Genomic DNA, 144,179 nt, shown 5'->3' with positions numbered 1-144,179 from the left:
TTGGAGTGCAGGTTCATAGCTCCTTGAAAGTGGAGTCACAGGTAGATAGGATAGTGAAGAAGGTGTTTGATATGCTTTCCTTTATTGGTCAGAGTATTGAGTACAGGAGTTGGTAGGTCATGTTGCGGCTGTACAGGACATTGGTTAGGCCACTGTTGGAATATTGCGTGCAATTGTGGTCTACTTCCTTTCAGAGAGTTGTTGTGAAACTTGAAGTGGTTCATAAAAGATTTACAAGGATGTTGCCAGGCCTGGAGGATCTGAGCTACAGGGAGAGGTTGAACAGGCTGGGGCTGTTTTCCCTGGAGCGTCGGAGGCTGAGGGGTGACTTTATAGAGGTTTACAAAACTATGAGGGGCATAGATAGCGTAAATAGTCAAAATCTTTTCCTTGGGGTCAGGAAGTCCAGAACTAGAGGGCATACGTTTAGGGTGAAAGGGGAAAGATATAAAAGAGTCCTAAGGTGCAACGTTTTCACACAGAGGGTGGTACATGTATGTAATGAGCTGCCAGCGGATGTGGTGGAGTCTGGTACAATTGCAACATTAAAGAGGCATTTGAATGGGTATATGAATAGGAAGAGTTTGGAGGGATATGGGCCGGGTGCTGGCAGGTTGGTTTGGGATATCAGCATGGACGAGTTGGACCGATGGGTCTGTTTTCATGCTGAACATCTCTGACTCTACCCAGCTCCACCATCACCCCAACAGCTCATTCCCTACGCACCACCCTCTATATGAAAATGTTTACCCTTTCGAGTCCTTTTAAAAACTTGCCCCTCTCACCTTAAAGCTATACGCTCTGGTTTTTGATTCCCGCTCACTAGGAAAAAGACCATGGTTATTCACCCTATTCATGCACATCATGATTTTAGGAACCTCAATAAAGTCACCCCTCAACCTCCGATGATCCAGTGAAAAAAACCCAGCCTACAACAGCCTCTCCCTGTAGCTCAAACCCTCTCATCCTGGCAACATCGTTTGAAATCTTTCCTGACTGCTTTTGACCACTGGCTGACTCCATGTCCTTTATGCCTGGGAATCCCTGATTCTGAATCCGAAGGGTGCGGGTTCAGGTCCCACTGCAGGATTGAGTGTGACTACCTAATATGACACTCTTAATGCTGTTTGGAAAATTGCTGTCATTTGGAGGAAGTGTTAAACTGTGAACCCGTTTTCCCTCAACTCAACAATAAAGATCTTACAGCATCTTTGGAGGAAATGCTGAAGAGTTCTAGAAAATATGCAGCATCACTCCATAAAGATGGTTGGTCATCATTTTATTTGTGTTTGTGGGAGCTTGCTGTTCACTAATTAGCTGTGTTTCCTTACATCGCAATAATGGCATAGCTTCAAAAAGTGCTTTGTTGCCAGGGGAAAGAGACAACCTGCTGGGGTATTTGGGACACAAAGAATGCTGGCCTTTGTATTTTACCAGCCCAAGGATTGGACAACAGGCAAGATGGCAGCAGGAGGAAAGTCTGGATTGCTCATGTTGTCAATGGCATGGAACTTCAAGGGCTCAAATGTTTGCTGACTGGAGGTGAGTGGAAAGGTAATCAAATTAATTGCCAAGTGATGGTCATTCTACCAGACCGCTGAGCTCTTCTACATGTCAACATGGCCCCTTGCTACATAAGATGACAGCCAGGACAGCAGCTGCCCAATCTCCATCCAAGAGGAGCTTCCTTTTTAGTGTCTCCATGATGATAGTATAGCTATAAGAGGTGTATTTTAACTTTTATTTTGAGTTGAGGTTTTAAGGTAGAGGTACCAAGTAGTTTATGCAGAGCTGTTCGAGTAAACAGTTTGCGAAGCCTTGGATTTTTGATTTAAAGTTGGAACAATAGAAGCATCCTGAATGGGTGGGGGAAAGCTCCCAGAGAACCAAGATTTTTAGTTTTAGTTTTCGGTTGCAGTTGCTGCTGGGGTTTGGAAGGTGCAATGCATCTCTCCCTGCCACACTCAGAGTCTTCTCTCCTGGGCTGCCTGTAATACAAACATTTACCGACTCTGCCTTTGCCAATAGGTTGTTTATGGGAGGTACAATTAGAGCTAAGCCAATTATTTTCTCTTCTTTTCTTTCTCATGTTGTATTTTAACGATAGTGTTTGAATAAATAGTGCTTTAAATAATGCAGAGTAACTTAACCAATCGAATTGCATCTGGAATGTAACACCTTACATTTACCTTTAAAATAAGAAAAGGTTCGGGTCTAGACTATGTTCTGAACGTTTTGAGGGGGGTTTGGTCTGGTCCATAACAGCTCCATGGGGAACAGCTCCATCAACCCTTCCAGCTGCAATTGCCACCTTTACAGGCCTGGTATATCCACCAGAGAGGGTCTTACCTGATAGGACTCTAGCACACATCACCTTTCTCCCAGCTCAGTACAGAGATTCCCTCCCTTTCTCCTTCCGACCTCAGCAGCAGTTACTTCAATTCATAGAATCATAGAATCTCTGCAATGTGGAAACAGGCTCTTCGGCCCACACCGACCCTCTGAAGATTAATCCACCCAGACCCTATTGCTCTACATTTCCCCCTCACTGATGAACCTAATCTACACATCTGAATACTATGGGTAATTTACCATGACCCATTCACCTAACCTGCACATCTTGGGATTGTGGATGGAAATGGGAGCACCCAGAAGAAACTCACGCAGATATGGGGAGAATGTCTGTTTGCAGTTTGCACAGTCGCCAGAGGCTGGAATCAAACCTAGGTCCCTGGCGCTGAGAGACAGTTGATAGCACAGTTGAGACTTTCAACCACTGCACACTCCCCCCAGTCTGTTACACATCCATACTGACCTATTTCACAGTCCTCCCAGCCTGTTACACAACCACGCTGACCCACTGCACACTCCTCCCAGTCAATTACACAGCAATACTGACTCACTGCACACTCCTCCCAGACTGTTACACAACAATACTGACCATCTGTACACTCCTCCCAGTCTGTTACACAGCAATACTGACTCACTGCACACTCCTCCCAGTCTGTTACACAGCAATACTGACCCACTGCACACTCCTCCCAGTCTGTTACACAACCATACTGACTCACTGCACACTCCTCCCAGTCTGTTACAGTGATACTGACTCACTGCACACTCCTCCAAGTCTGTTACACAACGATACTGACTCACTGCACACTCCTCCCAGTCTGTTACACAGCCACACAGACTCACTGCACACTCCTCCCAGTCTGTTACACAGCCACACAGACCCACTGCACCCTCCTCCCAGTCTGTTACATAGCCATGCTGACCCAGTTCACACTCCTCCTATGCTGTTTCAGTGTGATACTGATTCACTGCATACTTTTCTTATGCTATTTCAAAGTGATACTGACTCACTGCACACTCCTCCCAGTCTGTTTAACAGCAACACTGACTCACTACACTCTCCTCCCAGTCTATTTCACAGTAATGCTGATTCACTGTACACTCCGCCTAGTCTTTTACACTTTGACGCTTACCCACTGCATACTCCTCCCTGTCTGTTTTACATTGAGACTGACTCACTTCACTCTCCTCCCAGTTTGTTTCATGGAGACTGACTCACTTCACACTCCTCCCAGTCTGTCACAGTGATACTGACCCACTGCACACTCCTCCCAATCTGTTACACAGTGATACTGACTCATTGCACACTTCTCCCAGTCTGATTCACAGCTTTATGGACCCTCTACATACTCTTCCCAGTCTGATACACAGCTGTACGGACCCACTGCACACATCTCCCAGTCTGTTCCATAGTGATACTGATTCACTGCACACAGCTCACAGTCTGTTACACGGTGAGACTGATCCTCTGCACCCTCCTTGGAATCTGCTTCATAGTGATGTTGACTTGCTGCATGCTCCTTCCATTTTTAAGATAAATAATGGTACATATGATAAATGAATGCTCTTTCAGTGCTCTTGATACTGTGAGCAAATTATTTCCCCTGCTCATCGACCAATGACTTGCTCCTTTTGAATTGTCGAGTTTGAATCTCCTCCATTTCCACACTCCCGTATAGGACTGATGTGAAATGGTATTAACTGCTAATGTGTAACTCAAATGCACAGCTCAGAGACGTGAACATGAACAATTCAGTCAAGTTAATGCTATTACCAAAGATGAAGTGCCTCAGTCAGCCAATGGTGTCAATCTTTGTTTCATAATTGCATCAGTATGTACAACTGTGCAAAAACAAACAGTAAAACAAGAACTCTTCTTATACAAATATTATTATGGAGCCTGGACTTATCCCCAGAGGCTCAGAAAACAGAGATTTAAAAAGCATGTTAATTCAAATACTGAAAATTGTTTTGCTTTCCCAGTGATGAGAGACTGAATTGCCTCATGTTAAAGGCTCACCTCTGATACCTTTTCTTCATTTGTGGGAATAATACAGACTGTAGTCTCCCTGAAAACTCCTTTGAATGTAGACTAGATTATTCCATAATCATTCGTGGTTCAAATTGAAGTTATGCACAAAAGATTCAGTTGTATGGAATGCTGCCAATATAATTGCCAAACAGTTTAAGCAGAAATTAATGCAGGGGTCTCTTATTCCAAAGTTGCTTACTAATAATGTGTGACATATGCAAAAAAAGGCAACTAATTATGTTTCACTGAAACTAAATAAACTGTTGTTTATTTCGGGGCATCATTTGTGGATGTGATATGAATTCAAGGTTAAATTCAAATCTTTTTTTCTCAGCCCTCCTCTCCTGAAATTATTAATTCATCTTACTCTATAGTTCCATATCTGTCAATAGGCCCATGGCAACAACACAGTTTGCCATTCAAGATTTCTTTCTGCTTTGGTCTCTCCTTACTTTGCTCTGTGCATCATTAACTCTGCATATTGCAGAATATATTTCCATTTCCTTCAATCCTTTGAGATTGAATTGCGAGTGGTTGCTTCAATTCTTTTCCTCTACTTTAACTGGCCACTACCTGTCAATGTATGATATCAACTATCTGATGCCACCTAGGAGTTAAACTGTTTAGCCTAAATGCTAAATGGTGACCTGTAATTTTTTTCACTGTACTCATATGAGTACATGTGACAATAAACCTAATTCCATTCAATTCAATACTGATCTGTTAGAAATAGTACTGATAACAAGCCCAAAAATCAGTCCACATTCATGGCTAGACAAAGACACATCATGTATTGCCGCATTGTTGGGCCAAACAGTTTGCAGGAAATATCTGATTAGTACTTTTGCAAATAATGCATCTAGATGATTAAAATTGCTAATGCGATTTTTCATTTCGATGGATCTTGCTGGAGTAGTATTTCGTTATGCACGTCATCGGTTACATACTTTCTCAACCCTTCAGATCAGTTTAGTTTTCTTTGAGTTGAAGTTTGTTAAAAATAAAAGGGAGGGGGGAGAGCTAAGTGTGAGATGCCATTTGTGTGAGGCAATTGGAGGAGCGGTGTATGTTGTTTGGCTCCAAGACTGCCAGCGGGACAGCAATCTCTTCTCAGAGATCCTAAGTGTAATATTTATGCTGACCACTAGTTGGCATGTGAGAGTTGGCCTTGAGAGCTACTCTCTTTGCATGGTCACCCAACAGTCCAAGGGTATAGTCTGCTCATCATCTCTATTGTTGCTCAGATAATGACAATCATAAAATTCTCCTAGGTCTTCCAGAGAAACAGCAAAATCCCCACACAAAAAAAAACCAACTGCAAAGGAGTGAATGCACTCAGGCGAAGAATGTGAAATCTAGTGACTCTCCTTCAGACCAGAAATAGCTGATTTGGTGAGGGCTGGAAGTGAAACGCTACCATACAATCATTAAGGGCCTGTGTGCAGTGAAAGGAAGTCAAGGACATGGAGAGAGATTAGAAAAAAATGTGGTCATGTAAAGAAATTTGGGGAAATCTCGTGAATCTGGAACCCTCGATTAGATTAGATTAGACTTACAGTGTGGAAACAGGCCCTTCGGCCCAACAAGTCCACACCGACCCGCCGAAGCGCAACCCACCCATACCCCTACATATACCCCTTACCTAACACTACGGGCAATTTAGCATGGCCAATTCACCTGACCCACACATCTTTGGACTGTGGGAGGAAACGGAGCACCCGGAGGAAACCCACGCAGACACGGGGAGGACGTGCAAACTCCACACAGTCAGTCGCCTGAGTCGGGAAATGAACCCGGGTCTCTGGCGCTGTGAGGCAGCAGTGCTAACTGATGTCAAAGAGCATGTAGGCAAGGATAAAGCAACAAGGGAAAAATTTAGTCAGATGTTTCCATACTCCTAGAGGAGATTAGATAGTGCTTGGATGGCATTAAAAAGGCAATTAAGGAAGCAAAGGAGGGGCATGAAGAGTTATTGGTGAACAACCCCATGGAAAAAATCCCATTAAAAAACATGTCGAGATCAAGAGATAAACTAATGCAAGAGTAAGGCTCTGGTGGTTCAAGTTGTGGGCATTGTAATGATTACTGTATGTCTATTTTCTAAAAATGGGCAGATATTGAAGAGACGAGTGCGAAGGGAATGGAGGTGATAGGCATGTTGAAGGTAGAAATACTAAGGTGTTTGAAAGCCTCACAAGTGGATCAATCACCAAACACTAATGAAATATAACCCAAGCTGCCCAGAGAAGCCATGTACGGGAGGCTGTGATCATTAATTTTCCAAATCTTACTGTTACACCCATTGGCTCCTAAGCATTGGATGATGGTTAATGTAGCAATTGTTTTAAAGAAGTGAAGGAACACCCTAAATAATTGCAGGTCGGTCAGCCTAACCTTAGTGGTGGACCAATTATTGGGAGAAATTCTGAGCATTCAAATAAGTTGCCTTTTATAGAGTCTTGGATTAATTAAGGTCAGTCAGCAAGGATTTGTTGAAGGGAAGTCATATCTCTCATTGAGTATTTTGAGCTGGTATTGAAAGCGATCAATGAACATGTTTTAGTCCAATTGGATTTTAGCAATTGGCGTTAGTTTCTTCATGCCACACTGGTCAGAAAGTAAATGCTCATAAGATACAATGGGAAGTGACAAGTTGGATCCAACATCAGTTTATTGACAGAAGGTGAAGATCCACAGATAGGTTATTTCTCCTGGGATATTGCATGGCTCAGTTTTGGCTCCTTTGTTGATCGTGTCATGTAACAATGATTGAAACATCAGTTGCAGATGATACAAAATTAACGTATTTGATGGAAAGGAAGAATTTTGTAGACTGCAGGAAGATAGGGGCGGCACGGTGGCACAGTGGTTAGCACTGCTGCCTCACAGCGCCAGGGACCTGGGTTCGATTCCCGCCTCAGGCAACTGACTGTGTGGAGTTTGCACGTTCTCCTCGTGTCTACGTGGGTTTCCTCCGGGTGCTCCGGTTTCCTCCCACAGTCCAAAGATGTGCGGGTCAGGTGAATTGGCCATGCTAAGTTGCCCGTAGTGTTAGGTAAGGGGTATATGTAGGGGTATGGGTGGGTTGCGCTTCGGCGGGTCGGTGTGGACTTGTTGGGCCGAAGGGCCTGTTTCCACACTGTAAGTAATCTAATTAAAGCTTGTGAATATCACTGAATTGATCATGTAGTCAGAAAAATGGCAAATATGAGCTAACACATTTTCAGAGGGCAATCAAGGAATATGACTAAGTAAGGAATGACAGGATATTGATATCTATAGAGGAACAGAGGGAGATTGCAAAGCAGGTCCACAGTTCATTAAAGGCACAACATCAGGTCAATGAAGTGATTTAAAAGACTGAACATCACTGAGAATATGCTCGAAATGTATTAAACAATAGAATCGGCTGAAGCTGAAGAACTGTGCACAGTTCTGGTTATCGTATTACAGGAAGGATACCAGAAAGATGGAGGCTGAGGAGCAACCTGACAGAGATCTCCAAATTTATGAGAGCCATAGACAGGGTGAATAGTCTGAGGCTTTTTTCCAAGATGGAAAGGTCAACTACAAGAAAGCATAGTTTCAAGACAAGTAGGGGAAGGGTTAGCAGAGAAGTGTGGGAAAAGCTTTTCACCCAGAGGATATTGGAAGCAGTTGTGTTAGCAACATTTAAGGTGCATCTTGATAGATAAGACGGTTAGAACAGAAGGGTTAAAAATCACACACAGGCATTAAGTAGCCTAAATAAGGAACAGGAAGTGGTGCAGGCTTGATGGGCTATATGAAATTGAAAAAAAATTGAGAAAAAGAAATTCTAGAGGAGATTGCACAGAATCACAGAAACACACAGTGCAGAAAAGGCTCTTTAACCCATACAGTTTGCACTGATGACTGGATAGATCTGAGAGTGTGTTGCTGGAAACGCACGGCAGGTCATCATGATTCCTGATGCCAAATCTGGGCCGAAATGATGCTGTTCCTGCTCCTCGGATGCTGCCTGACCTGCTGTGCTTTCCCAGCAACACACTTTCAACTCTGATCTCCAGCACCTGCAGGCCTCTCTGTCTCCCGATTGGATGGATCTGGCTGTTCTCTTCCGAACAGAGATAGCTGCAGATGAGATTTAACTGGGGAATGGAAGAAAGAATTATCTCCATGAATTTAAAGTCAATAATCAAAAGATCGGAAAAGATTTGAGGAGCAATGTTTTCACCCTCAGGATTGGGGGTACTTTGGAATTTATTGCCTGAAACAGAAAGTTTTACTGCATTTTTTTAAAAATGCTGACACATTTGAAGTGTTGGAACCTACAGGTGTATCAGCCAAGTATTAGAAGGAAAGTTGAGGTAGGATAATTATTTTTTGACGCTACAGAACGATGGGCCAAATGCCTTCTAATTCAGTGTAGCAAATGTGGTCTGTTTCAATGTTCAACACTCGGCTCACTGACTGAGTTGGGTCTCCTTACGTCCAGGGAGAGTGAACGTTTTCAGAACAGAAGAGAAGAGAAGGTAACTAAAATCCGGGTAGAATTCATAAACAATAAAGGCTTCATAAACAAAAACAACACAGTTCTGCTTTTCATTCAATGTCCAAATTATTTCTTATTTGTCTTTTCATCTGCTTCTGTGCATTTCCAGCTTGACAAATGTAATACTATTGTTATTCATTCAGTGCAAAGGAAAGACATTGTACAATTTTAGCTTTTTTTTTTCATTTTAGTTTTAATATTCATTTGGCTCCTTTTCAGTTGTTTCAGCTCATTTCCTCCCCTTTTCTCTCGTGCTGCTCTGCATATTTTTTCCCTCATTTACGTTTTTCCGCCTTCATTGTTTATTCATTATTTGCTACAGCTTTGATTTGCCAGAATCCGTGGGGATGTGGGAATCTCAGCTGGAGACCCAGGTCAGATCTGGAATGGTTCCTGCACTCTCACTCTCTCCTCAAGTCAGTGAAGCTCAAAGCGTTTAAGCAAAGCTGTTCCAGATACGTTTCAACTTTGATGTCTGGCTACATTTTTTGACCTGAGATTAACATTTTAAATTAACAAGCCAGTCTGATGTTAAACGTCAACTGTTGGGAAAACGTTTTTTATTGTTTTTTCTCTCACGATGTTTCAGTTACTGAAAGGGGAATGCTACAGGTGGAGTCTTTCTATCATGTAGGCGATGGGAATGAAGGCAATGTTAATAGGCAAGGCTAGGGTATCCCAATGCTCAGTGACCTTCTCACCCTCTGGGCAGGAAAGCACATCATCGGTCTTCCCACTGAATAGCTCCACAGAGACTGGTATCCCGTCACCAAGTCCCCCTTTATTTACACACGCATGGTAGTTAACACTGATCTGGCTCATAGAACATAGAACATAGAAAAATACAGCGCAGTACAGGCCCTTCGGCCCTCGATGTTGCGCCGACCAAATCCTACCTAACCTACACTAGCCCAATAACTTCCATATGCCTATCCAATGCCTGCTTAAATGACCATAAAGAGGGAGAGTTCACCACTGCTACTGGCAGGGCATTCCATGAACTCACAACCCGCTGCGTAAAGAATCTACCCCTAACATCTGTCCTATACCTACCACCCCTTAATTTAAAGCTGTGTCCCCTAGTAACAGCTGACTCCATTAGCGGTAAAAGGTTCTCAGTGTCGACCCTATCTAAACCCCTAATCATCTTATACACCTCTATCAAATCTCCCCTAAACCTTCTTTTCTCCAATGAGAACAGGCCCAAGTGCCTCAGCCTTTCCTCATACGATCTTCCTACCATGCCAGGCAACATCCTGGTAAACCTCCTCTGCACTCGTTCCAATGCCTCCACATCCTTCCTATAGTATGGCGACCAAAACTGCACACAATACTCCAGATGAGGCCGCACCAGAGTCTTATACAACTGCAACATGACCTCAGGACTCCGGAACTCAATTCCTCTAACAATAAAGCCCAGTACACCATATGCCTTCCTCACAGCACTATTTACCTGGGTGGCAACTTTCAGAGATCTGTGTACATGGACACCAAGATCCCTCTGCTCATCCACACTACCAAGTAGCCTACCATTAGCCCAGTAATCCATCTTCTTGTTACTCCTACCAAAGTGAATGACTTTACACTTAGCTACATTGAATTCCATCTGCCACCTTTCTGCCCAGCTCTGCAACCTATCTATATCCCGCTGTAACCTGCCACATCCTTCTTCACTGTCCACAACTCCACCGACCTTTGTGTCATCCGCAAACTTGCTCACCCAGCTTTCAAGCCCCTCCTCTAGATCATTTATAAAGATGACAAACAGCAACGGTCCCAAAACAGATCCCTGTGGTACACCGCTAGTAACTGCACTCCAAGATGAACCTAGTCCATCAACTACTACCCTCTGTCTCCTTCCAGCCAGCCAATTCCTAATCCAAACCTCTAATGCACCCTCAATGCCATACCTCCGTAGTTTTTGCATTAGCCTACCATGGGGTACCTTATCGAACGCCTTGCTAAAATCCATATACACCACATCTACTGCTTTACCCTCATCCACCTCCTTAGTCACCTTCTCAAAGAACTCAATAAGGTTTGTGAGGCACGACCTTCCCTTCACAAAACCATGCTGACTATCCTTGATCACATTGAGCTTGAGCCAGCTCTCAGAGTGAACAGAATCTCCTGTTTATCTTCAATTTTATTTTTCCCGGCTCATGATGGTTCTGGACAAGTCTGGCACCAGACTTAAACCTGGTTTGATGGATTATATACAAAACAGAAAAGCTCGGCAGGTACAGCACGATCTGTGCAGAGAAATCAAAGTTAACATTTCGGGTCCGGTGACCTTTCCTCAGATTCCTCAGACCCTTCCTTTATTTTGATAGCTTGTATGTTTAATTTTTGCAGTTAGCTAACATGGTGGTTGAAATAACTACACAGAGGCCAGTATCCTGTCGGCACAGCACCCTTTAGTGGGCGGCATGGTGGCACAGTGGTCAGCACTGCTGCATCACAGCACCAGAGGCCTGCGTTCAGTTCCTGATTCAGGTGACTGTCTGTGTGGAGTTTGCACATTCTCCCCTTGTCTTTGTGGGTTTCCTCCGGTTTCCTCCCATAGTCCAAAGATGTGCCATGCTAAATTGCCCGTAGTGTTAGGTGTAGGGGTATGGGTGCGTTGCGCTTTGGCAGGTCGGTGTGGACTTGTTGGGCCGAAGGGCCTGTTTTCACACTGTAAGTAATCTAATCTAATCTTTATTTCCACGTGCACAGTGCATGGGCTCTGACCAGTCAGCTCAAAGCCAGTCCCTGGGATGAGGAAACTCTCTGAATCTCCTGTCTTTCTTTTTCCTTTTATTTCATTACCGCTTATATTTTCCCCACATCGCCATTGACTTTGTGTATGTGTGTCCATGTGCCTGCGTGTGTATATATGTATGTGTGCATGTGTCTGCCTGTCCGTGTGCATGTGTCCGTGTCTGTCCGTGTGTGTGTCCATGTGCGTCCGCGTGTGTATGTCCGTGTGTGTGTGTAGTGATTTGGTAAAAAGACACCCTTGTACCAGAACTTTATTCTATGTTTACCATCATCAGGAAAACACCCACGTGGCTAGAGAACCAAACACCTTTGTTTTTTTAAATTTTTTTTCTTTTTTATCTGTTTCTTTTTTTCTTTTCTTTTTCTTTTAGTTTCTTTATTTCTTTTTTTTTCTTTGGGCGTTGCTGGGTCTGTATTGTCTGCAACACCTTTGTTTATATCTGTCAGCTGGTGCTTCCTAATTGGATCAGGTTAGTAGCCCCAATCAGGGAACTCATATTCTATGAGGGCTGACCTTGTTACAATGAAAAAGTGAGGACTGCAGATGCTGGAGATCAGAGTCAAAAGCTGAAAAAGCACAGCTGGTTAGGCAGCATCTGAGGAGCAGGAGAATTCATATTTCGCACATAAGCTCTTCATCAGTGTGTGTGATGGGGGGTGGAGGGGTGGGGGGGGAGGAAGGGGGCTGAGAGATAAATAAGAGGAGGGTTGCAGTTGGGGAAAGGTTGCTGGGATGGTGATAGATAGATGCAGGTTGGGGATGATGGTGATAGCTTGGAGAACTACACCCACCATGGCCCTTGAAGGGTCAAATAATTGCCATTTAAAGGCTTTAATTCACAAGGATTACAATTATTTCAGCTCTAGGTAGGACAGGAAAGTCACTGACCACCTGCCTGGTCAACCAGTTTCGGGACGAGGATTATCTCTGGATCCGCACACATCTGTAAGACTGAAGTTGAACAAATTGAGTGAGTGGGCAAGTACATGGCAGATGAAGTATAATACAGATGAATGTGGGATTATCCATTTTGGAAACGAAAACAAGAAGGCTGATGAGTGGTGATAGATTGGGAAAGGTGGCGATGCAATGAGAACTGGGGGTTGTTTTCACCTGTTGTTGAAGGTAAACATGGAGATGGTAAGGAAGGCATATGGTATGTTGGCCTTCATTGTGAGAGGATGGGAGTAGAGGTGCAGGGATATCTTGCTGCAATGATGAAGGATATTGGTGAGGCCACACCTACTGTATCATGTGTAGTTTTGGTCTCCTTACTTGAGAAAGTATATCCTGGCCCCAGAGGAAGGTTTATTAGACTGATTCCCAAGTTGGGAGGACTGATGTAAGAAGAGACATTGCATCAATTAGGACTATTCACTGGTGTTTAGAAGAATGAGTGGGGGGGGGGGGGGGGGGGGGGATGCGAGAGGGGTTGGAGGGGTCTCACAGAAACCTGTAAAACTCTAACAAGACAACAGGGTCAATGCAGGAAGAATGTTCTTGATGACTGGGGAATCCAGAACAAGGGGTCACAGTTGAAGGATATGGGAGAGGACATTTAGCACTGAGATAAAGAGAAATTCCTTCACCCAGAGAGTGGTGAGTCTGTGAAATTCGCTACCACAGAAAGCAGTTGAGGCCAAACATTGAATATCTTCAGCAAGAAGTTAGATATAGTTCTTTGAAATAAAATTAAAATGTTTGGGCAGTAAGTGGGAACAGGAGACTGAGTTGGATGATCAGGCGGAGCAGGCTCAGAGGGCTGAATGGCCATAGATTTTTATTTTTGGGGTGGGGCATTGGTCAGGGATGGGCTGCTGACTGCTAAGATTGACTCCCTGTGCCCATAGTCTGACTCCGTGCCCTCACTCTCCATGTGAGCAACCAGAGCCATGCTTTCCCAGTCCATGAAGAACGCCCCATTTGTCTCCTTGGTCCTCCTTCTGGGTGGCTCCCACTATCTACTCAACGTTGCTGCTGTGTGAAAGTTTCCAGCCTCTGATTGGTCAGTCACTGTCAGTGGGTGGAACGTCTGCCCCCACCCCCACCTCCCCCCACCAAGGGCTTGAGTTTAAGGAAAGTCCCTCTGCTGCCTGATTGGAGGAAGATAGAGCAGATTCTGCTTTGAAGGTTGAACTAGAGCAATTCCCCATCTTTTCAGCAAATAAGCAGGGCCCTCGAGGGACAAGGAGGCTTCTCCCCTGAGTTACACAGGCCAGGAAAGTCAAGGATTCGATACCTGGTCTGTCCTGAGCTAGCTGCCTTGAGTCAATGTGGTGGTAGGCCCACTTTATTAACCATGCAACACACCATTTGCCTGCTGTACTGCAGTTTTCAGAATGTGTTTTATTCATTGTATCACCCTTTAGAGGTTACACTAATAAAACAACTTCACTATGTCACTTTCTGGATATCGTGGGAGAGAGAAAAGTTTAGCTCATCTGTGAAACTTGCCGGAAGACATTCGTGACTGCACTCGATGGGGCACAAAGGAGATTTACCAGGAAGCTGGAGGGATGAAGCTCAGGGAATGGTTGGACAAACTGGGCTGGGCTTTGGGTTGTTTAGAAGATGGAGAGGAACCTGACAGAGATTTACAAAATTAAAAGAGGGCAAGATAGAGTGGCATGGAAGGCACCTTTTTCATTAAGAAAAGGGTTGAAACTCGAGGGCTCAGAGGAAAGTTGAGGAAACTTTTATTCACCTAGAGGATGGTGGGAATTTGGAACTCACTGCTTAGAAAGACAAGGGAGTCAGAAATTCTGGAAACATTACAGCAATATTTAGATAATCAATCGTGTTGGCACTGCCTCCAGGGCTGTGGGTCAAGAGTCGGAAGATGTGGTTAATGTGATCAGATCTTTGTTGACTAGTGTGGCCATGATGGACTGAATAGCCTCTTCTATCCTGTAAGCATTAAAGGGAATAGTCCGACGACATTCTTATCCATTCTTATGCGGCTGCTGCAGCAGATTCCCTTGGCCTCTGGAACTGCTCGGATGCCATTAGCTATGTGGCTGGTGCAGCTGCCACCCCCACACTGATTGATGATGTCACTTCCGCCCCCATCATGGCCGCTCCCACTGCCACTTCTGCTCCTCATAATTCCTCATGCACCACACGTGACATCACTTCCGCCCCTCACATCATCGCTGATGTCACACGCTCAGTGACTTCTGCCCCCCCTTACTGCTGTGTTTGCCACCACTTCCGCCCCCACCAATGCCACTCACCTGCATTCTGCTGACACGCCCCCCCCCACAGACCCCACTGTCATCATCCCTGCCCACCAGAACCCCGAGAGGAACACTACCCCTGCTCATGACTCCACCCCCATTCCCCCCACCATCACACCCACTCCAGTTACTGGCTCTGCCCCACTCCCAGCTCCACACCCACACCAGATCCCAGCTCCCAGCCCTGCCGAGTTTTCACCATCCCTCCGGACCTCCCACTCACTGAGGACGAACGATCAGCCCTCAGCAAAGGACTCACCTTCATCCCCCTCCATCCATGCATCAATGAATTTAATACATGCTGCGACATCGAACAATTCTTCCGCTGCCTCCGCCACAGAGCTTACTTTCACAATCAGGACTCTCACCCACCTTCCGAGGACCTCTTCACCCACCTCCAACACACTGCATCCACCTGGACACCCCACGCTGGCCTATTACCCACCCTCGACCTCTTCATTTCCAACTGCCACTGGGACATTAACCGCCTCAACCAGTCTACTCCCCTCCCCCACTCCAACCCTTCACCCTCACAACGCGCAGCCCTCCAATCCCCCTGCTCCAATCCCGACCTCACCATCAAGCCAGCGGATGAAGGGGCCACAGATGTAATCTGGTGCACTGATCTCTACATCGCTGAAGCCAAACGCCAACTTGAGGACACCTCTTCCTACTGCCCCCTCGACCATGACCCCACCCCCCCATCACCAAACCATCATCTCCCAGACCATACGGAATATCATCACATCAGGAGATCTCCCACCCACAGCTTCCAACCTCATAGTCCGGGAACCCCGCACTGCCCAATTCTACCTCCTTCCCAAGATCCACAAGACTGACCACCCTGGCCGACCCATTGTCTCAGCATGCTCTTGCCCCTCCTACCTCGACACTATCCTATCCCCTCTAATCCAGGAACTCCCCACGTATGTTTGATACACCACCCAAGCCCTCCACCTCCTCCAAGACTTCCGTTTCCCCGGCCCCCACCACCTCAGCTTCACCATGGATATCCAATCGCTCTACACCTCCATCCGCCATTACCTGGGCCTCCAAGCCCTCCGTTTTCTTCCTCTCCCGACGTCCCCAACAGTACCCTTTCACCGACACTCTCATTCGTTTGGCCAAACTGGTCCTCACCCTTAACAATTTCTCCTTGGAATCCTCCCACTTCCTCCAGACCAAAGGGGTAGCCATGGGCACACGTCTGGGCCCCAGCTATGCCTGTCTCTTTGTTGGCTACGTAGAACAGTCCATCTTCTGTAATTACACCCGTACCAATCCCCACCTCTTCCTCTGCTACATTGATGACTGCATTGGCGCCACCCTGTGCTCCTGCGAGGGGGTTGAGCAATTCATCAACTTCACCAACACATTCCACCCCGAACTTAAATTAACCTGGACCATCTCTGACACCTCCCTCCGCTTCCTGGACCTCTCCATCTCCATCAATGTCAACCGACTTGACACCAACATTTTTTACAAACCCACCAACTCCTACAGCTATCTGGATTACACCTCTTCCCACCCTACCTCCTGCAAAAATGCCATCCCGTATTCCCAATTCCTCCACCTCTGCCGTATCTGCTCCCAGGAGGACCAGTACCACCACAGAACACACCAGATGGCCTCCTTCTTTAAAGACCGCAATTTCCCTTCCCACATGGTTAAAGATGCCCTCCAACGCATCTCATCCACCTCCCGCACCTCCACCCTCAGAACCCACTCCTCCAACGGTAACAAGGACAGAACGCCCCTGGAGCTCACCTTCCACCCTACCAATCTTCACATAAACCACACCATCCACTGACATTTCCGTCACCTCCAAACAGACCCCACCACCAGGGATATATTTCTCTCCCCACCCCTTTCCGCCTTCCGCAAAGACCTTTCCCTCCGTGACTATCTGGTCAGGTCCACACCCCCCTACAACCCACCCTCCCCTCCTGGCACCCTCCCCTGCCACCGCAGGAATTGCAAACCTTGCACCCACACTCCATCCTCACCTCCATCCAAGGCCCTAAAGGAGCCTTCCACATCCTTCAAAGTTTTACCTGCACACCCACTAATATCATTTATTGTATCCGTTGCTCCAGATGCAGTCTCCTCTATATCGGGGAGACTGGGCGCCTCCTAGCAGAGCGCTTTAGGGAACATCTCCGGGACACCCGCACCAATCAACCACACCACCCTGTGGCCCAACATTTCAACTCCCCCTCCCACTCTGCCGAGGACATGGAGGTCCTGGGCCTCCTTCACTGCCGCTCCCTCACCACCAGACTCCTGGAGGAAGAACGCCTCATCTTCTGCCTCGGAACACTTCAACCCCAGGGCATCAATGTGGTTTTCAAGACTTTCCTCGTTTCCCCTTCCCCCACCTCACCCCAGTTCCAAACTTCCAGCTCAGCACTGTCCCCATGACTTGTCCTACCTGCCTATCTTCTTTTCCACCTAACCACTGAACCCTCACCCCCCGACCTATCACCTTCATCCCCTCCCCCACTCACCTATTGTAGTCTATGCTACTTTCTTCCAACCCCCACCCTCCTCTCACTTATCTCTCCACCCTTCAGGCTCTCTGCCTTTATTCCTGATGAAGGGCTTTTGCCCGAAACGTCGATTTTCCTTCTCCTCGGATGCTGCCTGAACTACTGTGCTCTTCCAGCACCACTAATCCAGACATTCTTTCCAGGTCAATACATGAGGAATGGATTGTAAACAGCTCAGAGAAGACCCACTTGACTGAATTCTGGGAGGGCAGCAGGTCAGACAGCATCCAAGGAGCAGGAAGATCGACATTTGGGGAGGAGCACTTCATCAGCTCTTCAGCATTCTGCCCAAAACGTTGATTTGCCTGGTCCTCAGATGCTGCCTGACTTCCTGTGCTTTCCCAGCACCATTGACTCTAATCTCCAGCATCTGCAGTCCTCACTTTCGCCTGAATTCTGGGAGGAGAGGGTCATCGTATCAGAAGAGATTGAGCAGGTTAGGCCTGTGCCCATTGGTGTTTGGATGAATGAGAGGTGATCTAATTAAGGCACAAAACTTCCTGAGAAGAACCAGGGAACAAGGCTTAAAAAGTATGGAGATGAAGAGGATGATTTGTCCCAGAGATTGTTCACCTTCTGAGTTCTCTCCCCCAGATAGCAGTGGTAGTTGGGTCTTTGAACATATTCAAAGCTGAGTTAAATGGATTTTTGATTGACAAGGAGCTCAAACGTCATGATAAACAGAGTGGAATAGCGATCATAATCAGATCAGCCATGATATTGTCACATGATGACATGTTGGAGGGGCTAAAAGGCTGACTCCTGTTCCTCATTCTTTGTCCTTGTGTTTGGTTGTTGATGCTTCAGCTTCCCAATTAAGCATAAAAAGCTGTGATTACACCGAGGAAGATGGCATTTTTAATCATAGACTTAAATGAGGAAGGCTACCAATGTCTCCAGATGCACCAGGGAAGGTAAAGCATATGCATACATTTGTTTCACTGTCTCTCTCCTCCTGCAAAAAAGGACTAGCTTGCTAACAGCAGCTAAAACATGAAGGGAGCGTGGTGAACCAGGAGTCCCTCCTGCTCTTACTACCTGTCATCAGGGATATTGGAAGGATTTGCCAATTAGCAAATGATGAATGGTCCCATGATGAATGCACCTTCTGTAGACGTCCGGTCCCAGACTGCGACATGACATAATGGTGCTGGATCTGAGGCAGACTTGTGTCCTGTTTCCTGCAACACAAGACCTTTTTTTCCATAGTGCAGGTACTTTACGTTTGTCTCTCACCTTCTACTGGAACTGCTGAGTCACACCAAGGAACAATCTCAAAGGTATTCATGCTCTTCAGTACTCCAATTGACTCCAATTTCATGAGGGAACTCAGAACTATTCAACTGTGAAGGACAAAAATGTAGCAGATATGGACCATTATTCATACAGGGAGACTCCAGCAGGAGTCTGTGGCGTTATGAACTTGAGCTGATTTTCTTTCATCTTCACTCGGTGTACTAAGGCCAATTGCAGCCATGACTCAGCACAGACTGTGAGAGAACATGGCTTCGATGCCTCAACCATATGTTGGATGTTGCATTGATCAGAGAAAGGGAAGATACTTAGTTGAAGGCACTGTACCCATCAGAAATACCTCTGTGGGAGAACTCGCCTGAGGCTACTTCCCTAATCGGCCATCAGGACAAGAGCAGGAGGTCAGGAAAAAGCCTATAAATGCACTGATTATCCATCATTTTGGTTTTACTGCTCTGAGCCTCAGTCTATCACCCAGTGAAGTTACAGAGGGAAATCAAAAGCATTTAGGTAGACTGTACTCCCTCACCCAAATACAAACCCCATACTGTAATAAACTTCCAGAGGAAGTGGTAGATATGGGTACAATTACACCATTTAACAGACACTTGAGTAAGTACATGAATATGAAATGTTTGGAGGGATATGGGCCAGAAGCAGACAGGTGGGACAAGTTTAGTTTGGGATTATGGTTGGCATGAACTGGTTGGACAGAAGGGTCTGTTTCCATGTTGTATAATCTCTATAACACTACAACCATAAGTGATAAATCACACAACACCAGGTATAGTCCAACGGGTTTAATTGGAAGCACACTAGCTTTCAGAGCACCACTCCTTCATCAGGTAATTGTGGAGGACACAAATCTAAGGCACAGAATTTACAGCAAAAATTTACAGTGTGATGTAACTGAAATTATACGTTGAAAAATACCTTGATTGTCTGTTGAGTCTTTCATCTGTTTGAATAGCATAATAGTTTCACTTCCTTCATGTGTAAATCACAAAACCTTTTTTTAAGAAGTTGCATTCTCAGCTTAGCTGTAACAATGCTAGACAATATGTTGAAGGTGTTAGCCCCCTGTGTCCTCTGTGTATGCCATGATGTCTTTCCCATGGTGCCACGGGCACCTCAAATCATGACCAGAAGTGATGGTTGTGATGTTAGGAAATGTATTAACCAGTTTGCACACAGCAAGATCCCACAAACAAATATAAAAAGAAATGCTTGCATTTATTTACATTGCCTTTCATGTGCTTAAACCATGATATTACCATCACTGAAGTAAAGACCTGCCACTTTAGTAATGTGGAAAGTCAATGAGCAATTCATTTTGATTTGGTGGATATAAATGTTCTGAAAAAGGACAGGAAATTTGCTCTTCTTTGAACAGCATCATGAAACCATTGGCACATGCCTACAGTTGCTGTGCTCTTGTCTCCACATTCGCATTTTTGTGGGATCACTTCCATTTCTATACAGCAGGGAGTGGAGTGCTTTCCAGGGTTACACAGTTTGATACATGCTTTGATCACTGCAGACTGCTTTAGACAGACATGCTTGGAGCACATTCTTGTCCATACTAATGTACCCAGGCCTTGGAGTGAGATATGAACCTTTAACCATCTCACTCAGAAACAGACAATCGAGCCAAGGTACACATTGAATGATATTACCAATTCTTGTTTCAGTTTAAACAGTGAACATGTTGGTACCCAGTTCCTGTCTGGACTGTTATAAACCCAGGCTTTAGCCCATTAAAGGACATTACTTTGCATAGTCTTGGACAAGAATGTGCTCCAAGCACATCTGTCCAAAATTGCAGTGATCAAACTATGTAAGGTGTAAGCCTGGAAAGCACTGTTGTATAGAAATGGGAGAGATCCCACCATGTATCAGTATTAGAATTAAATTTTTATCTCATGTACTCAAGTTTACAATGTCACCACTCACCCTGCTACCTTAGGGACAAAGTACCTAGGTACAATTCTTAGATCCAAAGTATAGAAATAAAGAAAGAAAAGTTCCATTCCCTTAAAGTGATTCATGGTATAAGTTGGAAAATAAGAAATGAAGTCAAAAGATAAAAATTGCAGTCAGATAGACAGATTCCAGATATAGATTACATTGCAGTAGGTCAATGCAATAGATCAAGCTGATGAAGGAGCAGTGCTCAGAAAGCTAGTGCTTGTTGGACTATAACCTGGTGTTGTGTGATTTTTAACTTTGTACACTCCAGTCCAACACCGGCATCTCCAAATCATGACCTCAAGCTCAGTTACCTAAGGAAAGATCACCAGGTCCATGTTTTGGGTAATTGTCTTTAATTAGAATCTTGCTTTAAGGAAATTCATGACTGAAAAATGAATCATTGAAAGGCAGGGTTGAGTCCTTGCTGTCTTCTGTTCTTTTACAAGCTGCTGGGTTTTTGGATCAGTGACTTAGCCTACTTCTTTTGCTTTATTTCTCTTGCCACATATTTAATCTGTAGCCTCTCCCGCACACAGGATCATCATTAATTTCCAAACAGCAGTTACCCATTAGCTTGACTCTCCTTCCAGAGCAGCATTGATGAGGTACAGTATGGATCCAGAGCTTATTTACATAGAATATAAATCAGTTCTTACAAATATCCAATGTGGTAAATGATCTCTGTATTCAGATGATAAATATTGTGTGGAGACTTCAAAATCTGCCCGAGTTTTATTTCCAAATGATACAAAAACAAAGTGATTTAATGAAATTCTAATGAGGATAACCAATATCGGAAATTGAATATTATGTTGCAGACATACACAGTGTTGTCCAAAGGTGGCACAAGACCTCAGTTTGCAAATGAACAATGAGACAGCGCATGATTGAAGAGGCATATGTAGAACAATACAGTTTATAGAACAACTAGCTCCGACTGATTAAAGCTGCTGGAGCAGGTAAAGAGGGATGTTGGATCAAACAATTGCAGGATAGATTTCAAGCTTGTTGCATGTCTTTACAGAAAGAGGGGGGAAAAAAACTAATGAAAGAACTACTGGAGCAATGAAGGGAGGCTAATCCTCTCGGGTTATGAAGAGTTAAACGAATCAGTGAATTGGATCTCTTTGGGAATTAAGTAAAGTAAGATGAAGACCTTTTCTTTTCCGTATTTGTGACTTTATGAACCTTCCTCATTGCTTCAGTTCTTTTTCCATCCAAAGGGCTCCTCACAAATGATCTCTTCAACATCTCAAATCAATTCCTGTTACTCTACTCACAATCCTAATGAAGCAGTTTAATGTTGGTTCTTGGACTTTCAGCACTAAACTATGCCATGGAAAGTCTTCCCTGTTCCGAGGAGCACTTGGGTAAGCCCAACCCGTGCCTTCTGCTCCACCTCTTTACTTCCCTGCCCCAGAGAGGTTTTTGCTCTTCAGCAGCACCAGTGGAGAGTGGAGATAAGGGGGTCCTTATCAGGATGGTAACCAGCGACTAATGGAACGTTACAGGTGTCGGTGTTGGGGCCACAACTATTCACGTTATATATTAAAGATCTGGATGAAAGAATTGAGGGCATTGGTTCTCAGTTTGCAGATGACACAATGATAACTTGAGGGACAGATATGATTGAGAAAGTACTGAAGTTGGGGAAGGACATGGATAGGATCGGACAGTGGGCAAAGGAGTGACACGGGGAATACAATTTGGGGAAGTATGAAGTTATGCACTCTGGCAGGAAGAATAGAGAAAATGAGAATCAACATGTGGATTTTCCAGGAAAGTGGGCATTCGGAATGCAGTCAAAAAATGTGGTGCTGGAAAAGCACAATGGGTCAGGCAGCATCCGAGGAGCAGGAGAGTTGACATTTCAGGCATAAGCCCTCGAAGGGCCTGAAAGGTCGACTCTCCTGCTCCTCGGATGCTGCCTGCCCCATTGTGCTTTTCCTGCACCACAGTTTTTGATTCGGATCTGCAGCATTTGCAGTCCTCACTTTCAGAATGCATCAAAGTTGCTGTGTAAATGTCACATCTATACACTGAGGTGCACCATGACTACAAAGAATTTTACTCCCTTGATGTAAAATTTGATGGGGATCCATCATTAGATGGGCATCACAGTTTAAGTCACCTGAAACTGCTGCATGCACGCTACTCGATTTTGGTGATTAGACTCAGCAGGTTCAGTCCGTCCTTTAATTCGGTTTAGAGAACATTCTCCAGCAGGAAGATCAGCCCCAATTGCTTTGATTCTCTCTTCTAATTGGCAAGGAACACCTTGTGTCTTCCTGAATGTCCCTAATGGTTGATAACTTACATGTTGCTGTCAAAAGGTGTTTTTTTCTCATTTTGTGGAGGGTGGATGTTATGCTTAAAGTCTGGTTGAAGATTTGTAGCTCGGGTGTCCGTTGTTGTGGTTCTGTTCGCCGAGCTGGAAGTTTTTGCTGCAAATGTTTAGTTCCCTGGCTAGGGAACATCATCAGTGCTATTGGAGCCTCCTGTGAAGCGCTGCTTTGATGTTTCTTCCGGTATTTATAGTGGTTTGCTCTTGCCGCTTCCGGGTGTCAGTTTCAGCTGTAGTAGTTTGTATGTGGGGTCCAGGTCGATGTGTCTGTTGATGGATGTTCTTGCCGCTTCCGGGTGTCAGTTTCAGCTGTAGTGGTTTGTATATGGGAAACCAACACACACAGACCAAGTCCTAAACTATGAAAGTAACCACCCCAACACACACAAACGAAGCTGCATCAGGACACTATTCAAAAGAGCCACAACACACTGCAGTACACCAGAATTGCGAAAAGAGGAAGAGGAACACCTATACAAGGTATTCGCCAAAAACGGATACCCACGCAACTTTATCACCAGATGCCTAAGAGATAGACCACGGAACGAGGACATGCCACAACCAAAAGGACTAGCCACACTACCATACGTCAGGAGTGTCTCAGAACTGACAGCCAGACTACTGCGACCCTTAGGACTCATAACAGCACACAAGCCAACTTCCACACTCAGACAACAACTCACTAGAACAAAGGACCCAATAGCCAGCACGAGCCAAACTAACGTAGTTTACAAAATACCATGCAAGGACTGCACAAAACACTATATAGGACAAACAGGAAGACAGCTAACAATCCGCATCCACGAACATCAGCTAGCCACAAAACGACACGACCAGCTATCCCTAGTAGCCATACACTCAGACAACATGAATTTGACTGGGAAAACACTACCATCATAGGACAAGCCAGACAGAGAACAGCCAGGGAATTCCTAGAGGCATGGCATTCATCCACAAACTCCATTAACAGACACATGGACCTGGACCCCATATACAAACCACTACAGCTGAAACTGACACCCGGAAGCGGCAAGAACATCCATCAACAGACACATCGACCTGGACCCCACATACAAACTACTACAGCTGAAACTGACACCCGGAAGTGGCAAGAACAAACCACTATAAATACCGGAAGAAACATCAAAGCAGCGCTTCACAGGAGGCTCCAATAGCACTGATGATGTTCCCTAGCCAGGGAATGAAACGTTTGCAGCAAAAACTTCCAGCTCGGCGAACAGAACCACAACGGATGTTATGCTTTCAGATAAATTATGTCACTCTGTCTGTCTGACTATGAATTTATAGGAATTGCTCATGTGTGTCCATTATTCCAAGATATTATGCCGGCAGGTGGGACTAGATTGGGTTGGGATATCTGGTTGGCATGGATGGGTTGGACTGAAGGGTCTGTTTCCGTGCTGTGCATCTCTATGACTCTATGACACTATTAGAGTGGTGCTGGAAAGGCACAGCAGTTTCAGGCAGCATCCGAGGAGCAGGAAAATCGATGTTTTGGGCAGGAGCCCTTCATCAGGAGCCCTTCATATCTGATGAAGGGATCCTGCCCGAAACATCTATTTTCCTGTTCCTTGGATGCTGCCTGACCCACTGTGCTTTTCCAGCATCACTCTAATCTTGACTCTAATCTCCAGCATCTGCAGTCTTCACTTTCACCATATTATATCAGATGTCCATTTCTGACCACGTATCTTCTAATCCATTGCCCTAAATTATGCTTATATTTTCATTTCATTGTAAATTAACCCCATCAACTTCTGTCTTGCTAAATTTTGCTCTGCCAGTAAGAACATAGCTCAGGCCTCTGAACTCTTAAATTAATCACATGGATTTCCTCCCAAAACTATGGCTGTAACATTAGATCTGTTGCTAGCTCATAGCCAGTTGTCAGAGCAAACAGGATGTCTGACACTTCTCTTTTTTTTTGCCTAATACTGAATTGGTTTAATAATAAAGCTAAATTTCATTGTATTTTTAAGTACATGTATTGCCCATTTGTAAACATTTACTTCACCAACAAAAACCAAAAAAAAAACCTTTTTCAGAATATGGTATGTGTTTCTATTGCTTCTAAGCAATGCAACTAGTGAATACCAATCAGAATTTGGTTTCTCTAGACTTTTGCTTGTTCTACAGTCCATGTCACTGCATATCATGGGTCACTTTTATTAAAAGCATTGTTACTACAGTTGGCAGCATTTTACATCTTATCTTACATGATAGCAGTTTTCAAAATTGTTTAAAAAAAACATCACAACAAAGAAAACATACATTTACAAAGTCATGTTTGTAAACGTCAATGCTAGTAGAACTGAAGTAATGCTGTTTAGCTTTGTGGCGACACTTCTCTTTATACCTGTGAGCCAGGGCTCCCTGATTGGACCAAGCTAGCAGCTGCAATCATGGAACTCATTCTATGAGCTCAACCTTGTTACACTCAATACACTGAGCTTATCCAGCTTCTGCCATTGCTGAAATGCTCCAAGTTGATGAGAAAGGGCCCCTCATGCATTTCTTGAGTTCAAATCAGGGCGAATGGTCCTAAAGAGCTAATATGAGGCAGCAGTATGTGTATGCATATTTTTCTTTAGATTTTCAAAAGGCATTTGATAAAGTTACACCTAAGGGAACATTTTAAAAATTAAAACAAGGTCATATGGAATTGGATAGGTACATGGATGGGTTCTTAATCTAGGATAGGTGTTCGGCACAACATCGTGGGCCGAAGGGCCTGTTCTGTGCTGTATTGTTCTATGTTCTATGTTCTATGTTCTATGGAGGTGACTCATTGATGGAGAGAAGTTTTTTTGTTATTGTGCAGGAGTCAGAAGCCAGATATAATGGATCTGTGCTTGGATTGGCAGGATTTGACCAGATAATGTCCCTCAGAGGACTGTACTGTGATCATAGATCTTCACAACTTACATAGTCCAAACCATAACCTAAACACTAACACTAACCTGGATGCAGAAAGGTATGTTGATTGATGTCCTTAAGTACATTGAGGTGTATAAAATCATAAAGGGCATAGATAGGATGAATGCATATATTCTTTTTTTGCCAGGGATGAGGAACTGAAAACTAGAGGGCATAGGTTTAAGGTGAGAGGGGAAAAATTTAGGAAGGACCCGAGGAGCAACTTTTACATGCAGAGTGTGGTGTGCATATGGAATGAACTGCCATTGATTGAAGCAGGTACAATAATAACATTTAAAAAACAATTGTATAGGTACATGATGGGAAGAGTTTAGAAGGATAGGGACCAAATGCGGACAATTTGTACTAATGGAGTGGGCACCATGGTCAGCATGGACCAGTTTTAGGCTGAAAAGCCTGTTTCCATGCTGTATTACAGTATGACTCTATTACTCTAAGTTGCCCAGGAAGGTGTAGAAAATTGCGAAAGAAAGTTAACTGATTAGGGGAGTGGATAAAACTGAGGTTGATGGTGTTCCATGTGAAAAGTGTGGACGTTGGACCCAAGAAAAATAGATCAGAGTGTTCCCTATCCCGTGGGAAGCTACAAACTGTGTATGACCAGAGAAATTTAGGGTCCTTTTGAAATCAATGATTAAATGCCGACAGACAGCGACAAAAAATAATTAGACAAATTGACGGAGTGTTTGTCTTAATTGTGAGGCAGCTGGAATGCAAAGGGCTGCAAAATTGTGTTCCAGCAATAGGTGCCAGATGCCATTCAGACTGAGCTAAGGTGCTCTTGGAGAGGGTGCAGACTTTAGACTGACCAGGCCGATACCAGGCTTAAGAGGATTAAGTTATAGGTCTACATTTCATAGAATTGGTTTATACTTCCTGATACATGTAAAAAATTAAAGGATGTTCTAATTGAAGTGTTGAGATGATTAAAAGTCTTTTGTGGGGTCATGGAAACAATTTCCTTGGGTGGGGTTGGGATGGTGGGATGGGATGCAGATACCTGAGGGAGTCCAGAACAAAGGATGAGAATCTTAAAATGAGAGTTAGATCCTTCAAGTGCATTGTAAATCTGAAACCGTCTCCCCGAGAATTTTGAAAACTGTGAAGGATGAGGTTTTTCTGCTGGAAAAGGCCTGGAGGATTATAGGGCCAAGGCCAACGTAAGAGCCTCTGGATTCAATATCGGGTTCAACAATGTCAGGGCTTGAGGCACCTTCCCCCATGTCCTTACCCCAACCCCCACACACCAGGCCTTATTATCACATGGGAGGGTCCCTGCCACTATTCCTGATGAAGGACTTTTGCCCGAAACGTCGATTTTCCTGCTCCTTGGATGTTGCCTGTCCTGCTGTGCTTTTCCAGCAACACTCTAATCCAGACTCGGGTTTCCAGCATCTGCAGTCCTTGTTTTTACCTTATTATCACCAGGTCTGCTATGACACACAACCCATTATTAGCCACTAACAGTCCCCATTAATAGCTATTCATTATCCTAGGCTAGCCATTATCCAACGAGTGTTTGCTCCTTCCCTCCTTCCCCCACCCTATCTTCTGCATAAAAACAGAAGATTCTTTCCTAGCTACCATCAGTTCTGAAGAATGGTCACCTGACTTGAAACATTAACCCTGATTTCTCTCTACAGATACTGCCAGACTTGTTGAGCTTTTCCAGCAATTGCTGTTTTTGTTGCCAATATATGGGTTTAAAACACAAATCAACATGATCACATTGAATGGTGGAATAGGCTACGAGGCTGAATAGGCCACCCCTGTGTTCGCGTGAGGATGAGAATTTAAAATAATGATATTGGTGGACTAGGAGCAAATGTATATTATCAAGTAAAATTGGAGTTGAATGGTTTAGACTAAACATTTCACGGTGCTTGAGTCTTTCCTTTGTGAGACTCAGCATCAAGCAGTAAAATGTAATGCAGGTTCATGGCTTAATTCAGCCAATTGAGTATTTGCATCAGGTAATCTACTTAGATAGGACCATTAATTAAGGAAAACTTTAAGAAAAATCTGTCACTTCCCATTATCTTAAATTAATAATTAAGACTTTACACCACAGGTCATTTTGTTCATTAGCTAGAGAAGCTAAATTACAGGACTAAAAGTATTTACTCTGCAAGATGTGTTCAGAAATCTTTATCTGGATTTTTTTGCTTGTTGCTTAATGCGTGGCTGTTGGATAGTGTGTTTTGACAGAGCACAGCTCTCACCACACACATCTCCCAGATAAAATATTAATTCATGTCTACAAACGAAGGGGTATGGATCAGCACTTTTTTGAAAGGTGTTACCCTTTCACAGATACAAATGCTTCAATTTTTAATCGGCAGTTGTAACCTTTTGCAAACGCAAAACCATTTTGAAAGAGTGAAATAGTACAAGTTGCTTTAACCCCAGTGAATAGGGGAATGAAGATATGTAAGGAATGAATGGGAACCAACTTCTATTGAAGATAACACGTTGACTGTTGTAAGCCAATGGTAATGACCGTTCATTCAAAAGGAGGCTCAGGCAGAACAGAAACAGCTGTGTGCACCAGTTAGACTGAGATACACAGTGTGTCAAATCTTCATTATCCATTGGGGATGGGGCACTTATCTTCTGCAGAGAATAGGAAAGTGCAATAGAGCTTTGATGGAAATTCATCAACTGTGATCAGCCAGGGCTATCGATGGAAAAAAATGTCTTGTCTGGGGCTGACCTCGCTAGTATGTGAATCCATGGGCAGTAAATCCGTGTACAGCAACGAGTGAGTGGAATTTGGTTGTTTGCATGGGTTTCCACCGGGTACTCTGGTTTCCTCCCACAATCCAAAGATGTGCAGGTCAGGTGAATTGGCGATGCTAAATTGCCCATAGTGTGAGGTGCATTAGTCGGGGGTAAATATAGGGTAGGGGAATGGCTACTCTTTAGACGGCCAGTGTGGACTTGTTGGGCCGAAGGGCCTGACTCCATACTGTAGGGAATCTAATCTAATTTAATCTTGCAAAAATAGTTTTAGATAATCTCCCATAGATAACAAATGTTTCCAGTTTCTCAGATCGTCGTACATACTCAGGAGTGGAAACATTTCCTGTTCCTGACTAATATCAAAGCTAGCCATTAGATGGAGTGGAACAGGTGTAGAACTGTGCATTGCATGAAGCAATTTATTAGAGAAGCAACTTATTCATATCTTCCTTGTCTATGGATTTGGTGCACGAAAATACTGACACTGCCAGTGCGACCTTAGAGTTTATATCCGTGTTTTTGGCAGGTCTGCATCTCTCCAGGAATCTCCTGGTAGTGGGCTGGAGATCTACAGTAATGGCTCGTCCTGGGAGATCTATTTCAGTTTGGTACTGTCTGCCAGCAAGGAAGCTGACAGTGAATTTGAAGGTTTATACAAAATGGTACTTTTGGGCTGTGTCAGACATCAGGGGAGCAATCAATACAAAAGAGAAGGCTGGAGTTAGTGCTGCCTTCTGAACTGAACTGAAAACCAACACAGAAGAAGCAGTGAATTCAGCTGTTGAGTGTAGGTTAAAATACACATAGCCACAGGGAAGGTCTCCAAAGGTTGCCAAATGCACAATGCAATTAAGCTGTTTAGAATGAAGGGAACTTCATACTTGTCTTACTTCCAGTGAATTATAGACTCTGTGGGACATGTATAATGAGATATGAATATGCAAGTGCTGATGTTAATGTTACTTTGATAACTAAATGTATATTAGAGCAGAAGAACAAAGACATGAGACATGCAGGATTCTTATGGCATCGTGGTAATATCACTATCTCTGAGAGAGGAAGGTCTGGTTTTAAGTTTTATATGCTCTGGAGGTTTTAAGGAGAGGTGATGGGCCAATAGAATTACCATCAGACTGTTAATTTTGGCAATATTCTGAGGATCTTGGTTCAAATCCTACGGTACCAGGTGATGGAGTGTGAAACCAAGAAAAATCTGGGACTAAGAGTTTAATGGTGTCCATGAAAGTATTACCAATTATAAAAGCTCATCTGGTTCATTGATGTCTTTTTGGGAAGGAAATCTACTTTTCTTACTTGGTCTGGCCTACATGTGACTCCACGCCCACAGCAACTTTTGCATCTTCATGTAGCCTCTCAGCAACATCACCTGAAGGCACAGATATAGTACTCAAGGGTATGTTGACAATTTCCATCTCTGTCTCCTCGCCACCTTACTCAACTCTTCCACAGTTGCTAAATTATCTGACTGGCTATTCCCCCTCCAAAACTGGCAGAGTAGAAACCTTCTCCAATTAAATATTGAGAAAACCGAAGCCATCATTTTCAATCCAGATTTCAAATTCCCTTCGCTTGCTACTGATTCTCACCCTCACCAGGGCAACTGGCTTCAGATTAAGTCAATCTGTTTGCAGCATGAGGGCTGATTGCTGATCAACTCTATATGATGGGTTTGGTTATGGGAGGGTGTGACATTAGGCAGGAGAGTGATGGATGAGGAGGCTATTACCTTTGCCCATCTCTCTATTTAGTGTCTGATTGATAAACATGTGACTGGTCTTCCCACCCACCACAAACTAACACCCAAATGTGAGTGATTAATGTTCAGTTGAGGCTCTTTTCCTGTCACGACTTACCACCCAAGAGTGGGTGGAGGACTCCCCATGAAGGAATCCAACAAAGTGTACTCCGGCTGGCATTGATGGTGGGTTTCCATTCACTGAGGAACTGATTGATGCACCAGGCATTGCTTTTGGGATGGGGAAGGACTAGCTTTAAAAGCCACCACCCTCCCATGATGGCCATGCTTGACCCATGTCCCCACCTTGACCCTGAACTCACCTATCCCCTCCCCCCACCCCTCATTCCAACCACCACCACCATGCACCCATGGCTGGAATCCCTCAGCGATCCTGGCATTGGCTGATGAGCACATGACTGGCAGAATTCACCACCCTCTAGTTGCCAAGCAATGAGAACCTATTGGCCTTTGATTACCTAGTGGCTTCCAGCTGGGTTAAAATACTGTCCCTGGGGTCATCAAGGATTTCTGCTGAGCAATTATGTGATGGCACTTCCCAATAAGTGGTGACATCTCAAGCTTGCCAGTCCTCAAGCTGGTAGGTGAGACCTTCTGCCCTTGGTATCACTTGAAATGAGCTTCTTATTTTTGCACCATGATTAAAATCCCACCTCCTCCCCCTACCCAACCACACTCCCATTTCCACTGCAACAACACTGCTTGACTTTGCATCTGTCTCAGCTCATCTGCTGCTGAAATCCTCATCCAAGCCTTAGCTATCCTCCAGATTTGACAGTTCCAAGGTACTTCAGGCCAGTCTCCCATACTGCACCATCCACAAATTAAACTTAGCGTAAACCCTTCTGGTCTGCTATTAAGGTGCAGAAAGTCTCTTTTCATTGAGGCCCTTATGGTCATTGACCTCGATTGGCCTCTGGTGAAGACGTCTGGATTTTAAGATTCCCATCCTTGTTTTCTAAACCCTCCGTGATCTCATCCCTTGCTATTCCTATCATCTCCATCAACCCTACAATCCTCCAGGAGACCTGTTCTCCTTTATTTATGGCTTCTCAAGTACTGGAGCATCACTTTTATTGGCTGCGACTTCTCTTTAAAAGACTGTAATGTATGACTTTAGATTTGCTTGTTTTTCTACTTCATACTATGAGTTATTGTAATGTTTAATTTCAACTTTGTTTTTTCTTTATACTTTGTTCTTATGATTCTTTATCTAGGCACTTGTACCTAGAATGTCACCTTGGGAGGCAACATTACAGAGGAACCTCAATTATTTAGGGCGGCACGGTGGCACAGTGGTTAGCACTGCTGCCTCACAGCGCCAGGGACCTGGGTTCAATTCCCACCTCAGGCGACTGACTGTGTGGAGTTTGCACATTCTCCCTGTGTCTGCGTGGGTTTCCTCCGGGTGCTCCGGTTTCCTCCCACAGTCCAAAAGATGTGCAGGTCAGGTGAATTGGCCATGCTAAATTGCCCGTAGTGTAAGGTAAGGGGTATGTGTAGTGGTATGGGTGGGTTGCGCTTCGGCGGGTCGGTATGGACTTGTTGGGCCGAAGGGCCTGTTTCCACACTGTAAGTAATCTAATCTAATCTGAACGACATGGGCGGGAGTAATTTGATCGGATAATCAAATGTTTGGATAACAGTTTAGCCAAGCATCGGGACCTTGCGATCTTGTTCGGATGATCCAAAATTCTGATAATTGAAGTTTGGATAATCAAGGTTCCTCTGTATGCAATTTGTACTGTACTCCTGTACTTGAGTACATATGACAATATAAAATCTAAATCATAAAAAATCTAGATCTAAATCTTACTTCCGGCCCCGAGCTCTAGAATACCCACCTGCATCTCTCTGCCTTTCATATCCCTCCTATTTAATACCAATCTATCTAACCATGCTCTGTCTTGATATCTCCCTCTGTGCCTTATCTTCCCACTTTGTATTAAAATGCTTCTGTGTCACTCATTGGAATGTTCTTTTGTGATGCTTATATTGAGGCCACGGTGACAAAAATGTTGCAGAGCACATTTAAGGCGACACAAGAGCAATTTAAAAGATTTAGAAGACAAAATGTGGCAGGAGAAGATAAAAGAACTTTAAATCTGTGGTAAGATCAAGGGATAGCCATTTTAAACTGTGGATTTGGCAGCAAGGTTTGACAGTAAGTCTAATGAGGGAAGGTGAGGGCCTAGTGGTATTATTGCTAGGCTGTTAGTACAACTAACCTGCTAATGTTCTGGGAGGTTGGGTTCAAATCCTGCTCCAGCAGATGGTGGGATGTGAATTTGATTATTTAAATAAAGAGTCTAATGATGACCATGAATCAAATTTCAGAGAAAAAAAACATTTGATTCACTAACGCCCTTTAGGGAAGGAAACTGCCATCCTTACCTGGTTGATCCTGCATGTGACTCCAGGCCCACAGCAACATGGTTGACTCTTAACTGCCCTCTGGGCAATTGGGGATGGGCAATAAATGGCCAAGCCAGTGATGGTTTCATTCTGTGAACGAATGAAAACAAAAATTTCAAAAACTGAGTGAAGAGTGTTGCATTGTGTATGAAGCCATTGTCATAACTAATTTAGGAGGGGTGCATTGGTTCCTGTGTAGAAATTGGAAACTCCACTATGGTTGCAGAAAGCATGGTGCTACATAAATGCAAGTTGTTGTTTCCTTCTTTAAAGATCAATCATTTGAGGAAGAAAGAGGATAGTTTTGACTCTGGATAATGCTATAAAACAAGTGATTTAGGGATTTGCTGCTTGTTAACTTTTGACATTTGGAAATGAAAACAGTGTGAAATGTTTAACAGGAGTTCAAGTAATTGTTAGCCCCCTCCACAAGTGTCTAATGTGAAAATCATGCCACATTGAAGTACAACTGAGAATTGTGTGGAGCTGGGAAGACTGCATAAAACTTGGAACTGCTGATTGTATTTCCATAATTAACAGATTGTGTCCTTGATCCACGGATTAGATTGGTTAGCTGTGTTGATTTAATTAACACCATCATTCATTTGATCCGAACAAACTGTTTTTTTTGCCATTGCAAAGGCTTGTGTATTCAACGCAGGCACGCAAAGCGATCACACCTCTTTCACCCAGCATCTGCAGTTCTTTGTTTTATCAATAAAAGTCAAACTCCACAGTTACAGCGTCCTTTTAGTTGAAGGACTTGTGGGGCTATCTGATTCCAGGTTTGGCAAGAAACCACAATTTCAGCGCCCCATTTGTAAACTCAAAAATCCTCTTGGGTGAAGGGAAAGAAGAAACATTAAATTACTGATGCAAAAGACCAGAATAGGAAGAATAGAAGTAAAAAAAACAGCTCTTCTAGCTCTGGGAAGGCATTGTCATCACCATGAGTTGGTTCAAAAAGGAATGCCTGCAATAATGAGGTCAAGGGCTTTTAATACTGAGGCCACAGCAACAGGAATATTATAGAGCAGATTTAAGGTAACACAAGAGCAATTTAAAAGATTTAGAAGACATAATATGGCAGATGAAGATAAAAGAATTTTAAATCTGTGGTAAGTTCAATTTCAGCTGTGGATTTGGTAACAAGATTTATTAAAACCACAGCAACGAATTTGATTTCAAGAAACCAGGTAAATAGACATGCAACTTGTATGAAGACTTTGTCATGACTAAAGGATTCAGAAAAGATTTTCAAGCATGTGGAGGACTTGAACTATAAGGAGAGGGTGAATAGGTTGAGGGTTTTCTCCTTGGAGCATTGGAGGCTAAGGGGAGACCTTGTGGAGGTTTATAAAATCATGAGAGGCATAGTTAGAGAGAATAGGCCAGATCTTTTTTTTTCCAAAACTAGATGGGCATAGGTTTAGGGTGAAAAGGGAAAGATTTGAAAGGGATATATGGGGCAAAATTTTCATCCAGAGAGTGGCACATTGGAATGTGCTGCCAGAGGAAGTGGTGAAGGCTAGTACAGTTACAACATTTAAAAGGCAAAAAGAAGGGTACATGAAGAGGAAGGGTTTAGAGGGATGTGGGCCAAGTGCCTAATGGGACTAGGTTAGGTTAAGGTATCTGGTTGATGTGGCCAAGATGGATAGGAGAATCTGTTTCAGTGTTTTGCATCTCTGTGACTCTAAGAGGGTGCATTGATTCCTGTAAAGAAGTTACAAACTTCCAAATTGGTTGCAGGAAGCAAGGAAAGCTCACTTTAACCTGCTGTTAGGAGACAGCTCCCAGGATTGTCCTGAGCCTTGACTCTAATACTTCGCTGACTGCTAACTCCTTGAACTTTGATTTGAATTCTGCAAAGATTGAGGCAATCAACTGCTCTTGGCCTCACACTGAATCCCCAACTGCACTGATGCAGATAAGTTGCCTGTTCAAAATTCCAGCTAACTAGTCATTTTCTGCATGGACCTTGCTTCTGTCTTAATTTGTATTCTTTCCCAACAAACTGAACGCACTGCTCTTAAGTGACCCAGAACTGTTTTGAGCAATCTAATGAAAACCTTGCAATAATTCATAGCATTCTTACTAGGCTGGGTTTAATGTAACCGTCAATCTGCAACCGTAACATGTAGGAGGTTAAGGGGTGACCTTATAGAGGTTTATTAAATCATGAGGGATATAGATAAGGTAAATGGCAGGTGTGCTTTCCCTAGGGTGAGGAATTTCAAGTCTTGGGGGCATATTTTTAAGGTGAAAAGAGAAAGATTTTAAAAATACATGAGGTACAATATTTGTACACAAAGAGTCGTTCGTGTGTGGATAGTGATGAATGTGGGTACAGTTACAGCATGTAAAAGACATTTGGATAAGTAGATGAACAAGACACGTTTGGAGGGATATGAGCCAAGCACAGACAGGTGGGACTAGTTTAGTTTGAGAACATGGTTGGCATGGAGACGGTGGGGACTGCAGATGCTGGAGATCAGAGTCGAGAGTGTGGTGCTGGAAAAGCACAGCAGGTCAGGCAGCATGCGAGAAGCAGGAGGGTCAACATTTTGGGCAAAAGCCCTTCATCAGGAATAAGGCTTGTGGGCCAAGGGGGCTGAGAGATAAATGAGAGGGGTGAGTAGGGCTTGGGGGAAGGTAGCTGGGAATGCAATAGGTAGATGAATGGGGGGGTGCAAGGTGATAGGTCAGAGAGGAGGGTGGAGCGATTAGGTATGAAGGAAGATGGACAGGGAGGACAGTTCAAAAGGGTGGTGCCGAGTTCGATTGTTGGTTCTGGCATAAGGTTGGAGGAGGGGAAATGGGGAAGCTAGTGAAATCGACATTGATTCAACGTGGTTGAAGGGTCCCAAGGTGGAAGCATTCTTCCTCCAGGTGTCAGGCGGCTAGAGTTTGGCTGTGGAGGAAGCCCAGGACTTGGTGGACTGAGAGGGGGAGTTAGTGTTCAGCCACCAGGCGGTGGGGTTGTTTGGTGCGTGTGAGAAGGTGATGGTGTGCTGCAAGTTTGACCTTTTCTTGTCTAACCATGAGATGAAAGTGAGGAAGCCCTTCCTGAAGAAGGGCTCATGCCCGAAACGTCGATTCTCCTGCTCTTTGGATGCTGCCTGACCTGCTGTGCTTTTCCAGCAACACATTTTCAGCTCTGATATCTAGCATCTGCAGTCCTCACTTTCTCCTCAACCATGAGATGATGCAAGTTCAAAAATCCATGTTTAATCCTTTGTGTTTGAAAGAAGGATTATCAGTATCAGTGCCACAGAGAATAATGAACAATATGCAATATTCGATTCCCATGACTGAGCATGTAAAAATTATCTCATTTCACCAGGACGATATCCACCGAGAGTGGATGAAGTCCCTAAGCCACTCAACAAGTTGAAATAAACAGACTTACTTCAACGTCCCCTTATCAACAGATTACAAATAAAGATTTGCTTGAAGAAAATGGAAATGACATGCATAGATCATGCCAGATCAACAGTTACAGATTTAGACTATGGTTAAAAAGAAGAAATTGCCTCTTCTAAACAATTAGGATATTGTAAGGAAGTATGTTCTTGTTTCAACAGTCCAGCCATTTTCCTTGATCAATGTCCTTGAGATCAGAGGTTCACCAGAGTGATGTTATGTGACAATACCCTCAGTTACAAAGGAAGAGTTCTATGGAGAAGAACAGTCAGGAGATTACTGATCTCTATACAAAGTGAAGGAACAATGGCCAGACTTAACAGGAATGACATCCCAAAAGAAAGAAGATCATCAAGTGAGAGGGGAGGCAGTGACATAATGCTTACGTCATTGGTCTAGCAATGCAGAACCCCAGGCTAAATCTCTCTGGACATGGGTTTAAATCCCACTGTGATAGATCAATCCAATAGAAGTTTGAATCCAATACAAAACTGGAATTAAGAGCCGGCCTAATGATGATTATGTAACCACTGCTGATCACTGTTAAAAGCCCATCTGATTCACTGATCCATTAGAGAAGGACATCTGCCATCCTTACCCTGGTCTGGCCTACATGTGACTCCAGACCTACAGTAAAGTGGATGACTGTTAAGTGCCCTCTAGGCAATTGGGCATGGGCAATATATGCTGACCTGGTCAACAACACCCACATCCCGTGAACAAATAAAGAAAGGATTATCAAAATCAAGGTCACCAGCTTTCAATTGGGGCTTTTGAATTTTCCAAATTTGAAGAGGGCATGTTGTGATCGGCCTGCAGATTACCTGAATTTGTGAAGTCAGTGATTCAGGTTGAAGTTGAGATTGTGCGGAATGTATAGTTGTATATCTAAATGTATAAGTGTCAACTATGGAGAAGCAAAACTTGGAGGGATGTGTATGATAAAGGTTCTAAGAGACTTAACGTTTGAGCGTGTATCAACCTTAACCCAAGCTGATGGTGTCATACAGTCTGCGGTAGGTGAAAAAGGCATGTAGCTTGAGATCCTGATTGTTGAAGGTTTCATACCAGGCACCTTGTAGTCTTATTATTATGTGCAATGTTCCTTGTAGCTGTCTACTATGCCATAAACTGCATCTTGCTGTGAAGACAAGTGCCTCTTCTTGTTAAAACTTGTTAGTGATCCATTCTTTGTCACTGTCAATAAACAAACCTCTCAGACCTGATAAGAAAAGGAGGCTTTAGGGTTGTGGTGGTGCAGTAGTAACATCCCTCTACCTGATCCAAGAGGTCCAGAGTGCCACCTGCTCCTGAGGTGCGTAACAACATTTTTGAAAAACGTAGAAAAGAGACATAGTTGCAACACTGTACCATGACTATTGGCTCATGGTGCTCGGCCTGGGCCCCAGTTCATCCAACCAGTGGCAGACAGCAGAAATGTTGAGGTGCAAGGTGTTATCAAGGAGGAGATAGTCTGCATTTAGCAACAGCACAATAGCACGATATAACTTGAAGATGAGTCACAAATGTTTCAGCAATTAAATATACAACTGAACTTCCTTGGAAACCATGACTGGAGGATTCAGTCAGAGGCAAGTAAAACTGTTAAGTTGCTAACAATGACAAAAATGTGACAGAAAGAGTTTGAAGGAAATGTGTGTGATAGAAAAATACTACAGGAAAAAGAAATATGGCAGTGTCAGAAGACTTTTAACAATGCTTCATGTGTATTTATATCTTAAAAGTCGCTGTGAATCTCTGTATCTAGTTATGTTGGTTACGACACCTAATGGGTTAGAAGCAGTGACTTTCAAAACAGCGTTGGAATTATTTTGAAAGGTGGTATTTAATCACAACAAAAGGCTCAGGAGTACTCACTGCTTTCAGGATAATCTTACAGAAGATTAAAGCATGAATCAAAAGAGACTCTCAGAAGGCATTCATGTGACCTGTCACAGAATTTCTCAATGTACTTATGCTTCTATCGTACTGCTTTGAAATATTGTGAGTTTGCGCTGTTTGAATGTAAACATAATCTTTCTTCCTAATATATACTTCCTCTTACACTGCATTTTACTTGTTTATTTGTAGAATACGTAGTTAAGCTGGAAAGAGTGCAAAGAAGATTTATGAGTATGTTGGCAGGACGAGTGGGAGGTTGACCAGGATAGGACTTTATCCTTTGGAATGTCCGACAATGAGGAGTGACCTTATTGAGGTGAATAAAATCATGAGGGGCACCAATAGGATGAATGCATATAGTCTTTTTCCCAGGGATGGGGAATTGAAAACTAGAGGGGATAGGTTCAAGGTGAGAGGGGAAAGATTTAAGGAGGGCCTGAGAGGCAACTGCCTGAGAAAGTGGTTGATGTAGTTTCAACAGCAACATGGAAAAAAAACATTTGGATTGGCACATGGACAGGAAGGGTTTAGAAGGATATGGACCGAATGTGGGTAATTGGAACTAACCAGTTTTGAAAAGGTTTGTAGCTCAGGTTGAGATTCTGGATGTAAGTTAATTCGCTGAGCTGCAAAGTTTATTTTCAGACGTTTCGTCACCCTACTAGGTAACATCATCAGTGAGCCTCAGGTGAAGGCTTCACTGGAGACTCACTGATGACGACATCTAGTATGGTGACGAAACATCTGAAAATGAACCTTCCAGCTCAGTGAGCAAACATACATCCAGCAATTAAAACTAGCTGAGTGGGCAACATGATCAGCATGGACCAGTTTGGACTGAAAAGCCTGTTTCTGTGCTGTATTACTCTATGATCCCATTACTCTGTTTGTATAAAAAGAAAAGAATGTTTTAATTTGGAAATCTCTAGTTTCTGTAGTGCAAGGTTGGAATTCCTACCCCTGAATCAGAAGTTTTGGGTTCAGGTCCCACTCTGGCAATAAATGCAAAACATGGAAGCTACTAGATATCTGAAGCAAAAATCCCAAAATGCTGAAGAAACTCAGTATGTCTGGCAGCACCTGAGGATAAAGAAACAGAGTTGAGTCCAATATGACTCTTTGTCAGAATTGATATTTGTTGGCCATGGATAACGAGTTCACAATGTGCCTCATCCTATCACGATCCAGAGCTCCAGGCTACAATATAAATTTTTATATTGCTTTAGTAACTCCTTAGGGGGCAGTTTCGGTGTGATCAGATTGATACCAACAGCACAGGGGTGGCTTTGGGATCTGTGTCATCGCCTGGCGTTGTGGAAGTTGTGGCCGTGGACTGACATCGCAGCGAATGCAACAAGAAGATTGTGAAATTGCAAGAATCAAGATTTGGAAGTGCATTTGCTTGTGCAATGTGTGCTATGCTCAGTCAACTAACGTAAGCAGCATAACTATGAACCCCTCAGATACACATCTCAGAGAATAAGGCATAGACAAAGTATAGGTCTGTACTGTAGGGGATTGGTACACATAGCAACTGCTGCTTGCTATGGAGAGAAAAAAGGATAAAAATCAGACTTATGCATGCACATTAGCCTGTGTGCACAGTTCAGTTTAAAGGCTGCATTGAACAACTGCTAATAATAAATTTGTTCATGGAGAATCTGTAATGGTACAGTTTTGACTTCACACTGAGCACTCACCAAACAAACTGGTGAAAAATGTTTGCTTCCTTTTTGCTATTCTGTTCTTCACTAACTTCTAATCCCCTCCAATGGCAAGTCGGTCAATGATGATCCTGACAGCAGGTTACTCAAACTCGAAAACTGTTGCTGAGTTAATCTCACTGGGAATGAGTTTAGAAAACATCAAAAGGTTTTGTGGCCATAACCACTGCTTCCAGATTATGAATCCAGATATTCCCGACAGATTGTGTATAAAGGCAAGTGGGCATTTATTTTCTCTGGAGCGAGAGGTTTGCCATACAACCAAGCTTAGTGCCCCTCGGCCTGAATATGCTCCGTTGAGAATTTGAGTCAACTGGGGTCTTATTACACTGTGAGATGCAGCCAGAGACTGCACTGGCTGACCAGTGGTGCCTTTCAAATAGAACTTAATAGGACACATGCCATGTCTCATTTCTAGTGGTAAATGTGCTTGGACATTACAGAGTCAAGTTTCTGGGGTGGCTGAGTAAGCATCCCAGGCACGAGTCCAGAGTTGAAACCAAAAAATGCTGGAGATCACAGTGGGTCAGGCAGCATCCATGAGGAGAGAGTAGGCTAACAATTTGTGTCCAGCTGACTCTTCATCGGAGTTGTGTCCAGAGTTAATGGAAAGATGTGAAGAGTGTGCAAGTGTCAGACTGTCTTCCCTCACCAGCTACATATATTGGTTAAGATTAGATTCCCTACAGTGTGGAAACAGACCTTTCGGCCCAACAAGTCCACACCAACCCTTCGAAGAGTAACCCTAATTAAGCACTGGAAATTCAGAGGAAACAAAATTAAGTTATTCCAGGATAGGCATTTCCAACAAAACAATCCATCCTCAAAGCAGCTTTTGAACGCTGTGACTATATTTTCCATTTCTGAAAGTTACAACTAAAATAATCAGCCAGGATAATTGAGTGAATTACTAACAGAAGCACACATCTGGATATGCAGTTATCAAGCGCATTCATGTGCAAGAAATAATGAATGAATATCACTGGGTTGTTAACCACATAATAGAATCAAGATAGTTCTAACCGAGACAGTGTCAAACAATACAGCTAGCTATTAGCATACTTTTGAGTTGCAGTTTTGTTCTTTGTCTTGTTGGAGTAAATTGCCTTTATTTTACAGACTGATCAATACTTCAAAGCAAAACTGTATATCAAAGGCTGTAATCCCAGACTTTTGATGCACCAGTTAACAATTTTCTCATAGGAAGCAAGCCATCACTGTAATGTTTAGGGGATGTAATTGATTCCAAGAACAGTGCAGCTGGGGGGGAAACAAATGATGCCCTCTTCTCATAAAAGCGAATGTCCACGAGTTAAGGAGATCAGAAAATCCAACCTGATTTAAAACAAAAATCAGAGTAATCTCACATATTGGTTGTACTTTTCTATCCTGTCATGATTTGTTTCCAAGCTGTTGCATTCTTTAGTAAGTTGTTGTTGTTACTTCTGTATATGATTCTTCCTGTGAATGAACCTCTTTCATGGTTTAGTCGATAGTGAAAGTGCCATGGTGTAACTGATATTAATTATCTTATAAACTGTACTTTGCTCATTGCAGAGCTACTTGGCTGAGTCACCAACTGCTGTGAGTGTGTAAAACAAAGCACAATCAGCTCAACCACCATCTTACACTTCCATCTCAGTGATTTCGATGAAAGGGGAAATCAAGCAAGGCATTCAATGGGCAGTTGATCCATTGTCTAAACCCAACAGATCAGCTGGTTTATTCATCTACACATTACCACATGCACACTCTGTCTCCTTTCATCTCAGAGGTGCTGCAGGTTTCATGCTGGGAAATGTTGTGATGGATAGAAGGAAAAGAATCAGACCGAGAACCTCCCTAAGACTTGGGAGGGGTTCATTTAGTATGCCGCAAATTCATGTTACGCTGTTGTTGAATATTCCAGTTTTATCACATTGAGCACGACAATTCTGATTAGCCTAGGCACCTCCTTGATACTGACACATTACTCACATCTTCAGAGATAATTGAGGACAAAGTTGGAATGCAAACCAAAAGATCACCTTGTACTGCAGCTTCAATTCTCATCAGTTGTGCTTGTACTCATTCCCAGATCTTAGCCTGGCCAGAGCAAACCCTTTTGGTTTTGCAGTGAATTGTGAAAATGTCATACTCCATGGCCTTCACCTGTATGTTTAGAGTCTCATAACAGAAGGTCAGCTGATATGTGGCATTGCAGACCCTGCTGGAGGGGTCCTCCTTTTGGACATTTCTGCATTCCCACACAATATTGTGCAAGAGACAACCCTTATGAATATCTCTTTGGTTCTGCCCACAGTGCAGTTGATAGAAAAGATACGCAAAAGTCTTTCATGCAAAGTTCACTCACACACAATCCAAACTATTGAGGAAGAGTTATGGATAATCACTATTGACAGATATTAGAAGGCAATCAATCTATCCGCTGCCCCAGTGTCTGCTGAGGAGGTCAACTTTCACCTTGTGTATTGGGATAGCAGATTGACCATCATCCCAGTGATGGTGCTGTGTCATCATTAAAAAGTGGTCAGATTTTTCAGCCTGTCCTTTCTATCAAAAATATACAGACATTTGAAACTTAGTGTCACGATCGCCGCTGGGTTAATTCACTATTATTGGTAACTTCGCTGATTTTGTATGTTGTAGATCCAACTGTTTCAGCAGGTATAGGTGGCTTAAGGCCAGTTCTAACTGAACTTCAAGATTAATGTTTTGTAAAGATGGAGCACCTCTACATTACGACAAAAATGGATCCTGAGGGCTGACTACATGCTTCCAAACATTTAAGCAATGGGGCTAATGGGTCCAAGTCCTCACTTACACAGCTATGATTAACAATAGAAATGTACATGATAGAATGCAGCTGACATGAGCTGATCTGATAGTGGGATATCCAAAACATGAATTGTGTACTTTAGATGTTCGGGGAAGATCTTAAGAATCCTAGTAGCACACAAACCCACCAACACTCTCAAACAAAAACTAACAAACTTAAAAGACCCAGTACAACCCATGGACAAAACCAATGTCATCTATAAAATTCCATGCAAGGACTGCCACAAACACTACGTAGGGCAAACAGGAAGAAAGTTAGCCACCAGGATACACGAACACCAGCTAGCAACAAAAAGACACGACCCTCTCTCCCTCGTAGCCCTACACACAGAGGTAAAAAAACATTTCGACTGGGACAACACATCTATCCTGGGACAGGCTAAGCAAAGACATGCCAGAGAATTCCTAGAGGCCTGGCACTCCAACCACAACACCATAAACAAACACATAGATCTAGATACCATCTATCAACCCCTCAGAAAATGAACAGGAAGTGACATCACCACAAACCCCAGGAACCCCATCCAGGAGAAAGATATAAATAGAAAGCAGGAGACAACAGCTTCGCTTCACTTGGAGGTCGCCACTGATGATGTTACCTAGCCAGGTAATGAAACGTCTGGATATCAAACCTAAAGCAAACCTACACCCTAGATCTTAAGAAGCTTGACTCCTTTGTGAAGTTTTTGTATGTTAACCTTGGAGATCATTGAGGGAGACCAGTATCATTGAGAAAGATCAATTTGCATTTTGGGATTGTTAAAAGCAGCCAAAAGTGCATGTAAAAAGTGCATAGAACCATTAGAACTGACAAGTACATTGCAAATGTCAGGGAAACTGCCAAGAGAAGCCATTAAAAAAAAGACCTGAAAGCAGATTGTCAAAGTAAACTGTATAGCTGGGAGAAAGTGAGGGCTGCAGATGCTGGAGAGTTAGAGTTGTAAAGGGTCTGGCTGGAAAAGCGCACCAGGTCAGGTGGCATCTGGGGAGCAGGAGAGTCGACGTTTTGGCCAGAAGCTTTAACATTCCTGACAAACAGCTTATGTTCAAAACGTCAACTCTCCTGCTCCTTGGATGCTGACTGATCTGCTGTGCTTTTCCAGTGCCACCCTTTGGGACTTAAATTATAAAGCTGTCAAGACATTTAAAACTCTTGCTATTGAAACATTTGAAACAAAATAAACCCTGCCTACAGTGGCTTGCTATTTGGTTCAATCTATTGATATAAATGTGCATGTGATCATTGTAAGTTTAGTTTTGGATTGATTTCATAACCTTCCTTTGTCACAGTGGGTTGTCTGTCAATTCGCAGATTAATTGGCAGTTATAAGAGATCATGAACTCTTTGAACTAGGACTGTGAATTCCATGGTTGTGTAGATAGGGGATTAAAGAGTGTTAAATTTAATGAATTTAATTTTTAATCAATGAGAATAATTGTTGTGACCAGTAAATTCTTCACTCACTGCTTAAGAACTTTATTTCATCTCATGTTAGCATGGGTCCTGAAGTCTTTCAGCAGAGGATACTGGTTGGAATGGCAGGGTAAGCACAAGGATAAAGAATGGTGGGTGGATAAATCAGTTGGAATGACCTTGCACTAAATTGGCTTGGGGCCTATAAAGCTGGGTAGAGGGACAGGAGTATGAGGGAGGTGGTGTTTGTGGATTGGGTGTGGGGTATGGTTAGCATGGAGCTTCCAAAGGGTGGTTCGGTGAAGTGGTATTAATTGGCAGAGATGAGGCTTAGGGAGATTGTGGAAAGGTGAACTTTGGGAGAGTTAAAGGCTGGTCTGGTTTCCTTTTTAATTTATTTGTTATTTTCATATTTTTAGAAAGGGATAGACCTTCAGCTATGCCCATCTCCAAAAATAAAATGAGACACAGATTCTCACATGCAGTTATAAAGTCATAGAGTCAGAGATGTACAGCAAGGAAACAGACCCTTCGTTCCAACCCGTCCATGTCGACCAGATATCCCAACCTAATCTAGTCCCACCTGCCAGCACCCAACCCATATCCCTCCAAACCCTTCCTATTCATATACCCATCCAAACGCCTTTTAAATGTTGCAATTGTACCAGCCTCCACCACTTCCTCTGGCAGCTCATTCCATACACGTACCACCCTCTGTGTGAAAAAGTTGCCCCTTAGGTTTCTTTCATATCTTGCCCCTCTCATCCTAAACCAAGCCCTCTAGTTCTGGATTCCCAACCTCAGGGAAAAGACTTTGTCTATTTATCTGATTCATGCCCCTCATAATTTTGTAAACCTCTATAAGGTCACCCCTCAGCCTCCGACGCTCTGGATTCTTTCAGGTGTTGCCCACCATGACTCCCATAAAATCTCCCCAGGAGCAAAAATCCCAACATCCAAGGCATTTATTTCTCAAAAGAAACTCTCCTGCTCCTGTACGTCTGACCCAGGAGTGAGAGTTTAGGCCTTGTTCTCTACTTGTCTCAGTTTGTGTTTTCATTTTTCCTACTTTAATTATGGGTGCCTTGAACATAAGTATTTCAGCTCAATGAATTGCTGAGGCAAAACATCTTTAAACCAGGAATAGTACCTCAGGGAGTTGTATTTATGCTGACAATACCCAGGTTTTAAATTATATTTAGTTACTGAACGCAGATGATAAAATCTTCACTGTAAATATTTTAATTTGTTTGCAGTTGCACATTTACTGCCTTTTTAATGCTCCTATCTTTCTTCTTTCTCTCACCATGTTTTCTATATTCAGCTTTTTTTTGTATTATCCCACTTTTTTATTTCTGCATTTTATGAGCTCAATGCCAGTGTCTGTTTTGACTCTTCTCTGTAACAGGGGAAAAAACCAGAAAGCTTATGGTTTGAGAATTCCTCAAGGTGGTTTTGTCAGAGATTTTGAGATGTGATTGATGGCATTGCATTCTTTGCCTTTTGATGCTTGCAAAAGTAGGGCAACTGAAATAGACACTGGATTATTTCCATATCCTGTCTGCATGGCCTCCTCTTCACTGTCCCCTACCCAACAGATGGTCTCCTACAGATGGAAGGTCACTACTGTGATATTTTCTTGAACTTACGAAAGTGCGTGGTGATTGACTGATTGAGAAGAGGACTTAGTTTCTTCAGATTTCCTCCCCTGTACCAGAGGAGAGAGAAAAGAACAAATCTTTTTGTAGCATGTTCCAGGTTTGGAATCCAAACATAACCTAATTTCAGTGATGATGGGCAGAACTGGGACAGTCATGTTTCATTTCTAAATCATACACTTTCGTTCCTGACCTACTGAGATAATTTTTAACAGATTGTTGAAACACAGCATTTGCTCTGCACATGGTCCCGAACTGGGGACTGAGAAACAGCCACAAAGTTCTTTCAAGTACGGTGGCTCAGTGGTTAGCACTGCTGCCTCACAGCACCAAAGTCCCAGGTTTGATTCCGGCCTTGGGCACCTGCCTGTGTGGAGTTTGCACATTCTCCGTGTGTCTGTGTGGATTTCCTCTGGGTTCTCCGGTTTCCTCCCACAGTTCAAACATGTGCAGGTCAGGTGAATTGGCCATGGGAAATTGCCCGTAGTGTTAGCTGCATTAGTCAGAGCGTGTGGGTGGGTTACTCTTCGGAGGGTCGGTGTGGACTAGTTGGGCTGAAGGGCCTGTTTCCACACTGTAGGGAATCTAAAATCATTGGCACCCACTTCAGAATCGAGCCATTTTGAGGTTGTACTAATTGATGAATCACACAAGTGCAGGACTGCAAGACCCTAATTTAAGGAAAGATATCACTTCATTGGAGGCAGCACAGAGAAGGTTCACTTGGATGAGCCCCAGTCTGGAGGGATTATTTTATCAGCAAAGACTAAACAGGTTAGGACTTTACTCACTAGAGTTTCAATAAATGACATATGATCACATTGAAAGGTGTACGATTCTTCAAGGACTTGACAGAGTGAATGCCGAGAGAATGTTTCCCTTCATGGGAAACTCAAGGGCCACAGGGTATAGTCTCAGAACAAAGGGGCGCCAATTTAGATTCATATGAGGAAGAATTTTTTCTCCCAGAGGGTTGTGAGTCCTTGCCACAGAGAGTTGGGTTGTGTGGTAGAGTCCTTATGCATGTTTAATACTGAGATGAATGCTTGATCAGTAAGGGAATCCATAGGGTTATGGGGAAAGGGAAGGTAAGTGGATGAGAGGAATGTTGGATCAGCCATGATTCAATTGAATCACAGAGCATGCTCGAGAGCTAAACACCTACTCCAGTTCCCATTTCTTATTGTGGTATGGTCCTTTGATCATGAATTAGCATTATGGGTATTCAGGCTTTCTGAGCCTATATTAGATGTTTCAACGCCACAAGAAATTACAGAAAACTTCCTGATTTCACAGAACTTTGCCTGAGTATATCAAGATTTCTACTTTAATTCATGATGGACAATCAGAGGATTGTGTTCCATCTTGACGTTGATTGGAGTTACTTATAATAGGTTTGTTTCTGGTAGTCATTACCAATAAACAGCTGAATAATCAACGTCTCCCAATTTCTCTCTGCGGTGCTTTTTAATGGCTGACTAAGATAATCTTTATATGGCAGTTCGCACTTTCTTATTATAAAACGAAGAACTGCAGGTGCTGGAGATCTGAAACAAACAAAAGTAAACAGAACTTGCGAGAAAAAGTTGCAGATCTGGCAACATCCTTGGAGAGAAAATAATGTAAACATTTTGAATCCTGTGACGTTTCTTCAATTCTGCCCCATCACGGATTTAAAAAAAAGGACTTTTTCACTCCTTCAGTGTATGAGTCCTGCTACTCATAGCTTTAAAGAATGATTCTCACTTTAATCACAGTTTTACAGAATGAGTCCCACTTCACACAGTTTAAATAGATTAACACCGACGAAGGATCTCCTGTTTTCACATAGCCTGAGTAAACTCTCTCAGACTTTCAGCCCTGTCAGACCAGTACAGCTTATACCTTTAACTCCTTAAACTCAGCCTTTAATTAATGGCTTTATTATGTCCCTGGGTCTGTGACCTTAGATTACTATTTCTTTCAATGTCTTTATTTCCATTTCTGTCATGCTGTCTTGTGATGCCAGCTCTCAAGGAAGACAATACTTAATCTTAGCTGTTAGACACCAAGCACAGACTCCTGGTCTCAATGTGAAGCCAAGCGTGGACTCCTGGTCTCAAGGTGAAGCCAGACACATACTCCTGGTCTCAAGGTGAAGCCAAGCATAGACTCCTGGCCTCAAGAAGAAGCCACGCGTGGACCCCTGGCCTCAAGACGAAGCCACGCGTGGACTCCTGGCCTCAAGGTGAAGCCAAGGCCTGAGTTGAAGCCAAGCATGGACTACTGATCTCAAGAAAGCCCAGCCCTGCTTTAGAAAAACTGTAGTGCTGAATTTTTACCTTTATTTCTTCGTTTTTCTAACTTATAACTAAGATTTTGTACCTAGTTATCTTTGTACCTTGTTTAATAAGGACGATAATGTTGATCTTTTAGCCTTTTTTTCATTTTGCTAATTTATACCTCAGATTTTGTACCTAAGACAGCATCAGAAATGGTGACGTTGTGCACTTATTGCTGTACTCATGTATCCTTTTACTTGAGTACGTGTGACAATAAACCTAATTCTAATTCACATTATAATTCTACCAATTTTTAAATGTTCACTTTCCCAGTCTACAGAACAGCAACATTGTAACGTTTCCCCAATCCACTGGGAATTTCAAGCTTTACTTATAGAGCCGTCAATGTCTCTTCCCTCTGAAGACTCCAACTCCGGCTAGACATCACTGACAATAGACAATAGACAATAGGTGCAGGAGTAGGCCATTCAGCCCTTCGAGCCTGCACCGCCATTCAATATGATCATGGCTGTTCATTCCTAATCAGTATCCGCTTCCTGCCTTATCTCCATAACCCTTGATTCCATTGCCTTGCAATGCCACCTGTATCACCTTTGGAGTTACTCATTCTCCTTCTTTTGGAGGGGGGTGGGGGTGAACGTGTTGGGGATAGGGCAGGGTGCGCTAACTCTCCTGTTGCAGCATGTCTCTTACCAGTTCTGAAATGCCTTTTCCATTTTCAAGGGATATCTCTCATGGGGAGAGTCTCTTTCGTAGCAATTTAAAATCTTCAGCCTTTCATACTGACAGCTTTGGAGAAATGGGCAGCTTAAAGTTGAATCTGACGATCTTGCACCATGTTCTATGAATGGTTAAACCAAGTCCTCACCATACTGTTTGAAAAGAGCCAGCTAACTACATTGTATGAACAGCAACTGCTGATTAAACCTGCTGCCATCACCCTCTTTAATTCTAGGGATAGATAGGGCCTGCCTGGCCCAATGTGGTACTGGAAAGCCACTTCCTGCTCTCTCTGGAGAAAGTGTCTTGCTGTTGATAAATATAGTTTACTGCTTGTTAGCCATTAGTTGTAGGTTTGAATCACCTGTTGGAGAGATTTTCAGGATGTTAAGTCTCACTCATTTAGAGCTGCTGAGCCATTCTGCTTGAATTGATTTTATTGTCATGTGTACCAAGGCACAGTGAAAAAGCTTTACTTGCTTGCAATAGAGGCAGATCACAGGGTTAAGTAGTGTAGAATAGTAAATAATAGCTCAACAGCGCAAAAACAAAAACACAGGTACAGGTGAATGTTAAGCGTTTGTGAGCCCATTCAGTATTCTAACAACAGTAGGGTAGAAACTGTTCCAAACTGACTGGTGCCTGTGTTCAGGCTTTTGTACATTGCCCCCAATGGTAGAGGTTGTAGAAAAACATTGCCAGGGTGGGATGGATCTTAGAGAATGCTGGCTGCCTTTCCTTGAAAGCGGGCCTGGTAGATGGATTCTGTAGATGGGAGGTTGGCCTTTGTGATTGTCTGGGCCGAGTTCACCACTCTCTGTAACCGTCTCTGATGTTGAATGGTACAGTTGCCATCCCAGGTCATGATACATCCAGACAGAATGCTCTCAATGGCGCACCTATAAAAACACATAGTCACAGATAAACAGGACAGTAAAGAAGGCATTTTTTATGCTTGCCTTTATTGGACAGTGCATTGAGTATAGGAGTTGGGAGGCCATATTGCAGCTGTACAGAACATTGGGTTTGGTCACTTTTGAATACTGTACTGCATTAAATTCTGGTTTCCCTGTTATAGAAAGGATGTTGTAAAACTTGAAAGGGTTCGGAAAGGATTTACAAGGATATTGCCTGGGTTGGAAGGTTTGATCTACGGGGGAGGCTGAAAAGGCTGGGGTGTTTTCCCTGGAGCGTTGGACACTGAGGGGTGACATCATAGAGGTTTATAAAATCATAATTTGGAGGTGCTGGTATTGGACTGGGATGTACAAAGTTAAAAATCACACCATGCCAGGTTATAGTCCAACAGGTTTAATTGGAAGCACTAGCTTTCAGAGCGACGCTCCTTCATCAGATGATTCCAATCACCTGATGAAGGAGCGTCGCTCCGAAAGCTAGTGTGCTTCCAATTAAACCTGTTGGATTATCACTTGGTGTTGTGTGATTTTTAACTTAATAAAATCATAGGGTGAATAGTCAAGGTCTTTCCCCCAGGGTAGAGGAGTTCAAAATTAGAACATATAGTTTTAAGGTGAGAGGAGAAAGATTTAAAAACTACCTAACGGACATTTCAAGTGGTGGATGGTTCGTGCATGGAATGAGCTGCCAGAGGAAATGATGGAGGTTGTTACTATTACAGCATTTAAAAGGCATCTGAATGAGTATCTGAATAGGAAGGGTTTAGAAGGATATGGGTCAAGTGCTGACAAATGAGACTAGATTAATGCAGAATATCAGATCAGCATGGATAAGTTGGACCAAAGGGTCTGTTTCCATGCTGTGTATCTCTATGAATCTATCACTTTATAATAACTTGAAGGAATAAGAAAAATATCCAAGTTTCTCATCTTCCTTCAGCAGATTCAAGCAGATAAACAATGAGGAGAAAGCTTTCTTTCAAAATTCATTCTGAGTTTTGTTACCTAACACATTATTTTATGCCAAGGGTCTAATTAGTTCAAAAGCAGGTTTCTTTGACAAAGAACATTCTTCTCTCTGCAGTGATGCCTCTTCCAGATGACACCCAGCTTGTGTCAGGTGTCAGCAGCCCCTCAACCTTTATACAGAAGGTTTCTGAATGCCAATTCTCAATGTCTTGCTTTCTTAGCCACTTCAGTATATTATGGAAATAATAAGGTTTGACATGTTTCAGTAAAATGTTCCAACCTGTCTGAAAGCAATGGCCATAGATTTCTTTCTCTTGCAAAAAAATTAATTTGGTTCACTTGTTTAATATTAAACAGTGGAATTGCCTTTCGTCGCTGCCAGATTGTTCAATGAGTTGTGAATGGGACAATGATGATGGTTTCACTTTGTGAGCTTGTATTCCTTTTACTATGCATTACCCAACTGGGAGATTGAGAGCACTGAATCTACTTATTATTAATAATAAGGTGGGGTATGGAAGTACTTTTCAGAAGATCAGCCTAAATCAGTACAATTTATCTAATTTAGAAAAGTAATGAAGGGTGAGTAAACTAGGGAATGCTCGAATTGAAAGAAGCTAATACCTATTTCCTTAGTTTCGATTTCCAAATTTATGGCCAATGAGTGAGAGTCCTCTTGGAAATTCAGACACCACTGTTCCCTGAGAAAGACCTTGAACAAAGGCAACTGTGTCCTCACTATATTAACCTTACACACGTTGGCGTGAGCACCATTGTGTTCCAGGGAACAAAGTTCTCTTCCAGTGCCTTGCATCAAATTATCCATCTTTTCACTGTCAGCCGTGTTTAACACTACATGATAAAATGTTCTACAAAATGCAGATTGATGCAAAATACAATGAGTGGGTTCCTGCTAAAGTCTCAATTGCTGTTAACTAACTGATTGGTATGGATCTGAATAACATGGGGCCCATTGGTGCTATCCTTGGCCAATCCTGAATAAGAGATTCTCAAACAGGGTGATTGATGGATGTGTTAGTTGGACTGCCCCCTGAGCTAGTCATGGGCCAATCCATCCAGAGTTTTCATCTCTGATTGCTATCACTGGAGATTTGCAATGGTTTGAATGCCAGATGAAAACAACATTTGGTTTAGGAGTAATGAGATACATTGATACATGAGCTACAATAGTTCTCATTGTTACAATACCTGATGGAGATCTGGTTAGGGGAGCAACAATGCCCATGAGTCATATTTCACCATTGACCAAAGGGGACTGAAATGATGGAGATGGAGTCCTATGGAAAGAATGTGAGAGAACTGAGTGAATTAAAACAACAAAGTGGGAATATAATGGCTGGATATTGAGACTGAAATGCACAAACATAATTGTAACTCTGCATCTCTAGATGAGAGGATATTCATATCTCTATGTGTTTGCAAATGTATTAAGGAATGCAAAGGTCAAGTTGGATTATTGTGGGATTATTAATCTGGAGAATCAGGTCATGCTCTGGGGGCCTGGGTTGAAATCCCACCATGGCAGATAATAGAATTTGAATTCAGTTTAAAACAATCCAGAATTAAGAGTCTCATGGTGACTATTGCTGATTGTCTAAATAAGGTATTCAGTTCGCTGCTGTCCCTACCTGGTATGGCTCTCTGTGTGACTCCAGACCTGCAACAATATGGTTGATTCTTAACTGTGTCTGGGCAACAAAGGTTGAACCAGTCATTGATTCACACATCCAATAAAAATTACAGTGTTGTCTTCTTGGTGATTAATGGCTCCTCATTTGGTGAAACTTTTAACCCAAACGTTTTCCCTATGATTAAGAAACGTTCTTATGAAGACTGAAGCTTCGAGTCGTGGTGGACGTTTAGATAGGTTGCCCTATATTTATTTCTGTTGTACCCATCATCTTTTTCCAATAATTTTCGCAAATGAAAATATTCTTGGGGAAGAATTTAAATATTGTAGCTGTATCACAAAGTCACAATTATAGACATTGGCCACAGGGGGTGCAGAAATATTCCGATATAGAATATTTCTGATTGTTTTGTGGCCAGATGCTGAAGTAGAAATGACTTCTAATGATACTGGATGCACACTCGATTTATTTTAATGGTGACATTAGCACATTTGTAATAAACCATTTACTAGCTATATTAAGATGGCCAACAAAGGAATGTCATTAGAATGCATGAAGCATTAATTCACTGTTCTTGGCAATGCTAATTTCTGAGCTATTGAGTTTTATATGCTAAAAGCATCTTTTTTTTGTTCTTATATAAGGTTTATAAGGAGGGTCACTAATTAAGTAAAATGTAAGCTATTGACAGCAAAGGCAGTATAAATTGGCAATGAAGGAAAGAGATTGAAACACATTTGTATGATAGATAGCACTCCAAGACCAAGTAGAAGAGTTAAACCTAATCTCCTTAAGGATGTGACAAAGACAATAGTTCTTTAGCAATAAGGTTTCTCATTAGTAGCATGCCCACGTAGTGGATGTAAGGAAGTTACCAAATGATCAGTGAGACAACTCTGTCTGAAGTTCTCATTTTACACTGCCAATTTGCTGCCCGCATCTATTGTGGCTTTTCGATACAGCTATAATATCCAACTCTCCACCTTTAAATTGTACTTTTCGAATGACGATCACCCCACAATGAATATGAAAGGTGGAATAAAATGCAAATTTCCTTTCCTTAGGACATTAGTGAACCAGATGTGTCTTCATAATTCTGTGTTTGTTAAGTGGGTCCCCAAATACTAACTATTTTTTTTTAGTTCTAGATTTATGTAATGAGTTAAATTTAAATCACCCAGACACTATCAAAAGGTTCAGGGATCAGTTGTACAAGTCTCCAAATTTATTATTCAGTAACACGTTCACAACAGGTCAGGCAGCATCCATGGAGAGACAGCAAGCTAATGGTTTGAGTGTTGATGTCTGATGAAGGGTCATCTAGACTTGAAACACGTGCTTGCTCTCTCTCCATGCATGCTGCCTGACCAGTTGTGACGTCCAGCATTTTTCATTTTCAGTTTGGATTCCAGCTTCTGCAGTAACTTGCCCCAAACATATTCACAATGCTATCATTCTCCCATTAGGAGATATCACATTATGACATTAGTGGGATGGATAATTCAATGTAACATAACATCTAACTTCATATGATGGTTACATTTTAAATTGCCTTTTTAAAATTCCACGTAAACTGGAATAGTTTGGAGAGAGGAATGTGACCAACTACAAGCTTTTCCAGGAGACAAGCCACTGTGACTTAGTTGCCATAACAATAGGGTCCCACATTAACACTTAATCAAATGTTCACACCGGGACACAAATGAGGGGTCTTTATTCTGGTTGCATTCAGATGTCCGAATGTGCTGTATGACTCTACAGGAGGATGTTGCCAGGTTTGGAGTGCTTGAGCTATAGGGTGAGGCTGAATAGGCTGGGGCTATTTTCTCTGGAGCTTTGGAGGCTGAAGGGTAACCTTATAGAGGTTTACAAAATCATGAGAGGCATGGACAGGATACATAAGCAAGGTCCTTTCCCTGGGGTCGGGGAGAGTCCAAAACCAGAGGGCATATGTGAGAGGAGAAAGAGAAAAAAGGGACCCAAAGGGCACCTTTTTCACACAGAGAATGGTGCGTGAATGGAATGAGTCACCAGAGGAATTAATGGAGGCTGGTACCATTACAACAATAAAAAGAGTTCTGGATGGGTATATGAACACGAAAGGTTTAGAGGGATACGGCCCAAGTACTGGCAAATGGAACAAGATGAATTTAGGATATCTGGTCAGCATGGACAGGGTGGATCGAAGAGTCTCTTTCTGTGCTGTACATCTCTATGACTACATGTCTCTATGGAGAGTGAAAAAACAAAGGTTTGCCGGTGGGTGACTTGTTACTGGAAGTCCAATCAAGTATATTCTGAAGATTGAATGAAAAGATTTTGTGTTAAAAGGATCGGTGGATGCAGTGCGACAAGAAGAGAAGGTCCTATCAAAGCCAAGAGGAGCTGGGAAACTTTAAACACAGGGCTACAATTCTACTGACAGCCTGCTGTGCTCTATAAACTTGTCCTGGGATATTTGCCTACATTAAAACTTAATGGGGAATAACTTGGCAGACCGAAGTTCTTTGTCATTTGTGACTGGTCACTAATCCTCAAACCATCTGCTTCATGTTGCCAGTCAAAGCTCCATTTGTACACAACCATTTGGCTCCAGTTCACCTGCAAATACTGCTGGAAACAATAATTTTCTAGTTGCTTAATTTGAAATCCATGCAGCAATCCACGCAATCCCTGACTTTTTTTTAAGGCAGTTCTTTTCTGATTTCAGTCCATAATTTAAACTGAAAAAAGATACACAGCAGTCTTTACAAGATATCCTGTATTGGAGTGAAACAGAATTTAAAAGCATGCAAGTACATATCACTCTGGATGAATCAGTTAGTCGAATTTACAGTTTTATTGAATAAGTCAGTACAGTTATATTACAATATGCAGAGTTAAAAAGAAACTACTGCAACATTTCTGTAGTACAGGTTTTTGCAAACTATACAGCAACAGAATTTAAATACTATTGATGAGTGCAAGGAAACAAGCTTAGAGAACAGCAGATTACAAACAGCATTGAAATAGTATATGATTAAACAGCTTTACAGAAATAAGCATTAATGAGAAGCTCGAGAAGAAATGGAAATAAAAAAAAACACTTCCAAATAATTGTCAGAGATGGTTTCGATAGAACACAAGACTGAATATCTTAGAGGAGACAGTTCTTAAGACACAGAATTAACTGAAATTTCAGCACAAAATTTAACTCTGAACAAGTTAGTACACTACTGTGTATATCCTACAGTGGACCTGGCTATTAATTGCCTGAATATTAAAGGAGAACACAAAAACTTTTAACGATAGCTGAAAAGATTTTCACAATTACTTTGGTTTGAGAATCAGTACAATTCTTGTTTGAATAATATTTAAGAAATGAGTTGTGATTCAAGAGAAATCGGTCCATGATTTAATTCACAATCTCTACAAATTCCTGGAAAATTGTAATCACGGAGATTTGAAATCCAATATTTTAACAAGGAGAAATATTGTTGGAATTCTTGGTGAAACTTTGTCAGATTTCTAACAGTCCATGGAAGATTTAATTTTGCAGGAAGCTGTTCAAATGGTGCTGGAAACAGAATCCAGAATGACTTACAAACAGATCCTGAGACTGGAAGAAAATATTTACCTCAAGGAAGCAATAAAATCTATTTATTTTATAAGGTATGGGCACTTATTGAATAGGCAGCTTACAACACAAAAAGATGCTAAGAGCAGACCCTAAGAGTTAGTGTTAGCACTAGACCAGGCCAGATCCCCTCAAAACATTTCAAGAGAGCAGCCCAGACCCTAACTTTGTTAATTCTTCTAAGCAGTTGTAACGTGGATATTCAAGGAGTGGTGTAGGTGGTCAAACCACTTAGTTTTAAACAAAACAGAATTTACTTACAAGATTATCAAATGAAGCACAAACAAAAGTGAACAGATTACTGAATAACTTAACCTATCTGAAAACCCAATAGATCACCCCAACTTCATGATGCTGTTCCAAATACTTGCAGCAATTTCCATAAACATTCTTTGCCTCAAAAGGTAAAATCAAACACAGGGTTTTATGGGAGAGATGTCAGACAGAGACGTAGCAGAATGGAACACTCTCTTCCATGTAGCTGTTGCTTGGATTAGCAGCCTTGAAACTGCCTGACTGCTAAAACCAAATCAAACCAGAAAAGCTGAGCTGGGAGAATTGGCCACTCCCGTTTCGGTGTATAAGAGCTTTTTTTTAACTTGAAAGCCTTTTGCCTGAGACAGTATCTATTAGTTATAATCAAATTGGCTCTAAAACCCATCAAAGCCAGACTTTTTGGAATCGCTACTTTTACAAATTCCCCAAAAAAGAAAGTCAAGGACAGCCTAACCTTGACTGTGGGATACTAACAGGTAGTATGTACAGGCAATGTCCAGTCATAACAAAGGAATGCCAGATTTGTAAAATTGTAGGTTACTTTCAGAAAATGTGCTGAAGGATGACAGTTTCAGAACAAAAGAAATGTCGATGGTTACACATGCAAAGAGGGCTAAACAGTAACTGCCATTAGAAAGATATCAGCATTAGCTGATAAGCCCCTTTTAGAAAAGTCAACGCTGTTGTCTCAAACACCAGGGACCCAAGTTCAGTTTCAGTATTGGGTGATTGCCTATGTGAAATTTGCACATTCTCCCTCTGTCTGCCAGGGTTTCCTCCCACAGTCCAATCACATGCAAAGGTTTGCTGGATTGGCCATGCTGAATTGGCCATAGTGTCCAGAGATGCATAAACCAGGTGGACTAGCCATGGTAGATGCAGAGTCACGGGATAGGGTGGGAGCTGGATTTGGCTGGGATGCTTTTTGTAGGGTTTGTGTAGACTCAATGGGCTGAATGGCCTCTGTCTGCACTGTAGAGATTCTGTGGCATTCAGTGATTCTATGACATCCCTAGGAGAAACAACTGTTTTAAATAAAGCTAGTTTTCAACCAATTTGATTTTTATAGAGCGTGCTTATGTCAATGGACATCTTGTCAATTTAAAACTTGATTCAAGAATGACCATCTCTATCACATCAGATTAGACACCATTGCTGAAGGTTAAAACCTACTGACATTAAACTATATGTTGCAAGTGGAGCAACTCCCAAGATTAACGATACATTGCAACTAGCACCATAAGACAAATGGGTGTGTTTGAGATTTGAAGATGTGTATGTGGTTCACAATCAGCAATTCTCACTTTTGGGACTGTATGCCTGTCTTGAGCTCAGTATCCATATGCCAATTCAAGGATTTCAACAAGAGGCAATAGAATGACTGGCTTAGAAGAAAGTTATTGTTAACCAACCGGTCATGCACTACCCAATATCAGCCTTCGGTGGCTTCCTAGAATAATATGTAACCTGGGCAGACAAAAGAATCGAATGAGATTGCCCATGTGGGCCATCTGTCCCATCCTGTCAGCAGAAAGAAAGGTAGAGATGCAAAATAGCAGGGGATAATTTCTTCTAAAATAGAGTTGTCAATATCAGTTACAAATTATATGGGGAAAAATGTTTGAGGGAAGATGCACCTGAAGGGTTTAATATTCATGTTACATTGGGCTCCAGCCAATCTGATAGGGCCACACTTCTTTTGGGTAGAAACAGTTGAGTACCAAGGGGAGTCGATGTCTTTTTGCAGCTCCTGATGGTTTCTGATTATGCCGAACAATAACCTAGCGCCTAATAATTAACAATAGTTTATTGTGAGCTGAACCTATTATCATCATGGAATACAATACCTTGTTATGTGTCTCTTCCGTTTAGAATTACCAGTGATCTGTCCTGTATTAGTGATAATTAGACAGGCCCCAGACTCAAAACAGGCCACGACATGCTTGGCAGCATCGTGACTGAAAATTCAAAATTGACTTGTTTCTAAACCGAGCATCAACAGGGTTGGGTTCAGTCATGATGCTTCCAGTAGTGACAGTGACTCAATTATGATGAAACATGATCATGTGACCAAAGTAACCAGAGGATGGGCATGGCCCTCAGGATGGCAGTGCTGCAAGAGCCAATTCTTCAAGATAAGAGGAAGGAAAACAATTCAATTTTAAATGGAAATAGGCTTTATCAGGAGTCAGCCGCAGGAGGCCTGAAAATCTCTTACAGGCACTGAAGAGATTTCATATCTTGTATAATAGCATTTACATGTGCCTGAGGCATCAGAGCAACACTTTTCGACTCCGATCTCCAGCATCTGCAGTCCTCACTTTCTCCTTGCATCAGGGCAAATAGCCGACAAGCTGTCAGTCTAGACTCACGAAAGTTATGGAGCCATACAGCACGGAAATTAGCATAAATTAATCTAATCCCATTTGACCTATATCCCTCTAAACCCTTTCTATTTATGTTCCCATCCAAATGTCTTTTGATTGTTGTAATTGCTGCAGCCTCCAAACCTTCCTCTGACAGCTCATTCCATACACACACCATCCTGTGCATGACAATATTGTCCCTGATCTTCTTTTTAATTCCCTCCTCTCTGACCTTAAACCTATGCCCTCTAGTTTTGGATTCCCCTACCCTGGGGAAAAGGTCTTGGCTATTCACACTATCCCTCATTATTTTTTAAACCCCTATAAGGTCATCCGTCAGCCTCCGCTGCTCCATGAAGAAAATAGCCCAGTCTATTCAGTCTTGTCAGAAAAGTGAAGGGTTGTGGACTGGGCTTGGGAAGGTGGTTGGGAAGGCTGGAAGTGGAAATGATTGGTCATGATTCATGATGTTTCATATTGATGTAGGAAATTCATGGACTGTAAATCCCCACATTACTCATTCAGTCAACTTCAACATTTGAGGGATGATTGTAGACTATGGTGCGGTGAAGAGAAATAGAATTGGAGGATTCTCTTCTTCTTGCTGGGACACCTTTTCTTAAGTACATCATCCAAGTGGTCACTTGTTTTCAACTAACCAGGAGTGGCCTTTGTACACTATTCAATATTGGAGGTGGAGGGAAAATGGATTGGGGACAGTTGAACATGGATCATAACCCTGATTTCACCTGACACTTGCACACTTTCCAGCAGTGGCAGTGATAGTAAACGGAGCCTTACCCCTCACACCTAATCTCACTGAGGCAAGATGTAAAATGTACAATCATTTTACTTGAGCATAGTCAGTCCAATGCAGATCTGAATTTTTAGCTGGATTTTTTTGCAACGAAGAAAGCATTGTGGGCGGCACGGTGGCACAGTGGTTAGCACTGCTGCCTCACAGCGCCTGAGACCCGGATTCAATTCCCGACTCAGACGACAGACTGAGTGGAGTTTGCACGTTCTCCCCGTGTCTGCGTGGGTTTCCTCCGGGTGCTCCGGTTTCCTCCCACAGTCCAAAGATGTGCGGGTCAGGTGAATTGGCCATGCTAAATTGCCCATAGTGTTAGATAAGGGGTAAATGTAGGGGTATGGATGGGTTGCGTTTCGGCGGGTCGGTGTGGACTTGTTGGGCCGAAGGGCCTGTTTCCACACTGTAAGTAATCTAATCATTGTGCACCACACTTACTTAATCTTACATGAATAGGTAAATCATTTTTTTAATGAATGGGCTAAGTTTTCCAATTGTGATTAGTTTAGATTCCCTACAGTATGGGAAGCAGGCCCTTTGGCCTAAAAAGTCCACACCACCCCTTTAAAGAGTAACCAACCCCGACCCATTCCCTCACATTTACTTCTGACAAATGCACCTAACAGTATGTGCAATTTTGCAATTCACCTGACCTGCACATCTTTGGACTGTGAGAGAAAAGCGGAGCACCAGGAGGAAACCCAGCAGACACGGGGAGAATGTGCAAACTCCACATAGACAGTCACCTGAGGTGGGAATTGAACCCAGGTCCCTGGTGTGTGAGACAGCAGTGCTAACCACTGAACCACTGTGCTGCCAAAATTGCATGCAATTGGCAGAAAACGTCACATGAATGGAGTTTATGTTGGTAAATATTGCATGTGGAGGCCATTATTTTGGACAGAGGGTCATAGGGCCCCCCCCCACACACACACACACACACACACACACACACAGAAAATTTGCCAATACATGCTCGGCTCCAAAACACCAGGCCAGTAGTATAGGTTAATGTTGGCAAAGCAATGATATGATACAGGCATGAGTTCATAATCCATCAGGGTGGCTGGGAAATTTAAATCCATTTAGTTAAATAAATCCGAAAGAAAAGCTAGCATCAGGAATGGTGACTGCGTATCTATCAATTTGTTGCAAAAACTTACCTGGCTCATTGATGTCCTTAATAAGAAGCAAACTGGTCATCTTTAATCAGCCAGCCTGATGCCTGACTCCAGATCAAAGAATGTTGTTGGCTGTTAACCACCCTCTGAAATGACATGGATACATACATGAAGGTAGCTCAGTACCACCTTCTCACGGGCATTTATTCTTGATATTATTCATATCTTGTAAATAAATAAAAGATTCCTACCCTTTTTTGAAAATTTTAATTAGCCTGCTCAAATATGTTATGAAACATTTCTGGAGCGGATGGGACTTGAAATAGGACCTTCTAGCCCCAAGGTAAAGGCACTACCAATGCACCGCATATTTCTTGGGGTGGTTCACCTATGTCATCTTATGATGCAGAGAAGGGACATTAACATGCAGTAAATGATACCATCCGCTATAATTTGTTTTTGCAAAAATGAAAGCTCAAAACTGAATTAAAATAATTATTAAACAATGGAAACACACTTCTTGCAGTAAAAAGGTGAATCATTTCTTGCTTTTATTCCAATTAGTTGCTTGGCAGGAAATCAGATAGCTTAAAAACATAATTATCAAAAGATGCATACTAATTAAAATCTATTAACTAGCATGCTCCTTCACTTTGCTTCATTTTCTACTGTGACTGAAACAAGTTTCACAAGTTCTTGGGTTAAATTGGATTCGAAAAAAAACACAAACAGCTGCACTCTCTGATAGTGTTGAGTTGCTTGTTGGGATTAATGGGAGGCTTGTGTTGTGATTGGATAGTTTATTTCCTTTTTAAACAAAAACACCACCCGGAGCACTTTTAGAGAGATTTGTTTTTAAAGATCCCTCTGTGTTGCTAATTGTCATCCCAATTTTTCTCCTATTCCACTTCACACAACATGTAAATAAGGCAGGGCTGAAAATGTGCAATAAAGATAAGGTGACAGTCAGAGTGTTGAGAGACTTTCTTCATTCCATCTTCGAAGAGTCCGCAGTGTGGACTGCTGCAGTTTGTGGGGAAGATATGGAGCTGCCCAGGATAGCTCCGTCCTGAGGATGATCGAAAGTCAGACACTATTGAAGCATCAACCTCTGAGCCAACTCAACTTTCGATAAAAGGACAGACAAAGTAGATTGTGGGAATCTCTTCCCCATGGAATTAGGAATTAAGTTTTATTGTCATGTGTACTCAAAGGCAGCGATACGGGAGTACAGAGAAAAGTGTATAAAGTCACCCCGCCATCTTAGGTACAAGGAATAGAAGGTACAAAATTCTTAGATACAAATAGAAGCATAACGAAATAAGTTACAATTCAACAAGGTCTTCTCAGTATAGTGCAATAAATTGGAGGTGTAGTGAACAGTGAAGAGGGATACTTCAGATTACAACTGGATCTGGACCAGATGGGCCAATGGGCTGAGAAATGGCAGATGGAGTTTAATTCAGATAAATGCGAGGTGCTGCATTTTAGGAAAGCAAATCTTAGCAGGACTTATACACTTAATGTTAAGGTCCTAGGGAGTGTTGCTGAACAAAGAGACCGTGGAGTGCAGGTTCATAGCTCCTTGAAAGTGGAGTTGCAGGTAGACAGGATAGTGAAGAAGGCGTTTGGTATGCTTTCCTTTATTGGTCAGAATATTGAGTACAGGATTTGGGAGGTCATATTGCAGCTCTACAGGACATTGGTTAGGCCACTGTTGGAATATTGAGTGCAGTTCTGGTCTCCTTCCTATTGGAAAGATGTTGTGAAACTTGAAATGGTTCAGAAAAGATGTACAAGGATGTTGCCAGGGTTGGAGGATCTGAGCTACAGGGAGAAGCTGAACAGGCTGGGGCCGTTTTCCCTGGAGCGTTGGAGGCTGAGGGGTGACCTTATACAGGTTTACAACATTATGAGGAGCATGGATAGGATAAATAGGCAAAGTCTTTTCACTGTGGTCGGGGAGTCCAAAACTAGAGGGCACAGGTTTAGGGTGAGAGGGGAAAGATATAAAAGAGACCTAAGGGGCAGCTTTTTCACGCAGACGGTGGTACGTGTATGGAATGAGCTGCCAGAGGATGTGGTGGAGGCTGGTACAATTGCAACATTTAAGAGGCATTTGGATGGGTATATGAATAGGAAGAGTTTGGAGGGATATGGGCCGGATGCTGGCAGGTGGGACTAGATTGGGTTGGGATATTTGGTCGGCGTGGACAGGTTGGACCGAAGTGTCTGTTTCAATGCTGTACTCTATGACTCTATGACTCTAAATAAAGATAAGTTCAAAATTACAGCCCTTCTATAACCATGGATCTGTAGTTGTTCAACACTGGGCTGCCCCCACGAGGGACACTGCTCCTCACAGGTGCCCCCACACCACACGAACAGCTCAATCTCTTCCCCCTGCACTGGGCTCAATCTCTCCCCCTGCACTGGGCTCAATCTCTCCCCCTACACCAAGGTCAATGTCTCTCCCACACTGGGCTCAATCTCTCTCCCCCTACAGTGGACTCAATCTCTCCCGCTGCACTGGGCTCAATCTCTCCCCCCACACCGGGCTCAATCTCTCCCCCTGCACTGGGCTCAATCTCTTCCCCTGCACTGGGCTCAATTTCTCCCCCTGCACTGAGGTCAATCTTTCCCCCTACACTGAGCTCAATCTCTTCCCCTACAGTGGACTCGATCTCTCCCTCTGCACTGGGCTCAATCTCTCCCCCTGCACTAAGCTCAATCTCTCCCCCTGTACTGGGCTCAATCTCTCCCCTCGCACTGGGCTCAATCTCTCCCCCTACAGTGGGCTCAATCTCTCCCTCTGCACTGGGCTCTGTCTCTCCTCCTGCACTGTGCTCAGTCTCTCCTCCTGCACTGGGCTCAGTCTCTCCCCCCACACTGGGCTCGATGTCCCTCCCCACACTGAGTTTAATCTGCCTCACTCCCCCCCACCCCCACCTCTCCACCCCAACACTGGGCTTGATCTCTCCCCCTGCACAGATCCCACAGTCTGGATCTCGAAGAAGCCGCAATGCCGCTAGAGTCCTGCCCGGGCACACAAGCTGCCCTGTGGGCCATCACCAAAGCTGCCAGCCTCTGCCCTCACTATGGCTGTCTCCACAACCATGCCCCCTGCAGAAGGTAAGTCGAGAAAATAAAAACTTAAGAAAAGAGAAAAGAATAAGAAAGGCATTCAGAGTAGGCAGCCCTCCTCCATCGCAGACATGTCTAAGACCAGGGTGCTGAATATTAATGTCAGGAGTAAGGGGTTCAGAGGAGATCTGAAAATAAATATTTTCACTCAGAGGGTGGTAGAAATATGGAACGTGCTGCCTGAGAGGGTGGTGGGGGCAAGTATTCTTGCGACATTTAAAAAGCAACTGGATGAGTATTTATAATGCCAGGGTATTGTATGATATGGATCAAATGCAGGTAAATAGGGTTAGTTTAGTTTAGTGTTTGTTGGTCAGCAGACATGGCGGGATGAAGGGCCTGTTTCTATGCTGTATAGCTCTATGACATCTCAAGCAGGGAATGGTTCAGGCTTATAGAGAGCAAATACAAGAGTGGGATTATGTTCGGATTACAACACTGAAGAGATACAGTATAGTTGCAATGGGCCCAGTTATCTCCTGTGTTGAAAGATTTAATAAGGCAGACCAAGCCGCAAAAAGCTAAATTTCTGCAGGTTTAGGCTTGAATGAAAGGCAGGAAGGAAAGTATTATCCGATAACTGATACATGAAAATAGCAATATGCATTTGCAATTTAGCCTTTGAACCTGCTCTTCTCTTCAATATAATGATGGTTGATTGATATCAACTCCACTTTTCCACATTACTCCCACAACATTGAATTCCCTTTAGTGCCAGAAACTCTGGATACTTTACTCAATAAATGAGCAGCCAGAACTCCCTGGGTTAGAGAGCGCTCAACATTCATAGCCTGAAGAAATGCCTTCTTATCTCAGTGCTAAATGATTGACTCCTTGATTTGAGAGGGTGATCTCTCATCCAAGATTGCACACTCAGGGCATACACCCTTACATTGAGCTCCTGAAGAATTTTAAATGTTTCAATATGTTTATCTCTTACCTCGAATATAAATTGAGTCTACTCTCTGCTCATAAAACATTTCACCCAGCCTTAATCACGGGGGTGACATGGTGGTCTGTGGTTAGCACTGCAGCCTAATAGCACAAAGGTCCCATGTTCGATTCCAGCCTTGGGCGACTGTCTGTGTGGAGTTTGCACATTCTCCCTGTGTCTGCATGGGTTTCCTCCGGATGCTCCGGTTTCCTCCCACAGTCCAAAGGTGTGCAGGTCAGGTGAATTGGCCATGCTAAATTGTCCATAGTGCTAGGAGCATTAGTCAGAAGGAAATGGGTCTGGGTGGGTTACTCTTTGGAGGGTCAGTGTGGACTGGATGAGCCGAAGGGCCTGTTTTCACATTGTTGGGAGTCTAAAAAAAATGTATTAATCTTCATTCTGAGAGTGAACCTTCTCTGCTCTAAGGCATGTGTATCCTTCCCTAAGAAAGAAAAATTACAGGTGTGGTTGAATTGGGTCCCATATAATTGAATTAAGGCTGAGAGACAGTAACCAGGAACAGGCCTCAGCTATTCGGTTGTTTGATCCTGTTCTACCATTCCATTCGATCAACCAGAGGTAAAAACCAATACACCAAAAAGAACAGTATCACTTGGAAATGAACATATTGAAGCCCTGTTCTGAGGTATATATCATTCCTGATGAAGGGCTTTTGCCCGAAACATCGATTCTCCTGCTCCTTGGATGTTGCCTGACCTGCTGTGCTTTTCCAGCACCACACTCTCGACTCTGATCTACAGCATCTGCAGTCCCCACTTTCTCCCTGTATATATTATTCACAAGTATTACTGATGTTTCCCTCTGGCCAATCCATGATCTCAACACTGTATCCCAGCCTTCGTGTCCATACTCCTTTCTGCACTTAATATCAAAAAATTTATCACTTTAATATTAAGATATAGTTCTTTGGTAATATACGTTAACATGTAATATGCTAATTGCTGGTTTTATCGAATGTTAATTTCATAGCTTTTATACAAGGGCATCCAGCTCCCTTTGAATAACAACATCTCCCTGTCTCTCACCTTTTAAATCACATACTGCTCTTGTATTTCTTATGCTGAAATGGATAACTTCACACTTCACCACATTGTATTCCATCTGTTCTGCTCTTGCTGTCTTACGTAATCTGTCTATCATTTTAAAGCCTCTTTGCTTCCTCCTCACAGCTCAGTTTCCCACCTAACTAGAGATCACCAGGATGCTTGCATTGTATGCCCACACCTATATCTTTGACATCAACTGTAAATGACTGGAGCCCGACCATACATCCCTCTGGTTACAGCCTCCACAATTCACTTCAGTAAACACAAAAACTTAAGCTGAACTGAACAAATATGGAGCTGAAAATGTGTTGCTGGAAAAGCGCAGCAGGTCAGGCAGCATCCAAGGAGCAGGAGAATCGATGTTTCGGGCATGAGCCCATCTTGAGGAATGAGGAAAATGGGCACACTTTTCTCATTCCTGAAGAAGGGCTCATGCTCGAAACGTCGATTCTCCTGCTCCTTGGATGCTGCCTGACCTGCTGCGCTTTTCCAGCAACACATTTTCAGCTCTGATCTCCAGTATCTGCAGTCCTCACTTTCTCCACGCAAATATGGAAGCAAATAATTTGTACCAAAGAGTGAGTCATAAATTGTTTCCATTCTAATTAATTGCACAATGCTGTATCGGATAGCTTTAAATATAATTATCAAAATATTCTTAAATTTGATACAGTGAGTAGAGACAGACTAAAAACGACAGGTGCTGGAGATCACAGTGGGTCAGGCAGCATCCATGGAGAGGCAGACAAGCTAATGTTTCGCGTCTCAATAACTCCTCACCAAAGCTGAGGTGACGTATGGAGGGGGCAGCATTTATGTGATTGTGTGTGGGGGGTTGGTGGGTTAGAGTGCTGGGGTAGAAAGGCTGCTGATATTACAGATTAATTGATTGGAATGTGAGAATGGCAGAACAATGATGTTTCTGGTGCTGGAAGAGCACAGCAGTTCAGGCAGCATCCGAGGAGCAGGAAAATCGATGTTTCGGGCAAAAGCCCTTCATCAGGAATAAAGGCAGAGATCCTGAAGCGTGGAGAGATAAGCTAGAGGAGGGTGGGGGGTGGGGAGAAAGTAGCATCGAGTACAATGGGTGAGTGGGGGAGGGGATGAAGGTGATAGGTCAGGGAGGAGGGTGAAGTGGATAGGTGGAAAAGAAGATAGGCAGGTAGGACAAGTCATGGGGACAGTGCTGAGCTGGAAGTTTGGAGCTGGGGTGAGGTGGGGGAAGGTGAAATGAGGAAATTGTTGAAGTTCACATTGATGCCCTGGGGTTGAAGGTGTGCCAAGACAGAAGATGAGGCGTTCTTCCTCCAGCCATCTGATGGTGAGGGAGTGGCAATGAAGGAAGCCCAGGACCTCCATGTCCTCGGCAGAGTGGGAGGGGGAGTTGAAATGTTGGGCCACAGGGTGGTGTGGTTGATTAGTGCGGGTGTCCCGGAGATGTCTCCTAAAGTGCTCTGCTAGGAGGCGTCCAGTCTCCCCAATATAGAGGAGACTGCATCGGGAGCAACGGATACAATAAATGATATTAGTGGATGCACATTAGAGCGCTTTAGGGAACATCTCCGGGACACCTGCACCAATCAACCGCACCGCCCTGTGGCCCAACATTTCAACTCTCCCTCCCACTCTGCCGAGGACATGGAGGTCCAGGGCTTCCTTCACCGCCGCTCCCTCACCACCAGACGCCTGGAGGAAGGACGCCTCATCTTCCGCCTCGGAACACTTCAACCCCAGGGCATCTATGTGGACTTCAACAGTTTCCTCATTTCCCCTTCCCCCACCTCACCCTAATTCAAACTTCCAGCTCAGCACTGTCCCCATGACTTGTCTCACCTGCCTATCTTCTTTTCCACCTATCTAATCCACCCTCCTCCCTGACCTATCACCTTCATCCCCTCCCCCACTACCTATTGTACTACTTTCTCCCCACCCCCACCCTCCTCTAGCTTATCTCTCCACCCTTCAGGCTCTCTGCCTTTATTCCTGTTGAAGGGCTTTTACCCAAAATGTTGATTTTACTGCTCCTCGGATGCTGCCTGAACTGCTGTGCTCTTCCAGCACCACTAATCCAGAATCTGGTTTCCAGCATCTGCAGTCATTGTTTTTATCTCGAACAATGATGTGTCTAGCTGTCAGATGGGAAAGAACTCACAGTCCCATAGAGGTGGTGGGAGGGGAGCGGTGAGACTGCAACAAGTAAAGCTAAAAGAAAGGGAAGGAATGGTAGTGAGTTTACAAACTGAAGGCGTTGAATTTGTGGGCAGCACGGTGGCAGAGTGGTTAGCACTGCTGCCTCACAGCGCCAGAGACCCAGGTTCAATTCCTGACTCAGGCGACTGGCTATGTGGAGTTTGCACATTCTCTCCGTGAATGCGTGGGTTTCCTCCGGGTACTCCAGTTTCCTCCCACAGTCCAAAGGTGTGCAGGTCAGGTGAATTGACCATGCTAAATTGCCCGTAGTGTTAGGTAAAGGGGTAAATGTGGGGGTATGGGTGGGTTGCGTTTCGGCAGGTCGGTGTGGACATATTGGGCCGAAGGGCCTGTTTCCACACTGTAAGTAATCTAATCTAATTCAATATTAAGTCCAGGAGGTTGTGAAGTGCCCAGTCTGAAGATGAGATGTTGTTTCTCCAGCTTGCCCTGTGATTCGCTGGAGCAGTGCAGCGAATGTGAGCAGGCTACCACGGGAAGGTCAGGCCAGGCTTCTTCCTCTGCTTGGGAACCAACGATTCTTGATGTAGATCGTGACTTTGTGTGATAATGGGTGCTAGTGAATCTCTATTGTCTGTCACGTCATTAATTAGAGTTTTTACTGTGAGAATAAAGAACAGGTTTGACTCACTATACTTTACTGCACTAAATCCAAGTCAATTCCATTCAATGAGTGTTTCACTTGTAGTGGTTCACCAGATCACTAAAGTCAACTTAGTCCCATTCCCTCATTAGAGAGAGATGACTGGTGGTGGTTAACCTAAGGATCACCACAGCTCAGGCAAGGGGGGAGGTTGTGAAGGACAGTCCTTCATAGTAAGCATTGCAAGAATTAAACCCACACTGTTGGCATCACACTGCATCACAAACCAGCCATCCAGGCAACTGAATAACTGAATAAAACCGAAGCAGCTGCAGATCCTGGATATCAGAAACAAAAACACAACCAGCTGGCAAAGCTCAGCAGGTCTGACAGCACCTGTGGAGAGTGGGGTTGGGAGACTATGAGTTTGGGGACAGTGGGGGGAGATCACCAGATGAAATGAGGAAGGGCCTATTCTGAGTAAGGATCTCTGCACTAGAAATGTTAACTCTGACTTCTCTCCACACATACTGCCAGAGCTTTTCCAGCAATTTTTTCTTTTTGTAACTGTGTAACCACTGAATCAGTACAGTAAGCAAGGCTGAACATCCAGGGTAGTACAAAGGGGCTGCTGTACATCAGAGAAGGTGTTTTTATGGATGAGGTATTAAACTGAGGCCCTGTCCGCCTGCTCATGAGGATATAAATGATCAGGTGGAGCATGCTTTGAAGAATACCAGGACCATTTTCCATTGTATCTTTGCCAATGATCACTCTTCAATCAACTTCGCAACAGCAGATTATTTGCACAGTTTGGTTTGTGGGCGCTTACTGTGTACAAATTAGCTGCTGTGATTGCTACTTTACGTGAGCAAATTTAATTTTTAAAATTCTTCATTGATTGTAAGACATCTGATGGTGATGAAAAGTGCTCGATAAATACAGATCTTTTTAGGTTTTTTAAAATTTGCCTCTTTTTCTACTGACTTCCCTTCTGTAGAGAGCTTCATCGTGGAAGCAGAGGCAGCAACAGCAAAGCAGTTTTGTCGGGTCAGAAACGTGGCAGCAGCTCGGGGCCTGGATCAGGACTTTGACGATCAGAGATCAAGCCCAATGCAGGAGGAGTGAGCCCAGTGTGACGGTGAAGGAGGTCCCCCAGGACCCTGGAGACAGCCCGAGTTCTCCCAGAGAGCAGGCCAAAGTGGAGGAGACTGAACCCTTGCAGGGAGTATGAGCCCAACATTGCTAAACACTTTAGGTTAGATTAGATTAGACTTACAGTGTGGAAACAGGCCCTTCGGCCCAACAAGTCCACAACGACCCGCCAAAGCGCAACCCACCCATACCCCTACATTTACCCCTACCTAACACTACGGGCAATTTAGCATGGCCAATTCACCTAACCCGCACATCTTTGGACTGTGGGAGGAAACCGGAGCACCCGGAGGAAACCCACACAGACACGGGGAGAACGTGCAAACTCCACACAGTCAGTCGCCTGAGTCGGGAATTGAACCCGGGTCTCAGGCGCTGTGAGGCAGCAGTGCTAACCACTGTGCCACCGTGGCTGTTGAACATTGAACTGCATTTCTTCATATTTTACTTTTATACAAAAAAGGACTGTAATGTTTAACTTTATTTCTTGATTTCTCTACTTCATAGCTCAGATGGTGCCAGGAATGGTGACTTTGTACACTTTTCACTGCACTCCTGTATTTAAGTACATGTGACAATAAAATCTAATTCTCAAATTTTGTCCTTTCAAAGTGAGCAAAAATTAGGTGAACTGTTTTTAAACAGTTACTTGAAACAGAATTTTTAACACTGAAATAGATAGAGGCAAAGTGCATTGCATCTTATAATATCTGAAACAAAGGAAGATAAATGATAAGAGGAAAGATAAACCAGTGGGTTGAGTATTGCACAGTTTCAGTAATATCATGATGAAGATATTTTGTCCCCTCTCTTGCCATATTTGTGTGTGAAAAGGAATTGGAAAGACCTAAGAGGTGACCCAACAATACTTTCCTAACGGACTGGCTGTGTGGTACAATGTTCACGAAAAATTCAATGGGGAAGCTTCAAGGAATAACTGGGTTTGGAATTGTTCAATTCAATGCTCAAGCCCAGCTACCCAGGAAAAAGATGGTACATAGCATCAGTGAGTCATAGAGATGTACAGCATAGAAACAGACTGTTCTGCCCAACTCGTCCATGCCAACCAGATATCTTAGTTTTATCGAGGCCTATTTGCCAGCATTTGGCCCATACCCTTCTAAACCCTTCCTATTCATGCACACATCCAGATGCCGTTTAACTGTTATAATTGTACCAGCCTCTACTACTTCCCTTGGGAGCTCATTCCATACATACGCGACCCTCTGTGCAAAAAAAAGTTGCCCCTTTGGTCCTTTTTATATCTATTCCCTCTCACCTTAAACCCATGCCTTCTAGTTTTCGACTCCTCTACTCAGGGAAAAAAGACCTTGGCTATTCACCCTATCTATGCCTCTCATGATCTTATTGACCTCGATAAGGTCACTCCTCAGCATCCGATACTCCAGTGAAAACAGCCCCAGCCGAATCAGCCTCTCCCAATAGTTCAAACCCTTCAACCTTGGCAACATCCTTGTAAATCTTTTCTGCACCCTTTCAAGTTTAACAATATCTTTCTTAAAGCAGGCAGATCAGGATTGAATGCAGAATTCCAGAAGGGCCCTTCACAATGTCCTGTACAGCAATTCCTAAAGGTTGCATTTTACTTGGATAAAACAGTAAAACAAAGCGCCAAAGATGGCAATGTGGACATTAGAAGTGGAGGAGCAAACATCAGTGAGGTGAGGGTCACATTTCTGCACAGAATAGAAATTCAACACAGAGTTTATGCTGGTTCAATCTTTCCCAGTCAATACATCGAGGAAAGGCAGGATCATTGTGCTGAGGGAAAAAACAGCTCCGCCATGCCCATTGCAACTCTGAGCTTTCTTACTGAGCATAGAGAAGATGTGTAAAGGGGATGATGTCTTTTTATATTAACCACATGCAAAGAAATTTGACTTGATATTCAATAATTGCAGAGACAGTTATCTGACGTTTCAGATGGCAGCGTGTACACACTGCATAGAATCTCCTTGTTTAAGTCATGATGAATGAACACAAAGAGTTGCAGCTGATGCTATTCCATGAGCCGGTTAAAGGGGTTATCAGATCATTTTGTTCAGCATTAAACAATTTGTGAAGCAACTTCAGCCCATTTACTTCGCACCGTCTCTGTACTTTAAAAGGGTCAACTACAAGTTATTGGCTAAAATCTCATTTTACAAAATATGATGTTACTATTGATTTTGGTGGTTTGCATTCAGTGTGAACATAGATAAAGTATAAAGTAAAGATCAAAATCAGTGCAAAGTTTTGTTGTGAAAGCAGCCTTATGAGTAGCAATAATATTAAGAGTGTCAATACATTTTATCCTGAGGTATGAGACCTTCCGATTCAACAAACAGCATCTTTAAATAACAGGAGCAATAATATATAATACGAAAATAATATGAAAAGGGAAACAAAAGATGAGAGCAGCTACACAAAAAATGCAATGTTCAAAAATGAAACGCCAAGGGAGATAATTATAAATGAGCATGAAAATTAAAAAGACACAGAACAAGAATAAACCAAAGGGCGAAAAATAAAAGTGATGAATGAAGAGCTGTTTTTCTTTTCTTTAAAGTAATATATAGTTATGATCAGAGGAATAGAAGGACACAGTCCTGTGGAACATTAGAAAGGTTTAGTCTAGCTATCAGTGTTGTACAGCATTCTGATCAGACCAAGATCAGAACATAGTTTCTGGTGCTTAAGCTAAACCTTCATGTTTATTCTTGGAACATTTTACATTTCACAAACCCACGTCCTGAATCTATAACAGTCCATGGAATTTTACACAATGCCTCTGTTCCTTTGGAGCTCTCGCTGGGAGGAACCTCTCTATGAAGACTAAAGAATCAATGCAGAAATGGATGGTGAGCTGTGAATAAAGCATTCTGGAGCATTCACTTGGGGGCTTACTGTGTTGCGGCTCATACATTGGTAAGTGGAGTCAACGCCTCAAAACATCACCAGGGTCTAGTTTAAAGAAAGTCTGTTTTAGTCACAAATCTCTCCACATTCACTTTGTTGCTCCTTTGGGAATTCATGAATAAGTAAGAAAAACAACTTGCAATAAACATTATCCCAACATGAACTCACAGGCACTGTGAAAATTAGAATTCTTGCAGCCCAAATACAAACTTTCCATAATGTAAATATTAACTTGACTCTATATAAAAAGGTAAAGTCATCAAAGTCTTTCTGACTACTCTCCTTTTAGAGAGAGAGATGACTGGTGGTGGTGGTTTAACCTGAAGGCCACAATGCTTTAGGAGAGAGGAGAGGTTGGGAAGGAAAATCTTTCATGGTAATCTTAGCCGGTGTGGGAATTGAACCCACGCTGTTAGTCTTACTCTGCATTGCCAATCAGCTATCCAAGGTAATCAACTTCCCCACACCATATCAGCCCCACAGAAAAATAGAAATTCCTCCTGGTTCTTCTCCCTGCTCCTTTTTGAGATCATACAGCTGGTGACCCAGTGTTCTCTCCTACAAGAGGAAATAATCATTTGCTATTCAGTAGTATTATTGTTGGATTGTTAAACCAGAGACCCAGGTGATGTTCTGGGGACCCAGATTCAAATCCTGCCACGGTAACTGGTAGGATTTGAAATCAGAAAAAAAAATATTGAATTAAGAGTCTAATGAGGACTATGAATCCATTGTCGATTGTCAGGAAAAGTCCATCTGGTTCACTAATGTCCTTCAGTGAAGGAAACTGACATCCTTACTCCAGACCCAAGCAATGTGGTTGACTCTTAACTTCCCTCTGTGTAATTAGGGATGGGCAATAATTTCTGGCCTGGTCAGTGACACTGTCATCCTGTGAAAGAATGAAAGGGAAAGTTCTATCAGTCATTTAGAGTCATTGAGGTATACAGGATGGAAACAGACCCCTTAGTCCAACTCATCCATGCTGACCAGATATTCTAAACTAATTTGCCAGCATTCGGCCAATTTCCCTCTAAATCCTTCCTATTTATATACTCATCCAGATGCCTTTTAAATGCTGTAATTATATAGCCTCCACCACTTCCACCTCGCTGTTCATTGTATACACACGCCATCCTCTCCGTGAAAATGTTGCTCCTTAGGTCCCTTTTAAATCGTTCCCCTCTCACTTTACAGATATACCCTCTAGTTTTGGACTCCCTTACCTTGGGTAAAATACTTTGGCTATTCTCCCTATCTATACCCCTCATGATTTTATAAACCTCTGTAAGACTACCCCTCAGCCTCTGACACTCCAGTGAAAATAGCCCCAACCTATTCAATCTTTCCCTGCAGCTTAAACCTTGGCAACATCCTTGTAAGTCTCTCTGAACCCTTCATGACCTTAAAGACACCAGTTAATTCTCCTCCTAACCTTTTTTTAAAAAGATATAGCGGATGGCCTTTGTGTTGAGCTGCTGAAGATGGGGCAGATACTAAACAAGTATTTTGCATCAGTTTGTATTGTGGAGAAGGACATGGAAGATATAGAATGTAAGGAAAAAATGGTGACATCTTGAAAAATGTTCATATTACAGAGGAGGAAGTGCTGGATGTCTTAATGTGTCCTGTCTGTTTCCGTAGGTGGCACAGTAGTTAGCACTGCTACATCACAGCACAGAGACCGGTTCAATTCCCGCCTGAGACAACTGTCTGTGTGGAGTTTGTACATTCTCACCGCGTCTACGTGGGTTTCCTCCGGGTGCTCTGGTTTCCTCCCACAGTCCAAAAAAAATGTGTAGGTTAGGAGAATTGGCCGTGCTAAATTGCCCATAGTGTTAGGTGAAGGGATAAATGTAGGGGAATGGGCCTTGGTGGGTTGCTCTTCGGAGGGTCAGTGTGGACTTGTTGGGCCGAAGGGCCTGTTTCCACACTCTAAGTAATCTAATCAAATAAATATGCATAACGGTGGATAAATTCCCAGGAGCTAGTCAGGTGTACCCTAGAACTCAGTGGGACGCTAGGGAAGTGATTGCTGGGCCCCTTGCTGGGATATTTGTATCATCGATAGTCACAGGTGAGGTGCCGGAAGACTGGTGGTTGGCTAACGTGGTGCCACTGTTATGAAAGGTGGTAAGAACAAGCCAGAGAACTGTAGACCGGTGAGCATGACGTCGGTGGTGGGCAAGTTGTTGGAGGCAATCCTGAGAGACAGGATGTACATGTATTTGGAAAGGCAAGGACTGATCAGGGATAGTCAGCATGGCTTTGTGCGTGGGAAATCATGTCTCACAATCTTGATTGAGTTTTTTTGAAAAAGTAACAAAGAGGATTGATGAGGGCAGAGCAGTAGATACAATCTATATGGACATCAATAAGGTGTTCAACTAGGTTTTCCATGGGAGACTGGTTAGCAAGGTTAGATCTCACGGAATACAAAGACCAAGCCATTTGGATACAGAACTAGCTCAAAGGTAGAAGACAGAGGGTGGTGATGGAGGGTTGTTTTTCAGACTGGAGGCCTGTGACCAGTGAAGTGCCACAATGATCGGTGCTGAGTCCACTACTTTTAGTCATTTATATAAATGATTTGGATGTGAACATAGGAAATATAGTCAGGACGTCTGCAGATGGCACCAAAATTGGAGGTGCAATGAACAGCGAAGAAGATTACCTCAGATTACAATGGGATCTTGATCAGATGGGCCAATGGGCTGAGGAGTGACAGATGGAGTTTAATTTGGATAAATGCGAGGTATTGCATTGTGGGAAAGCAAATCTTAGCAGGACTTATACAGTTAATGGTAAGGTCCTCGGGAGTGTTGCTGAACAAAGAGACCTTGGAGTGCGGGTTCATAGCTCCTTGAAAGTGGAGTCGCAGGTAGATAGGATAGTGAAGAAGGCATTTGGTATGCTTTCCTTTATTGGTCAGAGTATTGAGTACAGGAGTTGGGAGGTCATATTGTGGCTGTACAGGACATTGGTTAGGCCACTTTTGAAATATTGCATGCAATTCTGGTCTCCTTCCTAACGGGAGGATATTGTGCAACTTGAAAGGGTTCAGAAAAGATTTACAAGGACATTGCCAGGGTTGGAGGATTTGAGCTACAGAAAGAGGCTGACTAGGCTTGGGCTGCTTTCCCTGGAGGTTCGGAACCTTAAGGGCGACCTGATAGAGGTTCATAACATCATGAAGGGCATGGATAGGGTAGATAAACAAGGCATTTTCCCTGGGATGGGGGAGTCCAGAATTAGAGGGCATAGGTTTAGAGTGAGAGAGAAAGATATGAAAGAGACCTAAGGGACAACCTTTCACGCAGAGGGTGGTACGTGTATGGAATGAGCTGCCGGTGGAATTAGTGGAGGCTGGTACAATTACAACATTTAAAAGGCATTTGGATGGGTTATGAATAGGAAGGGTTTGGAGGGATATGGGTTGGGTGCTAGCAAGTGGAACTCAATTGGGTTGGGATATCTGGTCGGCATGAACGAGTTGGACAGAAGGGTCTGTTTCCATGCTGTACATCTCTATGACTCTATGACTATAACGAGTCTTACTGTTTGAAGACCTCTCTGCATGATCACTGTGATATGGTACCCTGCATTGTTGTTAGCTTTCCAGCCTTTTAAAATGATTTCACTGCTTTTGTTCTCTTCCCATCTTTTTCATTTAGTCACTCTGTAAAAGTTTTCTGTGCCTTTAACTCAGAAAGCAAATATGTAGGGGTTTTTAAGCTGGTCATGTCAAATGTTACATTTTGCAAGCATCTGAACGATTCGGTGGGAGACTAAAAACAGATGACAGGTTTATCTGGACTTGGAATGTTGGAGGAACTCTCCAGTATGTAGACTTCCCTGAAACATGTGACAATGAACCTTGAACTGAGGATGCCACTTGGTGTAGCCCCTTCATCATTAATATCCATCCTGAGGGATGCCACCAGAGATCTGCTTGTATAGTTGTTTCATAACGAAGGGTCCTTGGGTGATGGAAATAATTTGACAGACTGAATAGCTTTATCCTTTTGCCTGATTTTTATGGAGCTTTCACTTGATCAATCCAGTTACCACTTTTCATTCACCTTCTCATAGTGAGCGAAGGCACGATCTGTTATTTAAAGATAATATTAATTCAATATATACGTGGGATTGTTAAATATTTCTTTCTGTGTTCATTTCTGTCCTTCACAGTTCAACATATTCACAGAGTGGCTTATCACCCTTTCACACATTGATGGGAAGGTTACCCATGCATGTTCAATCCCATTTACTCTGGAACAGCTGCCTGTATGAATTTCGATAGACAATGTATCCAGGTCCAGAATGGAGGATTGTCTAGATATCAGCTCCGGCCAACGCTCTTTCTCATTTCCGCTCACTGTGTGCTGGCTTGTCTGTTGCACTGCATTGTCCCCATCTTTTAACCAGGGAAAATGGAACTGTGTGAATGCATCTGTGCAATATATGCTCTAAGTGCCAAGTTTGAATTTTCATGTTAAAACAGCACAAAATCGTCAGATTTCTACCCACATCAGAAGCATTAAAGATGGGGTCTGAGGAAGCAAGACTGAACCCAATGTGTTCTGGGACTTTCTGCTCGAACTAATCTCACAGAGATTTGAATGAGTGACTTTACCTCAAATTGCAATTTACAGTCAGATTTACGGTGAAGCAGAAAGCTCCTTGCATCAATGCATCGTATGGAATTTAACTGGTCTGGTGGAGTCCATGAACAGTGAGTGATGGAGCATGTTTTTTCCCAAGATTTGAGCAGGGCATTCTGGAATTGCAACAAAAGTTCCATTTCCATCTGTCCAAAATCAAAAATACAGACCAGCATTTTAGGAGCAGCCCCTTTGTCAGCACAAAGAGCATACTTATTCCTTACTTTACACAAACCAAACACTTCCCTCCTCAGCTTCCAATGTCAGCAACTGCTGGGATGAAGAATGTGATCCTCAAACCTGCTAATAAACCTGAATTCAGTTTTAACCCATTCAAAACTCATCATTCGCAGGGGTAGAATGGGACTCATGCATGTGAGGATAATGGTACTGACAGGTTAGCCTTAGCTATGATGGATTCCTTCATTAAATAATCCTCTGAAAGTCACTATCAAAATCGGCATTCAACATTTTAAGAAGTGAAGACTTGTCTACCATGTAGCTTATCCTGAGTGACGTCTAAAGAGTTCAGGTTAGGTTTAGGGTAAATGTGTAAAGAGAGATTTCTCTAATGATAATCAGCATTAAGGAAGATGGTTGTGGTCATGGGAGGTCAGTAATCACAGCTCTGGGACATCTCTGCAAGGGTTTCTCAGGGTATTCTAGGCCATACAATTTTCAGCTGCTTCATCAATGACCTACTCTCCAACATTAGGTTATAGGCTGGCATGCTCACTGATGATTGCACAATGTTAATCAACATTCATAACTCCTGAGATATTGACTCACCCTTTGCAGACAGATCTGAACTTTATTCAGGTCTGGTTAATAAGTGGTCACAACTGCTGGGAAATGACCACCTGCATCAAGAAAACAATAACTTTAAATTCAATGGTGTTGCCATCACTGAATTGTCAATCTCCTGATGGTTACTAGTGACCAAAAACTGAACTGGTTCAGTCATATAAATACTGACAACCACAAGTCATAGGCTAGGAACTAACTCAAGTCCCGATTCCCCAATGCTTGTCCACCATCTATAAGCCACATGTTGGGAGTGTGATAAAATACTACCCAGTTGCCTGGATGGGGGGGAGCTCCACCAACACTCAAGAAGCTTGACACCATCCAAGACAAAGCAGCAAGCTGGATTGGCACCTCATTTTCTGTTGCACAATGTATTCGTTCTGGAGGAGTTAAAGTTCTTGTCGCATTGACTCCACCCATTCTGTCACACAGCGTTTATAGGTGGAGACAAAGATGACTACTCTAGCTTTTGGAGGCACTGTACATATCTGTGCCAGATCTGTAAGTATCTGACCAAATATGTTGTACTTATTGTTATTATGCAATAAACCTTGATATCTAAGAACAGTGTCTGTTCTGTAGATGCTGTACACTGTTGCATCCTCCACCACTAGTCACTAGATAGGCCTGAGACCAAGCAATTGCACAGGAGGATTGGTATCAGTGAGTTTTACTCAGTTCCATCTACTGGAAGACATGGCAAATTCTGGCTCGTGGTGGTGGTGGGGAGCCGGGGGAGGGGCATGGCATTTACAGAACTGCGAAGGTTTCAGAATAAGCTGAAAATAAGCAAATTTAGATAAAGTTAGTGAAAGAGTCTAACATAAGATGAAACATCAGGGAAAAGGCTAGATTTTAAATGATCAGGACTGAAAGATAAAGATGTGATTTTGATTAAAGTCACAGCCAGAAAACTTCATTTAAACATTTTGTGTGCAAGAAAATGATTGGTGTTTTAGACTGTGAGCAGTATGCAAGTATTCATTTTACTAGAGACAAAGTGGGGGACCAAATTAAAGATCTAATATCTCATTTAGGGATTTGCAATTTGTCGTGATTGGATCGAGGGTCAGGTGGATCTCATTGACTATGAGATCCTTGATTGGGATTGTTAACCTGAGCCAATCAGCCAAGGGAGATCTGGCTGACAGATGTAAAGAGGAGGTTCAGACAGTCTCCTCGTTCTTAGGACTGATTCTGAGTTGGCAGGTCACAGCCCAGTCACTACGCACATGTAAATAAAGGGTGACTTGGTGGTGGGATATTGGCCTCTGTGGAATTATTTCACAATTGTACAGGATTGTCAGGTAGGGAAAAGATATCTGTAATTTCTGAAGACAATTCAGAAGCTAAAGCCAAGCATGGTGGGTGGCACGGTGGCATAGTGGTTAGCACCGCTGTTTCATAGTGCCAGAGACTCGGGTTTGATTCCACTTTTGGGCGTTTGTCTGTGTGGAGTTTGGATATTATCCCTGTGCCTGCGTGGGTTTCCTCTGGGTGCTCCAGTTTCCTCCCACAATCCAAAGCTGTGCAGGTTAGGTGAATTGGCCATTCTAAATTGCCCATACTGTTCAGGGATGTGTGGGTTAGGCGCATTAGTCAGGGGTAAATGTGGAGTGATAGGATGGGGAATGGGTTTGGGTGGGTTACTCTTCGGAGGGTCAATATGGATTTGTTGGGCTAAATGGCCTGTTTCATCACTGGAGGGATTCTATAAAACACTGAGGATAAATAAACAGGAATGAGCAACACAACCTACTGGAGTCTACCTAGAAATCTTTTACCAATCACCTCCAATTAACAGAAATAGTGCTGAATTAGCAGCAATGTTTCATTAACATGACAGAGTCTGAAAAATTTTACTTCACCAGTCAAACAAGTGCAATTAAAGGCATCTAGCATGATCAACAACTCAAGTGAAATAAAGTATGTGAGACTCAGTAGTAGCAAGCATCCAATGTTCTGCAAAGAAAATCCATTTCTTCTGATCAGAAAGCAAATTCCTAATCTATACAAACAGAAAAATGCAAGGAAGCAAGTTCTTAATGTTACAACAAAGAATTTGTCATCCAGGAAGGAAATCTAGGAGATTAGGGATTCTCAAGCAAAGGTAATGAGCCAAAAAAAGAACAGCCTCTACAAAGAATGTCATCTGTCTCAAAGGGCAATTGAGAGATAAAAAGTTCCTCCAGTTGGGAAAGGATTCATACATCCCAGTCAGGATCCACTGTTCTCAAATAAGAGACCCACCATTCTTCCGAGTCTGAAGACAGTGTTAAAGAGTCATAGAATTGTATAGCACGGAAACAGACCGTTCAGTCTAACACGTCCATGCTGACCAGATATCCGAAATAAATCTAGTCCCATTGGCCAGCATTTGGCATAAATCCCTCTAAATCCTTCCTATTGATATACGAGTCTAGATGCCTTTCAAATATTGAAATTGTACCTTCCTTCACCACCTCCTCTGGCAGCTTGCTCCATACACACACCACCCACTGCATGAAAAAGTTGCCACTTAGATCCCTTTTAAATATTTCTCTTCTCACCTTAAACTTATGACCCCTAGTTTTGGACTCCCCCATCCTAGGGAAAAGACCTTGACTATTCACCCTATCCATCCCCCTTATGATTTTATAAACTTCTATAAAGTCACCCTCAGCCTCCGATGCTCCAGGGAAAACAGCCCCAGCCTGTTCAGCCTCAAATCCTCCAACCCTGGCAATATCCTTGTGAATCTTTTCTGAAATCTTTCAAGTTTCACAACATCTTCCATGTTGTAGCAGTCTATCCTTCCAATAGCAGGAAGATCAGAATTGTACCTAATATTCCAATAGTGGCCTAACCAATATCCTGTACAGCCACAACATGACCTCACAACTCCTATTATTCAATGCACTGACCAATAAAGAAAAACACACCAAACACCTTCTTCACTATCCTATCTATCTGTGACTCCGCTTTTAAGGAGCTATGCACCTGCACTCCACCTGCACCTACAACATATAAGATCTGCTCTGATTTGCATTCCCAAAATGCAGCATCTCACATTATTCTAAATTAAACTCCATCTGCCACTCCTGAGCCCATTGGCCCATCTGACCAAGGTCCAGTTATACTCTGAAGTAACCTTTGTTGTCCACTACATCTTCAATTTTGGTGTCATCTGCAAACTTACTAACCATACACTATACTCACATCCAAATCATTTATATTAATGACAAAAAGTCGTGGATCCAGCACCGATTCTTGCTTCACAAAGCTCTTCACAGGCCTCCAGTCTGAAAAGCAACCCTCCACCACCACCCTCTGTCTCCTATATTGAAGGCAATTTTGTATCCAAATGGCTAGTTCTCTCTCTATTCCATGTGATGTGACCTTGCTAACTAGTCTACCATGCAGAATTTTGTTGAACTCCTTATTGAAGTTTATATAGTCAATGTTCATCACTCTGCCTTCATCAATCTTCTTTGTCACTTCTTCAAAAATCTCAGTCAAGTTTGTGAGACATGATTTCCCATGCACAAAGCCATGTTGACAATCTCTAATCAGTCCTTGCCTTTCCAAATACATGTGAATCCTATCCTTCAGAATTCCCTCCAACTACTTGCCCACACTGATATCATGCTCACCGCTCTATAGTTCCTGACTTTTCCTTACCACCTTTATTAAATAATGGCACCACATTAGCCAAGTTCCAGTCTTCTGGCCCCTCACCTGTAGCTATCGATGATACAAATAGGTCAGCAAGAGGACCAGCAATCATTTCCCTAGCTTCCCACTAGGTGTTTGAGGGAACACCTGATCAAGTCCCTGGGATTTATCCACCTTTATGCAGTTCACTTCCTCCTCTGTGATATGGACCCTTTATAAAAAGTGTGAAAGATCTAAACTACCAGCATTTGTGAGTCAAAGATTCAAGGGGAGAGTGGAAGTGGTGACAAATGAAACTTGGGAGGACATGTTGTATAATGAAATGGTTGTGAAAAGGTTAATGTTCATATTCCATATATTTCACTTATCCAACTGATGTCACACAGTTTCTGTGGGTGGGGGCCAAGAGTTTGACTCTAGCTTTCTAAGGGATCTGTTGTAACTGAACCAGGTCCTGAGAATTTTGTCTGACCAAGCATAATTGTATTTGATTATCTTGCAATGAATCTTTTTCTATCTTAGTCCCTCTTCTGTACAGTCTGGTATCCTCTACTATGATTCAGTAGATTGGCCAAAGACAGAGTAAAGACCAAGGAGATTGGTGGTAGTCAGCCTACTGGCAACTATTTCAAAACCATTACCCCAGTAATGGATACCGTTTGAGATGGAAAATACAATTAGGTGCCAGCAGACATCATATGGGAAAATACCAGATCTATCACTTTTACCTCAATGCCCTTCACCACCGCCCCTCAATAAACCAATGTTTTCCCTATCTACAAGATGCATTGTACAAATCCACTCTTTGACAGGACCTTCCAAACTTGCAATACCTGCCAGCTGGAAATACAAGGGAAATGTATGCAGGGGAACATCTACAGGCTCCCCTCCAAGCCCTACATCATCCTGACTTGGTACAGCCACTGTTGTAAGAGCAGCATGGTGGACCTCCATTCCTCACATCATTGCATACATATCGACACCACATGGACTGCAGTGGTTCCAGAAATTGCTGTGTCACCACCTTCTTAAGGGCTATTAGTGACAGGCAATAAATACTGAACCAACTTGTGATGTTCACATCCCATGAATGAATAAGCCAAAAAACACATCTTAATACACAGTCTGAAGTCCTGTCTATTCTGCCATATCTAGCATTGGGCACATAATCTAGCCTGAAATGTCAGGTTCCTCCTGAGTGTCATGAGCTGTGTTTGCGGTTAGCTCCATTGCTAGGTAGAGCACTGTATGTAGACACATAGTATTGGAATGAGGCTTTTAAACTCATATCCAGCATCAAGCAAGTCACTTCATCCTAGTTGTGATGTCTCAATTACTGTGCATTCCATTATAATAGGGAGTCCAATCAACTGTTGATTGTTGATGAGATCCATGAAGGAAATATCCTTAAATACCTCAGACACTGCATGACTGATCAAGTAACAGAGTGCTGTGAAACACAGGGCAGACAGCACACTAAAAACCCTTAATGTTTGCAAATCCAAATATTTTTTGTCTAATTCATCACTTACCATGCTGTGGCTTTCTGTTCTGTTTTATAACCGTTGCAGTGGTTAATATCATATGTGAAGAATGATCTTTTAAAGACTAAGGCCTTAAACTTGGCTTTGTTCCTTTGGCCTTGATTCCATCCTCCTCTTCATCTGTTATCTCAAGCTGAGTCAAGAAGCATAAAGCATTGAGCTCAGCTTCCCCCTCTCTATCGTCTCTGTTCTGAAATAGCATTTCTACTTAATGGAAGGCACAAAGCATTATACAACCACAAATGCTGAAAAACTGAAGATGCAGAAAATACAGGAAAGTAATCAGCAATTATCATCGAGTCATATAGCACTTGTATATTGCAGAATAGCACTTAAACTTCAGAATGTCCCAGAGCTCAATAAAAACAACGTCAAACAGAATTCAGAGAGGACAGAATGGAAGAAAAGAAAACATATTTTTAAAAGGTCCACATATTATATACGTGATTGTTTAACTCTTGCATGAAAACTTGATGGGAGAGGTTGTATAATGGAATGGTTGTGAAAGGGTTAATGTTCACATTACATGTGATCTAGTTATTCAGGGTTTGTGGATGGAGACAATGAGTTTGACTCCAGCCTTCTAAGGGAACAGCTCCAAGTGTACTTCCTCCCTGAGGTCCTGCCTGCCATTCACTCCCTTCTACATCAAATTTTTAAATTAAATTTTATAGCTATGGCTTTTATCAAAATCACATCATAATTACTGTGTCTTGATCGTTTCAAATCTTTAATAGCACTATTCGTAAATTGTTTTGAAGGACAACGGAAAGTAAAATTAAGACAGAAGTAGGAGAAAGTGAGGACTGCAGATGCTGGAGATCAGAGCTGAAAATGTGTTGCTGGAAAACGCAGCAGGTCAGGCAGCATCCAAGGAGCAGGAGAATCAACATTTCGGACATGAGCCCTTCTTCAGGAATGGGGAAAGTGTGCCAAGCAGGCTAAGATAAAAGGTAGGGAGGAGGGGCTTGGGGGAGGGGCGTTGGACATGCGATAGGTGGAAGGAGGTTAAGGTGAGGGTGATAGGCCGGAGTGGGGTGGGCGCGGAGACGTCAGGAAGAAGATTGCAGGTTAGGAAGGCGGTGCTGAGTTCAAGTGTTGGGACTGAGACAAGGTGGGGGAGGGGAAATGAAGAAACTGGAGAAATCTGAGTTCATCCCTTGTGGTTGGAGGGTTCCTAGGTGGAAGATGAGGCGCTCTTCCTCCAGCCGTCGTGTGACTATGGTCTGGCGATGGAGGAGTCCAAGGACCTGCATGTCCTTGGTGGAGTGGGAGGGGGAGTTGAAGTGTTGAGCCACGGGGTGGTTGGGTTGGTTGGTCTGGGTGTCCCAGAGGTGTTCTCTGAAACGTTCCACAAGTAGACTGCCTATCTCCCCAATATAGAGGATGCCACATCGGGTGCAGCAGATGTAGTAAGTGATGTTTGTGGAGGTGCAGGTGAATTTGTGGTGGATATGGAAGGATCCCTTGGGGCCTTGGAGAGAAGTAAGGGGGGAGGTGTGGGTGCAAGTTTTGCATTTCTTGCGGCTGAAGGGGAAGGTGCCTGGAGTGGAGGTAGGGTTGGTGGGGGGTGTGGACCTGATGAGGGAGTCACGGAGGAAGTGGTCTTTTTGGAATGCTGATAGGGGAGGGGAGGGAAATATATCTCTGGTGGTGGGGTCCGTTTGGAGATGGTGGACATGACGACGAATGATGTGATGAATATGGAGGTTGGTGGGATGGTAGGTCAGGTCCAGTGGGGTTCTGTCCTGGTGGTTATTGGAGGGGCGGGGCTCAAGGGCGGAGGAACGGGAAGTGGAGGAGATGTGGTGGAGAGCATCGTCGATTACATCTGGGTAAAAATTGCGGTCTTTGAAGAAGGAGGCCAGCTGGACTGTACAGTATTGGAACTGGTCCTCCTGGGAGCAGATGCAGAGGAGACGAAGGAAGTGGGAATATGGGATGGCGTTTTTACAGGGGGCAGGGTGGGAGGAAGTTTAGTCTAGGTAGCTGTGGGAGTCAGTCGGTTTATAGTAAATGTCCGTGTTGATTCGGTTGCCTGAGATAGAAATGGAGAGGTCTAGGAAGGGGAGGGAGGAGTCTGAGACGGCTCAGGTAAATTTGAGGTTGGAGTGGAAGGTGTTGGTAAAGTGGATGAACTGTTCAACCTCCTCATGGGAGCACGAGGCAGCACCGATACAGTTATCGATGTAGCGGAGGAAAAGGTGGAGGGTGGTGCCAGTGTAACTGCGGAAGTTGGACTGTTCCACATATCCTACGAAGAGACAGGCATAGCTGGGGCCCATGCGGGTGCCCATGGCTACTCCTTTGGTTTGGAGGAAGTGGGAGGATTGGAAAGAGAAGTTGTTCCGAGTGAGGACCAGTTCAGTCAGTCGAAAGAGGGTGTCAGTGGAAGGGTACTGGTTGGTATGGCGGAAAAGGAAGGAACAGAGGGCTTTAAGTCCTTCGTGATGGGAGATGGATGTGTGCAGGGACTGGATGTACATGGTGAAGATAAGGCATTGGGGACCGGGGAAGCTAAAATCATGGAGGAGGTGGAGGGCGTGGGTGGTGTTCTGAACATAGGTGGGGAGTTCTTGGACTAAGGGGGACAGGACTGTGTCAAGATATGGAGAGATGAGTTCAGTGGTGCAGGAGCAGGCTCAATAAATTAGATTAGATTACTTATCTCAATAAATTAGATTACTTACAGTGTGGAAACAGGCCCTTCAGCCCAACAAGTCCACACCGACCCGCCGAAACGCAACCCACCCATACCCCTACATTTACCCATTACCTAACACTACGGGCAATTTAGCATGGCCAAATCACCTGACCCGCATATCTTTGGACTGTGGGAGGAAACCGGAGCAGCCAGCGGAAACCCACGCAGACACGGGGAGAACGTGCAAACTCCACACAGTCAGTCGCCTGAGGCGGGAATTGAACCCGGGTCTCTGGCGCTGTGAGGCAGCAGTGCTAACCACTGTGCCACCGTGCCGCTCACAATGGGTGACAATGCGTCGGCCGGGGCAGTCAGGTTTGTGGATTTTGGGCAGGAGGTAGAAATGGGCGGTGCGGGGTTGTGGGACTATGAGGTTGGGAGGCGGTGGATGGGAGATCCTCTGAAGTGATGAGGTTATGGATGATCTGGGAGATGATGGTTTGGTGGTAAGAGATGGGGTCATGGTCAAGGGGGCAGTAGGAGGAGGTGTCTCCGAGTTAGCGTTGTCTCAGCCTGCTCCTGCCCCACTGAACTCATCTCTGCATACCTCGACACGGTCCTGTCCCCCTTAGTCCAAGAACTCCCCACCTATGTTCGGGACACCACCCAATCCCTCCACCTCCTCCATGATTTTCGCTTCCCCGGTCCCCAACGCCTTATCTTCACCATGAACATCCAGTCCCTGTACACCTCCATCCCCATCACGAAGGACTCAAAGCACTCCACTTCTTCCTTTCCCGCCGTACCAACCAGTACTCTTCCACTGACACCCTCTTTCAACTGACTGAACTGGTCCTCACTCTGAACAACTTCTCTTTCCAATCCTCCCACTTCCTCCAAACCAAAGGAGTAGCCATGGGCACCCGCATGGGCCCCAGCTATGCCTGCCTCTTCGTCGGATATGTGGAACAGTCCATCTTCCGCAGTTACACTGACACCACCCCCCACCTTTTCCTCCGCTACATCGATGACTGTATCAGCGCTGCCTCGTGCTCCCACGAGGAGGTTGAACAGTTCATCCACTTTACCAAAATCTTCCAGCCCAATCTCAAATTTTACTTGGACAGTCTCAGACTCCTCCCTCCCCTTCCTAGACCTCTCCATTTCTATCTTGGGCAACCAAATCAACACGGACATACTATAAACCGACCAACTCCCTCAGCTACCTAGACTACACTTACTCCCACCCTGCCCCCTGCAAAAACACCATCCCATATTCCCAATCCTTCGTCTCCGCCGCATCTGCTCCCAGGAGGACCAGTTCCAATACCGAACATCCCAGGTGGCCTCTTTCTTCAAAGACTGCAAAATCCCCCCAGACGTAATCGACGATGCTCTCCACCACATCTCCTCCACTTCCTGTTCCTCCGCCCTTGAGCCCTGCCCCTCCAATGAACACCAGGACAGAACCCACTGGTTCTCACCTACCACCCCACCAATCTCCACACACATCGAATCATCCGTTGTCATTTCCGCCACCTCCAAATCGACCCCACCACCAGGGATATATTTCCCTCCCTTCCCCTAACAGCGTTGCGAAAAGGCCACTCCCTCCGCGACTCCCTCGTCAGGTCCACACCTTCCACCAACCCAACCTCCACTCCAGGCACCTTTCCCTGCAACCGCAAGAAATGCAAAACTTGCGCCCACACCTCCCCCCTTACTTCCCTCCAAGGCCCCAAGGGATCCTTCCATATCCGCCATAAATTCACCTGCACCTCCACGCACATCATTTACTGCATCCGCTGCACCCGATGTGGCATCTTCTATATTGGGGAGACAGGCCGCCTACTTGCAGAACGTTTTAGAGAACACCTCTGGGACGCCCGGACCAACCAACCCAACCACCCCGTGGCTCAACACTTCAACTCCCACTCCCACTCCACCAAGGACATGCAGGTCCTTGGACTCCTCCATCGCCAGACCATAGCAACACGACGGCTGGAGGAAGAGTGCCTCATCTTCCACCTAGGAACCCTCCAACCACAAGGGATGAACTCAGATTTCTCTAGTTTCCTCATTTCCTCTCCCCCACCTTGTCTCAGTCCCAATCCTCGAACTCAGCACCATCTTCCTAACCTGCGATCTTCTTTCTGACGTCTCCGTCCCCACCCCCACTCCGGCCTATCACCCTTACCTTAATCTCCTTCCACCTATCACATTTCCAATGCCCCTCCTCCAAGTCCCTCCTCCCTACCTTTTATCTTAGCCTGCTGGACACACTTTCCTCATTCCTGAAGAAAGGCTTATGCCCGAAACGTCGATTCTCCTGCTCTTTGGATGCTGTCTGACCTGCTGCGCCCTTCCAGCAACACATTTTCAGTTAAGACAGAAGTAAAATACTTCAGTTCTGAAGAAGAGTCATACTGAAAGTAAAGTGTTAGTTCTGTTTCTCTCTCCGCAGATGGTACCAGACCTGCTGAGATTTTCCTGCATTTTCTGTACTTGCTTGAAATGGTAGTTCCAAAGAAACAGCTTGAAATGGTGCCAACATGTGACTAGAGCAACAAGTGTAACAGAATAGATGAAGGGTCCATTTAAGGAGACTTGGACATCCCGAGAAAGTTAAGAGGACAAGAGTAAAGTAGGACTAAACAAGAAACAGTCAGGTCACCAGATGGTCTCCACGTGACTTTGCAAGTCATTCTAAAAGAAATAATAACTGTGGATGCTGAAAACCAATAAAGTTGGAGTGGGCTCACACCCCCACAAATAGTTTGAGGGCAAAGAACTCTACTGCCAGGCTTAAAATCTCAATGGCAGCAGGAGAAGTGGTGATTAGATTAGATTAGATTCCCTACAGTGTGGAAACAGGCCTTTCAGCCCAACAAGTCCACACCGACCCTCCAAAGAGCAACTCATCCAGAGCCATCTCTCTCTGACTAATGCACCTAACACTATGGACAATTTAGCATGGCCAATTCACCTAACCTGCACATTTTTGGATTGTGGGAGGAAACCAGAGCACCCAGAGGAAACTCACACAGACATGGGGAGAATGTGCAAACTCCAAACAGTTGCCCGAGGCTGGAATCAGACCCAGGTCCCTGGCACTGTGAGGCTGCAGTGCTAACCACTGAGTCATTGTGCCACCCAGTGCCCATTCCAATTAATTAACATGTTCCTCACCTCCACCAGCAAAATTACAGAAGGTAAGGTAGACATGGGCAAGTATCTTCCCATCCCCACTCTCCCTGACCTCCTGCCTCCAGGACCCACAGGGACTTTTTCTTTCTTGCTTACGTTGGACGCTTTGATTTGATTAAATTTATTACTGTCATCTGTAGCAAAATATAGCTAAAAGTAATGTTTTGCTTGCTACCCAGGCGCATCATACCTTATATAAGTACATCAGGGTAATAGAACAGAATGCAGAATATAGTGTTACAGCTACAGAGAAGGGGCAGAGAAAGATCAACTCTAATATATGAGAGGTCAACACCACATCAATTCAAGTTGGTGGCTCCTAACATTTACCAGATGAATGTTAATTTGATGGAGATAGGAGAGAATGGTAGGTACTTTGGCCACACCAACATTCTATGGAGGATCAGCATATAGACTAAAGACAAAAGTATTCCTCCAGCTCCAGAGTGGGGAATTCTGATCCACTGAGTTGGGAATCTGGTCTGAATTGAAGAAGCTAAGCAAGGCATGTATCTCATTAATTCAATTTGATTTGATTCTCAGAATTGTCCAACTTGGTGATTGATGCATCACCAAAGAATCCAAACAGTTCATCACATTTTTTGTTAAAATTTCATAGCCCGTTTCGTATTCTAAATTGACTTACACAATTGTACAGTTAGTGACCAAATATGAAGAAAGTGAGGACTGCAGATGTTGGAGATCCAAGTTGCAATGTGCGGTGCTGGAAGAGCAGACCTGGTCAGGCAGAAGAGCCCATGCTTTAAACATCGACTCTCCTGCTCCTCGGATGCTGTTTGACCGACTGTGCTTTTCCAGCACCACACTTTTCGACTAGTGACCAAATATGCCAAACCATACTTTTTAACTTAGGTTAGGCCTGAAGAGTCAGTCATAAAATAAACCCATTAGATTACTTTGGATGCCTTATCTCATGTTCTGTAATATCCAGGCTGCTTGTATTTCAGAGAGACTGGCAGAAACTGTGTCTGCCCAATCTGCTTGTGCCATTTTTGTCTCCAAACCATAGCTATCTACTCCAATATTTGATGTCTGTCACACAGCACGTTTCCCCAAGAATTCATCATATGTCCTCTTACTTGCTTGGACTAACTTAACAACAGCAGCCACTCATAATAATGTATTCTGTATTCTAAATAACCCTTTGCAAAATGAATCATGATTCTAACCTTCCCTTGTACTCTTCCATTCTCTATCTTGTCTTCCATCTACACATCTAAGGGTTAAGCCATGGACATTCGTTAGATCAGTCCGTGTTTATGGGCAACGTATTGTAATCGTTTACTGTTGCCGATGCCAGTGAGTTGACCAGGAAGCTCCCCCAGTCTTACTCCCTGCTACCCAGCACATTGGAATGGGATACAAACTGACAATCAATGTCTTTCACTTCATTACAAGCACACCTTCCTGGCTGGGAGTTGAATCCAGAGCTTGGGGCACTCTGCTTTGAGACTCTCTACAACTTTACTACTGCTGCATTATTATTGGTATTGTTACAAATTGGACAGCTGGAGTAATTGAAAACTAAACGTAAAATGGCTTGGTTGTAGCATTGAAAGTTATTTAGCAATGAGATGTGTAAAACTCAGAACTACGAGCAGGAGTAGACATTCAGTCCCTCAAGCCTCCTCTGGTATTTAATATAATCATGTGATCTCATCTCAGCAGCAACTTCACTTTTCTACCTGCTCTCCATCACCGTTCAACTCATTACTCATTAAAAATCTGCTTATCTCCTTAAATTTATTCAATGTCATGATGCCCATCACACTCTGGATAGTGAATTCCAGGGATTTATAATTCTTTAAGAGAAGTAATTCTTCCTCATCTCTGTTTCAAACCTGCCAGCCTTTACCCTAAAACCATGACCTCTTTTCTAAATTGCTGCACAAGGGGAAATATCCAGTCAATGTCAACATTGTCAATCCCCTTTACCATCTTATATATTTCTGATGGATCTCTTCACATTCTCTAGTAAGTATAAGCCTAAGCTGTTCAACTTTTCCTCAGAAGACAAATCTTTCATTTTTAAAATTAATCTAGTGAACCTTCTCTGAACTGCCTCCAAAGTAATTCCATCCTTGGATGACATCCTTACATCAGCCTCAGTATCATGTTGCCCTGTTATCCCAATATTCCTGGATGTCAATATTATCCAAAAGTGTAGTGATTTCTGTCTTGAACATACTCAATGTCTGAGCTTCCACAGCCCTCCATTAAAGACAATTCCAAACATCCACCACCCTCTAAGAGAACTGGTATTCCTTATCTCAGTCCTGAATGACCTTGTTCTAAAACTATGTCCCCTGGTTTTAGGGGAAGCTTTCTTTTCGCTGTATCTACCCCATCTAAACCTTAATGAATTTTATAATTTTCAAAGTGTTATCTTCATTCTTCTGAACTTTAGATAATACATGCTTAGTCTCCTCATGTGATATCATAATATTAAAGTTGCTGGGCTAGTAATCCTATAACCCATATTAACATTCTGGGGATATGTGTTCAAATCCTACTATGGCAGATGGTGAAAGTGAATTCAATGAAAATTTGGAATTAAAGCCTAGCTTAATGCCAACCATGTTGATTGTCATTAATGTCTTTTAAGGAAGGAAACTTTTCATCTGTACCTTATCTGGCTGACATGTTACTCCAGAACCAGAGCAGAATTCCCATTTTGAGTCTAATCTGCCTTTCTACAGCTCTTGAACAGGTGTCAAATCAAATGGAATTATTAACTCGATTTCTCTTTCCCACAAATACTGCCAGCTTGCTGAGTTTCTCCAGCACTTTCTGTTTTTACATCAATCTCGTGAACCTCTGTTGTACTCCCTCTATGGCAATTAAATCCTTCTTTCATTCAGGGGACCAGAACTGCACTCAATACTCCAGATGCTGTTTCACCAATGTTCTAAACAATTGAAGCAAGGCATCATTATCCCGCACTCCATTTCTCTTCTGACAAAGGCTATTTGTAAAAGTACTTCATTATGTACAAAATGTTTTTGAATTCGATAGTGTGAAAGGAAGCAGATATATTCACCTTATTCAATCGAAGGAAAAAAGTGTGATACACTCTTTATTAAAGGAAGAATCAAGTCTCTACAGTGCATTGTCTCTTACTTACAACTGACAAGCCCTTAAATGAAGAAGTACTTTGAAGCATGAAAATGGGTTGAACAATGAATTAATGGTTATCAAAAAAAAATTCATTTCTGTGAGAGGCAGACCATGTGAAATTAGGACAGTCAAACTTCACCTATTGAAAGGTATCTTTGTTGTATTGTTTGCTGTCAATGCATGAAATCTAGTTCCCTGGAGGGTGGTGAATCTATGGAATTTATTATCCCAGAGTGTGGTGGATGCAAGAGTACTGACTACATTTAAAGACGAGCATAAAGAGTTTCGTTTAGCAACGGGTTAAAGAGTAATAGGGACCAGGCCGGAAAGTGAAGTGGAGGCCAAAATGAGATCAGCCATGATTGTGTTGAATGGCGGAGCAGACTCGAGGGGCTGAATTGTCTACTCCTGCTCCGAGTTCTCATGTTCTTAGATGAACAGCTATGACCTAGAATGGCACAGCAGGCTTGAGTGGCCTACTCCTGTTGCTGTTTTCCAATGTAATGTAGGAAATGCAGCAGCCAGGAAATGGAGCACATCATGCTCCCACAAACAACATAACTCAGTAATCTATTTCAATGATGCTGATTGAGAACTAGGAAGATCTCCCTTCTCTTGCTCAGATACAGGTAATTTAGGCAAGTTATATCCACCCAACAGGCCAAAAAGAACCTTGGTTTCACATAGCACTGAAAGAATGTCACTTGCAACAGCAAAGCATTGCACTGACATATCACTTCCAATTATGTGTTTATGTTTGTGTAAGAGGTAATTTCACTTCTTTCTGCATTAGAAGCAAGAGTGGAGCTCTGAGTCACTGCTGAGTCGCAGAACTGACAGCATGCTCACCATTCTGGCAAAAGGTTACACTCCCAAACCCCATTTGAAAGTATTTACACGGACATCTGTGCAGTAACTGAGGGCGTACAGGCAGATTTGACGATGCTGGCTTTTGGATGAAGTATCAGTTCTGTCTGCCTCTTCAGATAGCTGTGCACTATCTCCAGTAGCACTATATAAAGGAAAGCTGGCTCTCCTGTTGGTGACCTGATCTATATTCACCTCTTATTGAACTCTAGAGAAACATAAACCTTATGTTTACTGTCTGTGAGATACTTCAGTCCAAAAAATTCTTTTTTTTTAGATTAGATTACTTAGTGTGGAAACAGGCTCTTCAGCCCAACAAGTCCACACCAACCTGCAACCCACCCATACCCCTAACCTAACACTACAGGCAATTTAGCATAGCCAATTCACTTGACCCGCACATCTTTGGATTGTGGGAGGAAACCGGAGCACCCGGAGGAAACCCACACAGACACGGGGAGAACATGCAAACTCCACACAGTCAGTCGCCTGAGTCGGGAATTGAACCCGGGTCTCAGGCGCTGTGAGGCAGCAGTGCTAACCACTGTGCCACCGTGCCGCCCACTCTTACCTGAACATAGCCTGTATGTTTGTTGTCTCTATACACCCTGACAAACTGATGATGCACACTGTAAAATTCACTCTTTTTCTGAGCTTCAGTCTAAGGTTATCTGTCTGAATTGTCAAACCTGTGTTCTCTCCCCATGGATGCTGCCTGCCCTGCTGAGATTTCCCAGCACTTATAGAGTCAAAGAGTCATAAAGGACAGAAACAGATCCTTCGGTCGAACCAGTCCATGGCAAACATGGTTCCAAATGAAATTCGTCCCACCTGCCTGCTCCTAGCCCATATCCCTCCAAACCTTCCCAATTCATAAATGTATCCAAATGTCTTCAAAATGTAATTGTACCCAGATCCACCACTTCCTCGCAAGGTTCATTCCACTTGTGAACCAGCCTCCATGTAAGACATTTGTCCCTCATGTGTTTTTATAAATCTCCCTCATCACACCTTAAAAATGTGCTCTCTAGTCTTGAAATTTCCCTATCCTAAAGGAAAGACATTTACCATTAACCTTATCTAAAACTCTCATTATTTTATAAACCTCTATAAATTCACCTCTCAAGTCTCCTACACTCAAGTACAAAAAGTCCTAGCCTATCCAAACCTTTCTTTATAACTCAAACCTTTCATACTGGGCAACATCCTGGTAAATTTCTACTGAGCCCTTTACAGCTTAATATAGCTGGGTGAGCAGTAATCCAGAAGGGGCCTCACCAATGTCCTGTAAAACCTTAACATGATGTCCCTATCCTCAAAGGACTGAGCAATGAAGGCAAGCGTGCTTTTATTTCACATTTCTAATATTCCACCACTATTTCTGCTATCTTTAATTGCTTTAACAAGCCTTGGTCTTGATGAGGTTTGTGAGACAATACTTATGTCATGGATACATTTAGTTGACAGATGCTGGATATTGTGCTTCAAGGTATTTTCGCTGGATGTGTCTGCATTAGCGCAATGTCGGATCAGCTCAGGGAACAGAATATCATTGAAAATTCAAATCTCCCAATCACATTTATGAGCCACTATTGCAACCGGCACTTTCATCTTGAAAATTTCCTTTCAGTCTCATTATTTTCTGGCAACATTTAATGTCCTTTATTCTGATGGAGGAAATGAAAGGAAGTTGTCGATTTTAACAAACACCACACTTTTAATTTTTCCACTGTGTTGCAACAAAATAAATCAGTTGAAAATTGCAGGGCTTGCAACCGTGTGCATTGGTTTTGTTGTGGCTGTTGGTTGCATAGGAATGTGACTGAAAGAGACCTTTCATCCCATCCAACTCAATCTATCATTCAATTTCCCTATTGAAATTCAACATCTGGCCTTATTGTTTCAATTCATCAATGGAACATCCCTTTTCTTGTGTCTTTCTCATTTAGAAAACTCATATATCTCTTGTCATACTTCTCGTCATCCATGGAGACCTCAACAATTAATTCAGTGAGTTGAGAAATAAAATTATTCCTATTTGTTCATTTTTTTGTAATTGGTTTTGATTGAATTACATCCAATTTCACATGCTTCAGAGAAATTCATTCTCTAGGGGGACTATGGCATTGTTTTCTATGAGTTTATTTGTTACCTGGAAACGTATTTAATGAGAGATATGTGTTTTCTCCTGATCTGAAGGTTACAGTGGGGCTCACTGAAGTGTAAAAACCTCAAATTGAGCTCAGAAATGCGTAAAAATGAGTTTTTGCGGCCTGAAAAAGACAAATGAGAGAACACATTGCTATATCTGAAGTAAGCCAAAGATTCGAGCTGGGTTTCCCAAAGTAGGGGTCATGACCCCAAGTGGGCTCATGAGCTGAAACGTTAAGGGTTGCCAGTGTCAAAGCAGCAAAGTCTGCTATTGGGCAACTGCATTCAACCACCTCCAACCACGACCACACCAACTCCCAGCAGTCTCTTCTGCCCCTGTCCATGATCCTCCATTCCACAATCTCACAGGTCCCTTCCCCACCTCATTTGCGCTCATTGAGATGTCACAACAATTTTCAAGCCTCAGAATTAGATATCAGTGAGAAAAGATTTGGGGAACATTGGCATATTGTCACTGCAAAGGCCTGAACTACAAACTCAAATGACATTTAAGATGATATTTCACAGAACAGTATAACACAGGAACAGGTCCTTTAGCCCATCATGTCTCTTCCGACTATAATGCCATTCTAAACTAATCCTATCTGCCTGCACATGGTCCATATTCCTCTATTTTCTGTCTATTCATGTTTCTGTCTTAGTGCCTCTTAAACTTTGCTATTGTATTTGTTTCTTGGAGGGAAGTAAGGGAGGAGGTGTGGGCGCAAGTTTTGCATTTCCTGCGGTTGCAGGGGAAGGTGCCGGGAGTGGAGGTTGGGTTGGTGGGGGGTGTGGACCTGACGAGGGAGTCACAAAGGGAGTGGTCTTTGCGGAACGCTGATAGGGGAGGGGAGAGAAATATATCCCTGGTGGTGGGGTCCGTTTGGAGGTGGCGGAAATGACGGCGGATGATACGCTGGGCGGAAATGACGGCAGATGAAATGCAAAACTTGCGCCCACACCTCCTCCCTTATTTCTCTCCAAGACCCCAAGGGACCCTTCCATATCTGCCACAAATTCACCTGCACCTCCACACACATCATCTATTGCATCCGCTGCACCCGATGTGGCCTCCTCTATATTGGGCAGCCCACTTGCAGAACGCTTCAGGGAACACCTCTGGGACGCCCGGACCAACCAACCCAACCACCCCGTGGCTCAACACTTTAACTCTCCCTCCCACCCCACCGAAGACATGCAGGTCCTTGGACTCCTCCATCGCCAGAACATAACAACACGATGGTTGGAGGAAGAGCGCCTCATCTTCCGCCTGGGAACCCTCCAACCACAAGGGATGAACTCAGATTTCTCCAGTTTCCTCATTTCCCCTCCCCCCACCTTGTCTTAGTCGATTCCCTTGAACTCAGCACCGCCCTCCTAACCTGCAATCCTCTTCCTGACCTCTCCACCCCCATCCCACTCTGGCCTATCACCCTCACCTTGACCTCCTTCCACCTATCACATCTCCATCGCCCCTCCCCCAAGTCCTTCCTCCCTACCTTTTATCTTAGCCTGCCTGACACCCTCTCCTCATTCCTGATGAAGGGCTCTGGCCCGAAACGTCGAATTTCCTGTTCCTTGGATGCTGCCTGGCCTGCTGTGCTTTAACCAGCAACACATTTTCAGCTAGAGTCTCATTAGGCCCATTTAATGCCAACAGATGCCTGTCTACCCTCCCCAGATGGTCCCTCATACTCCCCAAATCAATTGACAGGATTTCCTTGCTCATTCTCACTAATGAACCCCAGGGTAACTACAGTCACACGTGAACAACTTTTAAAAAGCTACGATTGATAATTCGCTTTAAAAATCACTACTTTTCCGATAGCATCAGAAATGCTTTAATCAACCAGACTGTGAAAGTCTTAACAGCAGAAAATGAAAGCACTTGATTCTTTATTTCATACTAAAATTGAGTAATTGAGAATCATTTAAAGTCATTGAGATTTATAGCATGAAAACAGGTTCTTTGGTACAACTTGTCCATGTCGTCCAGATATCTTCAGCTGATGTAGTCATCTTTGCCAGCATTTGGCCAGATTCATCTAGACTCTTCCTTTTCATCTAACCATCCAGGTTCCTTTTATCTGTTGTTGTTTTATCAGCCTGCACTACTTCCTCTGGCAACTCATTCCACACACACAGAGTATGACTCTAAGGTCCCTTTTAAATCTTTCCTCACTCACCTTTAACCCATGCCCTCTAGTTTTGGATTCCTCTACCCTGGGGAAAAGATCTTGGCTATTCACACTATCCATACCTTCCATGATTTTATAAACCTCTATTAAGTCACCTTTGATGCTCTAAGGAAAATAGCCCCAGCCTATTCCGTTCAAACTATCCACCCTGGCAACATCCTTGTAAATCTTTTCTGAACCCTTTCAAGTTTAACAACATCTTTCCAAAGCTGGGAGACCGGAATTGAATGCACTTTTTAAAAAGAGGCCTCTCCAATGTCCTGTACAGCAACAAAATGACTTCCTAACTCCTACACTCAATGAACTGACCAATAAAGGCAAGTGTACCAAAAGCCTTCTTCACCATCTTAGGGTCTAGATTGGAGTGGTGCTGGAAAAGTACAGCAGGTCAGGCAGCATCCGAGGAGCAGGAAAATCGACTTTTTGGGCAAAAGCCTTTCATTAGGAATAGAGGCAGGGTGTCTGCAGAGTGGAGATATAAATGAGAGGGGGGGTGGGGGTATTGAGAAAGTAGCATGGAGTACAATAGGTGAATGGGGGTGGAGGTGAACGTGATAGGTCAGAGAGAAGGGTGGAGTGGATAGGTGTGAAGGGAGATAGGCAGGTAGGACAGGTCATGAGGATGGTGCTAAGCTGGAAGGTTGGAACTGGGATGAGGTGGAGGAAGGGGAAATGAGGAAACTGGTGGAGTCTGCATTGATGTGCTGTGGTTGAAGTGTTCCGAGACGGAAGATGGGGCGTTCTTCCTCCAGGCGTCAGGTGGTGAGGGAGTGGCAGTGGAGGAGGCCCAGGACCTGCATGACCTCGGCAGAGTGGGAGGGGGAGTTGAAATGTTGGGCCACAGGGTGGTGGGGTTGATTTGTGCGGATGTCCCGGAGATGTTCCCTAAAGTGCTTTGCTAGGAGGGTCCAGTTTCCCCAATGTAGAGGAGACCGCATCGGGATACAATAAATGATATTGGTGGGTGTGCAGGTAAAACTTTGATGGATGTAGAAGGCTCCTTTAGGGCCTTGTATGCTGGTGAGGGGGGAGGTGTGGGCGTAGGTTTTGCAGTTCCTGCGGTGGCAGGGGGGGTGCCAGGATGGGAGGGTGGATTGTAGGGGGGGCGTGGACCTGACCAGGTAATCACGGAGGGAACGGTCTTTGGGGAAAGCGGAACTTCCGACCTCTTAGTCCAAGAACCCCGTACTGCCCAATTCTACCTCCTTCCCAAGATCCACAAACCTGACTACCCTGGCCGACCCATTGTCTCAGCATGCTCCTGCCCCACGAAGCTCATCTCTACCTACCTCGACATGTCCTATCCCCCTAGTCCAGGAAATCCCCACATACGTTCGAGACACCACCCATGCTCTCCACCTCCTCCAAGACTTCCGTTTCCCTGGCTCCTAATGCCTCATCTTCACCATGGATATCCAATCCCTCTACACTTCCATCCACCATGACCAGGGTCTCCAAGCCCTCCATTTCTTCATCTCCTGATTTCCCCAACAGTATCTTTCCATCAACACTCTCACTCGTTTGGCTGAACTGGTCCTCACCCTTAACAATTTCTCTTCGAATCCTTCTACTTCCTCCAGACCAGAGGGGTAGCCATGGGCACCAGTAGGGGCCCCAGCTATGCTTGTATCTTTGTTGGCTACATAGAACAGTCCATCTTCCGTAGTTACACCGGCACCACGCTCCACCTCTTCCTCCGCTACATTGATGACTGCATTGGCGCCACCTCGTGCTCCCGCAAGGAGGTTGAGCAATTCATCAACTTCGCCAACACATTCCACCCTGACCTTAAATTCACCTGGACCATCTCTGACACTTCCCTCCCCTTCCTGGACCTCTCCATCTCCATTAATGACGACCGACTTGATACTGACATTTTTTACAAACCCATCGACTCCCACAGCTACCTGGATTACACCTCTTCCCACTCTACCTTCTGCAAAAATTCCATCCCATATTCCCAATTCCTGTACCGCCATTGTATCTGCTCTCAGGAGGACCAGTTCCACCACAGAATACACCAGATGGCCTCCTTCTTTAGAGACCGCAATTTCCCTTCCCACGTGGTTAAAGATGCCCTCCAATGCATCTTATCCACATCCTGCACCTTCGCCCTCAAACCCCACCCTTCCAACCGTAACATGGACAGAACATTCCACCCTACCAAACTTCGCCTAAACAGCATCATCCACCGACATTTCCACCACCTCCAAACGGACCCCACCACCAGGGATATATTTCCCTCCCCACCCATTTCTGCTTTCTGCAAAAACCATTCCCTCCATGACTACCTGGTCAGATCCATGCCCCCTAACAACCCACCCTCCCTTTGTGGCACCTTCCCCTGCCACCGCAGGAATTGCAAAACCTGCACCCACATCTCCTCCCTCACCTCCATCCAAGGCCCTAAAGGAGCCTTCCACTTCCATCAAAGTTTCACTGGCACATCCATCAATATCATTTATTGTATCCGTTGCTAAACAAGGTTCTGAATTATACCTCTGTGTAAATCAACAGAGAGGAGACAACTGGGGACAATCTTTTAAAGTTTGAATATACTCACTAACAACAACTTTCCTTCAGACTGGATATTTAATGCACTAAATAACCTGAGGAGTTTGTCTGAATTGCCTGCAGCTTGGAAGTTGAATCAAGCTTCATAATCTCAACACGCTTCCCTCCTGAATTGAACTGTCTACAGCTGTTCTGCCAGCATTATGAAGCTATTTAGTATTGGATTTTCTTTTACTTTCTAAAACTTAGTCCTGCAAAGTTTGAAGAAGGGTAAGTGGCAGAGAGATACCTGTTCTGGAAAAGTGATAGGGTGGTGTTTCTGTTATGTTTTGAAATGGTCAATGTGCAAATTGAAGTCCATGATAAATATAGACAAGTGACAGTAGTTGTCACAGTGCAGTCTTTCCAGAGATACAATGGGTGAATTCGACACAGACTGGGGGTACATATCACAAACACATTGGTTTTATCACTTTTTCAGGCCTGTCTGTTATCTGGGACTAAATAAGCAAGACTGGATATTAGGTGGCATTGCCAATGGATGACTGCAGTGACACTATCCACCTTGTTTCCCTACCTGTGCCATTCCACCTTCGCCAGCCCCTTTCGTTGTCACAGGAAGCCAACTGTGCAAGCAACATCTGCAGGCTGTGAAAGCAGCTTTCACTTTCAGAAGCATTGAGTAAATACATGCAAGGAATCAAATCTCCAGTACAGATTCCGAACACCCTCAGGGTTGGGAATCTGTCACAGCTTTATTCTGCTCTCTTCCCCGACTTGCAGCAGTTGTGAATATATTTTGGAGAGACTGGCATGGCCTGTGTTACAATGAGTCAACTATCAACACACTTAAAATAACTAAAATGGGATTGGAACAACAGCAATGCACAGCATGTTGCAAATAATGATACAAAGAAATGAAAGTTTAAACAAAAAGTGCACCTTCTTGTTGAAGACTAACTGTTTTCATAGGGACATATGAACAGGAGAAGGCCATTCAGCCCCTTCAGCTGTTCCATCATTCAATGGCTGATCTTTGATCTCAGCCCATATACCTGCTTTGGCCTGTATCCCTTAATATATTTGTTCAACAAAAATGCATCAATCTCAGATTTAAAGTTATAAACTGATCCTGCATCAACTGCCACTTGTGGATAGGACTTCCAAACATCTACTTTGTGTGTCAAAGTGCTTCCTTCCATCTCTCCAGAACCGTGTGACCCTAATTTTAAGACTGTGCCCACTCGTTCTAGAACCTACACAGTATGGAAATAATTTCTCTGTCCTTCATCTTCAAAAGCAGCTAGAAGTTGCTAATGATCAGATCCTAACTCCTTCCTTGATTCTCAGGGGATTATTCAGACTGAGTGAGATAGTCACCGTTATCTTCTTCCTTTACTGCATGCGTCTTTTGCAAACTGAATCCCTAGCACAGATTCAACGTGGGAAGTCAGAGAGGAGACTGCAGTCAGACCAGGTGCCCTCACAGCCGACAGTAAGGAGGATGAACCAAAGCAGATGTCCAGAGACAGCTGTGGGTCATTTTTAATACACAGTCAGATACATGCATAAACTGGCTGCAACATCAAGTGATAGTTTAATGTTCAACAAGAAACATTTCAAGGTTATCAACATTTCATTATTAGCTATTGGAAACGACCTTTTGTTTTTTTTTAACAGCTTTGGGACATCCTAATACTTTAAAGGCAAAGTATAAATATAATGATTTTGCTGTTTTCCTGTGACGTTTCCAGGAGTTCTTTTTATTCCTGTGAATAATTCGGCACCCATAAAACAAGTCCACAAAGGAAATAAAAATCCATTAAGTCGTGACTGCCGATTGATAACCACTCGTTCCACGATATTGTCCAAAGTCAAAGCTACCCTCAATGACAGAGAAAATAACACCCAAGTGCAGAGTTAGTTCTAATTATCTGGGACAGGTTTTGGTTGGATGAAGTTCAGAAATACAATTTAAGTCACCAAATTGTTTTAAAAATAATCAGCCAGGTATGACGGCCCTGCAGTAATTGTCAGGCAGATGGCAGGTTAAACTGCACAATATTTTTGTGAAGGCAACCACCAAGAAGAGCTTTTAAAGAATATTGATAATAATGATAGTTACATCTCCCTATCAAGTCCTTGTTGCCAGTAATTTTTCCAGACATTCTCCTAGTTGGTGATCTAACTGATGAAGAGCTTACGCCCGGAACGTCGATTCTCCTACTCCTCAGATGTTGCTGCCTGACCTGCTGTGCTTTTCCAGCACCACACTCTCTACTCTGATCTCCACCATCTGCAGTCCTTACTTTCTCCTGACATAACTAGGTGCGAGTTGATGGAAACTTCATTTGAGTAAAATTATGGAGATTCTGCTCATCATGTTTTGAAGGTTGAAATGACTGAGCTGGTGACCTGAGTCTACACAAAGTGGGCAACTTCTTGAAATTATCAACCCTAAAGGATTGTGGGTGCTTCACTGTCGGGCAAATTCAAAATGGAACCTTTGCTATCTCGTGGAATCAAGGCATTTGGGAGTAGAAAATGGAGGCTGAGGGTGACCTTACTGAGTTTTATAAAATTATATGGGGTATGGACAATTGAATGGCAGGTATCTTTTCCCTAGGGTGAAGGATAACAAAACGAGAGGGCGTATTTTTGAAGCGAGAGGAGTAAAGATTTAAAAAAGACTTGAGGGGCAATAATTTTGCTCAAAGAATGTAAAAAAGAATAAACGTTCAGAAAAAGGTTTGGATGGGGATAGAGTTACAATATTTAAAAGACATTTGGATGAGAGCATGAATAAGAGATTTCTGGAGAGATATGGGTCAAATGCAGGCAAGTGAGACTAGTTTAGTCTGGGATTATAGTCAGCATGGACAGTTTTGACTAAAGGGTCTGTTTCTGTGCTGTATGACTCTATGACTCAAGGTCACCCACAATTATATGAAATGGTGGAACAGGTTTAATGGGTTGAGTGATCTCCTGTTCAATTTCTTGTGTCCTTGTGAACTGCTGCAGGAATTTCTGCTACATTTGGCCTGTGCTTCTGCTCTATCGTGGAACTTATAATGCAATTTGTAACTACGCCTTACTTTTCAGGGTTTCATCTCTCAGAGTATCCTGCAAGTCTCTCTCACTGCAATCTCACAGTAAGCCAACTTCAATGTCACAGTCCCCATTATTAATAACCTATTCTGGCTCCATAGTGAATCAAATATGATATCCATCATGATAATAAACTACATCTACACTATTACCACGTCATCCCCCTGTCCCCATACCCTGCTCCTGCCCCCACACCCTCCTCCTGTCCACACACCCTCCTCCTGCCCCCACACCCTCTTCCTGTCCTCACAACCTCCTGCTGTCCCCACACACTCCTCCTGTCCCCACACACTCCTTCTGTCCCCACACACTCCTCCTGTCCCCACACACTCCTTCTGTCCCCATACCTTCCTTCTGCCCCACACCCTCCTCCTGCCCCCACACCCTCTTCCTGTCCCCACACCCTCCTCCTGTCCCCACACCCTCCTTCTGTCCCCACACACCCTCCTCCTGTCCCCACACCCTCCTCCTGTCCCCACACCCTCCTCCTGTCCCCACACCCTCCTCCTGTTCCCAGACCCTCCTCCTGTTCCCACACCCTCCTCCTGTCTCCACACCCTCCTCCTGTTGCCACATCCTCCTCCTGTTGCCACACCCTCCTCCTGTCCCCACACCCTCCTCCTGTTCCCACACACTCCTCCTGTCCCCACACCCTCCTCCTTTTCCCACACACTCCTCCTGTCCCCATACCCTCCTCCTGTTCCCACACCCTCCTCCTGTCTCCACACCCTCCTCCTGTCTCCACACCCTCCTCCTGTTGCCACACCCTCCTCCTGTTCCCACACCCTCCTCCTGTCTCCACACCCTCCTCGTGTTCCCACACCCTCCTCCTGACCCCAAACCCTCCTCCTGTTCCCAGACCTTCCTCCTGTTCCCACACCCTCCTCCTGACCACACCCTCCTCCTGTTTCCAGACCCTCCTCCTGTTCCCACACCCTCCTCCTGTCCCCACACACTCCTCCTGTCCCCACACACTCCTTCTGTCCCCATACCTTCCTTCTGCCCCACACCCTCCTCCTGCCCCCACACCCTCTTCCTGTCCCCACACCCTCCTCCTGTCCCCTCACCCTCCTTCTGTCCCCACACACCCTCCTCCTGTCCCCACACCCTCCTCCTGTCCCCACACCCTCCTCCTGTTCCCAGACCCTCCTCCTGTTCCCACACCCTCCTCCTGTCTCCACACCCTCCTCCTGTTGCCACACCCTCCTCCTGTTCCCACACCCTCCTCCTGTCCCCACACCCTCCTCCTTTTCCCACACACTCCTCCTGTTCCCACACCCTCCTCCTGTCTCCACATCCTCCTCCTGTTCCCACACCCTCCTCCTGTCCCCACACCCTCCTCCTGTTCCCACACACTCCTCCTGTCCCCACACCCTCCTCCTTTTCCCACACACTCCTCCTGTTCCCAGACCCTCCTCCTGTTCCCACACCCTCCTCCTGTCTCCACACCCTCCTCCTGTCTCCACACCCTCCTCCTGTTGCCACACCCTCCTCCTGTTCCCACACCCTCCTCCTGTCTCCACACCCTCCTCGTGTTCCCACACCCTCCTCCTGACCCCAAACCCTCCTCCTGTTCCCAGACCTTCCTCCTGTTCCCACACCCTCCTCCTGACCACACCCTCCTCCTGTTTCCAGACCCTCCTCCTGTTCCCACACCCTCCTCCTGTCTCCACACCCTCCTCCTGTTCCCACACCCTCCTCCTGTTCCCAGACCCTCCTCCTGTTCCCACACCCTCCTCCTGTCTCCACACCCTCCTCCTGTTCCCACACCCTCCTCCTGACCCCACACCCTCCTTCTGTCCCCACACCCTGCTCTTGACCCCACACCCTCTTCATGTCTCCACATCCTCCTCCTGTCCCCACACATTCCTCCTGCCCCCAAACCCTTCTCGTGTTCCCACACACTCCACCTGCCCCCACACCAACATCCTGTCCACACACCCTCCTTTTGACCCACAACCTCCTCCCGTCCCCACATCCTTCTCCTGTCCCCACACCAAACTCCTATTCCCATACCTTCTTCCTGTCCCCACACCCTCCTCCTGTTCCCAAACCCTCCTCCTGTCCCCACACTCTCCACCTGTCCTGATACCTTCCTCATGAAGCCACACCCTCCTTGTGTCCACACACCTTCCTCCTATCCCCACACCCTCCTCCTATCCCCTCACCCTCCATCTGACCCCACACCCTCTTCCTGTCCTCACACCCTACTCCTGTCCCCACACCCACCTTTGTCCCCACACCCTCCTCCTGGCCCCACACCCTCCTCCTGTCCCCACACCCTCCTCCTGTTCCCACACCCACCTTTGTCCCCACACCCTCCACCTGTTCCCACACCCTCCTCCTGCCACACACCATCTTCCTGTCCCAACACTCTCCTTCTGTCCCAACTACCTCCTCCTGTTCCCATACCTTCCTCCTGTCCCCACACCCTCCTCAAATCCACACACCCTCCTCCTGTAGCCACACCCTCCTCCTGACCCCCCACCCTCCTCCTCCCTCACACCCTCCTCCTGTCTCCACACTCTCCTCCTGTCTCCACATCCTCCTCCTGTCTCCACACCCTCCTCCTGTTCCCACACCCTCCTCCTGTTCCCACACTCTCCTCCTGACCCCACACCCTCCTCCTCCCCCACACCGTCATCCTGTCCCAACACCCTCCTCATGTTCCCACACCCTCCTCCTGTTCCCACACTCTCCTCCTGACCCCACACTCTCCTCCTCCCCCACACCCTCCTCCTGTCCCCACACCCTCCTCATGTTCCCACACCCTCCTCCTGTCCCCACACCCTCCTCATGTTCCCACACCCTCCTCCTGTCCCCACACCCTCCTCATGTTCCCACACCCTCCTTCTGTCCCCACATCCTCAACCTGCCCCACACGCTCCTCATGCCCCCAAACCCTCTTCCTGATCCCACATCCTCTTCATGTCCCCACACACTCCTCCTGCCCCCACACCAGCTTCCTGTCCACACACCTTCCTCCTGTCCCAACATCCTGCTCCTGTCCCCACACCAAACTCCTGTCCTCTCACCAAACTCCTATTCCCATACCTTCTTCCTGTCCCAACACCCTCCTCCTGTCCCCATACTCTCCACCTGTCCCCATACTCTCCACCTGTTCTGATACCCTCCTCCTGAAACCATACCCTCCTTGTGTCCACACACACTCGTCCTGTCCCCACACCCTCCTTCTGTTCCCACATTCTCCTCCTATCCCCACACCCTCCATCTGTTCCCACACCCTCCTCCTGCCCCCACATCCTCCTCCAGTTCTCACACCCTCTTCCTGTCCCCACACCCTCCTCCTGTCCCCACACCCTCCTCCTGTTCCCACACCCTCATTCTGTCCTCAAACGCTCCTCCTGCCTCTGCCACCTTCCTTCTATCCCCACACCTTCCTCCTGTCCCCACACTCTACTACTGTTCCCATACATTCCTCCTGTAGCCACACCCTCCTTCTGTCCCCACACTCTCCTCCTGTTCCCACACTCTCCTCCTGTCCCCATAACCTCCTCCTGTAGCCAAACTATCCTCCAGTTCCCACACCCTCTTCCTTTGCCCTCACCCTCCTTCTGTCCCCAAAACCTTCTCCTGTCCCCACACCCTCCTCCTGCTCCACACCCTCCTCCTGTTCTCACAACCTCGTCCTCTTCCCACACTCTCCTCCTGTCCCCACACCCTCCTCCTGTTCCCACACTCTACTCCTGTAGCCACACCGTCCTTCTATCCCCACACCCTTCTACTGTCCCCACACCCTCCTCCTGTCCCCACACTCTTCACCTGTTCCCATACTCTCCACCTGTCTCCCCACACCCTCCTCTTGTCCCCACATCCTCCTCCTCTTCCCAAACCCTCCTCCTGTTCCGACACCCTCCTCCTGTTCCCACACTCTCCTCCTGTCCCCACACCCTCATCCTGTCCCCACACCCTCCTCCTGTCCCCACACCCTCGTCCTGTTCCCACACCATCCTCCTGTCACCACGCCCTCTTCCTGACCCCACACCCTCTTCCTGTCCCCACACCCTCATCCTGTCCCCACACCCTCCTCCTGTCCCCACACCCTCATCCTGTCCCCACACCCTCGTCCTGTTCCCACACCCTCCTCCTGTCACCACGCCCTCTTCCTGACCCCACACCCTCTTCCTGTCTCCACACCCTCCTCCTGTTCCACACACCCTCCTCCTGTCCCCACACCCTCCTCCTGTCCCCACACCCTCGTCCTGTTCCCACACCCTCCTCCTGTCCCCACACTCTTCACCTGTAGCCACACCCTACTCCTGTTCCCACACCCTCCTCCTATTCCCACACCCTCCTCCTGTTCTCACACCCTCCTCCTGTCCCCACACCCTCCTCCTGTCCCCAACCTCTCCACCTGTTCCCACACCCTCCTCCTGTAGCCACACCCTACACGTATCCCCACACCCTAATTCTGTCCCCACTACCTACTCCTGTTCCCACAACCTCCTCCTCCTGTTCGCACACCCTCCTTCTGTCCCCACACCCTCTTCCTTTTCCCACACCCTCCTCCTCTCCCCACACCAACCTTTTGTCCCCACACCCTCCTCCTGCCCCCACACCTTCCTTCTATCCCCACACCTTCCACCTGTCCCCACACTCTTCACCTGTTCTCATACCTTCCTCCTGTAGCCACACCCTCTTTCAGTCCCCACACCCTCCTCCTGTTCCCACACCCTCCTCCTGTTCCCATACCCTCCTCCTGTTCCCACACCCTCCTCCTGTTCCCATGCCCTCCTCCTGTTCTCACAGCCTCCTTCTATCCCCACACCCTCCTTCTGTCCCCACTACCTCCTCCTCTTCCCTCACACTCCTCCTGTTCCCACATCCTCCTCCTGTCCCCACACTCTCCACCTGTTCCCACACCCTCCTCCTGTCCCCATACCCTCCTCCTTTTCCCACACCCTCCTCTAGTAGCCAAACTATCCTCCAGTTCCCACACACTCTTCCTTTGCCCACACCCTCCTCCTGTAGCCACACCCTCCTACTGTTTCCAGACCCTCCTCCTGTCCCCAAAACCTCAACCTGTCCCCACACTCTCCTCCTGTAGCCACAACCTATTTTTGTCCCCACACCCTCCTTCTATCCCCACACCCTCCTCCTGTCCCTACACCCTCCTCCTGCCCCCACACCTTCCTTCTATCCCCACACCTTCCACCTGTCCCCACACTCTCCACCTGTCCCCACACCTTCCTCCTGTAGCCACACCCTCCTCCTGTTCCCACACCCTCCTACTGTCCCCACTCCCTCCTACTGTCCGCACACCCTCTTCCTGTCCTCACATACTCCTCATGTCCCCACACCCTCCTCCTGTCCCCACACCCTCCACCTCTTCCCGTACTCTCCTCCTGTCCCCACACCTTCCTCCTGTAGCCACACCCTCCTTCTGTCCCCACACCCTCCTCCTGTCCCCACACCCTTTTCTTATCCCCACACCCTCCTGTCCCCACACCCTCCTCCTGTCCCCACACCCTCCACCTCTTCCCATACTCTCCTCCTGTCCCCACACCCTCCTCCTGTCCCCACAACCTCTTTCTATCCCCATCCCACCTCCTGTCCCCACACCATCCTCCTGCCCCCACTCTCTCCTCCTCTTACCATACCCTCCTCCTACCCTCACACACTCTTCCTGCCCCCACAAACTCCTCCTGCCCCCACATCCTGCTATTGTCCCCCACACCCTCCTACTGTAGCCACACCTTCCTTCTGTCCCCACACCCTCCTCCTGTCAACACACCCTCCTCCTGTTCCCACACCCTCCTCCTGTCCCCACACCCTCCTCCCGTCCCCACACCCTCCTCCTGTCCCCACACCCTCTTCCTGTCCCCACACCCTCCTCCTGTCCCCACACCCTCTTCCTGTCCCCACACCCTCCTCCCGTCCCCATACCCTCCTCCTGTCCCCACACCCTCTTCCTGTCCCCACATCCTCCAACTCTCCCATGATCATTCAGAGAGCCTTCTTGTTGACACCCTGAGCAGCAAATTGAGATAATGTTCTCAGCTCGAGGTCTAATCCACCGCCAGTCTATACATGCTGCTGCTATCACTGACACTTTATATTTACCATTCTTCATTTCTAGGTTCAATCTGAAGGTTGTTATAAACCATCTCTGACTCCATTGTTTGCTTTCTTAAGGTTTGTTACGGTTTCCTTTATTGATCAGAGCATTGAGTATGGGAGTTGGGAGGTCATGTTGTGACTGTACAGGAAATTGGTTAGACCACTTTTGAAATATTGTGTGCAATTCAAGTCTCCCTCCAATTGGAAGGATGTTGTGAAACTTGAAAGGGTTCAGAAACAATTTACAAGGATGTTGCCAGCGTTGGAAGATCTGAGCTGCAGGGAGAGGCTGAATTAGCTGGAGCTGTTTTCCCTGGAGCTCCGGAGGCTGAGGGGTGACCTTATAGAGGTTTATAAAATCATGAGGGGCATGGATAGGGTGAACAGACAAGGTCATTTCCGTGGCGTGTGAGAGTCCAAAACTAGGGGCCATGGGTTTAGGGTGGGAGGGGAAAGATTTAGATTAGATTAGCTTAGTTACAGTGTGAAAACAGGCCCTTCAGCCCAACAAGGCCACACCGACCCGCCGAAGCACAACCCACCTATACCTGCACATTTTTGGACTGTGGGAGGAAACCGGAGCACCCGGATTTAAAAGGGACCTACGGGGCGACTTTTTCACTCAGAGGGTGGAACGTGTGTGGAATGAGCTGCCAGAGGAAGTAGTGGAGGCTGGTACAATTACAACATTTAAAAGGGAGGTGGATGAGTATATGAATAGGAAGGGTTAGAGGGAAATGGGCCGGGTGCTGGCTAATGGGACTTGATTAATTCAGGACATCTGGTCGGCATGGACGTGTTAGACCCGAAGAGTCTGTTTCTGTGCTGTGCATCTCTATGTCTCTATGACTGCATGATCGCCCATTAAATTAAAAGTGCCCATGTGTTTCTGCATTTGAGATTCACTACGTCTGGACTGGTATAGCCTTGTTTTCTACTTGAATTACATGTTCCACTGAGGATTATTAAATCTTTTAGCATTTACACTTTTTAAATGGCCTCTTAGCTATTGGAAACAGGGTATTAGTTATTATAGGTAAATGGTAACTTTTCTATTACTTTTTGTAGTCATATTCACGCACGTACACAAACTAGCTTTTGCTGAAATCAGAAATTCTGTTCACTTTCTGAAAATAAAAGGAATGTTAACCTCAAAGGCACATACTTTCTGAAGACATAGATTTGGAAAATACTCATAGAATGCCTACAGTGTCGAAGCAGGCCATTTAGCCCATCAAGACCACACTGACTCTTTGAAGAGTATCTGATCCAGAGCCACCCACCTACCCTGCATTTCCCATGGCCAATTCACCTACCCTATCAATGTAACCCTGCATTTCCCATGGCCAACCCACCTACCCTATCCCTGTGACCCTGCATTTCCCATGGCCAACCCACCTACCCTATCCCTGTGACCCTGCATTTCCCATGGCCAACCCACCTACCCTATCCCTGTGACCCTGCATTTCCCATGGCCAACCCACCTACCCTATCCCTGTGACCCTGCATTTCCCATGGCCAACCCACCTATCCTATCCCTGTGACCCTGCATTTCCCATGGCCAACCCACCTACCCTATCCCTGTGACCCTGCATTTCCCATGGCCAACCCACCTACCCTATCCCTGTGACCCTGCATTTCCCATGGCCAACCCACCTACCCTATCCCTGTGACCCTGCATTTCCCATGGCCAACCCACCTACCTTATCCCTGTGACCCTGCATTTCCCATGGCCAACCCACCTACCCTATCCCTGTGACCCTACATTTCCCATGGCCGACCCATTGATCCTGCACGTCTCTAGCCTGTGGGAGGAAACCGGTGCCCCCAGAGCAAGCAAAGGGTCAAAGTGCAAATTCCACACTGACGGTCACCTAAAGCTACTGAGGATTTTACTCAGAATGACAAGGAGTCCCCTGAAAACATTTCCTTCATCTCTGCATCTTACCAGATTCTATGGCAGAAAGTTAAAAGGGCTAACCGATCAATAAGTTTAATATCTACAATCATGGGCACAATTTAGTGGACTATTGTTCACTTTGCATTGGATTCTCAGCTTATCTTCACGTCACTGTTTGAAGGACAGCATCAAAGCAGCAATATGTTTTAATGTGAAACTTCAACATTTAAAATACAACTATCCAGCTCTACTATCCAGGAAACTACTTGGGATATTTTTGTTGAAGATCGAAGTTGATAAAACATATAAATAGACAACCTGTTTCAAATTATGCTTTTGTCGATCTGTGCAAGTGTAATACACTGCTTCATGAGGTTGTGTTATTAACTGCTTAGTTTGAATGCATTGGGTTGAAGTAAACGCGTTAAAGGAAAGCTTTGCAGAATGGTCCTTTTGATGACTTGTAACTGCTTCAAAAAGGTGATGGACGACAGTGACGGTAAGCCAACTGAACAGGGTGGGGACTGAGCTGTAATGTTATCCCAACTGAATTGAACTATTAAGAATAAACAACACATCTCTTGAGGAATGATGCATATGTGGGCAGTCACATGATATGTGTTGCAAATAAGCATCACAAAACTGTAAGGTGCACAGAGCCCAGTAGTGAATGTTTTGATACCCACTTCCATCTACAGGTTCACCCCAATTAATTAATATAACACCAAGGGAAGTGGAAGAAAGGGAGTGACATGAATTACTTTGAAGTTGCATTTATAATGAATCTGCCATGGCTCTAAAACAAATACATTAGCTTCTGAATGGCAATCACTAGTATTTTGCACACTAACATAATCAACATTTTATAGAGATCAAAGTTCCACAATATCACTGACATTAATTTCTAATCACTCCACCTTTGGTAGTGTTGCTTCTGTGGGAGCAGGAACATTCACAGTCAGGTTTCCTCCATTGTTTAAAATCTAGCTTCATAACCTTAGGACATTTCTCTGACACAGAGTCTTCGGAACTCCCTTCCTGAAAAGGTGAAGTCACTGGATGTCTTTTTTTTTAAAAGGCAGAGGCAGATGGATTCTTGTGAGGAAAAGGTTATCAGGGATGACCAGAAATGCAGATTTTAAGTTTCAATTTGATCAACCATGTTCTTGCTGGGTAGTGAAAAAAGCTTGTTGGCCTGCTTCTGTTTCTTGTTTGTATATTCAACACTCACCGTTCAGACTGTAGGAATACTTATTTGAGGGTCAGGCACTGTTTCAGAGAGTGATTCTCTGCCAGATAATGCACTCTATAGAATCATTGCCCTGTATGGTGCAGAAAGAGGCAACTTTTCCCATCCCGCACCAGATGTCTGAAAGATCTACCAATTGCGATTTTTGAGAAGGTTTGTAACTCAGGTTAAGGTTCAGGTTGTAAGTTTGCTTGTTGAGCTGAAAGGTTTGTTAGGTACCAACACACTGAAAGAGTTACTGATGAACCTAAAGGACCATATACCAACAACCAGCAAATCGATTGTTATTTACAAAATACCTTGCAAGTAAAAAATGAGGTCTGCAGATGCTGGAGATCACAGCTGAAAATGTGTTGCTGGTTAAAGCACAGCTGGCCAGGCAGCATCTCAGGAATAGGGAATTCGACGTTTCGAGCATAAGCCCGCAACACACACAACATTGGACAGACAGGCAGAAAACTAGCCACCAGGATACATGAACACCAATTAGCCAGCAAAAGACATGACCCATTATCACTAATATCTTTACATACAGACAAAGAAGGACACCACTTTGATTGGGACAACACATCCATCCTAGGACAGGCTAAACAGAGACATGCACAGGAATTCCGAGAGGCCTTACATTCAAACCAGAACTCCATCAATAAACACATCAATTTGCACGCCATTTACCAACCTCTGAGAAAAAGCAACTGGAAATAATATCACCCACCTTAACAGACTAAGACACATAAATAGAAAGTGAGACAGAATACCAGTGCTTCACTGGAGGCTCACTGATGATGTTACGAGACAAAACATCTGAAAACAAACCTTCCAGCTCAGTAATCAAACCAGATGTACCAATTAGTCTTACTCCAATACCCTTACTCCAAGTCTGTGCAGAATTTCCTTTCCAAAGTAGCATAAGCAATTCCTTTTTGAAAGATATCCTTGCAACTGCCATCAGTTGGGTGGCACAGTGGCTCAGTGGTTAGCACTGCTGCCTCACAGTGCCAGGGACCTGGGTTCAGTTCCTTGGGTGTCCGTCTTTGCACATTGCACAGTGTAGACTGTGAGGGTTTCCTCTGGCTGTTCCAGTTTCCTCCCACAGTCCAAAGATGTCAAGGGTAGGTGGAGTGTTCACGCTAAATTGCCCACAGTACCCAGGGATGTGCAGGTTGGGTGGATCGGCCATTGGAAAGGCACGGTTGCAGGGACAAAGTAGTGGGTGGGTCCGGGTGAAATACTCCTTGAAGGATTGATGTGGATTCGATGGGCTGAACGGCCTGTTTCCACTCTGTAGGAATTCTATGAACTGCTTCTACTAACCCTTTCTGCAGGACATTCTAGATCAACCAATCCCTGTGTAAAAATTGAAATCTCTGCCTCTGATTACTGACCCTCCTGACATTGGAATCAACTTCTCTGGGAAATGAGTTTTAAAAAGTATGTCGTAAAATCTATAACTGGATAGACAAGTGGCAGCTGTGCTGCAAGACTTAATGACTGTAAAGTTTCCTACATTGATGGGAAATGAACAACAAGTTCCCTGAACGGCATCCAATGACATGGAATTGAAGGAGATCAGCAGATGTTATTCATAAGTTCAGCAACTGCAGAACAGCAATCACTAAATCAAACCATTAGGTTACTGTTTTTGAGTGTTTGCTGTGCACACATTCAGGAATCATGCATTTTATCTGTGGTTAAGATCCATTTGTACTTAATTTCCTGTAAAGTCTGCTGGGACAACTTGAGAGATATATAAATGCAAAGCTTTCAATCGACAAACCAATTGGAAGGCTGAGTGATAGCAGCAAAGTCTTGGAGTGGAAGATGAAAGATGATGAGTTCGCTCTTTGTAGTCGTCTAATCTGAACTCATCAAATCACAAGGGATTTTCAGATGCTCAGAGAAGGGTATCTAGGTAATCTGGAAGTTATTTTTTAAATCACACAGAGAGTGACAGATAAATGGAATAGTTCAGGTAATTAAGGAGAAAAGTCTGGGAATCAGATGGTTAATTGTTGATTACTGCTGTGTTGAAACATCTATGACAGCCCTGGATGGCTGTCAGCCATGGTACCTGGTACATAATTCCACTTCAGTTGCGCCAATAAGCTGTCAAGCTGTTTCCAACTAATCAGAAAAACCTAATGAGTCACTTGCCTAGGTTCATGTCAATAAATAAACTAACTGTTCTCTGTCTGTGTAAGGAATTTAAAGTGAATGAAGAAGAGCATTTGTATTTATACAGAAACTTGCCGGTGATCAGCCCAATGTCCTTCACAGCGAATGGATTCCTTTTAAGGTGCAGATTAGAGTGGTGCGGGAAATGCACAGCAGGTCAGGCAGCATCCGAGGAGCAGGAAAATCGATGTTTCAGGCAGGAGCCCTTCATTAGAAAAGGGCTCCTGCCCAATGTTCCTGATGAAGGGCTCCTGCCTGAAACATCAATTTTCCTGCTCCTCAGATGCTGCCTGACCTGCTGTGCATTTCCAGCATCTCCCTAATCTTGACTCTAATCTCCAGTGTCTGCAGTCCTCACTTTCACCTACTTTTGAGGTGCAGCTTAGTATCAGTCTGTAAGCAGATGAGGGCAGAAATGTATTTGGGAGAGTGTTTCAGCTGTGTGATATATTGGAAAAATGCAAAGGACTTGTATTTATATATTGCCTGTCCCAGTCTCCTGTCCAATTTATAAATCTAGCCACAAGTAGAGCAAAAGGAATATATACAGTCAAGTTGGTATGAAAACTTCCCCGAAAAGTGAGAAAAGACCATGTTTTGGAGGTGCAGTGGGGAAAGACCACTGTCTGAGTTCTTCCTGCTGAAGTTAAGTGGGGGTCTGTTCAGTTATCAGATTAGATTAGATTAGATTAGATTTACAGTGTGGAAACAGGCCCTTCGGCCCAACAAGTCCACACCGACCCGCCGAAGCGCAACCCACCCATACCCCTACATTTACCCCTTACCTAACACTACGGGCAATTTAGCTTGGCCAATTCACCTGACCCGCACATCTTTGGACTGTGGGAGGAAACCGGAGCACCCGGAGGAAACCCACGCAGACACGGGGAGAACGTGCAAACTCCACACAGTCAGTCGCCTGAGTCGGGAATTGAACCCGGGTCTACAGGCGCTGTGAGGCAGCAGTGCTAACCACTGTGCCACCGTGCCGCCCACTCGCCACCGTGCCGCCCACTTCCCATTGACTTAAATGTATATAAATATAATGCTGTACAAGTAAGAGATGCCTTTGGTTTGTTTGTTGGAAAAGAGTTAAACTCCAATGGTTGCATGTTTTCTTCATGCACTACTGTACAGAACTGAACAGCATTTGTGGCTGTGTATATATAGACATATTTTATGAATAAAGTTTATTTTTGAAATTTAAAAGGTTAGTTGAAAAATAATTGCTGGCTGCAATGTCAGGGAGACTTCTGCTGTTCTCCTCTGGATTGCATGCCTCATCGGATATTTTATTAACACCTCCTTAATTACCTGAACTATTCCATTTATCTGTCACTCTCTGTGTGATTTAAAAAATAACTTCCAGATTACCTAGATACCCTTCTCTGAGCATCTGAAAATCCCTTGTGATTTGATGTGATAGGGCATTGATTTAATGTTCCACCTTAAAGACCAAACCTCTGATAGTCCAGCACACCCTCAGTGCTGTACTGAGGTGTCAGCCTACATAAAAGGCTCAGAGTTTTGGAGAGAGATTTGCATCACAAATATTTGAGTTCAAGGTGAGGATACTGCTATTGAGCCAAGGCTGATGTGTACGTATATTGCTGCAATAAGATTTTAGAATGAGGGTCCAAAATCTTCCTTGGGCAAAGCACCCCTTGATATATTCTCTTTGATCTCCTTAGATTTCTTGTTAAGTGTAGGAATGAAGAAAATTTTGTAATCATATCAAATTACTCCGGCCACTTAATAAAAACAAAAGGACTGTGGGTGCTGTAAATCAGAAACATAAAACAGAAGTTGCTGGAAAAGCTCAGCAGGTCTGGTAGCATCTGTGGGCAGAAATCAGAGATATTGTTTCAGGTCCAGTGACCCTTCTTCAGAACTCCAGCCACTTGATTGGGACAAATTAACAACCAAGAGTGACTTTTACCCCAATTTTACCTCCTTAGTTGAACACACATCATGTCCATTCAGCAATAACAAAGAAATGCATTTATTTAATGCCTTGAGTGTCAGAAAAAGGCCCTATGCTTTGTCACAAAGTCATTGTTATCAGACAACATTTGACTCAAAGCCATTGAGGGTTAGGGTTAGGGTTAGGGTTAGGCCCTGCGATAGTATAAGTTTAGGGTTAGGGTTAGGCCCTGCGATAGGGTTAGGCCCTGCGATAGTATAAGTTTAGGGTTAGGGTTAGGCCCTGCGATAGGGTTAGGGTTAGGGTTAGGCCCTGCCATAGTATAAGTTTAGGGTTAGGGTTAGGGTCAGGTGATAGTGACCATGCATTTGGCTAGAGAGGAAGGTTTTAAGGAGCATTTTTAAAAGTGGAGAAGTCTGGAGCTTACAGCCTAACAGAGTAAAAGAATTAGAGATGAACTTTGTCAGAGTGAGATGCTGAGAATTGAAAAGTCTGCATTGGTATGGACTGGCACTACCAACCTTTTCAGTCACACGCTTGAGGATTTTCCAGATTCCTTTAGGGAGTAATGAACCTGCCTGGAGAGCAGACATAAGTCCTTTTTGATGCATGTGAGAAAGGATGGACTATTTCCCAAACTGTTGGGACAATCCCGAAAATAAAGTCTAAAATTGGAATTCTGTGTAAAACCAAATGTGGAATTTCAATGATGGTCATTTGGCAGACTTTATCCTTCAATAAATAGTTGCATTTTACCTCTTTGCCCAGTATTCCTGAAACATTGTGCCCAGAGACAGGAAAATCCACGTTAGCCTCAGTGGTGTGTGAAGGCTCTATCATTGAACTGCTGACACTTGGGAATGAAAGGGTTAAAAATGTTGCTTTTTGGAGGCTGACTATTCAAACATCAGACATGAAGCACTTTTGAAGCAGTGAATCTGGTGTAATGCAGTGAAGCTCAGTTGAGGGCACCACTGGCAGTGCCAAGGTGATGCCAACAGTACGCGTTCAATTCCTGCGCTATCAGAAATTACCACACAGTTCTCATTTTCTCAACCTCCCCCCTTGCCTGAGGTGTGGTAACTCTCAACTTAAACCACCATTAGTTCTCTCTCTCTCTCTCTCTCTCTCATAAGAGAGACATCCTCTGGGACAATGGAACTTTATCTTCAGTGAAACACAGCACCCAATTCCTGCACAGCAAAATCCCACAGACAACCGTGAGGTCAATGACAAGATAATCTGGTGCTGTTTGTTAAATGCTTTTCTGTCCTCCTGAAGAGCAAAAACGATTGTTTTTATATTTCATTTTGTGTTGTTTTTCTGCCAACATTGCAGAATCATAGAGTTATACAGCATGGAAACAGATCCATTATTCCAACCAGTCCTTGCTGACTATGAGCCTAAACTAAACTAGTCTCATCTGCCTGTGCTCGGCCCATATCCCCTCCAAACCTTTCCTATTCATGTACTTATCCAAATGTTTTTTAAACATTCTAACTGTACCCACATCCACCACTTCTCTCTCTCACACACACACACACACCTCTGTGTAATAACATTGCCCCTCAAGTCTTTTTTAAGTATTTCTCCTCTCACATTAAAAATATGCCTCCAGTCTTGAAATCCTTCACTTCATGGAAAAGACATCTGCCATTCAGCTTATCCATATCCCTGAAGATTTTATAAATATCTGTAAGGTCACCCCTCAACCTCCGACGCTCCAGTGAAAAATATCCCAGCCTCGTTTTATAACCCAAACCCTCCATTCCCAGCAACATCCTGGTAAATTCTTCTGAACCCTCTCCAGCTCAATAATATCCTTCAATAATATAACAGAGTGATTAGAACTGGATGCAGTACGCCAGAAGAGGCCTCACCAATGCTCTGTACATGCTAGACATGACATCCCATCTCCTATGCTTAGAAGGTCTGAGCGATGAAGGCAAGCATGCCAAAGGCCTTTGTGACCACCTTTTCTACCTGTGACACAAATTTCAAAAAATTATGTGCCTGAACCTTTCGGTTTCTCTGATCTACAACACGACCAGAGGCCCTACTTTTAATTGCAGAAGTGCTTCTCTTGCTTATTTCATCAAGCAAGTGCAGTCAGCTTTAGGTGTGAGGACTTCCCTTGAACTTCCTGGCAACTTAATAGTTAACAGAGTTGGGATTGTTAACGTGAGCAGAGTTCACCTTCAAGGCTCAACCTGAAAATTATTCAATTTGACAGCAAGCGCATATCAGAAAATACTCGAATAACTGTGTGAAATGGGCAAAAATACTTAATTCCTCAGGAAAACCTTGAGTCTTTTTTCATGTGAGAGTGATGCTCTGACATATTATTTTTCACAGTCCCCCTATTATACATTGGAAAACATGTGGTGACAGAGTAGGTTACCTTGAGCAGCCCTATGGACACACGGCTGTATGTCTTCATTTGGAATCCATCTCCATCAGCCAGCTGTTCACAGAAAGTTATTTTCTCTGACGGCCCGTGGGGAGCAGGAAGCACTAATGACGATTTAAAATTAAACTGCTGAAAGCACTCAAATTAGGGTTGGCCCACAGATCATCTGCTTTCACCTCTTCAGATTGTGAGTGGGAGTCTAATACATGAGAAAAAAGCAGCTGAGCTCTCGCCAGCTGTGTGCAACTTCCATTTCATTAGAGCCATCAACAGTGACGAGAGGTGACGTGGGAAAGGAGATGGGGTAGTCAATGGAGAGTAAATGAGAGACAATGATGTCAAATCACCTTTCAATGACGGCTTGTAACTGTCTCACGTTTGCAGCGGTTGTAAGGCAAGTTTGGAATCGCACTGGCTCAGATTTTCCTGTTGTAATTAGAACATAAGAGGTAGGAGCAGGAGTAGGCCTTTCAGCCCCTCTAGCCTGATCCACCGTCTGATAAGACCAGAAGACCATAACACATAGGAGTGGAAGTAAGGCCATTCAGCCCATCGAGTCCATTCAATCATGGCTGATGGGCATTTCAACTCCACTTACCAGCATTCGCCCTATAGCCCTTAATTCCTCGTGACCTCAAGAATCTATCAATCTCTGCCTTGAAGACATTTAGCGTCCCGGCCTCCACTGCACTCTGCGGCAATGAATTCCACTCTCTGGCTGAAGAAATGTCTCCGCATTTCTGTTCTGAATTGACCCCCTCTAATTTTAAGGCTGCGTCCACGGGTCCTAGTCTCCTCGCCTAACGGAAACAATTTCCTAGTGTCCACCCTTTCCAAGCCACGTATTATCTTGTAAGTTTCTATTAAGTCTCCCCTCAATCTTCTAAACTCCAATGAATACAATCCCAGGATCCTCAGCCGTTCCTCATATGTTAGACCAACCATCCCAGGGATCGTCCGTGTGAATCTCTGCTGGACACGCTCCAGTGCCAGTATGTCCTTCCTGAGGTGTGGGGACCAAAACTGGACACAGTACTCCAAATGGGCCTAACCAGAGCTTTATAAAGTCTCAGTAGCTTTTATATTCCAACCCCCTTGAGATAAATGACAACAATGCATTCGCTTTCTTAATCACAGACTCAACCTGCATGTTTACCTTTAGAGAATCCTCGACTAGCACTCCCAGATTCCTTTGTACTTTGTACTTTGGCTTTACAAATTTTCTCACCATTTAGAAAGTAGTCTATGCTTTTATTCTTTTTTCCAAAGTGCAAGACCTCGCATTTGCTCACATTGAATTCCATCAGCCATTTCCTGGACCACTCTCCCAAACTGTCTAGATCTTTCTGCAGCCTCCCCACTCCCTCAGTACTACCTGCCTGTCCACCTAACTTCGTATCATCTGCAAACTTCGCTAGAATGCTCCCAGTCCCTTCATCCAGATCATTAATATATAATGTGAATACAATCATGGCTGATCTCACCTTGGTCTATATTCCACTTTCCTGCCCGCTCTCCATAACCCTTCAACCCATTACTAATTAAAAATCTATTCCCTCCTTAAATTTATTGTGTGCACGGCACCCTGGGGTTTCTCCAGAAGGTGAAACTGTCAATACTCTATGAAACCGATGGCAAACACTGGTGTCCGCTGATCGGGTGTGAAAAAGCAGGAATGAAGAAGCTGCTGTCAATGGCTGCTGCACTTTTTGCAAGTTGCATTGTTAAAATCCTCACCCGTTGAAATCTTGGAAAACACTGACCTGATGCAGACTTCCACTTTTCACGATGCTGGCCTTTCTGTAGAATTCTTGATACATGTATTGAAGGAGTGTAATGGCTAACCCTCAGGATGAGTCAGTAGGTGGCAGACCAATGCAGCTACCCAGGCCCTGGTACACGTCAGTGCAGAAGGTGTAACCAGGTAGAAGCTATGTAAAGTGCATGTGGACTGGAGAGTCAATCCATCAACCAGCACCTACTGGTTAAATTAAAATGTTTTCACGTCTTTATGAAAATTTGACATTATGTGACAAATATCAGAACGATGTATCAGAGCAGAGCATATATAGAGGGAAAATTAATAAATGATGAAGATAGAGTTTCAGTTAGACACATTTAGCATAGAGAAAATCAAGCCGACGTAGTAGACAGAATATCAGTTTGGACATTCAAGGAAGATTTCATGAGTTGTTTCTACAGAAGACACTTCCTACAAGATGGTAGTGCCATCTGCCCTGTGTTAGGAGATGGTTCTACTGCAGGCTCCCCACAGGAGCCAGGAGCAGACAACGTGGGAATGGCCAGAAGGGAAGATGCCTGATTGTTGGGAGTGGGATGAAGAAGAATTAAATTTGGCAAACTGGGATGGTTGATTTGCCTTTTCTCCTGTCCTGTTCAGAGGGTTTATCCGTGGGCAGAACAAAACTCAATGTTAACTCTGTTTCATTTCCATTGATGCTACCGGATGTACTGAGTTTCAGATTTTGTTCCAGATCCCCAGTTCTTTGTTTTATTTTAGTACATATAGTTCCTTAATTAACTGTTTATCAATGTTGCTGTACTTTATTACTGTTCCTTTACCAGCATGTGTGTTGTGCAAAATCTTACAGCATTCCATAAATACATGAGTAAAACTTTTATTTTACTGAGAACATCTTGTTCAGATCATGAGTTCATTTGAGGGGTGTGTGTGTGTGCTTGTGTGTGTGTGGGTGTTTTTGTGTGCGTGGCGAGAGTGTGTGACAGTGTGTGTGTGTCTGTGTTTGTTTGCGTGGTGTGAGTGCGTGTGTGCAGACATATGTGCGTGTGTATCTGTGTGTGCATGCGCATGTGAGTGTGTCTGTGTGCGCACGCGTGAGAGTTTGTGTGTGTGTGTGTGTGTGTGTGTGTGAGAGTGCGAGAGCATGTGGGCATAACTTGCAGGTGCATTTGCATCTACATGTGGATGAAATCTTTTGTGACCACTGGGCATCTTGAAACATTTTCTAGACAATCAAGTACATTTGAAGTACAGACGTTGTCATAATGTAAGAAATGCAGCAGCCAAATTCCCCCAGATGCTAATGTGATTCTGATCAGAATCTGTTGCTGTGATGTGTTAACTAACTTGCTGGAGTTTTGTGAAGAGACGGCAGAGAAGGTTGATTGAGGCAGTGCTGTTGATGAAGTATATGTGGATATTGGAAGAAATTCTGATTAAGTGCTGCATACTAGATGATTGAACAAAGTCGGGGCTTGTTATTCAGAGCTTCTGAATAATTGGGACATCAGCAACATTTGGAGAGGTGCATTGAGATCAGGATAAGGTCATTCGGCCCGACAAGTCTGCTGTGCCACTCAATAAGATTTAATAGCTGGTCTCTTTGTGTTCTGATTTTGACATTCCCATTTCTCCCCAGTAAACTTTGATTTCCTGCCTAACAAGAATTTATCTCCTACTGCCTTCAAAATGTCCTCACCTCCACCGGCTTCTGAGACAGAGTTCCAATGTCTCTGAGAAAGAAAACTGCATCTCCTCTCTGCTTTAAAAGGGCAAACCATAATTTAAAAACTGTGCCTGGATCACAGATTACATTTCGGTTCAGGGACCTGCGTCTATATGTGCATAAGTCAAAGGCATATGAATGGGTGTATGAATAGGATGGGCTTGGAGGGATATGGGCCAAATGCTGGTAAATGGGAATAGATCAGATTGGGATAGCTGCTCAGTGCAGACAAGAGGGATCTGTTTCTGTGCTGTATGATTCTATGACTCTATGACTCCATGACATCCATTGGCTTGGTCCACATTGATGGGGCCATTTCCTGCAGTAGTTTGCCTTTGCTTTCTGCTGACCAGGAGACACTATCTATTATCAATGTATTCATTTTTGTGTGAGATGTGGGCATTGTTGGCTGGTCCAGCATTTATTGCCCATCCCTAGTTGCCCTTGAGAAGGTGGTGGTGAGCTGCCTTCTTGAGTCACTGAGGTCCACCTGCTGTGGGTTGACCCACAAGACCATTAGGGAGGGGATTCTAGGATTTGTGAGTGATACTGGAAGGGTGTATAGGCTGAAAACCATTGTGTTAGGCCACACTATGAACATATGTTCCTTGGTCAACAAATCCTGACCCTGTGGGACACCAATGTCTGACCCAGAGGTGGGGATGGTACCACTGTTCTACCAGTCTGAGACGACACAACAATATTCTGCATCAGTTTGATGGTACAATCCAACAAGCCACAAAGGGTTGCTTTGCAAACTGTTCCGCGTTTACTTCTTGCCTCTTAATCCAACAAGCAACTTTAGAGCAATATCGTAGGCCAGTGCACCCAGACCACATGATGATACACATCCTAGCTGCAATAAAGAATTGAATAGTGTTTCTTGAGGATGCAGAGTTATTTTCTGAGCCTAATTCACTCAGTGTAATGGACCAGCAACAAGAGTGGACAGAGGAGGGTCAACTTTATCTGCATGTAATGTGCGCTTGCAGTTAGTCCCACTGCAGGAAGCAGGGTTGCATTTCTAGTGGATCAGGTTCTCATATTGTGTCCTAGAATTTCGTAGAATCCCTACGGTGTGGAAAGAGGCCATTCGGCCCATCAAATCCAACACAGACCTTCCAAAGAGCATCCCACCCAGGTACAACTCCCCACTCTGTCCCCAGAAGCCTGCATTTCCAATGAGTAACCCCACCTAGCCTGCCTATCCCTGGACACTATAGCCAATCCATGGAAGCTTTGGATTGTGGAAGGAAACCAGAGGACCTAATTGAAATCCATGCAGACAAGGGGAGGATGTAGAAACTCCATACTGACATTTACCCAAAGCTGGAATTGAACCTAGGTCCCTAGCGCTGTGAGACAGCAGTGCGAACCACTGAGTCATCATTCCACCCAGTTACTGTGTTGTTACCCACATCTGTTATACTTAAGTTTAAAGCTGACAATCATTTTGCCAAACATATGTATCCACCAGTAAATCCACTAACATAATTCTCACTGGGAGTCACTTCAACATTATCGTGATTGCTTCAAGAGACACGTTTTGTTAGTTGCTATCTCAAGATTATTAATTTTAAACATTGCTGCTCCAAATCCGCATTTGCTAAAATAAATTGCATATACGTACCTACACCATCAGTGTCTCTCAGCATTTTAAAACAGCACTATCAGTCTTCCCCAAGGTTGACACAAGTTTAGTTTAAAAACAACTTACATTACAATAGTGTCTGATTGTAATGGAACATCTCGGGGTGCTTCACACAAGCATTGTAGTTCACAATACAACAGTGAGCCAAATGGAGTGATACTAGAATTAGAATTGGGTTTATTATCATGTGTACTCAAGTACAGGAGTATAATGAAAAGATTACAAAGTCACCATTTCTGGCACCATCTTAGTTACAAAGTACTTAGGTACAAAATCTTAAGTTCACAATTATAATATCATTTATGATCTGAACACAGATAACATCAAATTCCATGTTCCCTCCACCACAGCAATGTCAGATTGCTTGCTTGCAATGTCGTCCTGGATGAGCTAAGCATTGAAAATCTTTGACCACTGTCCCAAATCCTGTAGCCTGGACATCAGTTATACTTCTTGGGTATTTTCGTGTCTAACCAAATAAACTTGGAATTTTATTTAATGTTGCTGTGAGCCACGAAGCCCCTTTGCTCTCAGTCATAAAGACTGCATTCCTCGACTCTACTCAATGCCACCTTCTCGAGGGCACTTAGGAATTGAGAACAAGTTCTGGCTTTGCCAGTTGCACTCACATCTGTGAAAGAATTCTCAAATATCGTTCACTTCTCTCTCTGTCACAGACCATATGCTGCCAAAATTATTTTTAGTCTCTGCATCAGCCTTTTGTAGTGCAATGCTCTTCGTGTAAGCAATGCATTTTCCAGCATTTACAAACTTTACCTCATCCAAATATTCGCTGCCCATAACAAAAATCTGCACCACGTCTTATTTATTAATTACCTCTGTCCTCAGTGATTCCCAATACACCAATGCCTCAAATTTTAAATTCTCCCTTTGAAAATCTATCCTTTTGACCAAGGTTTTTTTGATAATGATGTAGATTATTATTTGATTACATCTCTGTGACCTAGCCTGGGATTATTTTTAAGTTAAAGTCACTATATAAATGCGAGGGGTCTTTTTTTGGATCTCATGAAACCAATCTGAAATAGGCAAATAAAACATGCCAATAAGAAAAAACTCAAGATAAGACACTAAAAATAAGCAAATACCATATCGGGGGATTAACAGTTTGGCGAACAAGGTAGGTTTCAGAATGCGTCTTAAGGAGGTGAATTACGGAGATAGAGGATGAAGAAAGGGAATTCCAAATTTTAAGATCGAGACAGCTGAAGGCATGGCCACCTGAACAGTTGTCAACTGGGAATGCACAAGAGGCCATACACCTTAACCAGTGTTGTGGAGTTGGAGGAGACAACAGGGAAGAGAGTGATGAGGGCTTGAGACGTTTTGAAAACAGGGATGAAAAGGTAAAAATGAAAATGTTGCAGGCCTTTGAAACAGTGCTGGTCTGAAAACACAGGGAAACTTCAAAGTTTGTGAGAAGATTTGTAGCTTGGGTGCTCGTTGTTGTGGTTCTGTTCGCCGAGCTGGGAGTTTTTCTTGCAAAAGTTTCGTCCCCTTTCTAGGTGACATCTTCAGTGCTTGGGAGCCTCCTGTGAAGCGCTTCTGTGCTGATTCCTCCGGCATTTATACTGGTTTGAATCTGCCGCTTCCGGTTGTCAGTAGCTGTCCGCTGCAGTGGCCGGTATATAGGGTCTAGGTCGATGTGTCAGTTGATCGAATTCGTGGATGAGTGCCATGCTTCTAGGAATTCCCTGGCTGTTCTCTGTTTGGCCTGCCCTATAATAGTGATGTTGTCCCAATCGAATTCATGTTGTTTGTCATCTGAGTGTATGGCTACTAGGGATAGCTAGTCGTGTCGTTTCGTGGCCAGTTGGTGTTCATGGATGTGGGTTGTTAGCTGTCTTCCTGTTTGTCCTATGTAGTGTTTTGTGCAGTCCTTGCATGGGATTTTGTACACTACATTGGTTTTGCTCATGCTGGGTATCGGGTCCTTTGTCCTGGTGAGTTGTCTGAGCATGGCTGTTGGTTTGTGTGCTGTTATGAGTCCTAGTGGTCGCAGCAGTCTGGCTGTCAGTTCAGAAATGCTGCTGATGTATGGGAGTGTGGCCAGTCCTTTGGGTTGTGGCATGTCCTCATTTCGTTGTCTTTCCCTGAGGCATCTGTTGATGAAATTGTGCGGGTATCCGTTTTTGTTGAATACCTTGTATAGGTGTTCTTCTTCCTCTTTTTGTAGTTCAGGTGTACTGCAGTGTGTTGTGGCCCTTTTGAATAATGTCCTGATGCAACTTCGTTTGTGTGTGTTGGGGTGGTTGCTTTCATAGTTCAGGACTTGGTCTGTGTGTGTGGCTTTTCTGTATACCAAACTTGTTGTGAGTTAAGGCACAAGCTACTGAGTTTTGGATATCCTCTAGCTTATGCAGGTTAGAATGCAGGCAATCAGATTATGTCCTTTAAACCTAAGTTTCCAATTCCTCGGATGCCCTCTCGACATTCCATTCTGATTCTTCTCCAACCTGTAAAAGACATATTCAAAATGGAGAGTCCAGGCTTTAGTAGAATGCAACACATGCAGACCCATCAAATATCCAGGCAAGGTAGGATGTTGCTCAGACCCAGAAAGTACATTTTAAATAAAACGTGTTAAGTGCATCTGCTGTGCAAACTGGAATTGAGAGGATTTTCCATCGTACACCACTTAGAGTCATAGAGTCATAGAGATGTACAGCACAGTAACAGACCCTTCAGTTCAACTCGACCATACTAACCAGATATCCTAAACAAATTTAGTCTGATTTGCCAACATTTGGCCCCATTCCTCTCAACCCATCCAATTCTTATGTCCTCTAGTTTTGGACCCACTTACTCTGGGAAATAGACCTTGGCTATTCACCCTAACTATGCCGCTCATAATTGTATAAACCTCTATAAGATCACCCCTCAGCCTCTAACATTCCAGGGAAAATAGCCCCAGCCTGTTCAGCTTCTCCCTATAGCCCAACTCCTCCAACCCTGGCAACATCCTTGTAAATCTTTTCTGAAACCTTTCAAGTTTCACAACATCTCATCTATAGGAGGGAGACCAGATTTGCACATAATATTCCAAAAGTGGCCTAATCAATGTCCTGTACAGCTGCAAAATTACATCCCATCTCCTATATTCATTGCACTGACTAATAAAGGAAAGCATACCAAACGTCTTCTTCACTATCCTGTCTACCTGTGACTCCACCTTCAAGGAGCTATGAACCTGCACTCCAAGGTCTATTTATTACAACACTTCCTCGGACATTACCATTACGTGTATAAGTCCTGCTCTGACTTAGGTTTCCAAAATGCAGCACCTCGCATTTATCTAAATCAAACTCCATCTGCCACTCCTCAGCCCATCGACCCATCTGATCAAGGTTCTGTTGTATTCTGAGGTAACCTTCTTCACTGTCCACTACACCTCCAATTTTGGTGTCATCCATAAACTTACTAACCATGCCTCCTATATTTACATCCAAATCATTTATAGAAATGAAAATATTTGAAATTGCTGTACCATTTGAAATTATCTCTGCTTAGTTTAAAACATCTCTGGCACTCAGATCATGAGGAGTACATTTTCTCCAACATTTTGACATTGGGACAGTTTTCTGCAAATAGAAACTAGCTGGTTGCTTCTTCAGTGGACCATTGCAGTTGGATAATTGATGTTTTGGATGAGTGCAAGAGGTGCATAATAGTATTAGATATCAACATTTAGGAGAGAGTTTGAAACTCTATGGTGATATGACGCTGCCAATGAAGAAACCTACAGAGGCATCAAAGCACAGCATTCATCCACACATTCAGCTTTCTCTTTTAACTAGTTTTTAAAAAATTCCAGTCTTTTACAAGCCACTGCGTCACCTCTGTCCTGATGTATCTGACTTCTGGTTTAATATAAGTCACATGTAATGTTGGCAACTTTCCTTTAATTGACAGCAGTAAGAAGCCTACACATGCAGGCCCTAAGAACAGGTCTTACCAGTTTGATATCCCAGCCATAGACATATTGTAGTTGACCCCTGTACTAGTGCTGTGTGATGTTAACATGCAAGTGCTGGAGGTAACTCTTATCTTATTCACTGAATCAGGAACAACAGCAGTTCTTAGTTTTATTGAATCTGATTTTCAATTGGAAAAACAAAACAGAGGTGAAACCCAACAGCTAGATGGATTAAATCATTCTGTTGAGACAGTGTTGCTGGAAAAGCACAGCAGGTCAGGCAGCATCCAAGGAGCAGGAAATTCAACATTTCGGGCTATTCCTGATGAAGGGCTTCGGTCCGAAATATCAATTTTCTTGCTCCTCGAATGCTGCCTGACCTGCTGTGCTTTTCCAGCAAAGCACTCTCAACTCTGACCTCCAGCACCTGCAGACCTCACAGTCTCCTAGGTCACTCTATTCACTATCCAGAGGGGCTAACTGGATTACAGTGTACAGCAAGTACGTTGGCTGATTTGCCCCCAACCACTTACATGAGACAACATTAGCAATCCTCTGCCTCTATAACTATGATTATTTAAAAGGAAACTACGTCTTGAGATAGTGGATGCTGTGATCTTCTACAATTCCTGGTGGAGTGGAAACTAGCATTGTGAATAAAGGAGGAAGAGACAGCATTGGGAACTGTAGGCTAGTTATCCTGACATTAATTGTCTGGAAATGGTTGGAATTCATTATTAACGTCATAGTAACAGCAGACTGGAATACCAGAATATAATCAAGCAGAGCAAACGTGAGTTTATAAAAGGGAAAATCTGTTTGACAGTCCGTTAGAATTTTTTTGAGGGTTTTTTTCAAGAAGATAAATAAAAGAGAAATAGACATCTAACACTGATATAACATGAAAAGTTATTGTATTAGCTGTGGGTTTATGTTCATAATGTACTAATGTGAATAAAAGATTAGTGAAAGATCAAAGGCCAGGAAACAGAATTAAACAGAGAATCCTCAAACTGACAGGTTGATATGAGCCAAATGTTGCAAAGGTCAGGATTGGGAATGTCTCTTCAAGACATTCCTGATGAAAGGCTTATGCCTGAAATATCGACTCTCCTGCTCCTCAGATGCTGCCTGACCTTCTGCGCTTTTCCAGCTCCAAGCTTTTCCATTCTGGTGTGTGTGCCTCACTCTGTGATTCTCCAGTTCTGGTCTTAGTGCTCACACTGAGGTGTGTGCATCTGCTGGTGGAGAGTACACTCATCCCCAGAAGAGGGTTCCCCACCTTGCCCAGTTCCAGCCTGCACAACTAAAGGTGCCACATTATCTGCCTGCCCCTGATCTGGATAAAATTGCAGCAGGTGTAGGATGAGGCCTCAATCGCTCGCAAGTGTGTTGGCTGCATGTCTCTACCATACCTTACAATGTAAAGGTGGAGATGCTCAGGCAGTAAGGAAGGCAGTAACAGTTTTCCTTCTCCACCTACTTACAAACCCACTGATGAGGAACAGTAAAAATTAGACCCAACGTTCCACATAGGAATTGAGTTGGAAAGTGGGCTTGAAGTCAAGGATGAGCCATGATTTTAATAAATGGTGAAGCAGGTGAGAGGGGCTTAATTATCTATTCCTGTTCCTATTTCTAGTTTAGATTTGTTCTAATTCTGTGTAAAAGCCGTCTACCCTAATGGATTAAGGTTCACAGACTCAACCATCAGCTTCCAGTCTGGAGGCTGAAATAGGGTCTTGAATGGGCCGGGCAGTAGAGGTCACACAAGTTCTCACTTATAATATTGGTGTGGCAGCAGAAAGCAAGCTAATTGGCCCACCCAGTTCCTGACAACACAATGGTCAGTGAGTCTGTTGGATAATGTGTTTATATATGTGTGTATGTAAGAGGATTGGGTGAGGATAGCATTAGGTGTTTGACATCTTCATAGCAACAGTCAATGCTGTGAGTCAATAATAACACAAATAGAAATTGCTGCAAAAGCTCAGTAGGTATAACAACATCTGTGGAGAGAAATCAGAATTAACATTCTGTGTCCAGTGAACACTTGAGGCAGTGATGATGGATGCAGCAGCTAGATCCTACTGGATCCTACAGTAGCAAGCACAGCAGCCATTTTGGTCGATAATTCTCATACAGATCTCTCTCACCATCACAGGTTGTGTCTCACCTGTATATTCTTTGGAGGGCATGACAACTGAGACAATATTCTCCCACATTCCCCCACTCCCCAGATAATCGAACAGAATGGTCTGTCCATTGGGAATCATCTTCATTCTCTTGACATCCTATCACTGTGTGCAGTTGGCCATCAAGATAACAGCAGAGATGATGCATCACTCTGTGGAGGGGCCTTTCCTTTTTGCCACATTGAGGCTGGTGTCAGGGGTGCCCCGATTACAGTGATAGTCTCTCTCCAGCAGGCTCTGGAAACATCAAAGACCTAGAATGCTGCATGAGGGCAACTCCGCTGGAGAGAGAGTGTTGAACCAAACTCACTGTTTACAGCCTGACCAGCCAGTCGGAATGTATCTCCACAAAGTATCACGACCGTCACCAATTCCTGGGCCATTCCCTGTCTTGTTGGTGGGTCAACAGTCACCTGGTACCTACCCACTCGGGCAGTACCCCCAAGAGAGAGGAAAAGCAGAGATCAAACTGCTTATCCTGGCCAGCAATCCCCCTTGAGTAGGCGGATCAAATCGCCCGGATCACCCTTCGGTCCTTGACACTGGAATTATAATCTGGGATCTGCAGTGAGCTCAGTCAGAATTGGGTGTACCCAGAGGGAGCGCAGATGGACTCAACTAAGAGATCAAAATCACCAGTGAACTTTATTACAGGAAAAAAATTAAACTTATCCAATCCGTACATACTTCAATGAAACGTACACTCTATACTATGACATAAAATATAAGAACACTGGAGCGGACACAACGTAAATCTTTAACCTTACATAATTTATAGGGCACTCAAACTTTAATAATTACACAACCATCTCCAGAGATTGCTGGGGCCGGCTTACCCTCATCATTCGTGGAAACAAAATGGTTGATACCGTCCCAAATTTGCTTCACTGAAGTTTTGATGACTTCATGGAGCTTCCCAAACTGTTTTCTGATTACAGTAAATTGTTATTCCATTAATTGGATTGGCTTGATTGTTCACAGTTTGGAGGTTCATTATCATTTCTATGCCTGTCCCTTGATACGATGTCTGGCGGTTGTCGCTTTGTTAGTCGAGTTGTCTCACACCTCTGAGGATCTCTGTCCCCAGGAGAAGGTGTGTCCTTAATCTAGAAGGCCTGCTGGGAAATCCTGCCTGCACAGATGCCAGGTTGACCAGTTTTTCACAAAAAGGCCATTTTCTTTCGATCTTTGCTTTTAAAACTGGGGATTGCCCTGAAACTGCTGTACACAACTGCAAAATCTTTCGGGATGCTTAGAATCCAATTAACTGAGGATGTTTATATAAGGTAAAGACTACCTGGGGCGTGGGGCTAAGGTGAGTACATGGCTTAGGCTTGATCCAATAAAGGACAGCATTCTATGCCTGGCTTCCTCCTGTCATCAGCCACACAGAGAAGGATGAAAGGCACTGCATAATAAGCTCCTTCATACATGGTCGGAGGATTTGATACTTTCTCTTCCATATAGAAGGCAGTACATAACCATTTCACAGTGGAGAGAAATTTAGTTAATCTGCATCCCATAAATACAGATTCCCATGCCGAGGTCATCCGCAACTTGTGCGGAAAAATATTAATCACTTTGTGCAGCTGACAATTACATATGGAAATTAAAATGATGCCCAGTTACCGCATAATAACTGAAATAGCGTTGTCTTCCAAGTGCGGCTGTTGGATTATTCATTATTGATCCATAACACTGCAGCTCATTTACATCTTTGTCTAAAAAACAGCAGCTGCACAGACTCCTTATGGTTGAGTTCAGCATTGTGCCTGAAGAAGGAAGATGCTTTCATCTTTTTATAGAAACCCAGTGTTGAAGGTCAAGTAGGTGTTGCTTCATAAGCAAATGAGCGCAGTTAATTCACGCACAGTGAGATGTTGCAAACCGCGATGAGGTATCGAGGGAGTTTGGCAGGAAAAGTGGTGTTGAGGTAGAAACCTGGCCACGATTGAGGTGAGTGGTGGGTGAGGCTCAAGTGGCTGAAATGACTAACACTGTTCTTATTTCCTATAATTGAGCCAGTTAATCCTTTGACTTTATTTTGTTCGTTCAATCATTATTGATGAGTCCACCATTTATTGCCCATCCCTCATTGACCTTGGTGAGCCACTGCAGTCCTCAGGGTACACATACACAGTATGTTTATGAAGTGAGTCCCAGGATTTAGGCCGAGCTACATCTGGCAATATAGCTTTCAGTTCAAATGATGAGACTTGGATCAGGGCTTGCAGGAGGTGGTGTTCTCATAGTTCAGCTGCCCTTATCCTTCTGGGTCTTGGAAGGTAATGCTGAAGGAACCTTGGTGTGTTCATGCAGTGAGTCTGATAGATGGGACACATTGCTGATACTGGGTGTCAATGGGGAAGGAGTGAAAGTGTTGCCAATCATGGGTGCAGCTTTGTCCTGGATGATGTCAAGCTGCTTGAGTAATGTTGGGCCTGCACCCATCCAGGCAAGTGGGGAGTATTCCATCATACTCCTGACTTAGAATCATAGAATCCACCCAGTGAGGAAGCAGGCTGATAGGACTATCAAGTCTGCACTGACCCTCCAAATAGCATCTTACCCCACTTGACCCCACCCTACCTCTGTAACTCTGCATTTCTTATCACTAATCCATGTAGCCAGCACATCCCTGGACATTCTGGACAGTTTAGCATGGCCAATCCACGTTGCCCGCACATCTTTGAACCGTGGGAGGAAACCAGAGCTTTTGGAGGAAAGCCACACTGACACAGGGAGAAATGTGCAAACTCCATCCAGATGCTCGACCGAGGGTGGAATTGAATCTGGGTTTCTGGTACTGTGCTGCCCAATCGACAGGTACGAGGAAGTCTGAAGGTGAGTTGCTCGCTCCAGGACTCCTAGACTCTGACCTGCTCTTATAAGTACAGTATGTCTATACCATTGGTCCTGTTTGGTTTCTGGATTGTCACACACACTGTACTGATAGCAGAGGTTTCACTGGCAATGAATGTTATGGGAAGATGGCTAGATTCTCTCCTGTTGGAAATAGTCATTACCTGACACCTGTGTGGCATGAATCTCATGTGGCACTTATCAGCCTAAGGCTGGCTCTTCTCCAGCTCTTGCTGCATTGCATCAATATTGAAGATGTTACAAATGCTGCTGAACTTGCACAATCATCATCAAGCATTCCCACAACTGTTTGTTGCAAGAAAGGTCATTGATGAAGCAGCTGAAGATGGCGAGACCTAGGACATTACTCTGAGGAATAGTGAAATCCTGGTACTGAGATAATTAACTTCAAACAAGGACAGCCATCATGTTTTATGTTGGGTTTGAAAGCAACCAACCAGGTGCTCACCCCCCCATTGCCATTGACTCATGTTTTGCTTGGACTCCTTGATGCTGAAAATGTGTTGCTGGTTAAAGCACAGCAGGTTAGGCAGCATCCAAGGAACAGGAAATTCGACATTTCGGGCCAGAGCCCTTCATCAGATTCCTGATGAAGGGCTCTGGCCCGAAACGTCGAATTTCCTGTTCCTTGGATGCTGCCTAACCTGCTGTGCTTTAACCAGCAACACATTTTCAGCTCTGATCTCCAGCATCTACAGACCTCACTTTTTGCTACTTGGACTCCTTGATGCCATATTTAGTCAATTGCTGTGTCAAGAGCAGTCAGTCTCATCTCAGCTCTGGAGTTTAGCTCTTCCATCATTCTGTTGATGATCGAGTGTAGACTGACAGATTGGTAATGGCCCTTCCAATCATCATTGATGGGTTGCTGTCAGCGTTGTAACTGTACTAAAACAACTTGGCTCAGTTCAGAGCTGCTTGTGGATCACAAGTCTTCAGTACTATTGCTGCAATACTATCAGACCTTATAGCTCTTAGAGTAACTGATGTCTACAGGCATTTCTTGCTTTCACATGGAATTAACTGATTTTGTTGAAAGCTGGAATCAACGAAGATGGGACCTTTGGAGATGGATTGAATACAAATCCCTCAGACATGCTTTGACTGGGGTCACAGCAGTGAACCCTTACTCTTCCATTAATGCACAAAGGGTCACAGAATTAAAAACCACAGAAACAGACCCTTTGGTCCAACTTGTTCACTATATCAGATTCCCAATAGTGTGGAAACTGGCCCTTCGGCCCAACCAGTCCACACTGACCCTCCGAAGAGTAACCCACCCAGACCCATTTCCCTCTGACTAATGTACCTAGCACTATGGGCAATTTAGCATGGCCAATTCACCTGCACACCTGCGGTCTATGGGAGGAAACCAAATCACCCAGAGGAAACCCACACAGACATGGGAAGAATATGCAAACTCCACACAGACAGTCGCCCCTGGAATCGAACCTGGGACCTTGCCACTGTGAGGCAGCAATGCTAACCATTGAGCCACCGTGCCACCCAGTTTCATGCCCCAGGCTTCCCAAATGAAACTAGTCCTATTCTTCTGCGTTTGGCCCATATCCCTCTAAACCCTTCCTAAATGCATGATGAGTCCTTAGGTGTCACTAAATCCATTACAAAATTGTGGGAAATAAGGCAAAGCAAGTCAGAAAGCAGAGATTGATACCGGTATTTGAAAGTCCACAGACTGTAAGCAGAACAATTGAATCATGAGGAAGAAGAGTGAAGTAAGAGAGGCCACAATTCCGAGTGCCTGGGATTGATTAAGTTAGAACAGCAAAACGCTGTAATGCGTCATGAGTTTTCTAAACAAATGGCCATTTTTCATGTGTGAACCAAGACAATTAGCGGGTGTGTAATTGAGAATAGGGAGTTTTGCCCATTGGCCTTGTGTACTGGAAGACAGATAGAACTGGATTCCAGTGGCTTTGTGCAGGCCAAATAAACCAATTGCCAAAAGTTTGAACAGATCTGAATGAACACAAAACCCACATAATCACTGAATTAAATTGATTACAGGCATCGAGGGTCGAGAAGTTTGATTCATTGGAGCCAAAGATAATACATGGCTTGAGGAAGCTGGGAGCAGGGGTCTATATTTAAATATCTTTTATGTCCCATAGTGGCTCAGGATGATTAAAATGTTTGACATCCAGTTGGGACTGAGCATTGCATTTCCAGGTGCAGGTGTTCGGTGTCACTGAACCACAAATGATGCATTGGTGGGTCAGAACAGAGCGTTAAAAATGATATTTCTGATATTGTGCTTACCGCAAATGAAAGTCAGCACCGACAGGCGATTGAACGAAACTTCTCAAGTACAACTACAGTGTCCCAGTTATCGCTTAAAATTTTCACATCCTGAATCTTCCGACAAACAATTTCAATGTTACTGACGCCTTGCCCAGATACACAGTCTGGTAGGGTTATTAGATGCTGCTGGATATCATTCCCTCATTCAGACCTTCAACAGGTAAAACACCTGGCTCACATCCAGGATAGAACGGAAAGCTTTGGTGGAATTTCTCTCTCCATGGTCTCTGAAGTATTTTCTATATGTTGCCTGTTTGAGATTAGATTAGATTACTTACAGTGTGGAAACAGGCCCCTTGGCCCAACAAGTCCACACTGACCCGCCGAAGCGCTACCCACTCATACCCCCACATCTACCCCCTACCTAACACTACGGGCAATTTAGCATGGCCAATTCACCTGACCCGCACATCTTTGAACTGTGGGAGGAAACCAGATCACCCGGAGGAAACCCACGCAGACACGGGGAGAACGTGCAAACTCCACACAGTCAGTCGCCTGAGTCGGGAATTGAACCCAGGTCTCAGGCGCTGTGAGGCAGCAGTGCTAACCACTGTGCCACCGTGGCCCACACTAACACAGATTAGAGATTGAATCCTGGAATTCTCCTCACTCAAGCCATTGTCGGTATACTCACAGCAGGTGAACTGCTATGGTTTAAAAGACAGCTCACCATCACCTTCTGAAGAGCAACTAGGGACAGGCAATAAATGCAGGACAGCCAGTAACGTCCATGTCACATGAGTGAGCATACAAAAACAAATTACATTTTGTGTAAGTGTCAGATACTGTGTTGATTGACAAAACCACTGGGGCCTTGTCAGTTTCTCAATTACAATAAAAATATATATTCATTTTCATTGCATCCATTTTGAAGGACAAAGGACAACAGGTACATGGGATCACTACCACTTGCAAGATCCCCTCCAAATGCCTCACCACCTTAACTTGGAAATATATCGTCAATGTTGCTGGATCAAAATCCTGGAATTTCCTCCCTGATGGCATTGTGGGTCCACCTAAAGCAAATGGACTGCAGCAGTTCAAGAAGGTAGCTCAAGGGCAACCAAGCATTTTGGTTTGATTTGATTTATTATTGTCACATGTACCGAGATACAGTGAGAAGTATTGTGTTGTGTGCTAACCAGACAAATCATACTTTACATAAGTACATCAGGGTAGTATAAAAGAGTACAGTATTTAGTGTTACAGCTACAGAGAAGGTGAAGAGAAAAATCAATTCTAGTCTATGAGAGGTCCGTTTATAAATCTGATAACAGCAGGGAAGAGCTGTTCTTAAATCTGTTGGCATATTTTTTTTTATATCCTTTGCCCAACAGCAATGGTTAGTCAATACAGGCCTAACCCATGTCCGATGAATTGACAAAAAAAATCTCAAAAGTATCATCAAACTCAGTTTATTCAGCCCCTTGCATGGAGAATGTACATAATATTTTTGCATACCTTGATAATGGCTCTTGTTAAAACTCAAAGATCCTACTCAGTAATTCACAGCACGATTGTATCACTGAGCGTGGGGGCATGATTTAAAACTATTGGCTGGAAAATCATACATGGCATTTAGCAAGATTTCTAACAGAAGCTCACTGCAAGTAAGGTCTCCCGAATGATAGTGCAAATGAGGACATTTGTCTTCTCCAACTATGGGTGATGAGGGTTGGCTTTCAAAGCACTTTCAAAGTATGTCATTTGACATGAAAAATTCATCTTGTAGCTCAGTATGGCTGATATTATAAGGGTGACCTCACTCCTGATGAAGGGCTCCTGCCCGAAATGTCAATTCTACTACTCCTCGGATGCTGCATGACCTGCTGTGCTTTTCTAGCACCACACACTCTGATATCATAAGGGTGTCCTTTTAGATTCTCAGTCTGGTAAGCATTTTGATTGGAGTCAGTAGAAGTGAAGGTGCTTGTATTTGTTGGACACTAATCATCTCAGTCCTAACACACCAGTGCAGGGGTTCATCAGGGTAGACATTTTCCAATCAACCTGTTCAGAGTTGCTACAACGCACCTCTGGAGCAGGTGGGACTTGACCCCAAGCTCCCTGGCTCAGAATAAGAGACACTACTACAGCACCCCAGGAACCCCTGAGTTCATCATAACCGTGTCCTAGTACCAAGCATCTTTAGTTACTCCATCAATGACTGTTCCTCCATCGTAAGGTCACAACTGATGTTTGCTGAATATGGCACAATATTCAATATAAATCACAATCCCTCAGAGATGCTTATATGTGGAAAGAGCTGGAAGAGCCAGGCTTGAGCTAAAAAGTGGCAAGAAATATTTGTGCCACACATTTACCAGACAATGACCATTTCCAACAAAGTACAATTTAACTATCGCCCTTGACCTTCAATAATATTACAACTGTTGGATCCCCCACGATCAATATCCTGGGAGTTATCATTGACCAGAAGTGATTTACACCAGCCATATATACTTTAACCACAAGGGCAGGTCAGAATTGTAAATTTCAGTCAACCCCTGGCTTCCAAAAGCCTGCCTACCATCTACCAGACAAAAGTCAGGAGTGTGACGGAATATTCTTCACTTGCCTGAATGGCTGATGTTCTGACAACACCCTAATCTTGAACAAAGCAGCCCACTTGATCCAAACCTTATTCACCACCTTCAATGTTCACTCCCTCCAGCCCCAGTGGCAGCAATGTGCACTATGTACAAAATGTGATGCAGCAACTCACCACCCCTCCTCCAAACTTGTAACGTCTTCCATCTAGAAGGCCTACGGCAACAGGCACCTGGGAAAAGCCACCACAGCTACAAGTCCTTCATTAAGCTACACATCATTGTGTGTTGGAAATGTTCCTTCAGTGTCACTTCTGTCTTCCTTCAAGGTCACATTCACAGAACTTCCTTCCTTCCTGCATTTTGGGTGTGGGCAGCTCACCAATATATTCTCAAAGGCTGGACAATAAATACTGGACTAACTAGCGATGTTAGCAAATAATTTATAAATTAAAAAAGGTGTAGACTAGGTTGTTGACACAGTACTGTCTTCTTCATGTTGCTCTACAAAATGAATTGTCATCCCCAAAATGTTAGATTCTGTTAGTCAGCATCAATTCTCCACAATTGATGCATCATTTATTGCTGTGACATTCCCAGTAACCAATAACATTCCTGAGGCAATCCTTTTTTAACAATTTGAAAGGACCTGTTTCTTGATCTTCCTCTGTTCATTCCGGATTTGGCATTTTACATTTCACATTTTAGCTGTCACGACCCATTCACAGGATACCTAGTACTTGACTAAAGGCAGGATGCCCTATACATTTTTAATGACAATCCTGAGTAATGGACTGAGACCCACAGGGCAGGGCATCATCAAGGTGAGAAAGAGAGCGAGAGAAGTTGAACAGTGTTTCTTTGACAACAAGGTTGGGTCTTATTACCATCTAGCTCCAAACTGTGTAACATCTGCACTTGGAGGAGGGAACACCGTTCCGTTCTGGTCTCCCTGCTATAGGAAAGATGTTGTTAAACTTGTATGGGTGCATAAAGATTGCTGGGGTTGGAGGGTTTAAGCTGTTGGAGAGGTGGAGTCCGCTGGGGCTATTTCCCAAGGACCGTTGTGGTGACCTTATAGAGGTTTATAAAATCATAAAGGGCATGGCCAAGATCTCTTCCTCAGAGTAGGGGAGTCCAAAATTAGAGGGCAAGGTTTAAGGTGAGAGGGGAGAGATATAAAAGGGACCTAAGGGGGAACGTGTTCATACAGAGGGCAATGTGTGCGTGGAATGAGCTACCAGTGGAAGTGGTAGAGGTTGGTACAGTTACAACATTTAAAAGGCATTTGGATGGGTATATGAATAGGAAGGGTTTGGAGAGATTTGGAGTGAATGCTGATAAATGGGACTGGATTAAGTTAGGATTTATGGTTGTCATGGATGAGTTGGACTGAAGGGTCAGTTTCCATGCTGTACAACCCTGTGAGTCTATGACACCTTGAGCTTTTCTGTCCATGGGGTGTGGTGAGTCATAGGAAGGTAGCCAGCCAACATCAGAAATCTAACTTTTGACACAACAGTTGACATGAATTGTATAATGGTCAGCACCATTCACGACTTCTCAGATACTGAAGCAGTTCAAATGCAGCAAGACCAGGACAATATCCAAGCTTGGACGAAGGCATGGCTGGGAACCTTCATTCCAACCAGGCAATGGATGTCCCCTTGATGTTCAATGGCATTGTGATCCCAAATTTCCCTTACAATCAACATCCCTAGGGGTTACCATTGACCAGAAATGGAACTGGATTGGCTGTAGAAATGTAATAGCTGCACGACCAGGTCAGAAGCTTTATGTCCTGTAGCAAGTAATTCACCTCCTGTCCACCATCTCCAAGGCACAAGTCAGGAGTGCAATGGAATATTTCAAACTTGCCTTGATGAGTGCAGCCCCAAGAAGCTTGATAACGTCCAGGACGAAGTCACAAGGACAAATCTTAACTGGCACCACATTCACAAACATCTACTCCCTTCACCATCAATGCTCAGTACAAGATGTACTGCAGAAATTCACCCAAGATCCTTAAACAGTACCATCTAAACACATGACCATCTAAACACATGACCACTACCGTCTAGAAAGATGAGAGTAGCAGATACATGGGAACAACACCAATTGCAAGTTCACCTCAAAGCCACTCACCATCCTTACTTGGAAATACTTTGTCATTCCTTCAGTGTTGTGAAGCCAAAACCCTAGAACTCCTTCCTTAAAGGCATTGTGGATCTAACTACTGCACGTGAACTGTAGCAGGTCAAGAAGGCAACTCACCACCACCTTCTTAAGGGCAGCAAAAGATGGATAAAATTCCTGGCCTTGCTAGAAATGCCTACTTCCCATGAGTGAATACATTAAAAGGCTCACCTCTATTAATCTTGCTTCCAAATAATGGTCTGGTTTGGATATCAATGGCACCTAACAACTTGGGAATTATTTTCCTAACATAAGACACCTTTATTGAACTATTAATCAACAGTACACACTCCCAATAACACTGTTTACATGATAGACCCACAGGCTAGGGTCTGTCTCTTGTGGCCAATCTATTGACAGGTTTTTATGTGCATCATTGGAGCAGCTATCCACCTGAATGAATGCGTTCATTACATTTCTTTCTTACTGTGGGCTGTGTGCCATATAAGGTAATACCTGTTTTTGGCCATTTTAATTTTTTTCACCAAAATCAATGTTCCGTTTCAAACTTCTGCTGAAGTAGCCTTCCTCTAGGGCCTCAATTTCATTTGGACCAAAGACACACAGTTCCAGTTATCTCTTACACCCCCATCAATCGCCCAAGCTGGAACAGAGGAGGCATCTTTATGATCTTATTAATCAGCCCTCTTTCTCTCTCGCAGCTCCAACACAGATTAAAACTCAAATCTTCAGCTGTTGCCAAGCTTAACAAGTTACGAACAATTTTTCATTTTGTCTTCAAACTCACAATGTAGTCAGGGTGACAGTCCTCGTTTGATGAATTTCTCCACCATGAAATCACCAAGCGCACAGGACTCTGCCACAACCTGATTATATTCACTAACACGTGTAATAACTGCACTGAGGCTGGCATCCAGTTGCCAAGTCATCCTTTATTTGCCCAAGCACAGTCCATGAGCCAACTAGCTCAGGGCCAGTCCCATGAGCGAGCAGGCTCTGAAACTCCTGTTTATATCTGTCAGCCAGGCCTGACTGGCCCAGGTTAATCATCTCAATCAGGGAATTCATAATCAACAAAATCCATATGGCTGACCTCATTCCAATTGCTACACCATGAGAAACAATAAAGAACAGTTACATGATTTATACAGTACAGAAGTAAATAATGCATGGGTTTACCCCAAACACCAAAATGTGGACCCATCATATAGATCAGTTGGAATAATAGGAACTACAAAGCCATCCCTATCCCTCCCAATCCCATGCCCATCTGTTTCCTTAAACTAATGCACCATTATCCACACCTGTATCTTCAAGCTGTTGAGATCCAAATTATAATAAGCATACTCCAAGATTCAACTCCCCTCCATTGCAGGTCCACGTCAGTCTTCATTTCACAAATTGAGATTACTTGCATTTGTTATTTCACCTAATCGCACATTCTATCACCAAAGACAGCCAGTGACTCATTCTAATTGAGGTGTTTAAGGCAATTAGAAGACTCAGTAGAATCTGCAGAGGGGAAAACTGTTTCCTCTGGTAGGGGAACTCTGGACAAAGTGTATGTTATTAAAATTAGACCTGGTCTGTCAGGGATCATGACAGCAAGCTTGTTTTCACACACAGTATACTCTTTCTTTGAAAAGCTGAGGTTGAATTGCAAATTTTAGTACTTAGGTTGATAGATAGGTAAGGATTTTGGGGCATTCAGGGTTATGGGACTAAGGTAGGTATAAGCAATCATGGTACCAACGTATCTTGAACTAACTGAACTGTGGAGCATGTTCTAGAATATTAATAGTCTCCTCCTGTTCTCATCCTGTGGTCAATGCTTATTGAATTCCATGACTTTCGTGAAATTTGTTTTTGCAAGCAGTCTCTTCGAATGTAGCGAATCAGAGCTGGGCCCAATGCTTTCCTAATCTGTTGTCAGATTTTGACCTTGACTCTGCACAATACTGTGAATTGATTGAAAGTCTGTTTTATATCAATTTTTCATTTCACTTCTCCTTTGACTTCAGAAACAGGCAGAGCTGGAAAACAGGTTGCCAGCTCATTTTCACTGATGTAACTCAATTGCTTAAAGTCAAACTCTTCCCCATTCATTCTGAAAATTGCAGTGATTTTATCATCAAGTTGGAAAATCTGCTTTTATTATTGAAAATTAATTGTTGTAGCCATTTATTTTCTTGCAGCTCATGTCCAAATCCTGTCCAAGCTTTCAGAAGTTTGCAATTGTAAAATCATCTCAAAACATTCGGCCCATCAAATATAATTTATTCAGAGATCACATGCAATTTAACCTAATTTAATTCCAAGATGGTGATGGAGAAGGATGCTTCAGCCAGAGCTCTTCCACTCCTTCCTTTCTTTTCTTTTTCTGCCTTATTTTTCTACCTCTTGTGCTTTTATTATCCCTTCTTTTCATGACATCCTAACTCCAGGCCTCAGCGCAGACTCCAGCTCTCAGCCTCAGTTTAGACCCAGGAAGAGGTCCTCGCAACCGGGCATGGTGTCCTCTCGGCCCAGCGTGGCAGTCTCCTGACCTCAGCGTGGACCTTCAGCCTCAAGATGATCCCAGAGCAGTCTCCCAGTCTCGAGAGCCTCGAGGTAAAGGCTGGCACAGTCTGGAGTCAAGGTCTGATGTAGCCTGGAGTCAAGGTCCAGTGTGGACTCAGTTGGAAGGAAGTTATTCTGAATTTTTTTATCTCTACTTCTCATTTATGCTGGTCTTTTTATTTCTTTATTTTTCTAATTCCTTTCCCTCAGACCTTACTCATAATTAGATTACTCACAGTGTGGAAACAGGCCCTTCGGCCCAACAAGTCCGCACCGACCCACCTAACAGCAACCCACCCAGACCCATTACCCTACATTTACTTCTTCATCTAACACCATGGGCAATCTAGCATGGCCAATTCACCTAACCTGCACATCTTTTGTGACTGTGGGAGGAAACCAGAGCACCCGGAGGAAACCCACGCAGACGCAGGGAGAATGTGCAAACTCCACACAGACAGTTGCCCAAGGTGGGAATGAATCCAAGTCTCTGACGCTGTGAGGCAGCAGTGCTAACCACTGTGCCACCGTGCCGCCCTACTTGTAGTGAAGAATCTCTACCTAGGTACCTTTGTACCTAAGATGGCTTACACATTTGCTGCACTCATTAGAGTACATGTGACAATAAAGCTAATAGAATTCAATCATGAACTCTGCAGCTGCTGGCTGAGAGAAAGCATTGAGGAAACACTCCATAAGTCCCCAGGCACAATCGTTTCACACTCCAGGAGGTTAATCGCTCTCCCACTCCCATACCAAAGCACTGTAGGGGATGTGAAACACCCCATTCAATTCTAAACTGGGACAAAATCCTGGAACTCTCTCCGTTACAGCGCTATACGCGTTACTACAGCCCAAAGGCCGCTGTCATTTGAGAAGGCAGCTCATCAGCGCCAACATGGTAACTGGGGACGGGCAATAAAAGCTGACCTAGTCAGAGATATCCAAATCCCATCAACAAATAAAATGAAGCAATTCAATCCATTGAAAACCTAATTGAAGATCCCATGAGGCCTGTTCATTTTAAAATTGTCCTTTACCAACACACATAGACTAAATAATGTTTGTTGTGTCAGTCAGCTTTTAGCTTGGAATGCTGTTTGGTCCTGTTTATAGTCACGATTAGAGTGGTGCTGGAAAAGCATAGCAGGTCAAGCAGCATCTAAGGAGGAGGAAGATCAATGTTTTGGGCAAAAGCCCTTCATCAGGAATCCTGTTCCTCAGATGCTGCCTAACCTGTTGTGCTTTTCCTGATGAAGGGCTTTTGCCCAAAACATTAATTTTCCTGCTCCTCGGATGCTGCCTGACCTTTGTCAAATAGAATTAAGGAGAATCCAAAGGGTTTTTACAAATACATTAAGGAAAAAAGGGTAACTAGGGAGAGAATAGGGCCCCTCAAAGATCAGCAAGGCGGCCTTTGTGTGGAGTCGCAGAAAATGGGGGAGATACTAAATGAGTATTTTGCATCAGTATTTACTGTAGAAAAAGATATGGAAGATATAGACTGTAGGGAAATAGATGGTGACATCTTGTAAAATGTCCAGATTACAGAGGAGGAAGTGCTGGA

This window comes from Hemiscyllium ocellatum, chromosome 37 (genome assembly GCF_020745735.1).
Source record: "Hemiscyllium ocellatum isolate sHemOce1 chromosome 37, sHemOce1.pat.X.cur, whole genome shotgun sequence".
Lineage (NCBI taxonomy): Eukaryota > Metazoa > Chordata > Chondrichthyes > Orectolobiformes > Hemiscylliidae > Hemiscyllium > Hemiscyllium ocellatum.
This window is presented reverse-complemented; position numbering follows the sequence as displayed.